The following is a 144,179-nucleotide window of genomic DNA, read 5'->3' as shown; positions in this document are numbered from 1 at the left end:
CAGGCCTGTCTTCCCTCTCCTTTACCTCCTCCACCTTCATCCTCCACTCAGTGGGCCTCATTCATACTCCCCTCACCCTTCTCTCCTCTCCACAGGCCTGTCTTCCCTCTCCTTAACCTCCTCCACCTTCCTTCATCCTCTACTCAGTGGGCCTCATTCACACTCCCCTCACCCTTCTCTCCTCTCCACAGGCCTGTCTTTCCTCTCCTTAACCTCCTCCACCTTCCTTCATCCTCCACTCAGTGGGCCTCATTCACACTCCCCTCACCCTTCCCTCCTCTCCACAAGCCTGTCTTCCCTCTCCTTACCCTCCTCCACCTTCCTTCATCCTCCACTCAGTGGGCCTCATTCACACTCCCGTCACCCTTCCCTCCTCTCCACAGGCCTGTCTTCCCTCTCCTTACCCTCCTCCACCCTTCATCCTCCACTCAGTGGGCCTCATTCACACTCCCGTCACCCTTCCCTCCGCTCCACAGGCCTGTCTTCCCTCTCCTTACCCTCCTCCACCCTTCATCATCCACTCAGTGGGCCTCATTCACACTCCCGTCACCCTTCCCTCCTCTCCACAGGCCTGTCTTCCCTTTCCTTACCCTCCTCCACCTTCATCCTCCACTCAGTGGGCCTCATTCACACTCGCCTCACCCTTCCCTTCTCTCCACAGGCCTGTCTTCCCTCTCCTTACCCTCCTCCACCTTCATCCTCCACTCAGTGGGCCTCATTCACACTCGCCTCACCCTTCCCTCCTCTCCACAGGCCTGTCTTCCCTCTGCTTAAGCTCCTCCACCTTCATCCTCCACTCAGTGGGCCTCATTCATACTCCCCTCACCCTTCTCTCCTCTCCACAGGCCTGTCTTCCCTCTCCTTAACCTCCTCCACCTTCCTTCATCCTCTACTCAGTGGGCCTCATTCACACTCCCCTCACCCTTCTCTCCTCTCCACAGGCCTGTCTTTCCTCTCCTTAACCTCCTCCACCACCTTCCTTCATCCTCCACTCAGTGGGCCTCATTCACACTCCCGTCACCCTTCCCTCCTCTCCACAGGCCTGTCTTCCCTCTCCTTACCCTCCTCCACCCTTCATCATCCACTCAGTGGGCCTCATTCACACTCCCGTCACCCTTCCCTCCGCTCCACAGGCCTGTCTTCCCTCTCCTTACCCTCCTCCACCCTTCATCCTCCACTCAGTGGGCCTCATTCCCACTCCCCTCACCCTTCCCTCCTCTCCACAGGCCTGTCTTCCCTCTCCTTACCCTCCTCCACCCTTCATCCTCCACTCAGTGGGCCTCATTCACACTCCCCTCACCCTTCTCTCCTCTCCACAGGCCTGTCTTCCCTCTCCTTAACCTCCTCCACCTTCATCCTCCACTCAGTGGGCCTCATTCACACTCCCCTCACCCTTCTCTCCTCTCCACAGGCCTGTCTTTCCTCTCCTTAACCTCCTCCACCTTCCTTCATCCTCCACTCAGTGGGCCTCATTCACACTCCCCTCACCCTTCCCTCCTCTCCACAAGCCTGTCTTCCCTCTCCTTAACCTCCTCCACCTTCCTTCATCCTCCACTCAGTGGGCCTCATTCACACTCCCCTCACCCTTCCCTCCTCTCCACAGGCCTGTCTTCCCTCTCCTTACCCTCCTCCACCCTTCATCCTCCACTCAGTGGGCCTCATTCACACTCCCGTCACCCTTCCCTCCGCTCCACAGGCCTGTCTTCCCTCTCCTTACCCTCCTCCACCCTTCATCATCCACTCAGTGGGCCTCATTCACACTCCCGTCACCCTTCCCTCCTCTCCACAGGCCTGTCTTCCCTTTCCTTACCCTCCTCCACCTTCATCCTCCACTCAGTGGGCCTCATTCACACTCGCCTCACCCTTCCCTCCTCTCCACAGGCCTGTCTTCCCTCTCCTTATCCTCCTCCACCTTCATCCTCCACTCAGTGGGCCTCATTCACACTCGCCTCACCCTTCCCTCCTCTCCACAGGCCTGTCTTCCCTCTGCTTAACCTCCTCCACCTTCATCCTCCACTCAGTGGGCCTCATTCATACTCCCCTCACCCTTCTCTCCTCTCCACAGGCCTGTCTTCCCTCTCCTTAACCTCCTCCACCTTCCTTCATCCTCTACTCAGTGGGCCTCATTCACACTCCCCTCACCCTTCTCTCCTCTCCACAGGCCTGTCTTTCCTCTCCTTAACCTCCTCCACCTTCCTTCATCCTCCACTCAGTTGGCCTCATTCACACTCCCCTCACCCTTCCCTCCTCTCCACAAGCCTGTCTTCCCTCTCCTTACCCTCCTCCACCTTCCTACATCCTCCACTCAGTGGGCCTCATTCACACTCCCGTCACCCTTCCCTCCTCTCCACAGGCCTGTCTTCCCTCTCCTTACCCTCCTCCACCCTTCATCCTCCACTCAGTGGGCCTCATTCACACTCCCGTCACCCTTCCCTCCTCTCCACAGGCCTGTCTTCCCTCTCCTTACCCTCCTCTACCCTTCATCATCCACTCAGTGGGCCTCATTCACACTCCCGTCACCCTTCCCTCCTCTCCACAGGCCTGTCTTCCCTTTCCTTACCCTCCTCCACCTTCATCCTCCACTCAGTGGGCCTCATTCACACTCTCCTCACCCTTCCCTCCTCTCCACCGGCCTGTCTTCCCTCTCCTTATCCTCCTCCACCTTCATCCTCCACTCAGTGGGCCTCATTCACACTCCCCTCACCCTTCCCTCCTCTCCACAGGCCTGTCTTCGCTCTCCTTAACCTCCTCCACCTTCATCCTCCACTCAGTGGGCCTCATTCATACTCCCCTCACCCTTCTCTCCTCTCCACAGGCCTGTCTTCCCTCTCCTTAACCTCCTCCACCTTCCTTCATCCTCCACTCAGTGGGCCTCATTCACACTCCCCTCACCCTTCTCTCCTCTCCACAGGCTTGTCTTCCCTCTCCTTAACCTCCTCCACCTTCCTTCATCCTCCACTCAGTGGGCCTCATTCACACTCCCCTCACCCTTCCCTCCTCTCCACAAGCCTGTCTTCCCTCTCCTTACCCTCCTCCACCTTCCTTCCTCCTCCACTCAGTGGGCCTCATTCACACTCCCCTCACCCTTCTCTCCTCTCCACAGGCCTGTCTTCCCTCTCCTTTACCTCCTCCACCTTCATCCTCCACTCAGTGGGCCTCATTCATACTCCCCTCACCCTTCTCTCCTCTCCACAGGCCTGTCTTCCCTCTCCTTTACCTCCTCCACCTTCATCCTCCACTCAGTGGGCCTCATTCATACTCCCCTCACCCTTCTCTCCTCTCCACAGGCCTGTCTTCCCTCTCCTTAACCTCCTCCACCTTCCTTCATCCTCTACTCAGTGGGCCTCATTCACACTCCCCTCACCCTTCTCTCCTCTCCACAGGCCTGTCTTCCCTCTCCTTAACCTCCTCCACCTTCCTTCATCCTCCACTCAGTGGGCCTCATTCACACTCCCCTCACCCTTCTCTCCTCTCCACAGGCCTGTCTTCCCTCTCCTTATCCTCCTCCACCTTCATCCTCCACTCAGTGGGCCTCATTCACACTCGCCTCACCCTTCCCTCCTCTCCACAGGCCTGTCTTCCCTCTCCTTTACCTCCTCCACCTTCATCCTCCACTCAGTGGGCCTCATTCATACTCCCCTCACCCTTCTCTCCTCTCCACAGGCCTGTCTTCCCTCTCCTTAACCTCCTCCACCTTCCTTCATCCTCTACTCAGTGGGCCTCATTCACACTCCCCTCACCCTTCTCTCCTCTCCACAGGCCTGTCTTTCCTCTCCTTAACCTCCTCCACCTTCCTTCATCCTCCACTCAGTGGGCCTCATTCACACTCCCCTCACCCTTCCCTCCTCTCCACAAGCCTGTCTTCCCTCTCCTTACCCTCCTCCACCTTCCTTCATCCTCCACTCAGTGGGCCTCATTCACACTCCCGTCACCCTTCCCTCCTCTCCACAGGCCTGTCTTCCCTCTCCTTACCCTCCTCCACCCTTCATCCTCCACTCAGTGGGCCTCATTCACACTCCCGTCACCCTTCCCTCCGCTCCACAGGCCTGTCTTCCCTCTCCTTACCCTCCTCCACCCTTCATCATCCACTCAGTGGGCCTCATTCACACTCCCGTCACCCTTCCCTCCTCTCCACAGGCCTGTCTTCCCTTTCCTTACCCTCCTCCACCTTCATCCTCCACTCAGTGGGCCTCATTCACACTCGCCTCACCCTTCCCTTCTCTCCACAGGCCTGTCTTCCCTCTCCTTACCCTCCTCCACCTTCATCCTCCACTCAGTGGGCCTCATTCACACTCGCCTCACCCTTCCCTCCTCTCCACAGGCCTGTCTTCCCTCTGCTTAACCTCCTCCACCTTCATCCTCCACTCAGTGGGCCTCATTCATACTCCCCTCACCCTTCTCTCCTCTCCACAGGCCTGTCTTCCCTCTCCTTAACCTCCTCCACCTTCCTTCATCCTCTACTCAGTGGGCCTCATTCACACTCCCCTCACCCTTCTCTCCTCTCCACAGGCCTGTCTTTCCTCTCCTTAACCTCCTCCACCACCTTCCTTCATCCTCCACTCAGTGGGCCTCATTCACACTCCCGTCACCCTTCCCTCCTCTCCACAGGCCTGTCTTCCCTCTCCTTACCCTCCTCCACCCTTCATCATCCACTCAGTGGGCCTCATTCACACTCCCGTCACCCTTCCCTCCGCTCCACAGGCCTGTCTTCCCTCTCCTTACCCTCCTCCACCCTTCATCATCCACTCAGTGGGCCTCATTCACACTCCCGTCACCCTTCCATCCTCTCCACAGGCCTGTCTTCCCTTTCCTTACCCTCCTCCACCTTCATCCTCCACTCAGTGGGCCTCATTCACACTCGCCTCACCCTTCCCTCCTCTCCACAGGCCTGTCTTCCCTCTCCTTATCCTCCTCCACCTTCATCCTCCACTCAGTGGGCCTCATTCACACTCGCCTCACCCTTCCCTCCTCTCCACAGGCCAGTCTTCCCTCTGCTTAACCTCCTCCACCTTCATCCTCCACTCAGTGGGCCTCATTCATACTCCCCTCACCCTTCTCTCCTCTCCACAGGCCTGTCTTCCCTCTCCTTAACCTCCTCCACCTTCCTTCATCCTCTACTCAGTGGGCCTCATTCACACTCCCCTCACCATTCTCTCCTCTCCACAGGCCTGTCTTTCCTCTCCTTAACCTCCTCCACCTTCCTTCATCCTCCACTCAGTTGGCCTCATTCACACTCCCCTCACCCTTCCCTCCTCTCCACAAGCCTGTCTTCCCTCTCCTTACCCTCCTCCACCTTCCTTCATCCTCCACTCAGTGGGCCTCATTCACACTCCCGTCACCCTTCCCTCCTCTCCACAGGCCTGTCTTCCCTCTCCTTACCCTCCTCCACCCTTCATCCTCCACTCAGTGGGCCTCATTCACACTCCCGTCACCCTTCCCTCCTCTCCACAGGCCTGTCTTCCCTCTCCTTACCCTCCTCCACCCTTCATCATCCACTCAGTGGGCCTCATTCACACTCCCGTCACCCTTCCCTCCTCTCCACAGGCCTGTCTTCCCTTTCCTTACCCTCCTCCACCTTCATCCTCCACTCAGTGGGCCTCATTCACACTCTCCTCACCCTTCCCTCCTCTCCACAGGCCTGTCTTCCCTCTCCTTATCCTCCTCCACCTTCATCCTCCACTCAGTGGGCCTCATTCACACTCCCCTCACCCTTCCTTCCTCTCCACAGGCCTGTCTTCGCTCTCCTTAACCTCCTCCACCTTCATCCTCCACTCAGTGGGCCTCATTCACACTTGCCTCACCCTTCCCTCCTCTCCACAGGCCTGTCTTCCCTCTCCTTTACCTCCTCCACCTTCATCCTCCACTCAGTGGGCCTCATTCATACTCCCCTCACCCTTCTCTCCTCTCCACAGGCCTGTCTTCCCTCTCCTTAACCTCCTCCACCATCCTTCATCCTCCACTCAGTGGGCCTCATTCACACTCCCCTCACCCTTCCCTCCTCTCCACAAGCCTGTCTTCCCTCTCCTTAACCTCCTCCACCTTCCTTCATCCTCCACTCAGTGGGCCTCATTCACACTCCCGTCACCCTTCCCTCCTCTCCACAGGCCTGTCTTCCCTCTCCTTACCCTCCTCCACCCTTCATCCTCCACTCAGTGGGCCTCATTCACACTCCCGTCACCCTTCCCTCCGCTCCACAGGCCTGTCTTCCCTTTCCTTACCCTCCTCCACCTTTATCCTCCACTCAGTGGGCCTCATTCACACTCGCCTCACCCTTCCCTCCTCTCCACAGGCCTGTCTTCCCTCTCCTTATCCTCCTCCACCTTCATCCTCCACTCAGTGGGCCTCATTCACACTCGCCTCACCCTTCCCTCCTCTCCACAGGCCTGTCTTCCCTCTGCTTAACCTCCTCCACCTTCATCCTCCACTCAGTGGGCCTCATTCATACTCCCCTCACCCTTCTCTCCTCTCCACAGGCCTGTCTTCCCTCTCCTTAACCTCCTCCACCTTCCTTCATCCTCTACTAAGTGGGCCTCATTCACACTCCCCTCACCCTTCTCTCCTCTCCACAGGCCTGTCTTTCCTCTCCTTAACCTCCTCCACCTTCCTTCATCCTCCACTCAGTTGGCCTCATTCACACTCCCCTCACCCTTCCCTCCTCTCCACAAGCCTGTCTTCCCTCTCCTTACCCTCCTCCACCTTCCTTCATCCTCCACTCAGTGGGCCTCATTCACACTCCCGTCACCCTTCCCTCCTCTCCACAGGCCTGTCTTCCCTCTCCTTACCCTCCTCCACCCTTCATCCTCCACTCAGTGGGCCTCATTCACACTCCCGTCACCCTTCCCTCCTCTCCACAGGCCTGTCTTCCCTCTCCTTACCCTCCTCCACCCTTCATCATCCACTCAGTGGGCCTCATTCACACTCCCGTCACCCTTCCCTCCTCTCCACAGGCCTGTCTTCCCTTTCCTTACCCTCCTCCACCTTCATCCTCCACTCAGTGGGCCTCATTCACACTCTCCTCACCCTTCCCTCCTCTCCACAGGCCTGTCTTCCCTCTCCTTATCCTCCTCCACCTTCATCCTCCACTCAGTGGGCCTCATTCACACTCCCCTCACCCTTCCCTCCTCTCCACAGGCCTGTCTTCGCTCTCCTTAACCTCCTCCACCTTCATCCTCCACTCAGTGGGCCTCATTCATACTCCCCTCACCCTTCTCTCCTCTCCACAGGCCTGTCTTCCCTCTCCTTAACCTCCTCCACCTTCCTTCATCCTCCACTCAGTGGGCCTCATTCACACTCCCCTCACCCTTCTCTCCTCTCCACAGGCTTGTCTTCCCTCTCCTTAACCTCCTCCACCTTCCTTCATCCTCCACTCAGTGGGCCTCATTCACACTCCCCTCACCCTTCCCTCCTCTCCACAAGCCTGTCTTCCCTCTCCTTACCCTCCTCCACCTTCCTTCATCCTCCACTCAGTGGGCCTCATTCACACTCCCCTCACCCTTCCCTCCTCTCCACAAGCCTGTCTTCCCTCTCCTTACCCTCCTCCACCTTCCTTCATCCTCCACTCAGTGGGCCTCATTCACACTCCCGTCACCCTTCCCTCCTCTCCACAGGCCGGTCTTCCCTCTCCTTACCCTCCTCCACCCTTCATCCTCCACTCAGTGGGCCTCATTCACACTCCCGTCACCCTTCCCTCCGCTCCACAGGCCTGTCTTCCCTCTCCTTACCCTCCTCCACCCTTCATCATCCACTCAGTGGGCCTCATTCACACTCCCGTCACCCTTCCCTCCTCTCCACAGGCCTGTCTTCCCTTTCCTTACCCTCCTCCACCTTCATCCTCCACTCAGTGGGCCTCATTCACACTCGCCTCACCCTTCCCTCCTCTCCACAGGCCTGTCTTCCCTCTCCTTATCCTCCTCCACCTTCATCCTCCACTCAGTGGGCCTCATTCACACTCGCCTCACCCTTCCCTCCTCTCCACAGGCCTGTCTTCCCTCTGCTTAACCTCCTCCACCTTCATCCTCCACTCAGTGGGCCTCATTCATACTCCCCTCACCCTTCTCTCCTCTCCACAGGCCTGTCTTCCCTCTCCTTAACCTCCTCCACCTTCCTTCATCCTCTACTCAGTGGGCCTCATTCACACTCCCCTCACCCTTCTCTCCTCTCCACAGGCCTGTCTTTCCTCTCCTTAACCTCCTCCACCTTCCTTCATCCTCCACTCAGTTGGCCTCATTCACACTCCCCTCACCCTTCCCTCCTCTCCACAAGCCTGTCTTCCCTCTCCTTACCCTCCTCCACCTTCCTTCATCCTCCACTCAGTGGGCCTCATTCACACTCCCGTCACCCTTCCCTCCTCTCCACAGGCCTGTCTTCCCTCTCCTTACCCTCCTCCACCCTTCATCCTCCACTCAGTGGGCCTCATTCACACTCCCGTCACCCTTCCCTCCTCTCCACAGGCCTGTCTTCCCTCTCCTTACCCTCCTCCACCCTTCATCATCCACTCAGTGGGCCTCATTCACACTCCCGTCACCCTTCCCTCCTCTCCACAGGCCTGTCTTCCCTTTCCTTACCCTCCTCCACCTTCATCCTCCACTCAGTGGGCCTCATTCACACTCTCCTCACCCTTCCCTCCTCTCCACAGGCCTGTCTTCCCTCTCCTTATCCTCCTCCACCTTCATCCTCCACTCAGTGGGCCTCATTCACACTCCCCTCACCCTTCCCTCCTCTCCACAGGCCTGTCTTCGCTCTCCTTAACCTCCTCCACCTTCATCCTCCACTCAGTGGGCCTCATTCATACTCCCCTCACCCTTCTCTCCTCTCCACAGGCCTGTCTTCCCTCTCCTTAACCTCCTCCACCTTCCTTCATCCTCCACTCAGTGGGCCTCATTCACACTCCCCTCACCCTTCTCTCCTCTCCACAGGCTTGTCTTCCCTCTCCTTAACCTCCTCCACCTTCCTTCATCCTCCACTCAGTGGGCCTCATTCACACTCCCCTCACCCTTCCCTCCTCTCCACAAGCCTGTCTTCCCTCTCCTTACCCTCCTCCACCTTCCTTCATCCTCCACTCAGTGGGCCTCATTCACACTCCCCTCACCCTTCTCTCCTCTCCACAGGCCTGTCTTCCCTCTCCTTTACCTCCTCCACCTTCATCCTCCACTCAGTGGGCCTCATTCATACTCCCCTCACCCTTCTCTCCTCTCCACAGGCCTGTCTTCCCTCTCCTTTACCTCCTCCACCTTCATCCTCCACTCAGTGGGCCTCATTCATACTCCCCTCACCCTTCTCTCCTCTCCACAGGCCTGTCTTCCCTCTCCTTAACCTCCTCCACCTTCCTTCATCCTCTACTCAGTGGGCCTCATTCACACTCCCCTCACCCTTCTCTCCTCTCCACAGGCCTGTCTTTCCTCTCCTTAACCTCCTCCACCTTCCTTCATCCTCCACTCAGTGGGCCTCATTCACACTCCCCTCACCCTTCCCTCCTCTCCACAAGCCTGTCTTCCCTCTCCTTACCCTCCTCCACCTTCCTTCATCCTCCACTCAGTGGGCCTCATTCACACTCCCGTCACCCTTCCCTCCTCTCCACAGGCCTGTCTTCCCTCTCCTTACCCTCCTCCACCCTTCATCCTCCACTCAGTGAGCCTCATTCACACTCCCGTCACCCTTCCCTCCGCTCCACAGGCCTGTCTTCCCTCTCCTTACCCTCCTCCACCCTTCATCATCCACTCAGTGGGCCTCATTCACACTCCCGTCACCCTTCCCTCCTCTCCACAGTCCTGTCTTCCCTTTCCTTACCCTCCTCCACCTTCATCCTCCACTCAGTGGGCCTCATTCACACTCGCCTCACCCTTCCCTCCTCTCCACAGGCCTGTCTTCCCTCTCCTTATCCTCCTCCACCTTCATCCTCCACTCAGTGGGCCTCATTCACACTCGCCTCACCCTTCCCTCCTCTCCACAGGCCTGTCTTCCCTCTGCTTAACCTCCTCCACCTTCATCCTCCACTCAGTGGGCCTCATTTATACTCCCCTCACCCTTCTCTCCTCTCCACAGGCCTGTCTTCCCTCTCCTTAACCTCCTCCACCTTCCTTCATCCTCTACTCAGTGGGCCTCATTCACACTCCCCTCACCCTTCTCTCCTCTCCACAGGCCTGTCTTTCCTCTCCTTAACCTCCTCCACCTTCCCTCATCCTCCACTCAGTTGGCCTCATTCACACTCCCCTCACCCTTCCCTCCTCTCCACAAGCCTGTCTTCCCTCTCCTTACCCTCCTCCACCTTCCTTCATCCTCCACTCAGTGGGCCTCATTCACACTCCCGTCACCCTTCCCTCCTCTCCACAGGCCTGTCTTCCCTCTCCTTACCCTCCTCCACCCTTCATCATCCACTCAGTGGGCCTCATTCACACTCCCGTCACCCTTCCCTCCTCTCCACAGGCCTGTCTTCCCTTTCCTTACCCTCCTCCACCTTCATCCTCCACTCAGTGGGCCTCATTCACACTCTCCTCACCCTTCCCTCCTCTCCACAGGCCTGTCTTCCCTCTCCTTATCCTCCTCCACCTTCATCCTCCACTCAGTGGGCCTCATTCACACTCCCCTCACCCTTCCCTCCTCTCCACAGGCCTGTCTTCGCTCTCCTTAACCTCCTCCACCTTCATCCTCCACTCAGTGGGCCTCATTCATACTCCCCTCACCCTTCTCTCCTCTCCACAGGCCTGTCTTCCCTCTCCTTAACCTCCTCCACCTTCCTTCATCCTCCACTCAGTGGGCCTCATTCACACTCCCCTCACCCTTCTCTCCTCTCCACAGGCTTGTCTTCCCTCTCCTTAACCTCCTCCACCTTCCTTCATCCTCCACTCAGTGGGCCTCATTCACACTCCCCTCACCCTTCCCTCCTCTCCACAAGCCTGTCTTCCCTCTCCTTACCCTCCTCCACCTTCCTTCATCCTCCACTCAGTGGGCCTCATTCACACTCCCCTCACCCTTCTCTCCTCTCCACAGGCCTGTCTTCCCTCTCCTTATCCTCCTCCACCCTTCATCCTCCACTCAGTGGGCCTCATTCACACTCGCCTCACCCTTCCCTCCTCTCCACAGGCCTGTCTTCCCTCTCCTTACCCTCCTCCACTCAGTGGGCCTCATTCACACTCCCCTCACCCTTCCCTCCTCTCCACAGGCCTGTCTTCCCTCTCCTTAACCTCCTCCACCTTCCTTCATCCTCCACTCAGTGGGCCTCATTCACACTCCCCTCACCATTCTCTCCTCTCCACAGGCCTGTCTTCCCTCTCCTTAACCTCCTCCACCTTCCTTCATCCTCCACTCAGTGGGCCTCATTCACACTCCACTCACCCTTCTCTCCTCTCCACAAGCCTGTCTTCCCTCTCCTTACCCTCCTCCACCTTCCTTCATCCTCCACTCAGTGGGCCTCATTCACACTCCCCTCACCCTTCTCTCCTCTCCACAGGCCTGTCTTCCCTCTGCTTATCCTCCTCCACCCTTCATCCTCCACTCAGTGGGCCTCATTCACACTCCCCTCACCCTTCCCTCCTCTCCACAGGCCTGTCTTCCCTCTCCTTACCCTCCTCCACCCTTCATCCTCCACTCAGTGGGCCTCATTCCCACTCCCCTCACCCTTCCCTCCTCTCCACAGGCCCATCTTCCCTCTCCTTACCCTCCTCCACCCTTCATCCTCCACTCAGTGGGCCTCATTCACACTCCCCTCACCCTTCCCTTCTCTCCACAGGCCTGTCTTCCCTCTCCTTACCTTCCTCCACCTTCCTTCATCCTCCACTCAGTGGGCCTCATTCACACTCCCCTCACCCTTCCCTCCTCTCCATGGGCCTGTCTTCCCTCTCCTTACCCTCCTCCACCCTTCATCCTCCACTCAGTGGGCCTCATTCACACTGCCCTCACCCTTCCCTCCTCTCCACAGGCCTGTCTTTCCTCTCCTTATTCTCCTCCACCCTTCATACTCCACTCAGTGGGCCTCATTCACACTCCCCTCACCCTTCTCTCCTCTCCACAGGCCCGTCTTCCCTCTCCTTAACCTCCTCCACCTTCCTTCATCCTCCACTCAGTGGGCTTCAGTCACACTCCCCTCAGCCTTCCCTCCTCTCCACAGGCCTGTCTTTCCTCTCCTTACCCTCCTCCACCCTTTATCCTCCACTCAGTGGGCCTCAGTCACACTCCCCTCAGCCTTCCCTCCTCTCCACAGGCCTGTCTTCCCTCTCCTTATCCTCCTCCACCCTTCATCCTCCACTCAGTGGGCCTCATTCACACTGCCCTCACCCTTCCCTCCTCTTCACAGGCCTGTCTTCCCTTTCCTTACCCTCCTCCACCCTTCATCCTCCACTCAGTGGGCCTCATTCACACTCCCCTCACCCTTCCCTCCTCTCCACAGGCCCATCTTCCCTCTCCTTACCCTCCTCCACCCTTCATCCTCCACTCAGTGGGCCTCATTCACACTCCCCTCACCCTTCCCTCCTCTCCACAGGCCTGTCTTCCCTTTCCTTACCCTCCTCCACCCTTCATCCTCCACTCAGTGGGCCTCATTCACACTCCCCTCAGCCTTCCCTCCCCTCCACAGGCCTGTCTTCCCTCTCCTTACCCTCCTCCACCCTTCATCCTCCACTCAGTGGGCCTCATTCACACTCCGCTCACCCTTCCCTCCTCTCCACAGGCCTGTCTTCCCTCTCCGTTACCCTCCTCCGCCTTCCTTCATCCTCCACTCAGTGGGCCTCATTCACACTCTACCTCACCCTTCCCGCCTCTCCACAGGCCTGTCTTCCCTCTCCTTACCCTCCTCTACCCTTCATCCTCCACTCAGTGGGCCTCATTCACACTCTCCTCACCCTTCCCGCCTCTCCACAGGCCTGTCTTCCCTCTCCTTACCCTCCTCCACCCTTCATCCTCCACTCAGTGGGCCTCATTCACACTCCCCCACCCTTCCCTCCTCTCCACAGGCCTGTCTTCCCTCTCCATACCCTCCTCCACCCTTCATCCTCCACTCAGTCGGCCTCATTCACACTCCCCTCACTCTTACTGCGGGTATGGATCATTGGGTCGACTCAAGTTAGGTCAACAGTCATTGGGTCGACCATGATAAGTCGACATGTGTTAGGTCGACAGGGTAATTAGGTCGACATGGTCATTAGGTCGACCTCTACCAGGTCGACAGGTGAAAAGGTTGACATGGGTTTTTGGCTTTTTTTTGGTGTCATTTTCTTCGTAAAGTGATGGGGAACCCCAATTCGTCCCCTCGCATGGCTTGCTTCGCTCGCCATGCTTCAGGCAAGGTGCCTCACTCCTCTACTGCTGCACTCGGCATAGGTTACCGTTCCCAATCGTAGTCAACGTGGATCGTCAAGTATGGAAAAATCGAAAAAATTAAGAAAAACTTTTGACATGTCAACCTAGTTACCCTGTCGACCTAACGCATGTCGACCTATTGTGGCCGACACAATGACTGTCGACCAAAGTTGTGTTGACTTAACGGCCGTATACCCCAATCCTCCCCCCTAAGTCTCTCCACCACTTACCCCTCTTCTGCCCCCCCCCCCCCTTCCCACGGGGACCAGAGGAGAGCGCTCATACATTACAGCTCTCTCTCCGGGACGCAATCAATTTGCCGGCTCACGGGATCCTGGCCTTTAGGATACTGACACCGGAATCCCAACAGCCGGCAATGCCGACACGTGTGGGTGTCCAGGACACCCATAGAAATGAGAGGCACTACCGAGCTAAGTGGGGGCATCAGAGTGAGGTGCCAGGCCGCCAGCCCCCATTACTCCTATGTGTCCGGGTATATATATCACTCTGCCCGGGTAAATATCACTCTGCCCAGGTATATATCGCTCTGCCCGGGTATATATCACTCTGCCCAGGTATATATCACTCTGCCCAGGTATATATCACTCTGCCCGGGTATATATCACTCTGCCCGGGTATATATCTCTCTGCCCGGGTATATATCTCTCTGCCGCCTGTCTAGTTCTCCTAGTTACTGCAGATGAAATAATCTGATTGTGTCAGCTATTGGTTGTGTCGGTTTTTGGGTCTCAGTGACGCCGGCAGCCGCAGACTGCGCCAGATCTGCATCATGACCGTTACATTACAATGGCTGTAACACTCGGCGGATGGCAGATTGGACACGGGTAATAAATACTGCGGGTGATGACGGACACATTGATGATGTGACATATATAGACGTTTACGTGATCCGCCGTTACAGACCCCCCAGCTTACTTCATCTGGGAAGTGTGCTATAAACATGGCTTTCAGCTTCCAATAGGTGGGGAGGTCCGTCCGGGCCCAGGGGGTGCTGAGGAGGGCCCCCGTCACCTCATTAAATGCAATGTGCCTCGCCTGTATGATGAATTGCTGATTACCTCCATGCAATGCTTTATGTTCCTGGAAGGTTTATGAGTGAGGAGGGGACCCTCCTCTGCCCCCCCCCCCCCACCCCTCTAACCCCCCCCCCCCCCCCTCTGTCTCCGCAGTGTGCAGAGTGTTTGAACTTAAAAATGTTTCACTTCTTGAATTGGAGAGACGGAGCCTGATTCTGAGACGTCCTTTGCCGCAGTCGCATCTGCGTCCTGAGAAACAGCATTTCCTTCCTGTGCGCCCTTAGATTCCACAGGCGGTCGCACCATCTGAGCTTGCAGCAACCCTGTGGCAGGCGCGGTTTCTCCGTCCAAGTATGGTCTGAATCCTGGTGGTTGGTACTGAGAGGTGCAGATCGGAATTACCAGCGGTCACAGCGGGCGTCTCTGGTTGGCAACAGGGCTGTGGCTATCCAGATTGGGGTGGTTTGCGGACGTGTTGCGATCAGCGACTGCGTATAAAGACGCAGACAGCCATGCTCAGATAGAGAATCTCCTCCTCCATAGCACTGGTGCAATGTTCCATGGTGCGACCAATAGTGCATCTTAATACGCACAGCGACGGATTAGCGCTACAGTCAGTGGATGTCTCAGGAAGATCATTGGCCGCGGCATTAACACAAAGGCGCAATCACGGCAGCACCTTCATCCACCGCTGTATCAGGTCCATTTGGGGATATTTAATTAGCCCCAGTAATTTACTGCCCCCAGGGGATAGTCAATTGCCCCCGGTGACGGCAGTCCTTCTACATACCTGAGACAGACGACAGATAATCCCCGATTTCCAGCGCGATCAGCCCGTTGTTTAGTGACAACACATATATAAACGTATAATATAACGTATCCCTTATGTGTATCTGTGAGAAAACAGGACACTTCTGTGCGAATAAGCCGGGTATAATTGAATGAAAAACATTGGGCAAAAATTTCAATAATATCCCATTTTTTGGGGTGCAAAAATTTAGAGGGGACAACTGAATATCCCCCAATGTCTCATATGTAACAGGTGGACCTGCTGTAGGAAGACGGGAAATGATGGTGATACATTGTTGCAGTTTCATAGTGTTGGGGTCACCTGAGAGTCTTGTCTGATACCATCTAATAGTAGGGTCTAAAAGGGAGCGCCAAAATGGCTGTGAAAGCGTTAATACCTGTAAGGAAAAAAAAAGGGTTAAAATCAATGTTTTACAGCCCTCTGTGCAGCAATGAGGCAAAAAAAGCCACTTCTGCGCATGCGTATGCGGCGCAATGCGCACGCGCGAAGTAATATTACAACAACCGATGTAGTTTCACACAGGGTCGCACTGCTGGCCGCAGGGTGATTGACATGAAGCGGGCGTTTCTGGGTGTCAACTGTTTTCAGGGAGTGTTCGAAAAAATGCAGGCGTGCCTGGAAAAATGCAGGCGTGGCTGAGCGAACGCAGGGCGTGTTTGTGACCTCAAAACAGCAACTGAACAGTCTGAAGTCATCGCAAGCGCTGAGTAGGTATTGAGCTACTCTAAAACTGCACAAAAAAATTATGCCGCCGCTCTGCGATCCTTTCGTTCGCACTTCTGCTAAGATAAAATACACTCCCAGTGGGCGGCGGCATAGCATTTGCACGGCTGCTAAAACCTGCTAGCGAGCGATCAACTCGGAATGACCCCCCTATCCGATCCTGTTCTCCTCGGGTTCCCTGTAATTGCCGACGGCCAGTGCCGCGTGGAATGAAGGTGTGCAGGGGTTTAGACAAATGCTGTCTGCCCCTTACGCTGCTGACCTTTTCCGATGCTACTTGCGGCGTTTCTCCGTCCGGCTGGTTCCCGTGCAGTCTTCTCCCTCTCTCACCTGTCGGTGCGGTGGAGATGACGTACTGGAGTGTGGGATCCGGTCTCCGTAGCACTAACCAACGCGTTTCGGGCTATTGGGCCCTTTTTCAAGGATGGCGCTTCTGATCTGGGGTCTCCTTTTTATTTGTAGACTTGATTGATAAATTGAGGTCAATTAAAATGTATAATAACAACGTAGTTTTATCTTTGTATTTAAAAGAATAAATAAACAGGTATAACGCTTCCTGATCGCAAATGAAACGTGTGATTTGTTATATAGTCTAAAAAAGAATTTATAGAGTGAATTAAATGAATGATGGTAATTGATGTCATGTTAAGGATCACAATCAAATATTTGATACCATCTAATAACGGAAAACATTTTCTCGCCACTGAGATCACACGGGCAGCCATGTTTGCTAGGTAATTGCCCTCTCGGCTCTGAAAGGACGCAGACCCAGCAAACCCGGAAGCCACATTTCCCAAGCGGGTATTTCTCTCAGCGAGCACTTAGAATACTCCATAATGGGGGTCATTCCGAGTTGTTCGCTCGCTAGCAGATTTTAGCAGTATTACACATGCTAGGCAGCCGCCCTCTGGGAGTGTATCTTAGCATAGCAGAATTGCGAACGAAAGATTAGCAGAATTGCGAATAGAAATTTCTTAGCAGTTTCTGAGTAGCTCCAGACTTACTCCTACACTGCGATCAGTTCAGTCAGTTCCGTTCCTGGTTTGACGTCACAAACACGCCCAGCGTTCGGCCAGCCACTCCCCCGTTTCTCCAGACACTCCCGCGTTTTATCCTGGCACGCCGGCGTTTTTCCGCACACTCCCAGAAAACGGTCAGTTACCGCCCAGAAACACCCACTTCCTGTCAATCACACTACGATCACTTCAACTATGAAAATTCTTTGTTTGGATATGAGTAAATCTACTAAGTTTTGTGCTAAAATACTTACCGCATGCGCATTTTTGTCTTAATTGCTCCGTTGCGAAAATCGTCAACGAGCGAACAACTCGGACTGACACCCCATGTGTCCTGCTGTACTTTCCTCTCTGTCTCACACTTCCAGCTGTGGACCGGTGCTTGTTGGACGTTACTGGGGGTGGTGTGGAATTTTACAGTGGCAATACATTAAGGCGCATATATACTAAGTGTTAGGTTCCTGGTGCTCAGAACAAGGGAGATGTTGCGTAGTGAGTCCTGAGCACCAGAACGTGACGCTGAAATAAGGTGTGGTGTGGAAATAGCCCCTAGCACCCTACCTCCGTTGTTTTACCCGTGTGGTCAGTTCACGCCTAAGTGACTATGGTTTCTTGGGCCCACGGCAGCCGCGTTTGAAGGGCGGATTATGTCTGCCCAACTCCGATGCTCCCAGGTCTTAGCGTGAGACAAGGCGTGAACCGAGACAGGATAATAACAAGGGGACCTCTGGCTAAAACAACAGAAAGCTAGGGGCTACTAACTACCCTAAAACTAAATATATGTGCGGCACGCCGCCAAAGGAAAAGAACAACCAAGGAAATGCTGTCCACTCGCCGACACAATACTGTTGTGTACCGGCGGTGACAGCATAAGCAGAACCCTCTGCAAAACACCAGTAACAAAATATAACCAAAGAATACTGTGGCCTAGGCCGACAGACGTGGCAAAGCCGCTACTCACGGAACTGGTACAAACACTGGCAAACGGACAGGAACCCCCAATGTAGCCGACACAGACTCTCAGAACCAAGGCCGTCTTTTCATATGGGCTCAATGGGCTCTTGCCCAAGGGCCCCAGGAGTATAAGGGCCCTAGCCTGATAGCTGAGAGTCCCCTCTTTCCAGGGGTACCAGATTTTTGAAAATTGGCCCTGGGGAACCAGAGATATCGGACTTCAAAGCAGTGGTCCCCATCCAAGCCTGTTAATTGCTCTTCCCAGCCAGATATCTCGGGCTCTGTATGACTTAGAGTTTTTCTGAGGGTACATTTCAAAATCTGTGACTCTCCACTTTCGGTGGACACTAGCAGCTTGTCTCTACTATGCCCAGAACCAGAGATATCAGCCTTCCAGTAGCAGGTCCCTGCTCCAGCTCCACACGCCTAATATGCAGTTTTATATATTTGTTGGTGGATTGCTCTGGTTCCTGAACTGTGATACCCAAGTCCCAGTACCTCCTAACAGGTGGGACTCTCTAGTTTTTTTTATCCCATTCAAAGCTAAGGAACTTGAGATATCAGCAGTCAAGTAAGCTGTTCTCTCACCAGAAAATGATGAAAATTAAGCCCACTCCACTATCTACCCCTCCATTATGTATTAAACACCCCATACCACCCTGGAAGTCATGTACCAGGGCCCCTTCATTCAGCCCAATGCCTCCTTCTACAGTTTAGTGTTCTCCATCCCGCCCCGTCTGTTCAGTAAAGGAGTAATTAGCAGAAATTACTGCTCCAGGTCCTACATGCTGTGCGGAAGAAAGAACACCCCCTACCACCGCTGATAGCACCCCTCACCCCTACCGCTGGAGGATGAGTAGGGGCCCCAGTGTATTGCTGTGCCCAGGGGCCCACACTGCTGTTAAGACGGCCCTGCTCAGAACCGGAGGACAGGCAGAATCCCAAACGACAGACCGGTGGACACCAAGAAGCCAGAAACTCGACTAGGCACAGACAAAGCCACAGGACTTCTGGACAGGAACACTTCACGGCAGGACACAGGAACCGACACATGAATCGACACAGGAACCAACACTGGAAGCAGCTAGACAGACACTGCTAGACAGGAGCTCAGGAACTGGCAGGGACTAGCTCAGAACGCAAGAACTCTGGAAGTCTAGAAACCTGGAAATATCACCAGCGTCTGTGAATTGCACTGAGCCAGCATATAACAGAGAGTCTTAATTAATTATGTCGTGCAGCTGCCCTACTGCACAACTGAGAGGTGCAATCAAGAGACAGGTGAGGCTGAACACATGGGAACAAGCTGCAATTACACAGACTCACCACTGGCAGCAAACAAGAATATTCTTAAACCAGAGCAACGGGAAAACCTGGCCTGCAAGACAACTATAAACATAAAATAGGAATGAACCACTACCTGTGGTTCATAACAGTACCCTTTCCTTAAGGGTGAACTCCGAACACCCCATGACACCCACGGGGAACATGAACAGAAGTATAACATAAAATACATAACCAAAAATGCAAAACAGGAATGAGCCACAGCCGTGGCTCATAACATTACCCCCCCTTAAGGTGGGGTCAAAGGACCCCAAAATTCAGACTTTCCAAAACAAGGGATACAAAAAAAAACCTGACACACTGGTCTAACAGAAACAAGCTGTGACAACAGCTTGTAACGGTGCCCCCCCCTTGACGGTGGCCACTGGACACAAGACAAGGAAAGAATTTTTTTTTTTTTTTTTTAACAAGGCAAGAGTCAATAATCATTTCTTTTTCTTCTTCTTCTTCCTTTTACAAAGTTCTTGAGGTCTGACCAAGGTAATTCCCCAAACATTGTCTGAACTGATGGTACCTCCCAGCAAGGCTGGGTTCAAGTCAGAGATTGGTTTCTTAACCTTGGGAGCTGAACTTTCAGGCAAAGTACTACTATTAGAAGAAGAGAGAAAAGCACATCCTGCAGTCAAAACAACGGGCTGAGACTCTTGTGCCGAATTTACAGAATACGGTGAACTCTCAGCAGATAAGACGGGTGACCTAGAGGAACCTGAACCAATTTCTTTGGAACCATATCTCTTAATAACTGCATCACTGAATGCCGGGGGATCCTGAAGAATGGGATCTTCAGCTTTCATTAGGCTGGTTGCCCACTCAAAAGGCTCTCCTCTAAAGGAATATATCAGATAGAGCACAAGGTTCTCTGAAGTGATGCCCAGAAATGCTCTAAACAACAAAATGGTGTAATAGTGTTTGTAAAGCGCCAGAAATTGGACCTTGTCCCCATCAAAGATTATAGATGTTGAGATATCAGTCAGGATCTGCTTCCTTCCCATCTGACTGACTAGAGTGCTTTGCTAGGACCTGGTCACTATTGACCTTACTCGAGGCTAAGACTTTCTGAACCCCACCTGGGGCAGTGACTTTCTGAACCCCACCTGGGACAGTGACCCTCGGAACCCCACCTGGGGCAGTGGCCCTCGGAACCTCACCTGGGGCAATGGCCCTCGGAACCTCACCTGGGGCAATGGCCCTCGGAACCCCACCTGGGGTAGTGACTTTCTGAACCCCACCCGGGGCAGTGACTTTCTGAACCCCACCCGGGGCAGTGACTTTCTGAACCCCACCCGGTGCAGTGACTTTCTGAACCCCACCCGGGGCAGTGGCCTCCGGGAACCCCGCTGGGGCAGTGGCCTCCGGGAACCCCGCTGGGGCAGTGGCCTCCGGGAACCCCGCTGGGGCCAGAACCTCGGATTCTTTTACTGGGACCGGGCCGTCGGCCTCCCTCACTGGGAACGGGCCGTCGGCCTCCCTCACTGGGACCGAGCCGTCGGCCTCCCTCACTGGGACCGAGCCGTCGGCCTCCCTCACTGGGACCGAGCCGTCGGCCTCCCTCTCTGAGTCGATAATTATCGAAACTTCTCCCGGGACTATGACTTTCGGGACTTTTGCTGAAGCTATAACCTTCAGAACCTCCACTAACGCTATGCCTCTTGAGTCCTTTCCTGGGGAAGCGACTTCTAGACCCTTCTTTGGGGCTTTGTCTCTCGAGACCCCACTTGGGGATATTACTTCAAAGATCCCTTCTGGGGTTTTGCTTCTCGAGTTCCCCTCAAGAACTATGGTTTTAGACACCTTCTCTGGAGTTGCGCTTTTCAAGTCTCTACCTGGGGTAACAGCTTCTGAGACCCCTTCTGGTATTGACACCTGAGCTATAATATTCGATGTCCCTCTATAACCTAGAGCATCGGGTACTGCTCCAGGACTCTGGGCATCGGGTACCGCTCCAGGACTCTGGGCATCGGGTACCGCTCCAGGACCCTGGGCACCGCTCCAGGACCCTGGGCATCGGGCACCACTCCAGGACCCTGGGCATCGGGCACCACTCCAGGACCCTGGGCATCGGGCACCACTCCAGGACCCTGGGCATCGGGCACCACTCCAGGACCCCGGGCATCGGGCACCGCTCCAGGGGCTTGCAACTCTGCTTCAACAGGAAAATCAAGAGAGGAGAGAAACATTCTCCTTTGGTTCCTGAATCTATAATGGGGCTCCCTAGCCCAAGGACCCCAATTATAGGACAGAGTGCTTTTTAGTGTGGGTTGTGTGACAAGTACCTCTGCCACAGTAGAGACAGGAGTAGGTCTTGTATCCTGACTAAACTTGGCCAGAGGGCAGGACTTGTCGCCACACTTTGGCTTGCGCAACTCACAGGTCTGCAGATAGTGGCCTAAACCCCCACAATATAGGCATAAATCTAAGTTTCTGCGACGCAGACGCTCCTCTTCTGAGAGCCTGGGTCGCAGAAAACTTTTAAACCTTTTCTCTTTAATTAAACCTGAGGATTCACTTGTCACCATACTGTGAGCAAGAGTCTCTTTATAGGATGAACTCTCAACAACTTCTGGCAAAATAAGCAAAATTTTGGTCAGAAGGTTTTGCAGTTGCTTTAAGGATTGCTGCACACTGAATTCTAGACAGGACTGGATTTTTAAACACCGGACTGGATTCCGCACACTGAATTCTAGACAGGACTGGATTCTAAACACCGGACTGGATTCTGCACACTGAATTCTAGACAGGACTGGATTCTAGACAAGACACTGGACTGGGCCAAAAAAGAAAAAGCTTTATTTCTTTTTTGTTGTATGGCTGGTGATAATGTTAGGTTCCTGGTGCTCAGAACAAGGGAGATGTTGCGTAGTGAGTCCTGAGCACCAGAACGTGACGCTGAAATAAGGTGTGGTGTGGAAATAGCCCCTAGCACCCTACCTCCGTTGTTTTACCCGTGTGGTCAGTTCACGCCTGAGTGACTATGGTTTCTTGGGCCCACGGCAGCCGCGTTTGAAGGGCGGATTATGTCTGCCCAACTCCGATGCCCCCAGGTCTTAGCGTGAGACAAGGCGTGAACCGAGACAGGATAATAACAAGGGGAATGTTAGGTTCCTGGTGCTCAGAACAAGGGAGATGTTGCGTAGTGAGTCCTGAGCACCAGAACGTGACGCTGAAATAAGGTGTGGTGTGGAAATAGCCCCTAGCACCCTACCTCCGTTGTTTTACCCGTGTGGTCAGTTCACGCCTGAGTGACTATGGTTTCTTGGGCCCACAGCAGCCGCGTTTGAAGGGCGGATTATGTCTGCCCAACTCCGATGCCCCCAGGTCTTAGCGTGAGACAAGGCGTGAACCGAGACAGGATAATAACAAGGGGACCTCTGACTAAAACAACAGAAAGCTAGGGGCTATTAACTACCCTAAAACTAAATATATGTGCGGCACGCCGCCAAAGGAAAAGAACAACCAAGGAAATGCTGTCCACTCGCCGACACAATACTGTTGTGTACCGACAGTGACAGCATAAGCAGAACCCTCTGCAAAACACCAGTAACAAAATATAACCAAAGAATACTGCGGCCTAGGCCGACGGACGCGGCAAAGCCGCTACTCACGGAACCGATACAAACACTGGCAAACGGACAGGAACCCCCAATGTAGCCGACACAGACTCTCAGAACCGGGGGACAGGCAGAATCCCAAACGACAGACCGGTGGACACCAAGAAGCCAGAAACTCGACTAGGCACAGACAAAGCCACAGGACTTCTGGACAGGAACACTTCACGGCAGGACACAGGAACCGACACATGAATCGACACAGGAACCAACACTGGAAGCAGCTAGACAGACACTGCTAGACAGGAGCTCAGGAACTGGCAGGGACTAGCTCAGAACGCAAGAACTCTGGAAGTCTAGAAACCTGGAAATATCACCAGCGTCTGTGAATTGCACTGAGCCAGCATATAACAGAGAGTCTTAATTAATTATGTCGTGCAGCTGCCCTGCTGCACAACTGAGAGGTGCAATCAAGAGACAGGTGAGGCTGAACACATGGGAACAAGCTGCAATTACACAGACTCACCACTGGCAGCAAACAAGAATATTCTTAAACCAGAGCAACGGGAAAACCTGGCCTGCAAGACAACTATAAACATAAAATAGGAATGAACCACTACCTGTGGTTCATAACAGTACCCTTTCCTTAAGGGTGAACTCCGAACACCCCATGACACCCACGGGGAACATGAACAGAAGTATAACATAAAATACATAACCAAAAATGCAAAACAGGAATGAGCCACGGCCGTGGCTCATAACACTAAGAGGTAAATGACCCTTTTTTCCAAGCGCAGCGTCGTTAGCGCCACAATAAGGATTCTCCGATCACCGTCTCAGGGGAACAGCACAGAGGATGGACGTTTCTTATTGGTACAGAGCGGTGATAATATGTGATGAACTATTACAGACACGCTCTGTTTAATTTCAAGAAACTGACCAATAGAGGGACTGATTCCGGGACAGACGGTGTTGCGCCCGCACTTGTGTTTGTGAGCGGAGTCGCGCCAGCTATAATATGCAAATGCTAGTTCCAGCCTACCTCCGCTGCAGATGCCTGCGCCAAAATGCGCCGCCCACTTGAAAATTCTGCAGTAAACCATTTGCAGCGTCCGCGTTTCACCCTTTGCTGGAGCTGCGTTTTGTTTCTCGGCCCCTTATTGCTGATATATATAACAGCGGAAGCCGTTGCGTTTGTAGTTTGCAGAAGGCTGCGTGCTGCTCACATACACCGGAATATAAATCCCAAGCAACAAAATACAGATTATGAATAGTAGAAATCCCGCAGGACGCTTCCATCTGGAAAAATCATCCAATATTACTGTTTTTTCACTATTTATTTATATTTGTTTAATTGCACTCGCTCATTATGGGCTAGTCTTGTTGGAGGGAGTAATAATTCCAACATCTGGAAATGTAATAGAAGTGTTTCTGCATCGCAGGCCTGGGGATCAGAGATATGGGGTTTCTGCATCTCAGGCCTGGGGACCAGAGATAATAAGATTTTACTTACCGATAAATCTATTTCTCGGAGTCCGTAGTGGATGCTGGGGTTCCTGAAAGGACCATGGGGAATAGCGGCTCCGCAGGAGACAGGGCACAAAAAGTAAAGCTTTTTCCGATCAGGTGGTGTGCACTGGCTCCTCCCCCTATGACCCTCCTCCAGACTCCAGTTAGGTACTGTGCCCGGACGAGCGTACACAATAAGGGAGGATTTTGAATCCCGGGTAAGACTCATACCAGCCACACCAATCACACCGTACAACTTGTGATCTAAACCCAGTTAACAGTATGATAACAGCGGAGCCTCTGAAAGATGGCTTCCTTCAACAATAACCCGAATTAGTTAACAATAACTATGTACAATTTATGCAGATAATCCGCACTTGGGATGGGCGCCCAGCATCCACTACGGACTCCGAGAAATAGATTTATCGGTAAGTAAAATCTTATTTTCTCTATCGTCCTAGTGGATGCTGGGGTTCCTGAAAGGACCATGGGGATTATACCAAAGCTCCCAAACGGGCGGGAGAGTGCGGATGACTCTGCAGCACCGAATGAGAGAACTCCAGGTCCTCCTTAGCCAGAGTATCAAATTTGTAAAATTTTACAAACGTGTTCTCCCCTGACCACGTAGCTGCTCGGCAAAGTTGTAATGCCGAGACCCCTCGGGCAGCCGCCCAAGATGAGCCCACCTTCCTTGTGGAGTGGGCCTTTACAGATTTAGGCTGTGGCAGGCCTGCCACAGAATGTGCAAGTTGGATTGTGCTACAGATCCAACGAGCAATCGTCTGCTTAGACGCAGGAGCACCCATCTTGTTGGGTGCATACAATATAAACAACGAGTCAGATTTTCTGACTCCAGCTGTCCTTGCAATATATATTTTTAATGCTCTGACAACGTCCAGTAACTTGGAGTCCTCCAAGTCACTTGTAGCCGCAGGCACTACAATAGGCTGGTTCAGATGAAATGCTGACACCACCTTAGGGAGAAAATGCGGACGAGTCCGCAGTTCTGCCCTGTCCGAATGGAAAATCAGATATGGGCTTTTGTAAGATAAAGCTGCCAATTCTGACACTCTCCTGGCAGAAGCCAGGGCTAGAAGCATGGTCACTTTCCATGTGAGATATTTCAAATCCACCTTTTTTAGTGGTTCAAACCAATGAGATTTTAGGAAGTCCAAAACCACATTGAGATCCCACGGTGCCACTGGAGGCACCACAGGAGGCTGTATATGCAGCACTCCCTTAACAAAGGTCTGGACTTCAGGGACTGAAGCCAATTCTTTTTGAAAGAAAATCGACAGGGCCGAAATTTGAACCTTAATAGATCCCAATTTGAGACCCATTGACAATCCTGATTGCAGGAAATGTAGGAATCGACCCAGTTGAAATTCCTCCGTCGGAGCACTCCGATCTTCGCACCACGCAACATATTTTCGCCAAATTCGGTGATAATGTTGCACGGTTACTTCCTTCCTTGCTTTAATCAAAGTAGGAATGACTTCTTCCGGCATGCCTTTTTCCTTTAGGATCCGGCGTTCAACCGCCATGCCGTCAAACGCAGCCGCGGTAAGTCTTGAAACAGACAGGGACCCTGCTGAAGCAAGTCCCTCCTTAGAGGTAGAGGCCACGGATCTTCCGTGATCATCTCTTGAAGTTCCGGGTACCAAGTCCTTCTTGGCCAATCCGGAACCACTAGTATCGTTCTTACGCCTCTTTGCCGTATAATTCTCAATACTTTTGGTATGAGAGGCAGAGGAGGAAACACATACACCGACTGGTACACCCAAGGCGTTACCAGCGCGTCCACAGCTATTGCCTGCGGATCTCTTGACCTGGCGCAATACCTGTCCAGTTTTTTGTTGAGGCGAGACGCCATCATGTCCACCATTGGTCTTTCCCAACGGGTTACCAGCATGTGGAAGACTTCTGGATGAAGTCCCCACTCTCCCGGGTGAAGATCGTGTCTGCTGAGGAAGTCTGCTTCCCAGTTGTCCACTCCCGGAATGAACACTGCTGACAGTGCTATCACATGATTCTCTGCCCAGCGAAGAATCCTTGCAGCTTCTGCCATTGCACTCCTGCTTCTTGTGCCGCCCTGTCTGTTCACATGGGCGACTGCCGTGATGTTGTCCGACTGGATCAACACCGGTTTTCCCTGAAGCAGAGGTTCTGCCTGGCTTAGAGCATTGTATATTGCTCTTAGTTCCAGAATGTTTATGTGAAGAGACGTTTCCAGGCTCGTCCATACTCCCTGGAAGTTTCTTCCTTGTGTGACTGCTCCCCAGCCTCTCAGGCTGGCGTCCGTGGTCACCAGGATCCAATCCTGTATGCCGAATCTGCGGCCCTCCAATAGATGAGCACTCTGCAACCACCACAGAAGAGACACCCTTGTCCTTGGAGACAGGGTTATCCGCAGGTGCATCTGAAGATGCGACCCTGACCATTTGTCCAACAGATCCCTTTGGAAAATTCTTGCGTGGAATCTGCCGAATGGAATTGCTTCGTAAGAAGCCACCATTTTTCCCAGGACTCTTGTGCATTGATGTACAGACACCTTTCCTGGTTTTAGGAGGTTCCTGACAAGCTCGGATAACTCCTTGGCTTTTTCCTCCGGGAGAAAAACCTTTTTCTGAACCGTGTCCAGAATCATCCCTAGGAACAGCAGACGAGTTGTCGGCATTAACTGGGATTTTGGAATATTCAGAATCCACCCGTGCTGTTTTAGCACTTCTTGAGACAGTGCTAATCCCATCTCTAGCTGTTCTCTGGACCTCGCCCTTATTAGGAGATCGTCCAAGTATGGGATAATTAATACGCCTTTTCTTCGAAGAAGAATCATCATCTCGGCCATTACCTTTGTAAAGATCCGAGGTGCCGTGGACAATCCGAACGGCAGCGTCTGAAACTGATAGTGACAGTTTTGTACAACGAACCTGAGGTACCCCTGGTGTGAGGGGTAAATTGGAACGTGGAGATACGCATCCTTGATGTCCAAGGATACCATAAAGTCCCCCTCTTCCAGGTTCGCTATCACTGCTCTGAGTGACTCCATTTTGAACTTGAACTTCTTTATGTACAGGTTCAAGGACTTCAGATTTAGAATAGGCCTTACCGAGCCATCCGGCTTCGGTACCACAAAAAGAGTGGAATAATACCCCTTCCCTTGTTGCAGAAGAGGTACCTTGACTATCACCTGCTGAGAGTACAGCTTGTGAATGGCTTCCAACACCGTCTCCCTTTCGGAGGGGGACGTTGGTAAAGCAGACTTCAGGAAACGGCGAGGTGGATCTGTCTCTAATTCCAACCTGTATCCCTGAGATATTATCTGCAGGATCCAGGGATCTACTTGCGAGTGAGCCCACTGCGCGCTGTAATTTTTGAGACGACCCCCCACCGTCCCCGAGTCCGCTTGAGAAGCCCCAGCGTCATGCTGAGGCTTTTGTAGAAGCCGGGGAGGGCTTCTGATCCTGGGAAGGAGCTGCGTGTTGCTGTCTCTTCCCTCGACCTTTGCCTCGTGGCAGATATGAATAGCCCTTTGCTCTCTTATTTTTAAAGGAACGAAAGGGCTGCGGTTGAAAAGTCGGTGCCTTTTTCTGTTGGGGAGTGACTTGAGGTAGAAAGGTGGATTTCCCGGCTGTAGCCGTGGCCACCAAATCTGATAGACCGACTCCAAATAACTCCTCCCCTTTATACGGCAAAACTTCCATATGCCGTTTTGAATCCGCATCGCCTGTCCACTGTCGCGTCCATAAAGCTCTTCTGGCCGAAATGGACATAGCACTTACCCGTGATGCCAGTGTGCATATATCCCTCTGTGCATCACGCATATAAAGAAATGCATCCTTTATTTGTTCTAACGACAGTAAAATATTGTCCCTGTCCAGGGTATCAATATTTTCAATCAGGGACTCTGACCAAACTACCCCCGCACTGCCCATCCAGGCAGTCGCTACAGCTGGTCGTAGTATAACACCTGCATGTGTGTATATACTTTTTTGGATATTTTCCATCCTCCTATCTGATGGATCTTTAAGTGCGGCCGTCTCAGGAGAGGGTAACGCCACTTGTTTAGATAAGCGTGTTAGCGCCTTGTCCACCCTAGGAGGTGTTTCCCAGCGCTCCCTAATCTCTGGCGGGAAAGGGTATAATGCCAATAATTTCTTTGAAATTATCAGCTTTTTATCAGGGGCAACCCACGCTTCATTACACACGTCATTTAGTTCTTCTGATTCAGGAAAAACTATAGGTAGTTTTTTCATACCCCACATAATACCCTGTTTAGTGGTACCTGTAGTATCAGCTAAATGTAACGCCTCCTTCATTGCCAAAATCATATAACGTGTGGCCCTACTGGAAAATACGGTTGATTCGTCACCGTCACCACTGGAGTCATCGCCTGTGTCTGGGTCTGTGTCGACCGACTGAGGCAAAGGGCGTTTCACAGCCCCTGACGGTGTTTGAGTCGCCTGGACAGGCACTAATTGATTGTCCGGCCGTCTCATGTCGTCAAACGACTGCTTTAGCGTGTTGACACTATCCCGTAGTTCCATAAATAAAGGCATCCATTCTGGTGTCGACTCCCTAGGGGGTGACATCCTCATATTTGGCAATTGCTCCGCCTCCACACCAATATCGTCCTCATACATGTCGACACACACGTACCGACACACAGCAGACACACAGGGAATGCTCCTAATGAAGACAGGACCCACTAGCCCTTTGGGGAGACAGAGGGAGAGTTTGCCAGCACACACCAAAAGCGCTATATATATATCAGGGATAGCCTTATAATAAGTGCTCCCTTATAGCTGCTTTGTTATATCAAAATATCGCCATAAATGTGCCCCCCCCTCTCTGTTTTACCCTGTTTCTGTAGTGCAGTGCAGGGGAGAGACTTGGGAGCCGTCCTGACCAGCGGAGCTGTGAGAGGAAATGGCGCCGTGTGCTGAGGAGATAGGCCCCGCCCCTTTTCCGGCGGGCTCGTCTCCCGCTATTTAGAAAAATTAGGCAGGGGTTAAATATCTCCATATAGCCTCTAGGGCTATATGTGAGGTATTTTTAGCCTTTATAGGTACTCATTTGCCTCCCAGGGCGCCCCCCTCCCAGCGCCCTGCACCCTCAGTGACTGCCGTGTGAAGTGTGCTGAGAGGAAAATGGCGCACAGCTGCAGTGCTGTGCGCTACCTTTAGAAGACTGCAGGAGTCTTCAGCCGCCGATTCTGGACCTCTTCTGACTTCAGCATCTGCAAGGGGGCCGGCGGCGCGGCTCCGGTGACCATCCAGGCTGTACCTGTGATCGTCCCTCTGGAGCTTGATGTCCAGTAGCCAAGAAGCCAATCCATCCTGCACGCAGGTGAGTTGACTCCTTCTCCCCTCAGTCCCTCGCTGCAGTGATCCTGTTGCCAGCAGGAATCACTGTAAAATAAAAAACCTAGCTAAACTTTTTCTAAGCAGCTCTTTAGGAGAGCCACCTAGATTGCACCCTTCTCGGCCGGGCACAAAAATCTAACTGGAGTCTGGAGGAGGGTCATAGGGGGAGGAGCCAGTGCACACCACCTGATCGGAAAAAGCTTTACTTTTTGTGCCCTGTCTCCTGCGGAGCCGCTATTCCCCATGGTCCTTTCAGGAACCCCAGCATCCACTAGGACGATAGAGAAATGTGGTTTTCTGCATCTCAGGCCTGGGGACCAGAGATATGGGGTTTCTGCATCGCAGGCCTGGGGACCAGAGACATGGGGTTTCTGCATCGCAGGCCTGGGGATCAGAGATATGGGGTTTCTGCATCTCAGGCCTGGGGACCAGAGATATGGGGTTTCTGCATCGCAGGCCTGGGGATCAGAGATATGGAGTTTCTGCATCTCAGGCCTGGGGACCAGAGATATGGGGTTTCTGCATCTCAGGCCTGGGGACCAGAGATATGGGGTTTCTGCATCTCAGGCCTGGGGACCAGAGATATGGGGTTTCTGCATCTCAGGCCTGGGGACCAGAGGTATGGGGTTTCTGCATCGCAGGCCTGGGGACCAGAGACATGGGGTTTCTGCATCGCAGGCCTGGGGATCAGAGATATGGGGTTTCTGCACCTCAGGCCTGGGGACCAGAGATATGGGGTTTCTGCATCGCAAGCCTGGGGATCAGAGATATGGAGTTTCTGCATCTCAGGCCTGGGGACCAGAGATATGGGGTTTCTGCGTCTCAGGCCTGGGGACCAGAGATATGGGGTTTCTGCATCTCAGGCCTGGGGACCAGAGATATGGGGTTTCTGCATCTCAGGCCTAGGGATCAGAGAAGGGGTTTCTGCATCTCAGGCCTGGGGACCAGAGATATGGGGTTTCTGCATCGCAGGCCTGGGGATCAGAGAAGGGGGTTTTGCATCTCAGGGCAGGGGACCAGAGATATGGGGTTTCTGCATCTCAGGTCTGGGGACCAGAGATATGGGTTTTCTGCATCTCAGGCCTGGGGACCAGAGATATGGGGTTTCTGCATCGCAGGCCTGGGGATCAGAGAAGGGGGTTCTGCATCTCAGGCCTGGGGACCAGAGATATGGGGTTTCTGCATCTCAGGCCTGGGGACCAGAGATATGGGGTTTTTGCGTCTCAGGCCTGGGGACCAGAGATATGGGGTTTCTGCGTCTGGGGCCTGGGGACCAGAGATATGGGGTTTCTGCGTCTGGGGCCTGGGGATCAGAGATATGGGGTTTCTGCATCGCAGGCCTGGGGACCAGAGATATGGGGTTTCTGCATCGCAGGCCTGGGGATCAGAGAAGGGGGTTCTGCATCTCAGGCCTGGGGACCAGAGATATGGGGTTTTTGCGTCTCAGGCCTGGGGACCAGAGATATGGGGTTTCTGCGTCTGGGGCCTGGGGACCAGAGATATGGGGTTTCTGCGTCTGGGGCCTGGGGATCAGAGATATGGGGGTTTTGCATCACATGCCTGGGGACCAGAGATATGGAACATCTATTAGAGAGAGACGTGACTCATTATTGACTATCAATGGGTAAATAATAACACTATATGTAACTCAGAGCAGCCAATCATAAGTCCTAACAAGATTGTTGCATTGTGGTTTTTGCACTATGCTGTCTTTGTATCACTATCACTGCACAGAATTGTAAACATTGCATGGTAATTGCTATGTGCATGCTGCCATATTTCTGCTCATGTCACCTCACTGACCAGGATAAGTGTCATGGGAATGACAGGGGACTGTGTGTGTGTGTGTGTGTGTGTGTGTGTGTGTGTGTGTGTGTGTGTGTGTGTGTGTGTGTGTGTGTGTGTGTGTGTGTGTGTGTGTGTGTGTGTGTGTGTGTGTGTACATGCGGTCACATTGATGTAACAGTAATTTATCTGCTTCAGTTGCAGTGTGACGATGTCATTGAAGTGTCAGTATGAGGGGCCGTTCAAGTCAAAATTACAGCTTTCTGGATATAACGTATAGCTAATTTTTGCTTTATGGATATGATGTATGACGAGATGGATATGCCGTATGCTGAGATGGATATGATGTATGCTGAGATGGATATGACATATGCCTAGATGGATATGATGTGTGTTGAGATGGATATGATGTATGCTGAGATGGATATGACGTGTACTGAGATGGATATGACATATGCCTAGATGGATATGATGTGTGCTGAGATGGATATGACGTATGCCGAGATGGATATGACATATGCCAAGATGGATATGACATATGCTGAGTTGGATATGACATATGCCGAGATGGATATGACATGTGCTGAAATGGATATGACGTATGCTGAGATGGATATGACGTATGCCAAGATGGATATGACGTATGCCAAGATGGATATGACGTATGCTGAGATGGATATGACATATGCTGAGATGGATATGACATATGGTGAGATGGATATGACATATGCTGAGATGGATATGACATATGGTGAGATGGATATGCTGTATGGTGAGATGGATATGACATATGCTGAGATGGATATGACATATGGTGAGATGGATATGACATATGGTGAGATGGATATGACATATGGTGAGATGGCTATGGATTATGCTGAGATGGATATGATGTATGGTGAGATGGATATGACATATGCCGAGATGGCTATGGATTATGGTGAGATGGATATGACATATGGTGAGATGGATATGACATATGGTGAGATGGATATGACATATGCTGAGATGGCTATGGATTATGCTGAGATGGATATAACATATGGTGAGATGGATATGACATATGGTGAGATGGATATGACATATGGTGAGATGGATATGACATATGCTGAGATGGATATGACATATGGTGAGATGGATATGACATATGGTGAGATGGATATGACATATGGTGAGATGGCTATGGATTATGCTGAGATGGATATGACATATGGTGAGATGGCTATGGATTATGCTGAGATGGATATGACATATGGTGAGATGGGGATATGACATATGGTGAGATGGATATGACATATGGTGAGATGGATATGACATATGCTGAGATGGATATGACATATGGTGAGATGGATATGACATATGGTGAGATGGCTATGGATTATGCTGAGATGGATATGACATATGGTGAGATGGCTATGGATTATGCTGAGATGGATATGACATATGCTGAGATGGATATGACATATGGTGAGATGGCTATGGATTATGCTGAGATGGATATAACATATGGTGAGATGGATATAACATATGGTGAGATGGATATGACATATGGTGAGATGGCTATGGATTATGCTGAGATGGATATGACATATAGTGAGATGGATATGACATATGCTGAGATGGATATGACATATGGTGAGATGGATATGACATATGGTGAGATGGATATGACATATGCTGAGATGGATATGACATATGCTGAGATGGATATGACATATGGTGAGATGGATATGACATATGCTGAGATGGATATGACATATGGTGAGATGGATATGACATATGGTGAGATGGCTATGGATTATGCTGAGATGGATATAACATATGGTGAGATGGATATAACATATGGTGAGATGGATATGACATATGGTGAGATGGCTATGGATTATGCTGAGATGGATATGACATGGTGAGATGGGGATATGACATACACTGAGATGGCTATGGACTATGGTGAGATGTGGGGATATGACATACACTGAGAAAAGCACATGATGCAGCCAGCCAATCACAGCTCTCCTATATAAGCAGTGGTGCTGGCTGGGAGGAGGATCAGTATAATGTGGAAGAGCTGAGAAGTGGAGCTCTCCCCAGGTGCCATTGTCAGCAGCAGAGCAGTGATACTGAGGCACATGCAGAGCAGCTCATCTCCTGCCTCAGGCTGCCTGTCCCCTTTCTAGGTACTGTACTACTGGGATGGGTGCAGGAGGGAATATCTGGTCACAAACACTGCCTGGGGGGAGAAGGTTGTGAGTCAGTGCTCAGCTCACACAGGCAGGGAGTGTGTTACTTTCACTTTCTGTGACAGTAAAAAGATGAAGATTCAGACCCCATTGAGCTACAAGACCCTGACCCAGTGCAGCAGCCTCACAGGATAAAGCAAGGTTACATAGGGGAAGGTGGCTAATGACACTGCTATAGGGGGAGACCTATGGAAAGTGGGGGCACGGGGATATGACACTGTTATTGGGCTGTGGGAGCTGATTACACTGCTATTATGGGGGAGGGCAGAGACACATGGAAAGTGATATTGGGAAAGGGGGAGATACATGGGGAGTGGGGGCCCTGGGGGCTAATAGCACTGGTATGGGGAGGAGGGGGCATACACATGTGCACGGGGGGTGCCTTGTGTGCACAGGCACATCCTAATGTCAGGCACCCCCCTCATGCCTGGTCAGATACTGCGCAGAAAGTTGAACCACCCCGCGCCAGCACTATCTGACCAATCCCGCATAATACACAGTCAGACTGGGGGTCATTCCGAGTTGATCGCAGCCAGCAACTTTTAGTCCACGCCTATGGGGAGTGTATTTTAGCTTAGCAGGAATGCGATCACTTTTGTAGCCCTGCTAAGCTAACATTTTATAAAGCAGAACATGACCAGCCCTGGACATACTTACCCTGTGCGACGATATCAGCGATGCTGGAGCCGGCTATGACGTCAGACATCCGCCCTCCGTTCTCCTGGACACGCCTGCGTTTTCTTCTCCACTCCCCGAAAACGGCAGGCAACGGTCTGGTGATGCCCAGGAACGCCTTCTCTCTGTCAATCTTCTTGCGGTCGTCTCTGCGACCGCTTTCTTCGTACTCCGCTACGTAACCCGGCGACCCCTGTCACCAGCAACGCCGCGTGTGCGCAGTGCGGCTGCCGCACATGCACATCCTGGACCCGTTCGCACCGCAGCAACAAACCGCTGCGTGCGAACGAGTCGGAATGACCCTCATTGTGCAGGTGCCGTCTCAGCCCGGCTCCCATTCTGACACCGGCGCTGTGAGTGATTCCTAACCTACCACCAGAGGTGGATATAGACCTCATGGGGCCCTAAGCAGGATACCAATTTGGGCCCCCCTCCCTCAAATAATCCATAGCATATTTTCGTTCCTGATACAGTATATGCCTCTTAAAATATTTGTTGTTTTTCCTCCTTGTATTCTATGGGTGGTATTCATGTGACCGGCGATCAGGAGACCGATGGTTACATGACCACCCCTCACTATTCCGATGGTCGGCATGCCGACCAACAGGGACTATTTCCACTTGTGGGTGTACTCACCCCCCGCCGGGATCCCTGCGTCGGTATGATGACCGCCGGTCAGCCATACCACACCTGTATTCTATGACAGTATATTACTTTCCCCCTTCACTGATTGCACCACATCCACTCACTGACTGCATTTCATAATAGCCATTATTACCCTCTTCAGTCAGTGTGACTGTATTGATTATATATCAGTGACCCCACTGATTGTAGCAGGCAGGTCCCAATCACCTATACACATAGGGGGTTATTCAGGTTGGATTGCAGATTCTGCTAAAAAGCAGAATCTGCAATCCTTTCTATCACATGCTGGGGGCCGACCAGCGCAGGGCAAGACCTCCCAGCATGCTAGCTGGCAGACAGCGATCGCAAAGGTTGTGCATCATCAGATCGACAGTGTCTAGGTCGACCACTATAGGTCGACAGTCACTAGGTCGACAGGGTTTGAAGGTTGACAGGGTTTCTAGATCAACATGTACTAGGTCGACAGGTCAAAAGGTCGACATGAGTTTTTTCTTGTTTTCTCTTACATCCTAGACGATGCTGGGGACTCCAAAAGGACCATGGGGTATAGACGGGATCCGCAGGAGCTTGGGGACACTGAAAAAACTTAAGACTGAGTGTGAACTGGCTCCTCCCTCAATGCCCCTCCTCCAGACCTCAGTTAGACTTTGTGCCCAGGACTGACTGGACACTCACAGGGGAGCTCTCCTGAGTTTCTCTGGAAAAGACTTTATGTTAGGTTTGTTATTTTCAGGGAGACCTGCTGGCTACAGGCTCCCTGCATCGTGGGAGTGAGGGGAGAGAAGTCAGACCCACTTCTTCTTAGTTAAGGGCTCTGCTTCTTTGGATACTGGACACCATTAGCTCCAGAGGGTTCGATCACTTGGTGCGCCTAGCTGCTTGTTCCCGGAGCCGCGCCGTCACCCCCCTCACAGAGCCAGAAGACAGAAGCCGGGTGAGTATTAGAAGAACAGAAGACTTCAGTGACGGCAGAAAACTTCAGTAACGAGGTACAGCGCAGCGGTAGCACTGCGCTCCATGCTCCCACACATGTCACCAACGGCACTTGCAGGGTTCAGGGCGCTAGGGGGGAGTGCCCTGGGCAGCAGTTACTGGGGTTGGTGGTTGGCAAAAAACGTGATATACGGTGCCCGGGCACAGTATAGAGTACCCCTACCCCCGCCAGTGTACATAAATTAGAATTTTAGCGGGCTACAGCGTGCCGGGAAGGGGCTGGGCTTGGCCGCACATTGCTCACCAGCGCCATTTTCTCCTATATCTACAGTGCTGCAGAGACGCCGGCCCTGACCTCCAAGCTCCCGCAAGTAAAAGGGAGGAAAACCGGGGGGGGGGGGGGAGGCACATGAAATTTGGTGCTTTCATCTATGTTTAATCAGCGCTGATCAAATATACAATTACTTTAGTGTATGGGCGCTGGGATGTGAGCTGGCATATTCCCTCTGTGTTTCGTGTTTCTCCCTAAGGGCTTCTCTGTGGGTCTGTCCCCATGCTTGTGGCCTGTGAAAGTGTGTCGGCACTCGGTGTCGACATGTCTGAGCCTGGGTGTTATGGGGGGTGCAGAAAAGGATTTAGGTATGTCTCTGTCGGCACAGCCTACTATCTAAGAGACTGTATAAATCTGATTCTCAGACACAAACATGGAGACAGTCCGTGAAGGACGCTTTGTCTCAGGTACAGAGAGTCTCAGGGTCTCAAAAGCTTGCATTTACCCAGATGGCAGATACAGGTACCGACACGGACTCTGACTCCGATGTCGATATTACTGAGGCTTCTTTGCATCCAAGGGTGGTCAAGAGTATTCAGTACATGATTATAGCCATTAAAGATGTTTTACATATTTCTGAGGAACCTGCCGTTCCTGACACAAGAGTTGGTTTATTTGAGGGGAAAAGACCTGAGGGAAAATTTCCCCCCTCTCATGAAATGAAGGCGCTTTGTGAAAAGGCTTGGGAGACCCCTGAAAAATGGTGGCAGATTCCTAAGAGAATTTTGATGGCATATCCTTTCCCCTCTGACGATAGGGAAAATTGGGAGTCATCAAAGAGGGTTGCAATTACCTAAAGGATAAAAAAATTGGGCAGACTAGATGGGCCAAGTGGTTCTTATCTGCCGTCAAATTCTGTTTCTATGTGGACAAGGCTCTCTCGCGATTGTCCAAGAAGGTGGCGCTGCTGTCTCCTGACACGGCTGCTCTCAAGGATCTGGCGGATCGCAAGCTGGAGACGACATTGAAATCCATTTTTGTCAATACTGGTGCATTGCTCAGACCTGCTGTGGCGTCGGTATGGGTGAGTAGTGCTATTGCTAAGTGGGCTGAAAATTTGGCTTCTGATGTGGATGCTCTTGATAAAGATAATATTCTTTTGACTCTTGGTTATATCAAGGACGCTGCAGATTACCTAAATGATGCCAATGCCATGGCGATTTCAGCCAGGAGGGCGCTGTGGGTTCATCAATGGAATGCTGATGCAGACTCCAAGAAGAATATGGAAGCTCTCCCTTTTAAAGGTAGTGTCTTGTTCGGAGACGGCCTGGCTAACCTGGTGTCGACCGCTACTGCGGGTAAGTCATCTTTTCTTCCCTATGTTCCCACACAACAGAAAAAGGCACCCCATCAGCAGCCTAATAAATACAAAAGAGGAAAGGGCTCCTCCTTCCTCGCTTCAAAGCGTAGAGGTAGGGGAAGGAAGTCGCCTGCAGTGTCAGGCACCCAGGACCAAAAGTCCTCCCCCGCCTCTACCAAGTCCACCGTATGACGCTGGGACGCCCCTAGGGGAGTTCCTACCGGTGGGGGGGGGCCGTCTCCGATTCTTCAGTCAGGTCTGGGTTCGTTCCGCTCTGGATCCTTGGGTCTTAAGCATAGTGTCCCAAGGGTTCAGACTGGAGTTTCAGGAGATACCCCCCAACTGGTTTTTCGTGTCGGCCTTGCCAGCTTCTCTTCCCGAAAGAGAGGGGGTAAGGGTGGCGATACAAAAGTTGTGTCAACATAGGGTCGTGGTGCCGGTTTCCCCGTCAGAACGGGGGAAAGGGTTCTATTCAAGCCACTTTGTAGTGCCGAAGCCAGATGGATCGGTCAGACCGATTCTGAACCTAAAATCCCTCAATCCATACTTGAAAACTTTCAAGTTCAAGATGGAGTCGCTTCGAGTGGTGATCTTCAGCCTCGAAGGGGGGGGGGGGGGATTTTATGGCGTCAGTCGACATAAAGGATGCTTTCTCTGGCTAGGTCCACAGGATAACATTGGGATATTGTCGAGCGACAGCCAAAATGGCACCAACACGGTCATGAGCTTTCCAGCCTCCCAGGATGCATTGGGGCCTCCACTATATAGTCCCGCCACTGACTGAGTCAGATCAGTTTTTTGCTTGGTGCGGCAGGAAGCCGCATGGTCACAGGGCTGCTGTGAAAGCAGTCTAAAGCTTTTATTATTTTATTTTTAGACTCACTATATTTTTAGAGCGACTTATCTTAACAGCGTCTTAAACGCATATTAGAAAGAGTCGATCCAACAACTCCCCACCGGGTCGCAACAACGCTTACCTTCGCGGTACAGTGCTGTCTCGACGGGCGTTTGTGTCGGATGTTCTAGCAGGTCCAGCAGACGTAACCAGGCTGTGGCCGGAGCATGGGGAGACAGTGAGTATATGGACTTCCTCTTATTAGAGGGGTCAGGACACAGCTACGCTGATTTGGTGGAGACTACAAACAGCGTGTTGATGCGCCGAACATCTCGAGTGTGACAGCGCTACGGTCCGGGGGATCATAGGTGCCAGGACTAGGTAGAGGCCGCGATCCTGGGAGTTTAAGTCAACAGGGGGATTCAGACGCTCTCCTGGCCATCCCTCCTCCCAGTTCATGGCCAGTTCCCGCGGGTCTCTCGTTTCATGAACTAAATGACCTCACTTCTGGCTCAGACGCTACCACGAGGGTACTCGGTCGCAGCTTAGACGCTGTGGTTGTGTACACTGGATATAAACCCGCCCAGACAGAGTCGCAGGCCTTTAGCATCTGCATGCACGTGGAGTCACTCAGCGTCCGTGTCCGTTGGTGAGCGTCCGTGTCCGTTATCAGTTACCAAGAGCGGCAGTGTACACCACTAGCGTCTGAATCCACTCAGCGTCTTACGAGCGTCTTTGCTTGAATATGGAAGTGTGGTGAGTCTCCCTGTATCCCGCTCTCTGAAGGCATGGTATACAGTACTAAAAATTCCTTCTACTTCTTAAAGTTTGCATTGTTAATTTTTAGTACCTATTGCATATGAGACCTGTATATTACTGTGTTTTCTGCATATTATGTTGAAAAAATAACCAGTTTAAACAGAAGTACAATGTTCCTACTTATGTATAAGTTATTATGGAGATTGTATTCTCATATGACAATGTCTAATGCTTTAACATGTGACTGACTGCTAGTATGCGTGCTGACTTTTCTGTGTAATGTCAGTCCTGTACTGACCCTCAAATCAGGTGCACTGTGGTCAGATTGATCTCACCTCTATATATTGACATATAGGGTGTTTTTTCAGTCACAAAGTGTGTAGTCGATAACAGGTTAATACCATGTCTATGAGCGGCAAAAGTGATGAAGAGAATTTACCTAGTACTCCTATCATGCTTATCTTCTAAGTCAGGGGTAATTGATATGAATCAATTGGTCACTTATGAGGGTTTGTGTGCAAACTGTTTCGCTTTTCAGCGAAGTAAAAAACAGGTGTTAGTTCAACCTCCAGTAGAGCCACCATGGAATATGTTCGCAAAGACTCTGTCTTCAATAGCGGACAAGTTAAATACAGTAGCACCCCCTCAAGGGTTAGGTTACACTATGAACCCATACATGCAGCTCTCTTCCTATGGTTTGGTTCTTGTAGCCTCTACAAGCAACCAAGGTGTAGGTAAGACTAAGACAGATACGTCTGTATGGCATACTACACAAGATGATACATCGGATGATGATGCGGATACAATAGATTCAACTCCGTATGATGATCAGTCGCAGAGCTTTAGTTCAGATGATGTAGCTGAACTTATTAATGCAGTGAAGGCTGTGCTTTCTCTGGAAGAACCAGCCAAAACCGCGTTAAAAGCAAAAGCACTTGTATTCAAACGAACAAAATCAGTGAAAGCTGAATTTCCAGCATCAGATGAGTTGACGGAAAAGATGGATGAGTCTTGGGTAGCGCCCAGTAAAAAGTATAAGATTCCTAAGAGATGGGATTCTTATTATCCATTTCCTGCTGGGGATTGTTCGAAGAGAGAAGTTCCTCCGAAAGTAGATGCGCATGTTCTGCGACTCGTGCATAAATCTGCTTTACCACTGTCATCTACCTCTTTGAATGATGTCACAGACAGAAGGGTAGAGAGCCTATTGAAAAATATTTTTTCTCTTGTAGGAGCAGTGGTAAGACCTGCTATGGCTTCGGCCTGGGTAGCAAAGGCAATGGGCGAATGGATAGAGGAACTAAAGAACGACATACCCTCTCCTACTAGGGAGCAAGAGGATCGTTTTTGCCATTTAAGACAATCTGCCCAGTATTTCGAAGAAGCAGCAATCGATGTAGGTACAGTTGCTTCTAAAGCTTCAGCCTTGACAGTAGTCGCTCGCAGAGCAGTCTGGCTACGGACCTGGAAGGCAGATGCGGAATCCAAGAAGGAATTGGAAGCATTGCCTTTTGAGGGTAATATATTATGTGGAAAACCTTTATCGGATATCCTAGAATCAGAGGCTGAATCAAAAAAGGTCAGATTTCCAGCTGCTTATAACCCTAAGTCCAAGGATTTAAAATTTCGCTCTTTTCGTGGGCAAAGTAAAGCGAAAGCTAGAGAGGAGCCTAAGCAACCCCAGTTTAAATCTAGGGGTAGGAAGCAGTGGGCTAGCAAGAAGCCAGCTTCCAAACCTGAACAGAAACCCTCAGCCCGAAGAGACGGGCCTCCGCCTGGAGGATTCCAGGGTTGGGGGCCGACTCCTGCAATTTGCACATCAACAACAGATGCCTGGGTGCAGAAGGTAGTATCTCAGGGGTATGGGTTCCCATTCAGGAGGCAGCCTCCTGAAAGATTTTTTTGCACCAGCCCGTCTCGTATAGAGTCGAAGGCCAATGCCCTGCAAGAAGCAGTCCAAAAATTACTGCAGTCAGGTGTGATTGTCCCACTACCTCCATCACAAAAGGGACAGGGGTATTACTCCAATCTATTTCTAATCCAGAAACCAAATGGGTCACATCGACCAATTCTAAATCTAAAAATGTTGAACAACTACATATGGATCCCGAAGTTCCACATGGAGACGTTACGCTCCATAATGTTGGCTATGGAACCGGGAGATTACATGGTATCTCTGGATGTACAGGATGCTTACCTACATGTACCTATAGCACTATCACATCAGTGTTACCTCAGGTTTGCCATCCTCAAGGAACATTTTCAGTTCCAAGCTCTGCCCTTCGGGCTAGCTACAGCACCCAGGGTGTTTACCAAGATCATGGTGGTTATGGCAGCTTGTCTGCGCAAACAAGGGATAAGAATATTCCCATACCTGGACGACCTGTTAATCTTAGCACAGCCGCAAGATTTACTGTTGAGCCATCTCCAACAGACGATAGTTTGTTTACAGAGACACGGGTGGCTCATAAATTGGGAGAAGTTGTCCCTGAATCCGTCACAGCGGGTGGTTCATTTGGGAGCCATATTGGATTCAGACCTACAGAGAGTTCTCTTGCCAGAGAAAAAGATAATCAAGGTGCAGGTCATGGCTCATAAGGGTTATGTTATATAACATAACCTTACATAAGGGTTATGTTATAGTTGCATCAGGGTTGAGCTGATGCTCTATTGTTGTTCATACTGTTAACTGGGTAAGTTTATCACGTTATACAGTGTGATTGGTGTGACTGGTATGAGTCTTACCCTGGATTCCAAAATCCTTTCCTTGTACTGTCAGCTCTTCCGGGCACAGTTTCTTTAACTGAGGTCTGGAGGAGGGACATAGAGGGAGGAGCCAGTGCACACCAGTACCTAAATTCTTTCTTAGAGTGCCCTGTCTCCTGTGGAGCCTGTCTATTCCCCATGGTCCTTACGGAGTCCCCAGCATCCACTACGGACTACGAGAAATAGATTTACCGGTAAGTAAAATCTTATTTTTGACTATACTATGTACTAGATTGTACACAATGTGCAGGCTAGTCAATCTTAAAAATAGTCTTTCATTTCTTGCAATACCGAACCCATGGGGCCGCGCATCGGTATTGCAAGCTGTGTGCACACGGTGTGATTTGCGCTAACTTTCCTTACAATTTTGACTATATAATCCAAATCGTAAGGTTACATCGCACCGTGTGTATGCACATTAAGTTTGCAAGCAGGGCCATCCTATCTCTGACTGCATGTTCTTAGGTTTGGATCACACATAGCAGCCAAGCGGGTCCCGCTGAACATGACCCGCTTGGCCGGGAGTGTGGCTCTGTGTTCACACGGATCCTGTTCTGCGGGATTCCGCAGAACATGATCCGGCCAGTGACACACACAGGATTTTAATGGAGACACAGTGCGGCTGAAATTTGTGTTCACATTGAAATCCTACTGCCCTGTCATCTGACCCGACCGCAGCATGCTGCAGTCAGATCCGGTGGCGGCAGGACTGCTGCACATGTAGGCGCCCATGTGCAGTCTCCTTGCGGCCAAGCAGGTTCCCCTTGGCTGCTATGTGTGGCCCCACCCTTAGCCATTTTGTTTCAATTCTGTTTCCATTTGTAAAGGGCATCGTATTTTACTGTGTTATACAGGTTGAGTATCCCTTATCCAAAATGCTTGGGACCAGAGGAATTTTGGATATCGGATTTTTCCGTATTTTGGAATAATTGCATACCATAATGAGATATTATGGTGATGGGACCTAAATCTAAGCACAGAATGCATTTATGTTACATATACACCTTATACACACAGCCTGAAGGTAATTTTAGCCAATATTTTTTATAACTTTGTGCATTAAACAAAGTGTGTGTACATTCACTCAATTCATTTATGTTTCATATACACCTTATACACACAGCCTGAAGGTCATTTAATACAATATTTTTAATAACTTTGAGTATTAAACAAAGTTTGTGTACATTGAGCCATCAAAAAACAAAGGTTTAATTATTTCACTCTCACTCAAAAAAGTCCGTATTTCGGAATATTCCGTATTTCGGAATATTTGGATATGGGATACTCAACCTGTATAATAAACTTAAGAATTAAATAAACAGATAATTAAACTGCATTCTTTTTTATTCATTGAACTTTATATTTGTATTAAAATGTATGTATTAAACCAGAGATTGTTTAACTATAATAATTTAGGTGTGCGTGCTTGGTGGGGAGCCCAGTTATTTGGAATGTGAGAGACATATGGACATTTTTAGAGGTGAATTATCAATAGCAGATTCGGGTTTTGTCCTGCAGCCTGTTTTCAGCACAACCAGTATGGGTCATTGGGTCAACACAACTTAGGTCGACAGTCATTAGGTAGACATCAGTTTTTTTTTTCTTTTTTTGGTGTCATTTTCTTTGTAAAGTGATGGGGAACCCCAATTAGTGCACCGTGTCCCCTCGCATGGCGAGCAAGCTTCGGGCAAGGTTCCTCGCTCCGCTACTGCTGTGCTCGGCGCAGGTTACTATTCCCATTCGTAGTCCACGTGGATCGTAAGGTATGAAAAAGTCCAGAAATTTTAAAAAAGTTAAAAACTTATGTCGACCTTTTGACCTGTCGACCTAATACATGACAACCTAATGACCATGTCAATCTAGTGACCCTGTCGACCTAATGCATGTTGACCAATAGTGGTCGACCTCAGTGGTGTTGACCTAATGACCGTACCCTTAACATGGTAATGACTGTGAATATGACACATCTCCAGCCTCTAGGGGGTGAGCATATTTCCTTATCTGGACAACAACAGAATCAGCACTCCTTAGTTATAAAATATTTTGATTCAGTTTTTCATGACGCACCTTAGGGCTAATGTAGACCTGATCGCTGCTGTGCATTTTTGCACAGCAGGCGATCAGGACTGAACTGCGCATGTGCCTCAGTGTGCATGCCAGAGATGCAATCGGCATCTCAGCCCAGCGATCACCTCTGCCTGATTGACAGGCAGCGGCGTTCGCTGGGCAGCGGCGTTAGCCTGCCGTTTTGGGGGCGCAGTCCAGGCAACGCATGCATGCCCAGAACATGTGGGAGGCGGGCCGTGGCGGCTGCGTGACGTCACATGCAGCCGCTGTGACCTGGGACATGGTGAAAATTCACCTACCAGCGCAGCAATGTGGTGGGGGTAGGGCTAGACATGCGGGGTGGACTAGCCCTGTGCTAGGAGTCCCCCCGCATGTCAGGGTGGCTGATCGTAGCCGTGCAAAATTTTGCATGGCTACAATAAGGTCTGAATTAGCTCCCTGGTTCTCAGCAACCAATGCTGGACTGTTTACTTCAAGATATGGGTATATTTACTAAAGTGTGTATTTTAGAAATTGAGATGTTGCCCATAGCAACCACTCATATTCCAGTTTTTATCTTCTAGAAGCAGCTAGATAAATGTTAAGTAGAATCTGATTGGTTGATATGGGCAACATCTGCACTTCTAAAAAACTCATACTTTAGTAAATATACCCTTAGCCACCATGTATTTGTTTATTATTAACTCAATATGATCTCAATGTGTGCATGGAACCCACCCAGGGCATATTACAGTACATCTATTCCAGACATTCTCACACTCAGGTGCACTGTGTATTCACAACTGTCACAATTTTAAAATCCATAGGTGATTTGAACAACTATAACTGTGAGAGCTCCAAGTCAAAGAACCTGCGATCTATTCCCTGATAATGGTCAAGAGTGCCACTGAGACATCTTCTTGTGCTAAGGGATGCCAAGACATGCTTTAGTTATAGCATTATGGAAATTAATTTCTCACATGGTTATATATTATCTTGTTATAAACAAATTGAAGCACCCTGTACACATGCATTACTGCTTTTAAAAAATATGTATACTAATTTTTTTTTTTTTTATTGCAACACAAACATCATTACCATCACAAACAGCAGAATTGAGATGTATGACATGCTGTGAGAGAAATTGTAATGATCAAAATACTATATTAAAATTGTATATGAATAATGGGGGTCTTTCCGAGTTGATCGCTCGTTATTTTTTTTACGCAACAGAGCGATTAGTCGCTAATGCGCATGCGCAATGTCCGCAGTGCGTCTGCACCAAGTAAATGTTCTAATAAGTTAGGTATTTTACTCACGGCATTACTAGGATTTTTCTTCGTTCTGGTGATTGTAATGTGACTGACAGGAAGTGGGTGTTTCTGGGCGGAAACTGGACGTTTTATGGGTGTGTGTGTGAAAAAACGCTGCAGTTTCTGGGAAAAACGCGGGAGTGGCTGGAGAAACGGGAGGGTGTCTGTGCGAACGCTGGGTGTGTTTGAGACGTCAAACCAGGAATGAAACTGACTGAACTGATCGCAGATGCCGAGTAAGTCTGAGCTACTCAGAAACTGCTAAGAAATTTCTACTCGCAATTTTGCAAATCTTTCGTTCGCAATTCTGCTAAGCTAAGATTCACTCCCAGGGGGCGGTGGCCTAGCGTGTGCAATGCTGCTAAAAGCAGCTAGCGAGCGAATAACTCGGAATGAGAGCCCATGTAAAGAGAAGAGTCATTTTAAAGGATGCAAGTTGAAAATCCACATAGATTCTTTGTGTAATATACATTGATAATGTTTCAAACAATGCTTTACGGCCACAAATACAATTTTTACACTTTTTAATTCCAAATCACAACAAGAGTGCGAAACACGTTATTAAAACACTGACATTCCAGTGGTTTGTCTTATTTTCTCCAAGAAATTGTTTTGGATTACAACATACTAAAAAACATGAGATCATATACAGGCCAAAATTTATCAAGCCTTGGAGAGTGCTAAATTGCAGTGAAATAAGAACCAACCAATCAGCTTCTGTCATTTTTCAAACACAGCCTGTAACACCACCAGTTAGGAGGTGGTTGGTACTTTATCACTGTGCAATTTATCAATCTCCAAGGCTTGATAAATCTAGCACTTGGTATTATTATCAGCTCTGCTATGCACTCAAAATTGAAATTGTTGGTTTCGCCGATGAGCTGCTGCAGCCAATGATCTGTGAGAGGATCATCAATGCTGGGAAGTTACTCACAACAGGATTGGCACACAATTTCCCCAGACTAATCATACATGAACAGCCAAGTCTTGACTCTGTTGGTTAGGAAAATGTGCCAGACCATGACAAATAGCTGCACTGATACTTATGAAAGTGATGGTCAGCTGTTGTGGAAAAGTGCGGAAAGAAAACTGCAGTTTAAAGGGTGTTCTGTATAGTGCGGTCCGAGGCTCAAATAATTAGCAGTCTTGCTTGGTGATAAGTGGTAAAGTTGAGAGTGATATCTAGTACTGGCAAATCCACTTGCATCTGTCATATAACAGGCTGTTTCTAAACAATGGGGTAGAGGTATGATGCAGTGAAAAGAAGGGAGAAGTGAGCCAGTGGAGAAGTTGACCATGGCAACCAATCAGCACTGACGTAACATTTATCATTTGGGCACCTTCTCCACTGGCTCACTTCTCCACTCTTTTCCCTGCTTCATACTTCTACCCAGATGTCAGTTATGAGTGGCATGTCTAGAATTAGTGTTAGCCTCTGGATATTTTTATAGTTCAGCAAGACATTCAATGGATGGCTGTGGGTCAAACCCAATTGGAGGAATCTGATTTGCACCTGCTACAAATTACAGAATATCTTGGTGTTGGGTGCTGCATTCTTTTTCTGAAACTGATAAACCAAACATTAAAACATTAAAAAGTACTGTCAATTAGATTTTTAATGATGTCATTTCTGTATATATAATCTATCTTTATACTGAAAAAGAAATTTAAAGACAAATAAATATAAAATATATAGGAATGCGGTCAGTGCCAGCATCCTGGATTTCAGCGCCAGAATCCCAACGCTGCTCAGAAGACTGGCATAGGAATTACAATATTGCTTTCAATGCCAATGCAGGAGTCCCAAATTACATCATCTCTATTGTAAGTATGCCAGGGTGGTCAATGGTTAAGCCGAGGGGGAGGGGGAAGGGGGGTTAGGTTTTGACACTAGGGGAAGGCTAATACCCCTTTTCCACCTAAGTACCGTGTCCGATCCGGGATGTTTAACACGGCTACAACCCGTGTCGGCCACCCCGTTTCCACTACACTTCGACACGGGTTATTCCCGTGTCTGATCTGTTTCCACCTAACCCGGGTAAGCTCTGTAAAAGCCTATTGCTGTCATTACAAATGGACTTTTTACTGTCTCATCAAGAGGATGTCATCAAAAGGACCAAAAGGAAGGGGTGGGGTGTTTTGTTTGCAAGCTGCCTCAATGCCTGCATGTGCCCAGCGTAGTGTTGTAGCTGCTGCAATAGATGTGCATCCGGGTTTGTTTGCTGCTGCGGTGCCTGCATGTGCCCAGCGTGTCTCCCAGGGATGACATCATCTTCCAGTGCCCCAGAAGCACCAGTCAGCGTCTCAGAGCGTTACTCGGGTCTGAAAACACGTGTAATGACCGTTTACACTGCACCGTTATCCGTGTCATTACCGTGTTCTACCCAGGTAAATAGCCGGTTAGGATTCCCGGGTCACTCAACCCGTGTTGACCCGTTTCCACCTACTAAAAACCCGTGTCGATGAGCGCCCCCGTGCAAAAACACGGGTAAAAACAGCTAGTGGAAAAGGGGTATAAGTGTTAGGTTAAGAGAGATAGAGGGGATCGAGAAAAAGTTGGGGTCAAGAAAAGAGAGGGAGAGACAGAGGTGGTCATTCCGAGTTGATCGCTAGCTGCCGCTCGCAGCGCAGTGATCAGGCAAAAAAGCGGCACTTCTGCGTATGGTGCGCACTGCGCACGTGCAACGTACGTTCACAAAAGCCGATGCAGTTTCACACAAGGTCTAGCGATGCTTTTCAGTCGCTCTGTTGACCACTGAGTGATTGACAGGAATGGGGCGTTTCTGGGAGGTAACTGACCGTTTTCAGGGAGTGTGCTACAAAACGCAGGCGTGTGAGATACAAACACAGGCGTGCCTGGGGAAATGGGGGAGTGGCTGGCTGAACGCAGGGCGTGTTTGTGACGTCAAAACAGGAACTAAATAGTCTGAAGTGATCGCAAGGTAGGAGTAGGTCTGCAGCTACTCAGAAACTGCTTGAAAAGATTTTGGAGCAGTTTTGCGAACCTTTCGGTCGCACTTCTGCTAAGATAAGATACACTCCCAGAGGGCGGCGGCCTAGCGTGTGCACAGCTGCTAAAAGCAGCTAGCGAGCGAACAACTCGGAATGACCACCAGAGTATCAAGGAAAGGGAAACAGTGTAAGGGAAAGAGAGAGATTGGGCGAGAGTGTCATGGACAGAGAGACATTGAGGCCCCTTTATCAGTCAATATTTACGGCTATATACCCGAAAACACCCATTTTCTTTGGCTAGCACACAATAGTATCCACTGAATGTGAGAAGGAGGGATCATAGTACATATCTCCAATACCAGCTGTGATCCCTACATTACCGCTGGCAGCCACATCTCCCTTAGGTTTCTATAGAAACCTAGAGGGGATGCGATGCTGCCTTATAAATCAATATTGGGCCTGATGCACTATGTATTGACATTGGGCCTGGCTGGACTACACTTTGGGGCATGTAGTTCTAACAGGGTTCCCTGGAAACCCTCCGCTGGAAATGGACCCGGTGCATGGCGATCACAGTGACCACACATGCGCAGAGGCCCGGACTCCGCTTTCAGCACTTTGCAGGGATGGGCTTCTTTCTGAGCCCCTGTTCCTGTGGGTGCCGGGTGATACATTCACCTGATAGGATCATATATTGCAATGTGATCCTCACCACTTATAATGCGCCCAGATAACATTGAATATGTGACCCTTGATAAATGGGGCTCATTATCAGGGAAAGAGAGAATAATAATTGAATAGCGCACAAAGTGTCTAATTCACCATCTACACGCTGGAAATTTTATTTGATAAAAGTTATCATTTAACCCCCGTAGGTATTACAAAGAAACTATGGACATGCAGTCGGGTAAAGAGCCTTTCCTGTCATACTAACGTATATGCCAGAGTTTTGACTGTATAAAGTATATAAAAAATACAAAGAATATATTATAAACTAGGTGATTCATCGCGCCCTACGGGCGATCTTCACACCGTCGGTTGGGGCTACGCCCAGTTAACCCCTGCACGCCTTTGAACATACACAAGCCAGTAGATAGGTGGTCAAGAGGTGCTGCGGGTGGGGAAGGGGAGGGTGTGGTAGGTCCGCGAATGGGGGAAGGCAGAGCCGGATTAAGACCATGGGGGGCCCGGGGTGCTTTAGACAGTGGGGTTCCTATTGAAGAGAGGGGTGGGGGGTGCACCTATTAACGGGGCCTAATGCCCACCATGCGCCCTCGGGCCGGGAGGGCCCGACTATAAATGTCCACGGGGCGAGAGGGCCCGACTACATACCCACAGGCCAGGAGGGGCTGACTGTACCTACGGGCCTAGTGCCCGATCCCTGACGGTCTAGGGAGGAAAGGGGGGGTGAGTGAGAAACCAGCTCACTGAGGCCTCACCTGGTCTGGGTCATCTTCCATCAGGAGCACGGCGTCTTCCGGCCTTTTCAGCGGGCACCGGAGCTCTTCTCCCTCCATCCGGCTGTTCACCGCTCTTCAGCGCGGCCTCCCTCTTCGGCTCTCGCTCGGTGTCTTCTGCACTCTTCCGCGCGGTCTTCTTCTTCGGCTCCCGCCCGGCATCTGAAGTCAGATGGCGTGGGCGGGGCCAATGACCCGGCGAGACAATCTGATTGGCCGGCGCCCCGCGAGCCATGATTTACTGGCGGATGGCGCCGGAAAAGAACTCCCGCCGCCAGCGCTTCGGATTGGCTGGCAAAACGGCGCCAAGTTTGAAGCGCCGCTGCTCGTCGCCACTTCCAGTCTCGTGCAAGGAAACACCTGGTCCCTGCACCGGAGCTCTGATGTGCCCTGGAACACAGGTCACATCTCTACAGCACTACAGATCGGATCGGAAGAGAGATCCGATCTGTGGTGTGGCAGGGGGCCCTTTTGGACCCCCCCCTTAATCAGGCTCTAGGGAAGGTGTGGGTGGGGGCCGGAGGTGCTGTGGTTGGAGGAGTGGCGGCTGCGGGGGTCCGGATGCGCTGCGGCAGGGGAGGGGTGTGATGCGGGTGTGGGTGATACGGATGGGGGAGGGGGTGGGAATGCCGTGGGTGTTGGAGGGACGTGTGTGGGGGGTGGATGTGGTGGATGCTGTGGGTGGGAGGGGGGGCGTATGTGGTGGATGCTGTGGGTGTCACGGGTGGGAGCCGGCCGGGTGGGGTGGAGCATGGGGGGGGGAGGTGGGTATGGTGGGGGGAGGTGCAGGGGTGCTGCAGGTGGGGGAGGGGTGTGGGTGCTATGGGTGGGGGAGGGGTGTGTGCCGCGGGTGGGGGACGGATGTCGTGGATGCTGCGGGTGGGGGAGGGGCTGGTGGGGTGTGGGTGTAGCGAAGAGGAGAGGTGGGTATGGGGGGAGGTGCTGTGGGTGGGGGAGGGGGGGGGTGCTACGGTTGGGGGAGGGAGTGCAGAGGGAAGGAGGGGGGAGTACCGCGGGTGGGGGGCGGATGTGGATGGTGTGGGTTTGGCGGGTGGGGTGGAGGGTGCGTGGGTGTAGGGGGGGGAGATGGGTGTAGGGGGGGTGCCGCGGGTGGGGGAGAGAGGGTGGGTTTTTTGGGTTGTGGGTGCTACGGGTGGGGGATGGATGTGGTGGGTGCCACGGGTGGGGGAGGGGTAGGGGGAGTTCTGCGGATGAGGGGGGGTGCTACAGGAGGGGGCGGGAGTGCTGCGGGTGGTGGAGGGGCGTGTGCCGCGGATGTGGTGGATGCTGTGGGTGCCGCGGGTGGGGGAGGGGGTGCATCAGGTGGGGGTGGGGACGGGAGTGCAGTGGTTGGGTGAGGGGTGTGTGCCGCGGGTGGGGTGGATGCTGTGGTTACCGCGGGTGGGAGGGTGCGGGGTGCCGCGGGTGGGAAGGTGCGGGGTGCCGCGGGCCATGTGGTGCGGGTGGGAGGGGGGCGTGAGCCGTGTTCCGCGGGTGGGGGGCTGATGTGTTGGATGCTGTGGGTGGAAGGAGGGGCGTGCGCCGCGGGTGTCGCGGATGTGGTGGATGCTATGGGTGCCACAGGTGGGGGAGGGGGGGTTCTGCGGGTGGGGGAGGGGCGGGGGAGTGCTACAGGAGGGGACGGGAGTGCTGCGGGTGTTGGAGGGGAGTGTGGGGTGGAGGGTGCGGGGGGAGAAGTGGTATGGGGGTGGTGCCGCGGGTGGGGGAGGAGTGGGGGGTGCAGCAGGTGGGGGAGGGGACGGGAGTGCAGTGGTTGGGTGAGGGGTGTGTGCCGCGGGTGGAAGGAGGTCCGTGCGGCGCGGGTGGGATGCGGTGTGTGCCGCGGGTGAAAGGAGAGCCGTGCGCCGCGGGTGGGGTGAATGCTGTGGGAGGGGGGGCCTCCGGACTGTGCAGTGACGGCGAGTCCGGCTTACAGTCCCCGCTCCCCGGCTGCAGGATCACCAGGGTACGTACAGGGAGTGTACGGGGAGGAGAGAGACAGGGCACTGGGCGGAGATGGGTGGACCGAGGGAGGGGACTGTTCCTGCCCTGCATGCAGCCACTGTGACTCCGCCCAGCGTTACAGGCACAGAGTCACAGACTAAGGCAAATATATAGATGTGCCCCCAGTAGTAGTACCGTCCTTATACATAATGCCCCCCCAGTAGTAGTAGCATCCTTACATGTAATGCCCTCCCAGTAGTAGTAGCACCGTCCTTATACATAATGCCCCCCAGAAGTAATAGAGTCCTTATACATAATGCCCCCCAGATGTAATAGAGTCCTTATACATAATGCCCCCCCAGTAGTAGCGTCCTTATATGTAATGCCCCCCAGTATTAGTAGCCTGCTTATACGTAATGCCCCCCTATAGTAGTAGCGTCCTTATACGTAATGCCCCCCCATAGTAGTAGCGTCCTTATACGTAATGTCCCCCTATAGTAGTAGCGTCCGTAGACGTAATGCCCCCCCTATAGTAGTAGCGTCCTTAGACGTAATGCCCCCCCTATAGTAGTAGCGTCCTTAGACGTAATGCCCCCCCTATAGTAGTAGCGTCCTTATACGTAATGCGCCCCCTATAGTAGTAGCGTCCTTATACGTAATGCCCCCCTATAGTAGTAGCGTCCTTATACGTAATGCCCCCCCTATATTAGTAGCGTCCTTATACGTAATGTCCCCCCCCCTATAGTAGTAGCGTCCTTATACGTAATGCCCCCCCTATAGTAGTAGTGTCCTTATACGTAATGCCCCCCCTATAGTAGTAGCGTCCTTATACGTAATGCCCCCCTATAGTAGTAGTGTCCTTATACGTAATGCCCCCCCTATAGTAGTAGCTTCCTTATACGTAATGCCCCCCCTATAGTAGTAGCGTCCTTATACGTAATGCCCCCCTATAGTAGTAGCGTCCTTATACGTAATGCCACCCCTATAGTAGTAGCGTCCTTATACGTAATGCCCCCCCTATATTAGTAGCGTCCTTATACGTAATGCCCCCCCTATAGTAGTAGCGTCCTTATACGTAATGCCCCCCTATAGTAGTAGCGTCTTTATACGTAATGCCCCCCTATAGTAGTAGCGTCCTTATACGTAATCCCCCCCTATATTAGTAGCGTCCTTATACGTAATGCCCCCCCTATAGTAGTAGTGTCCTTATACGTAATGCCCCCCCTATAGTAGTAGCTTCCTTATACGTAATGCCCCCCCCTATAGTAGTAGCGTCCTTATACGTAATGCCCCCCTATAGTAGTAGCGTCCTTATACGTAATGCCCCCCTATAGTAGTAGCGTCCTTATACGTAATCCCCCCCTATATTAGTAGCGTCCTTATACCTAATGCCACCCCTATAGTAGTAGCGTCCTTATACGTAATGCCCCCCCTATATTAGTAGCGTCCTTGCATGTAATGGCCCCCCCAGCAGTGGCGTCCAATAAAGTGTGCACATACAGACATATCTCACACACACACAATTCACACATATATACAAACACACACACCACCATATATATACACACACACACACACACACACACACACACACACACACACACACACACACACACACTATATATACACACACACACACACACCCCACTATATATACACATACACCCCCACCCCCACTATATACACACACACACACACATTTCTCTCTCACCCTCCACTTACCAAGTCTGGCTGGCCGTCACTGCAATGCTGATTCCACCACTGTTCAGCTGTCTGGTCCCGTGTAGCTCCGCCCCTCTATTCTGTGTAGCTCCTCCCCCTCGTGGCACCGTAGCTCCGCTGTCACAGGTGATTGGGGGAGGGGGGGGGGGCAGGAACAGCAGCCGGCAGCCTCACCTCCTATACTGTAAGGTAGGGTCTTGCACCTGACTGCTGCTGGCACTGGGTATGGGGTAGCTCCCTGCAGCAGATGCAGTTGACTCCGCCCAGCTCTGTGACTCCGCCCAGCGTTACGGGCACAGAGTCACAGACTAAGGCAAATATATAGGAGATATCTTCTTTGTATTATTTTAATCATTTTGATAGTCACAACTCTGGAGTAAAAAGTCTATGGCAGATAGGGTTACCACCTCATCCCTTTAATTCTGGATCATACTGTATTAATTACACAGGTTCTGTAGCTGGCTGACTTCAAGACTATTTCACCTGGTTTTAATCAGCCACAGAACCTGTGTAATTAATATGTGTCCAGAATTAAAGGGATGAGGTGGTAAGCCTAATGGCAAAGCCTACCTTTTCCACACATCTCTGATCAAAACTCAGCAAAATTCCAGTATGCTGCACCTGTGTATAATGCACGCACGAACGCTTTGGCTCACACATTGGCCCTCCTTCCGAGTTGTTCGCACGCAAGCTGCTTTTAGCAGCATTGCACACGCTAAGCCGCCGCCCTCTGGGAGTGTATCTTAGCATAGCAAAATTGCGAACGAAAGATTCGCAAAATTGCGAGTAGAAATTTCTTAGCAGTTTCTGAGTAGCTCGAGATTTACTCTGTCACTGCGATCAGTTCAGTCAGTTTCGTTCCTGGTTTGACGTCACAAACAAACCCAGCGTTCGCCCAGACACTCCTCCGTTTCTCCAGCCACTCCCGCGTTTTTCCCAGAAACGGTAGCGTTTTTACACACACCCATAAAATGGCCAGTTTCCGCCCAGAAACACCCACTTCCTGTCAATCACATTACGATCACCGGAACGAAGAAAAATCCTCGTAATGCCGTGAGTAAAATTCCTAACTGCATAGCAAATTTACTTGGCGCAGTCGCACTGCGGACATTGCGCATGCGCATTAGCGACTAATCGCTCCGTTGCGGAAAAAAATAACGAGCTAACAACTCGGAATGACCCCCCTTGTGCGTAAATCTGTCTTCACGTTTCTGAAGAAACATATAATAAGAATTTACTTACCGATAATTCTATTTCTCGGAGTCCGTAGTGGATGCTGGGGTTCCTGAAAGGACCATGGGGAATAGCGGCTCCGCAGGAGACAGGGCACAAAAAGTAAAGCTTTAGGATCAGGTGGTGTGCACTGGCTCCTCCCCCTATGACCCTCCTCCAAGCCTCAGTTAGGATACTGTGCCCGGACGAGCGTACACAATAAGGAAGGATTTATGAATCCCGGGTAAGACTCATACCAGCCACACCAATCACACTGTACAACCTGTGATCTGAACCCAGTTAACAGTATGATAACAGCGGAGCCTCTGAAAGATGGCTCACAACAATAATAACCCGATTTTTGTAACTATGTACAAGTATTGCAGATAATCCGCACTTGGGATGGGCGCCCAGCATCCACTACGGACTCCGAGAAATAGAATTATCGGTAAGTAAATTCTTATTTTCTCTATCGTCCTAGTGGATGCTGGGGTTCCTGAAAGGACCATGGGGATTATACCAAAGCTCCCAAACGGGCGGGAGAGTGCGGATGACTCTGCAGCACCGAATGAGAGAACTCCAGGTCCTCCTTAGCCAGGTTATCAAATTTGTAGGATTTTACAAACGTGTTTGCCCCTGACTAAATAGCCGCTCGGCAAAGTTGTAAAGCCGAGACCCCTCGGGCAGCCGCCCAAGATGAGCCCACCTTCCTTGTGGAATGGGCATTTACATATTTTGGCTGTGGCAGGCCTGCCACAGAATGTGCAAGCTGAATTGTATTACACATCCAACTAGCAAAAGTCTGTTTAGAAGCAAGAGCACCCAGTTTGTTGGGTGCATACAGGATAACAGCAAGTCAGTTTTCCTGACTCCAGCCGTCCTGGAACCTATATTTTCAGGGCCCTGACCACATCTAGCAACTTGGAGTCCTCCAAGTCCCTAGTAGGCGCAAGACACCACAATAAGCTGGTTCAGGTGAAACACTGACACCACCTTAGGGAGAGAACTGGGACGAGTCCGCAGCTCTGCCCTGTCCGAATGGACAAACAGATATGGGCTTTTTTGAGAAAAAAACCACCAATTTGACACTCGCCTGGTCCAGGCCAGGTCCAAGAGCATGTTCACTTTTCATGAGAGATGCTTCAAATCCACAGATTTGACTGGTTTTAAACCAATGTGTTTTGAGGAATCCCAGAACTACGTTGAGATCCCACAGTGCCACTGGAGGCACAAAAGGGGGTTGTATATGCAATACTCCCTTGACAAACTTCTGGACTTCAGGAACTGAAGCCAATTCTTTCTGGAAGAAAAATCGACAGGGCCGAAATTTGAACCTTAATGGACCCCAATTTGAGGCCCATAGACACTCCTGTTTGCAGGAAATGCAGGAATCGACCGAGTTGAAATTTCTTCGTGGGGCCTTCCTGGCCTCACACCACGCAACATATTTTCGCCACATGTGGTGATAATGTTGTGCGGTCACCTCCTTTCTGGCTTTGACCAGGGTAGGAATGACCTCTTCCTGAATGCCTTTTCCCTTAGGATCCGGCGTTCCACCGCCATGCCGTCAAACGCAGCTGCGGTAAGTCTTGGAACAGACATGGTACTTGCTGAAACAAGTCCCTTCTTAGCGGCAGAGGCCATAAGTCCTCTGTGAGCATCTCTTGAAGTTCCGGGTACCAAGTCCTTCTTGGCCAATCCGGAGCCATGAGTATAGTTCTTACTCCTCTACGTCTTATAATTCTCAGTACCTTAGGTATGAAAAGCAGAGGATGGAACACATACACCGACTGGTACACCCACGGTGTTACCAGAACGTCCACAGCTATTGCCTGAGGGTCTCTTAACCTGGCGCAATACCTGTCCCGTTTTTTGTTCAGACGGGACGCCATCATGTCCACCTTTGGTAATTCCCAACGGTTTACAATCATGTGGAAAACTTCCTCATGAAGTTCCCACTCTGCCGGGTGGAGGTCGTGCCTACTGAGGAAGTCTGTTTCCCAGTTTCCATTCCCGGAATGAAACACTGCTGACAGTGCTATCACACGATTTTCCGCCCAGCGAAAAGTCCTTGCAGTTTTTGCCACTGCCCTCCTGCTTCTTGTGCCGCCCTGTCTATTTACGTGGGCGACTGCCGTGATGTTTTATCCCACTGGATCAATACCGGCTGACCTTGAAGCAGAGGTCTTGCTAAGCTTAGAGCATTATAAATTTACCCTTAGCTATATTTATGTGGAGAAAAGTCTCCAGACTTGATCACACTCCCTGGAAATTTTTTCCTTGTGTGACTGCTCCCCAGCCTCTCGGGCTGGCCTCCGTGGTCACCAACATCCAAAACTGAATGCCGAATCTGCGGCCCTCTAGAAGATGAGCACTCTGTAACCACCACAGGAGAGACACCCTTGTCCTTGGATATAGGGTTATCCGCTGATGCATCTGAAGATGCGATCCGGACCATTTGTCCAGCAGATCCCACTGAAAAGTTCTTGCATGAAATCTGCCGACTGGAATTGCTTCGAAGGAAGTCACCATTTTTTTACCATGGCCCTTGTGCAATGATGCACTGATTTTAGGAGGTTCCTGACTAGCTCGGATAACTCCCTGGCTTTCTCTTCCGGGAGAAACACCTTTTTCTGGACTGTGTCCAGAATCATCCCTAAGCACAGGAGACTTGTTGTCGGGATCAGCTGCGATTTTGGAATATTTAGAATCCACCCCTGCTGTTGTAACAGTATCCGAGATAGTGCTACTCCGACCTCCAACTGTTCCCTGGACTTTGCCCTTATCAGGAGATCGTCCAAGTAAGGGATAATTAAGACGCCTTTTCTTCGAAGAAGAACCATCATTTCGGCCATTACCTTGGTAAAGACCCGGGGTGCCGTGGACAATCCAAACGGCAGCGTCTGAAACTGATAGTGACAGTTCTGTACCACGAACCTGAGGTACCCTTAGTGATAAGGGCAAATTTGGGACATGGAGGTAAGCATCCCTGATGTCTCGGGACACCATATAGTCCCCTTCTTCCCGGTTCGTTATCACTGCTCTGAGTGACTCCATCTTGATTTGAACCTTTGTCAGTGTTCAAATTTTTTTAGATTTAGAATAGGTCTCACCTAGCCTTCTGGCTTCAGTACCACAATATAGTGTGGAATAATACCCCTTTTCTTGTTGTAGGAGGGGTAATTTAATTATCACCTGCTGGGAATACAGCTCGTGAATTGTTTCCCATACTGCCTCCTTGTCGGAGGGAGACCTTGGTAAAGCAGACTTCAGGAGCCTGCGCAGGGGAAACGTCTCGACATTCCAATCTGTACCCCTGGGATACTACTTGTAGGATCCAGGGGTCCTGTACGGTCTCAGCGTCATGCTGAGAACTTGGTAGAAGCGGTGGAACGCTTCTGTTCCTGGGAATGGGCTGCCTGCTGCAGTCTTCTTCCCTTTCCTCTATCCCTGGGCAGATATGACTCTTATAGGGACGAAAGGACTGAAGCTGAAAAGACGGTGTCTTTTTCTGCAGAGATGTGACTTAGGGTAAAAAACTGTGGATTTTCCAGCAGTTGCCGTGGCCACCAGGTCCGATGGACCGACCCCAAATAACTCCTCTTCCTTTATACGGCAATACACCTTTGTGCCGTTTGGAATCTGCATCACCTGACCACGGTCGTGTCCATAAACATCTTCTGGCAGATATGGACATCGCACTTACTCTTGATGCCAGAGTGCAAATATCCCTCTGTGCATCTCGCATATATAGAAATGCATCCTTTAAATGCTCTATAGTCAATAAAATACTGTCCCTGTCAAGGGTATCAATATTTTTAGTCAGGGAATCCGACCAAGCCACCCCAGCTCTGCACATCCAGGCTGAGGCGATCGCTGGTCGCAGTATAACACCAGTATGTGTGTATATACTTTTTATGATATTTTCCAGCCTCCTGTCAGCTGGCTCCTTGAGGACGGCCCTATCTATAGACGGTACCGCCACTTGTTCTGATAAGCGTGTGAGCGCCTTATCCACCCTAAGGGGTGTTTCCCAACGCGCCCTAACTTCTGGCGGGAAAGGGTATACCGCCCATATTTTCTATCGGGGGGAACCCAAGCATCATCACACACTTCATTTAATTTATCTGATTCAGGAAAAACTACGGTAGTTTTTTCACATCCCACATAATACCCTCTTTTGTGGTACTTGTAGTATCAGAAATATGTAACACCTCCTTCATTGCCCTTAACGTGTGGCCCTAATAAGGAATACGTTTGTTTATTCACCGTCGACACTGGATTCAGTGTCCCTGTCTGTGTCTGTGTCGACCGACTAAAGTAAACGGGCGTTTTAAAACCCCTGACGGTGTTTTTGAGACGTCTGGACCGGTACTAATTGTTTGTCGGCCGTCTCATGTCGTCAACCGACCTTGCCGCGTGTTGACATTATCACGTAATTCCCTAAATAAGCCATCCATTCCGGTGTCGACTCCCTAGAGAGTGACATCACCATTACAGGCAATTTCTCCGCCTCTTCACCAACATCGTCCTCATACATGTCGACACACACGTACCGACACACAGCACACACACACAGGGAATGCTCTGATAGAGGACAGGACCTACTAGCCCTTTGGAGAGACAGAGGGAGAGTTTGCCAGCACACACCAAAAACGCTATAATTATATAGGGACAACCTTATATAAGTGTTTTCCCTTATAGCATCTTTTTTATATATTTCTAACGCCAAATTAGTGCCCCCCCTCTCTGTTTTAACCCTGTTTCTGTAGTGCAGTGCAGGGGAGAGCCTGGGAGCCTTCCCTCCAGCCTTTCTGTGAGGGAAAATGGCGCTGTGTGCTGAGGAGATAGGCCCCGCCCCTTTTTCGGCGGCCTCGTCTCCCGCTCTTAACGGATTCTGGCAGGGGTTAAATATCTCCATATAGCCCCCGGAGGCTATATGTGAGGTATTTTTAGCCAAAAATAGGTTTTCATTGCCTCCCAGGGCGCCCCCCTTCCAGCGCCCTGCACCCTCAGTGACTGCCGTGTGAAGTGTGCTGAGAGGAAATGGCGCACAGCTGCAGTGCTGTGCGCTACCTTAAGAAGACTGAGGAGTCTTCATGCCGCCGATTCTGGACCTTCTTCTTGTTTCAGCATCTGCAAGGGGGCCGGCGGCGAGGCTCCGGTGACCATCCAGGCTGTACCTGTGATCGTCCCTCTGGAGCTAATGTCCAGTAGCCAAAGAAGCCAATCCATCCTGCACGCAGGTGAGTTCACTTCTTCTCCCCTAAGTCCCTCGTTGCAGTGATCCTGTTGCCAGCAGGACTCACTGTAAAATAAAAAACCTAAGCTAAACTTTTCTAAGCAGCTCTTTAGGAGAGCCACCTAGATTGCACCCTTCTCGGCCGGGCACAAAAATCTAACTGAGGCTTGGAGGAGGGTCATAGGGGGAGGAGCCAGTGCACACCACCTGATCCTAAAGCTTTACTTTTTGTGCCCTGTCTCCTGCGGAGCCGCTATTCCCCATGGTCCTTTCAGGAACCCCAGCATCCACTAGGACGATAGAGAAAATTTGATGGCAGATAAGAACCATGTAGGTCATCACAAACACATCCCTCCTTCCTGCAATTAGTGTATGTCACTGCGCAACCCCCCCCCCCCCCCCTCTGGAATTATATTTCAGCATACACCCCTTCCCCATGGTCAGTGTATGTCACCTTACACTTACCCTCCCACCTGGCATTGTATGTCAACACAAACACCTTCCCTCCCACCTTCCATCTCTCACACCTGCACCTCACTCCCACCTTCCATCTCTCACACCTGCACCTCACTCCCACCTTCCATCTCTCACACCTGCACCTCACTCCCACCTTCCATCTCTCACACCTGCACCTCACTCCCACCTTCCATCTCTCACACCTGCACCTCACTCCCACCTTCCATCTCTCGCACCTGCACCTCACTCCCACCTTCCATCTCTCGCACCTGCACCTCACTCCCACCTTCCATCTCCCGCACCTGCACCTCACTCCCACCTTCCATCTCCCGCACCTGCACCTCACTCCCACCTTCCATCTCTCACACCTGCACCTCACTCCCACCTTCCATCTCTCCCACCTGCACCTCACTCCCACCTTCCATCTCCCGCACCTCACTCCCACCTTCCATCTCTCACACCTGCACCTCACTCCCACCTTCCATCTCTCACACCTGCACCTCACTCCCACCTTCCATCTCTCGCACCTGCACCTCACTCCCACCTCCCATCTCTCGCACCTGCACCTCACTCCCACCTTCCATCTCTCGCACCTGCACCTCACTCCCACCTTCCATCTCTCACACCTGCACCTCACTCCCACCTTCCATCTCTCACACCTGCACCTCACTCCCACCTTCCATCTCTCACACCTGCACCTCACTCCCACCTTCCATCTCTCACACCTGCACCTCACTCCCACCTTCCATCTCTCGCACCTGCACCTCACTCCCACCTTCCATCTCTCGCACCTGCACCTCACTCCCACCTTCCATCTCCCGCACCTGCACCTCACTCCCACCTTCCATCTCCCGCACCTGCACCTCACTCCCACTTTCCATCTCTCGCACCTGCACCTCACTCCCACCTTCCATCTCTCACACCTGCACCTCACTCCCACCTTCCATCTCTCACACCTGCACCTCACTCCCACCTTCCATCTCTCACACCTGCACCTCACTCCCACCTTCCATCTCTCACACCTGCACCTCACTCCCACCTTCCATCTCTCACACCTGCACCTCACTCCCACCTTCCATCTCTCCCACCTGCACCTCGCTCCCACCTTCCATCTCTCCCACCTGCACCTCGCTCCCACCTTCCATCTCTCACTCCCACCTTCCATCTCCCGCACCTGCACCTCACTCCCACCTTCCATCTCCCGCACCTGCACCTCACTCCCACCTTCCATCTCTCGCACCTGCACCTCACTCCCACCTTCCATCTCCCGCACCTGCACCTCACTCCCACCTTCCATCTCCCGCACCTCACTCCCACCTTCCATCTCTCACACCTGCACCTCACTCCCACCTTCCATCTCTCGCACCTGCACCTCACTCCCACCTCCCATCTCTCGCACCTGCACCTCACTCCCACCTTCCATCTCTCGCACCTGCACCTCACTCCCACCTTCCATCTCTCACACCTGCACCTCACTCCCACCTTCCATCTCTCACACCTGCACCTCACTCCCACCTTCCATCTCTCACACCTGCACCTCACTCCCACCTTCCATCTCTCATGCACCTTGCTCCCACTTTCCATCTCTCACACCTGTACCTCGCTCCCTCAGACAGATCACTTCCCCCTAGTACAGTGGGTCCCCCCCTTCCCCTCAGACACATCATTATCTCCCCTTACCATAAAAGAGCCCCCTCCCCACAGACAGATCATCATCTCTCCCACCTGATACAGAAAATTCTCCATTCCCCTCAGACAGATCTCCCCCTATCAGCCAGTGCAGCGCACACACACAGAACCTTCTCCTGGTGGGTGTAGTATGCTTGACCGGCGGTCAGCATACCGACGCCGGGATACCGGCAGCAGAATCCTGACAGAGTGGGGTGAGTGCAGCAAGCCCCTTGTGTGCTCACTGCGGTTGCTAAGGGTTTTATTCCCACTCTATGGGTGTCGTGGACACCCACGAGTGGGATAAGTCCCTGTTGGTAGGCATGCCGACTGTCGGGATTGTGAGGGGACAGGATGTAGGGGGGAGGTTATGTGACCGCCGGTCACATGAATACCTCCTTTCCTGGTATATGGGGGTAAGCTCCATTGGTTCTGGTGGGCAGCGGCAGGCAGAGAAGGATTTTACACAAGGCAACCAAGGCAGCTGCTTAGGGCCCTGTGGTTCCCAGGGGGGCATGCTGATAAGGCTGTATGGAAGGCATTTCCGGTGGACTTGCATCCTCTGCAGAAATTGTCAGAGCATTGGGCTGGCTGAATACTCCAGGCTGCCAGTGATGAGACAGTTGTTGGGTGCCAGATCCAGTGCATGCCTGTGTCTCCAGTACTGCAGTATTGTGCGTGTGACCCATCACAACACACGTGTTTATGACGTCAGACGAGGAGAGAGGAGGCGCAGAGAAAAACATGAGCTCTTCCAGTGTATAACATCCGCCTACTTCAAATTCCAACCAGGCGGGATGGGGTGGGGGAGGGGGTTAGGCTGTACAGTGTATAACATCCGCCTGCTACAGTCAGGGTGGGGGGGAGGGGGTACACTGTCTGATTATATATCAATATGCTATTATACTCTATTATAAGTACTATGGTGGATATTCAGGTAGGATCGTAGTTTGGAGAAAATCGCAAGCAGTCACAGTGCGATCACAGTTTGAGTGATAGCGGTGGGTGGGAAGGGGCTGGCGTTTCGCTGTTGTGGGAGAGCGGTCTGTCCAACGCAGATGTGGCTGGACCCTTTTCGGGGGAACTGCGTGATGTCACATGCAGCCAGTCTGATTAAGAAAATGGCGGCTGACCTCCTGCATACGCAGCCTACCTGCGGATGCCAGGTGTCCTCATTCATTATTGCTTCAGCGATGTGATCACAATTATTTTGCAATGGGATCTGGTCTGAAGGTCGACAATGTTTAGGTCAACCACTATAGGTCGACAGGTCAAAAGGTCGACTTGGGTTTTTCAAATATTTTTTTTTTTACTTTTTCAAACTTAAGAATCCACGTGGACTATGATTGGGAATAGTAACCTGTGATGAGCGCAGCGGTAGCAGAGCGAGGCACCTTGCCCGAAGATGCGAGGGGACACAGTACACTAATTGGGGTTCCCAGTCACTGTACTGAGAAAACGACACCAAAAAAACATGAAAAACTCATGTCGACCTTTTGACCTGTTGACCTAGTACATTTCGACCTAGAAACCCTGTCAACCTTCAAACCCTGTTGACCTAGTGACTGTCGACCTATAGTGGTCGACCTGAACATTGTCGACCTGGACACTGTCGATCTAATGATGCACAACCTTTGCGATCGCTGTCTGCCAGCTAGCATGCTGGGAGGTCTTGCCCTGCGCTGGTCGGCCCCCAGCATGTGATAGAAAGGATTGCAGATTCTGCTTTTTAGCAGAATCTGCAATCCAACCTGAATAACCCCCTATGTGTATAGGTGATTGGGACCTGCCTGCTACAATCAGTGGGGTCACTGATATATAATCAATACAGTCACACTGACTGAAGAGGGTAATAATGGCTATTATGAAATGCAGTCAGTGAGTGGATGTGGTGCAATCAGTGAAGGGGGAAAGTAATATACTGTCATAGAATACAGGTGTGGTATGGCTGACCGGCGGTCATCATACCGACGCAGGGATCCCGGCGGGGGGTGAGTACACCCACAAGTGGAAATAGTCCCTGTTGGTCGGCATGCCGACCATCGGAATAGTGAGGGGTGGTCATGTAACCATCGGTCTCCTGATCGCCGGTCACATGAATACCACCCATAGAATACAAGGAGGAAAAACAACAAATATTTTAAGAGGCATATACTGTATCAGGAACGAAAATATGCTATGGATTATTTGAGGGAGGGGGGCCCAAATTGGTATCCTGCTTAGGGCCCCATGAGGTCTATATCCACCTCTGGTGGTAGGTTAGGAATCACTCACAGCGCCGGTGTCAGAATGGGAGCCGGGCTGAGACGGCACCTGCACAATGAGGGTCATTCCGACTCGTTCGCACGCAGCGGTTTGTTGCTGCGGTGCGAACGGGTCCAGGATGTGCATGTGCGGCAGCCGCACTGCGCACACGCGGCGTTGCTGGTGACAGGGGTCGCCGGGTTACGTAGCGGAGTACGAAGAAAGCGGTCGCAGAGACGACCGCAAGAAGATTGACAGAGAGAAGGCGTTCCTGGGCATCACCAGACCGTTGCCTGCCGTTTTCGGGGAGTGGAGAAGAAAACGCAGGCGTGTCCAGGAGAACGGAGGGCGGATGTCTGACGTCATAGCCGGCTCCAGCATCGCTGATATCGTCGCACAGGGTAAGTATGTCCAGGGCTGGTCATGTTCTGCTTTATAAAATGTTAGCTTAGCAGGGCTACAAAAGTGATCGCATTCCTGCTAAGCTAAAATACACTCCCCATAGGCGTGGACTAAAAGTTGCTGGCTGCGATCAACTCGGAATGACCCCCAGTCTGACTGTGTATTATGCGGGATTGGTCAGATAGTGCTGGCGCGGGGTGGTTCAACTTTCTGCGCAGTATCTGACCAGGCATGAGAGGGGTGCCTGACATTAGGATGTGCCTGTGCACACAAGGCACCCCCCGTGCACATGTGTATGCCCCCTCCTCCCCATACCAGTGCTATTAGCCCCCAGGGCCCCCACTCCCCATGTATCTCCCCCTTTCCCAATATCACTTTCCATGTGTCTCTGCCCTCCCCCATAATAGCAGTGTAATCAGCTCCCACAGCCCAATAACAGTGTCATATCCCCGTGCCCCCACTTTCCATAGGTCTCCCCCTATAGCAGTGTCATTAGCCACCTTCCCCTATGTAACCTTGCTTTATCCTGTGAGGCTGCTGCACTGGGTCAGGGTCTTGTAGCTCAATGGGGTCTGAATCTTCATCTTTTTACTGTCACAGAAAGTGAAAGTAACACACTCCCTGCCTGTGTGAGCTGAGCACTGACTCACAACCTTCTCCCCCCAGGCAGTGTTTGTGACCAGATATTCCCTCCTGCACCCATCCCAGTAGTACAGTACCTAGAAAGGGGACAGGCAGCCTGAGGCAGGAGATGAGCTGCTCTGCATGTGCCTCAGTATCACTGCTCTGCTGCTGACAATGGCACCTGGGGAGAGCTCCACTTCTCAGCTCTTCCACATTATACTGATCCTCCTCCCAGCCAGCACCACTGCTTATATAGGAGAGCTGTGATTGGCTGGCTGCATCATGTGCTTTTCTCAGTGTATGTCATATCCCCACATCTCACCATAGTCCATAGCCATCTCAGTGTATGTCATATCCCCATCTCACCATATGTCATATCCATCTCAGCATAATCCATATCCATCTCACCATAATCCATAGCCATCTCACCATATGTCATATCCATCTCACCATATGTCATATCCATCTCACCATATGTTATATCCATCTCAGCATAATCCATAGCCATCTCACCATATGTCATATCCATCTCAGCATATGTCATATCCATCTCAGCATAATCCATAGCCATCTCAGCATATGTCATATCCCCATCTCACCATGTCATATCCATCTCAGCATAATCCATAGCCATCTCACCATATGTCATATCCATCTCACCATATGTTATATCCATCTCACCATATGTTATATCCATCTCAGCATAATCCATAGCCATCTCACCATATGTCATATCCATCTCACCATATGTCATATCCATCTCAGCATATGTCATATCCATCTCACCATATGTCATATCCATCTCAGCATATGTCATATCCATCTCAGCATATGTCATATCCATCTCACCATATGTCATATCCATCTCACCATATGTCATATCCATCTCAGCATATGTCATATCCATCTCACTATATGTCATATCCATCTCAGCATAATCCATAGCCATCTCAGCATATGTCATATCCCCATCTCACCATATGTCATATCCATCTCAGCATAATCCATAGCCATCTCACCATATGTCATATCCATCTCACCATATGTTATATCCATCTCACCATATGTTATATCCATCTCACCATATGTCATATCCATCTCACCATATGTCATATCCATCTCACCATATGTCATATCCATCTCACCATATGTTATATCCATCTCACCATATGTTATATCCATCTCACCATATGTCATATCCATCTCACCATATGTCATATCCATCTCAGCATATGTCATATCCATCTCAGCATATGTCATATCCATCTCACCATATGTCATATCCATCTCACCATATGTCATATCCATCTCAGCATATGTCATATCCATCTCACCATATGTCATATCCATCTCACCATATGTTATATCCATCTCAGCATAATCCATAGCCATCTCAGCATATGTCATATCCATCTCACCATATGTCATATCCATCTCACCATATGTCATATCCATCTCAGCATATGTCATATCCATATCCATCTCAGCATATGTCATATCCATCTCACCATATGTCATATCCATCTCACCATATGTCATATCCATCTCAGCATATGTCATATCCATCTCACCATATGTCATATCCATCTCACCATATGTTATATCCATCTCAGCATAATCCATAGCCATCTCACCATATGTCATATCCATTTCAGCATAATCCATAGCCATCTCACCATATGTCATATCCATCCCACCATATGTCATATCCATCCCACCATATATCATATCCATCTCACCATATGTCATATCCATCTCATCATATGTCATATCCATCTCAGCATATGTCATATCCATCTCACCATATGTCATATCCATCTCACCATATGTCATATCCATCTCACCATATGTCATATCCATCTCACCATATGTCATATCCATCTCACCATATGTCATAGCCATCTCACCATATGTCATATCCATCTCACCATATGTCATATCCATCTCACCATAATCCATAGCCATCTCACCATATGTCATATCCATCTCACCATATGTCATATCCATCTCACCATATGTCATATCCATCTCACCATACATCATATCCATCTCACCATACATCATATCCATCTCACCATATGTCATATCCATCTCAGCATAATCCATAGCCATCTCACCATATGTCATATCCATTTCAGCATAATCCATAGCCATCTCACCATATGTCATATCCATCTCACCATATGTCATATCCATCTCACCATATGTCATATCCATCTCAGCATATGTCATATCCATCTCAGCATATGTCATATCCATCTCACCATATGTCATATCCATCTCACCATATGTCATATCCATCTCACCATAATCCATAGCCATCTCACCATATGTCATATCCATCTCACCATATGTCATATCCATCTCACCATATGTCATATCCATCTCACCATATGTTATATCCATCTCACCATATGTCATATCCATCTCACCATATGTCATATCCATCTCACCATATGTCATATCCATCTCAGCATATGTCATATCCATCTCACTATATGTCATATTCATCTCAGCATATGTCATATCCATCTCAGCATATGTCATATCCATCTCAGCATAATCCATAGCCATCTCACCATATGTCATATCCATCTCACCATATGTCATATCCATCTCACCATATGTCATATCCATCTCAGCATATGTCATATCCATCTCACCATACATCATATCCATCTCACCATATGTTATATCCATCTCATCATATGTCATATCCATCTCACCATATGTCCTATCCATCTCACCATATGTTATATCCATCTCATCATATGTCATATCCATCTCACCATATGTCATATCCATCTCAACATATGTCATATCCATCTCACCATATGTCATATCCATCTCACCATATGTCATATCCATCTCACCATATGTCATATCCATCTCAGCATATGTCATATCCATCTCACTATATGTCATATTCATCTCAGCATATGTCATATCCATCTCAGCATATGTCATATCCATCTCAGCATAATCCATAGCCATCTCACCATATGTCATATCCATCTCACCATATGTCATATCCATCTCACCATATGTCATATCCATCTCAGCATATGTCATATCCATCTCACCATACATCATATCCATCTCACCATGTTATATCCATCTCATCATATGTCATATCCATCTCACCATATGTCATATCCATCTCACCATATGTTATATCCATCTCATCATATGTCATATCCATCTCACCATATGTCATATCCATCTCAACATATGTCATATCCATCTCACCATATGTCATATCCATCTCACCATATGTCATATCCATCTCACCATATGTCATATCCATCTCACCATATGTCATATCCATCTCAGCATATGTCATATCCATCTCAGCATATGTCATATCCATCTCAGCATATGTCATATCCATCTCAGCATAATCCATAGCCATCTCACCATATGTCATATCCATCTCACCATATGTCATATCCATCTCACCATATGTCATATCCATCTCAGCATATGTCATATCCATCTCACCATACATCATATCCATCTCACCATATGTTATATCCATCTCATCATATGTCATATCCATCTCACCATATGTCATATCCATCTCACCATATGTTATATCCATCTCATCATATGTCATATCCATCTCACCATATGTCATATCCATCTCAACATATGTCATATCCATCTCACCATATGTCATATCCATCTCACCATATGTCATATCCATCTCACCATATGTCATATCCATCTCAGCATATGTCATATCCATCTCACTATATGTCATATCCATCTCACCATATGTCATATCCATCTCGGCATACGTCATATCCATCTCAGCATAGTCCATATCCATCTCACTATAATTCATAGCCATCTCAGCATAGTCCATATCCATCTCACCATAATTCATAACCATTTCAGCATAGTCCATATACATCTCAGCATAGTCCATATCCGTCTCAGCATATGTCATATCCATCTCGGCTAACGTCATATCCATCTCGGCTAACGTCATATCCATCTCGGCATATGTCATATCCATCTCAGCATAGTCCATATCCATCTTGTCATATGTCATACCCATCTCAGCATATGTCATATCCCATATCCATCTCAGCATACGTCATATCCATCTCAGCATACGTCATATCCATCTTGGCATACGTCATATCCATCTCGGCATATGTCATATCCATCTCAGCATACATCATATCCATTTCAGCACATGTCATATCCATCTCGGCATATGTCATATCCATCTCAGTAAACGTCATATCCATCTCAGCATACATCATATCCATCTCAACACACATCATATCCATCTAGGCATATGTCATATCCATCTCAGTACACGTCATATCCATCTCAGCATACATCATATCTATCTCGTCATACATCATATCCATAAAGCAAAAATTAGCTATACGTTATATCCAGAAAGCTGTAATTTTGACTTGAACGGCCCCTCATACATATGTCATATCCATCTCACCATATGTCATATCCATCTCAGCATATGTCATATCCATCTCACCATATGTCATATCCATCTCAGCATATGTCATATCCATCTCAGCATATGTCATATCCATCTCACCATATGTCATATCCATCTCACCATATGTCATATCCATCTCAGCATATGTCATATCCATCTCACTATATGTCATATCCATCTCAGCATAATCCATAGCCATCTCAGCATATGTCATATCCCCATCTCACCATATGTCATATCCATCTCAGCATAATCCATAGCCATCTCACCATATGTCATATCCATCTCACCATATGTTATATCCATCTCACCATATGTTATATCCATCTCACCATATGTCATATCCATCTCACCATATGTCATATCCATCTCACCATATGTCATATCCATCTCACCATATGTTATATCCATCTCACCATATGTTATATCCATCTCACCATATGTCATATCCATCTCACCATATGTCATATCCATCTCAGCATATGTCATATCCATCTCAGCATATGTCATATCCATCTCACCATATGTCATATCCATCTCACCATATGTCATATCCATCTCAGCATATGTCATATCCATCTCACCATATGTCATATCCATCTCACCATATGTTATATCCATCTCAGCATAATCCATAGCCATCTCAGCATATGTCATATCCATCTCACCATATGTCATATCCATCTCACCATATGTCATATCCATCTCAGCATATGTCATATCCATATCCATCTCAGCATATGTCATATCCATCTCACCATATGTCATATCCATCTCACCATATGTCATATCCATCTCAGCATATGTCATATCCATCTCACCATATGTCATATCCATCTCACCATATGTTATATCCATCTCAGCATAATCCATAGCCATCTCACCATATGTCATATCCATTTCAGCATAATCCATAGCCATCTCACCATATGTCATATCCATCCCACCATATGTCATATCCATCCCACCATATATCATATCCATCTCACCATATGTCATATCCATCTCATCATATGTCATATCCATCTCAGCATATGTCATATCCATCTCACCATATGTCATATCCATCTCACCATATGTCATATCCATCTCACCATATGTCATATCCATCTCACCATATGTCATATCCATCTCACCATATGTCATAGCCATCTCACCATATGTCATATCCATCTCACCATATGTCATATCCATCTCACCATAATCCATAGCCATCTCACCATATGTCATATCCATCTCACCATATGTCATATCCATCTCACCTTATGTCATATCCATCTCACCATACATCATATCCATCTCACCATACATCATATCCATCTCACCATATGTCATATCCATCTCAGCATAATCCATAGCCATCTCACCATATGTCATATCCATTTCAGCATAATCCATAGCCATCTCACCATATGTCATATCCATCTCACCATATGTCATATCCATCTCACCATATGTCATATCCATCTCAGCATATGTCATATCCATCTCAGCATATGTCATATCCATCTCACCATATGTCATATCCATCTCACCATATGTCATATCCATCTCACCATAATCCATAGCCATCTCACCATATGTCATATCCATCTCACCATATGTCATATCCATCTCACCATATGTCATATCCATCTCACCATATGTTATATCCATCTCACCATATGTCATATCCATCTCACCATATGTCATATCCATCTCACCATATGTCATATCCATCTCAGCATATGTCATATCCATCTCACTATATGTCATATTCATCTCAGCATATGTCATATCCATCTCAGCATATGTCATATCCATCTCAGCATAATCCATAGCCATCTCACCATATGTCATATCCATCTCACCATATGTCATATCCATCTCACCATATGTCATATCCATCTCAGCATATGTCATATCCATCTCACCATACATCATATCCATCTCACCATATGTTATATCCATCTCATCATATGTCATATCCATCTCACCATATGTCCTATCCATCTCACCATATGTTATATCCATCTCATCATATGTCATATCCATCTCACCATATGTCATATCCATCTCAACATATGTCATATCCATCTCACCATATGTCATATCCATCTCACCATATGTCATATCCATCTCACCATATGTCATATCCATCTCAGCATATGTCATATCCATCTCACTATATGTCATATTCATCTCAGCATATGTCATATCCATCTCAGCATATGTCATATCCATCTCAGCATAATCCATAGCCATCTCACCATATGTCATATCCATCTCACCATATGTCATATCCATCTCACCATATGTCATATCCATCTCAGCATATGTCATATCCATCTCACCATACATCATATCCATCTCACCATGTTATATCCATCTCATCATATGTCATATCCATCTCACCATATGTCATATCCATCTCACCATATGTTATATCCATCTCATCATATGTCATATCCATCTCACCATATGTCATATCCATCTCAACATATGTCATATCCATCTCACCATATGTCATATCCATCTCACCATATGTCATATCCATCTCACCATATGTCATATCCATCTCACCATATGTCATATCCATCTCAGCATATGTCATATCCATCTCAGCATATGTCATATCCATCTCAGCATATGTCATATCCATCTCAGCATAATCCATAGCCATCTCACCATATGTCATATCCATCTCACCATATGTCATATCCATCTCACCATATGTCATATCCATCTCAGCATATGTCATATCCATCTCACCATACATCATATCCATCTCACCATATGTTATATCCATCTCATCATATGTCATATCCATCTCACCATATGTCATATCCATCTCACCATATGTTATATCCATCTCATCATATGTCATATCCATCTCACCATATGTCATATCCATCTCAACATATGTCATATCCATCTCACCATATGTCATATCCATCTCACCATATGTCATATCCATCTCACCATATGTCATATCCATCTCAGCATATGTCATATCCATCTCACTATATGTCATATCCATCTCACCATATGTCATATCCATCTCGGCATACGTCATATCCATCTCAGCATAGTCCATATCCATCTCACTATAATTCATAGCCATCTCAGCATAGTCCATATCCATCTCACCATAATTCATAACCATTTCAGCATAGTCCATATACATCTCAGCATAGTCCATATCCGTCTCAGCATATGTCATATCCATCTCGGCTAACGTCATATCCATCTCGGCTAACGTCATATCCATCTCGGCATATGTCATATCCATCTCAGCATAGTCCATATCCATCTTGTCATATGTCATACCCATCTCAGCATATGTCATATCCCATATCCATCTCAGCATACGTCATATCCATCTCAGCATACGTCATATCCATCTTGGCATACGTCATATCCATCTCGGCATATGTCATATCCATCTCAGCATACATCATATCCATTTCAGCACATGTCATATCCATCTCGGCATATGTCATATCCATCTCAGTAAACGTCATATCCATCTCAGCATACATCATATCCATCTCAACACACATCATATCCATCTAGGCATATGTCATATCCATCTCAGTACACGTCATATCCATCTCAGCATACATCATATCTATCTCGTCATACATCATATCCATAAAGCAAAAATTAGCTATACGTTATATCCAGAAAGCTGTAATTTTGACTTGAACGGCCCCTCATATGTCAGCTCTGATGATCTCTCGCCATCTAGTTTCCAGTCAGACAGTCCAGGCTTCGCAGTAAGACAAGTGATTAAACAGGTTGTGTCTAAATCTCTTCTCAGCTAAGAGGGGAAGCTGGAAACTCGTATTTGGCTTCGATTGTTTATGGATCCAGCCGATGGGAGCAGAGGTCGCGCTTCCAAGATATAGGGAACAGGAGGGAGTGTAACACTCAGGACACATTGTAGCACTATGGTAAGACCCCGGCTTGTGACATTCATTTCTTGACTGAGACGCCATTCTACAAGGGTGTACCTCGTAATAAGTATGGCGGCACTTTCATATTGCTGCAATATCCGCAAGGATCATAGCGCACGTACAGCCTTTACATAAAGAGCGTTTGAATAAATAAAGGATTTTGCATTTGTTGAATACGCTTCGGGAAAGATTCCATTATCTGCGAGCTGTTGCTGGAACGTCTCCCGATGGCTTCGCCTACGGAGGTGCAAGCGGAGATCAGTCTTCCTTAGTCTCACTTATGTGCGCAGCGCGGCGACTTGCTGGCAGCGGCCTGTTACTACCTGATTCTGCCCCTGCTGAGGTGTGGGCGCTCTGCCGATGATTGCGCAGTTGGACGATTTTCTTTGTACTGCGCATACATCCGAGTTGCACTGCGCATTGTTTACCAACGGCGGTCGCAGTGAGAGTGGCAGTCAGTCAGCAATAATGGGACGTTACGGGGGGGGGGGTGGCTGCCCGGCGCAGGCGTGTTCTGGCCGACATTCTGTGGGGGGTAATTCCAAGTTGATCGCAGCAGGAAATTTTTTAGCAGTTGGGCAAAACCATGTGCACTGCAGGGGGGGCAGATATAACATGTGCAGAGAGAGTTAGATTTGGGTGGGTTATTTTGTTTCTGTGCAGGGTAAATACTGGCTGCTTTATTTTTACACTGCAATTTAGATTGCAGATTAAACTCACCACACCCAAATCTATCTCTCTCTGCACATGTTATATCTGCCTCCCCTGCAGTGCACATGGTTTTGCCCAACTGCTAAAAAATGTGCTGCTGCGATCAACTTGGAATTACCCCCGTGGTGTGATTGCAGATGTTGCATCTTTGTATGCAAGCAGTGGATTGGAGGAGCAGCCAGTGGGCGTGTCTATACAAATGTAATTGGCTGCGGCATTGGCGTATATTTGCTGGGCCGCGGTGCACACAAATGAAAGAACTTCCTCCTCTTACTCAGCCCTTTATCTGGCATTTTGTCTTTTTTGTTATATTTAGTTTTTTACCACAATTAGTGGAGCTGAGAAAAGTACCGCGGCGTCTCAGGGCGCTTTCCCAGCGGGCCCATCTGCGGAGTGGGCTGGCGTGTACGTTAACCCTTAGTGCTCCATGCCAATACAGCGCAGCTGTCACAGCCAATATTTGGGGGTCAGAAAACTGTTTTATTTCTGTCACCGCTGATATTAGGATTATACAGTCCGTGCATTTGTCACCACTTACTGAGACTGGACCATAAGCAGCAATCCAGGATATAGGGGTCATTCCGAGTTAATCGCCAGCTGCCGTTGTTTGCTGCGTAGCGATCAGTGAAAAATACGAGTAATCTGCGCATGCGTATGCACCGCAATGCGCATGCGCGTCATACAGGTACGAAGTCCATTGTGGTTTTGCACAGGTTCTAGCAACGATTCCGGTCGCACAGCCAGACGCAAGGAGACTGACAGGAAGTGGGGGTTTCTGGGTGGCAACTGACCGTTTTTTCTGGGAGTCAGGGCCGGTTCTGGCGCTCTGAGCGCCCCGGGCGGCAATAGGGTGTGTGGCTTCATACAGGGGGCGTGGTCATTTACGCCCCCTGTACAGACTGAAATGATGTGCGTCTAGTTCCCTTCATGGAGAGGACCTTTGCTGTGCAGTGCGCGATGACGTCATCGCGCACCGCACAGTAAAGGACCTCTCCACGAAGGGAAACTAGACGCGTACGTGTCTAGTTTCCCTTCACAGCGGCAGCGGGGGTGCAGCGGCCAGTGGCAGCAGGGGTCACACAGCAGCAGTGGATCTTGCCCTGGTGCGGCGCCCTCCGGAGGGCGCCCTGCGCCCTCCGGAAGGCGGCGCCCTGGGCAAAAGTCCTGCTTGCCCGTGGCAAGATCCGCTACTGCTGGGAGTGTTTGGTAAAACGCAGGCGTGGCCAGGTGTTTGCAGGGCGGGTGTCTGACGTCATTACCGTGTCACTCGTCGCAGCAATCATCGCACAGGATAAGTAACTACAGGGCTGGTCTTGTTTTGCACAAAATGTGTTTGCAAGCGCTCGGCTGCACAGGCGTTCGCACTCCTGCAAAGCGAAAATACACTCCCCCGTGGGCAGCGACTATGCGTTTGCACGGCTGCTAAAAACTGCTAGCGAGCGATCAACTCGGAATGACCCCCTAATGTGCTGGGAACGACCCTTTTACTTATACTATCGCCCCTTTGCTCCCTGTCAGCAGATTCCCAGACTACAGGTGATGACAGAGATCCGTCTATTAGTTCCAGGTACCCGTCTGATCGCAGGGTGCCCCCTGTTCCCCGTCCCTCAGTGCGGCAGTGCTCTATTTAATGGATAACCCAAATTATTATTATTATCTGTTTGTAATCCCCCCGTAAATGAAGAATAAGACTCGCAGCGATCTGTATCGGGGGGTAATAAAGTTCCAGGGCAGCAGAAGCAGAGATGGGAGTGGGGTGTTTCTCACCCACCTCTATACGGCTCTGTACAAATAATTCAGCCCGGCAATTACTGTGCATGCAGGTGAGAAATTGTATTAACCCCTTCTGTGTCACAACGTGGTTCGTCCCGGCGCAAATTTTCTCCCTTTAGTCAAATTGGCTCCTAACGATCCTCACAATGAAATGTTCTGATTTTGTTTTGTTTTTAAGAATAGAAGTTTTTCTGATCCAGTAGATCTGCTGTCTGGTGTAAAAGCTGTGATGTACGTACAATGGGGGTCATTCCGAGTTGATCGCTCGCTGCCGATTTTCGCAGCACAGCGATCAGGTAAAAAAACGGCAAAACTACTCATGCGTAATTGCGTATGCACCGCAATGTGCAGGCGCATCGTACGGGTACAAAGAGGATCGGTGCTGGGTGATGGATTTACCGAAGATTCCATTCGCACAGACGAACGCAAGGTGATTGACAGGAAGAGGGCGTTTGTGGGTGGCAACTGACCGTTTTCTGGGAGGGGTAGGGAAAACGCAGGCGTGTCCGGGCGTTTGCAGGACGGGTGTCTGACGTCAATTCCGGGACCAGACAGGCTGAAGTGATCGCAGCGGCTGAGTAAGTTCTGGGCAACTCAGAAACTGCACAAAATATTTTTGCTGCGCTCGGCTGCACAGGCGTTCGCACACTTGCAAAGCAAAAACACACTCCCCTATGGGCGCCAACTATGCGTTTGCACGGCTGCTAAAAGTAGCTAGCGAGCGATCAACTCGGAATGACCCCCTATGTGTATATTGCAGACATTTGCAATGAATATAAATTGCAGACAAAGCAGAGACTTCATTATTCATACACTTTAGGGCTATATTTACTAAAGGGTGATCTTCATTCATTTTTATCAATTTTAAATTGATAGAAAAAATGGAAAAATCGACCTTTAGTAAATAATCCCTGTATGATATAATCATAGTGTTCCTTTGCAGTGGCGTAAGTTCGTCCCAGTTGCCCGGAGGCAAGATAAAAATTGGTGCTCCCCCTTAAATTTAGATAAATCAGACGTTCCCAAACGCGGTCCTCAAGGCACCTTAATGGTCCAGGTTTTAAATGTATCCATGCTTGGCCACAGGTGACTTAATTAGCACCTCAGTCAATTTGATTTAACCATCTGTGCTGAGCCATGGATATACCTAAATCCTGGACTGTTGGGGTGCCTTGAGGACCGCGTTTTGGAACCTCTGAGATAAATATATACAGTGTTCTGAAATAAAAATGTATATACTGCATATATACATTTAACTGTCTTTTATTTTAAATCACACATTTCAAGCAGTCATAACCAGGATTAGAAGCCATGACCTGTTACACTACGGAAGACACTTTACTGATAGAACTATTTGCTCCTGCATAGGAAGAATGAGAATTCATACTATATGACGTTACGTGTAATTGTCAAAGAAGTAACTTCATATAGTTAGAATTCTCATGTTTACTATACAGGAACAAACAGCTTCATCAGTGAGGTGTGTGCTTCCAGTGTAATAGGTCATGGGTTATAATCCTGGGTATGACACTTGTAAAATGTATAGCTATAATAAAAAGGGTGTGATTTGTAAGGTGCAGGGAACAGTGAGGAAGTTGGCCACTGAAGAGATAGCTGCGGATATCAATTTACTTAATTGAAAGGTGTCACAGAATGGGAGGAGAGGTGCCCCCTTCAGAGCAGGAGCCCGGCGGCAGATGACTCCGTTGCCTCCCAGAGTTCTGCCTATGTTCCTTTGTTTCTATGGGATCTATGTACTACTAAGCTGTGGCGAGAGATAAAGTACCAGCCAATCAGCTCCTGTCCTTTTTCAAACCCAGCCTGTAACATGGCCGTTAGGAGCTGATCGGCTGGTACTTTATCTCTCTCCAGTTTTTCTCTCTCCGAGGCTTAGTACATAGGGGTCTGAAAGAATATCATTAACATAACACTAAAACCTAAACAGTCACCGAGGCAAGAGAATTACCGGTGTCATAAATCTCAAATACAGTGAGGCAGACGTACTAAGCCATGGAGAGAAATAACGTGGTGAGAGATAAAGTACCAGCCAATCAGCTCCCAACTGTCATGTTACAGGCTGGGTTTGAAAAAGGACAGGAGCTGATTGGCTGGTACTTTACCTCTCTCCACTTTATCACTCGCTAAGGCTTTAGTACATCTGCACCATTAGTTGCACCCTTGCAGACAGGAAGTCTATATATATATATATATATATTTTATCAACTACTATCTTTCTGGGATAAACTCCCCTCCTGTCTGCAGCAATTTCAATTTTAAAAAAAAATGTATATATCACTGTTTTTATTTTTATACTTTTAGATTTTTGGAATTTATATGTAGGTTTGTGTAGGCAATGGTTACCATAGTCTGTATATATATATATATATATATATATATATATATGCTCTCTCTCTCTCTCTCTCTCTATATATATATACCCCCTTGATAGGAGTCTATGCTGATCATATTAATAACTTTTATATAACTCTCTTACAGTTAAGATCATTTGTCTGTAATTATCCCTGATCACATGACCGGCCGCAGCGAGCGCCGGGGCTCTTTGTTTGTCCTATATACTAATCTCTGTAGAGGTTGGAGGTCCTCTCACCCCCAATGTGTGCTGTCCTCCCCAGACTAATAGGCGCCCCCCCCCCCCACCACCACCATCTCTAACAGTGATTTTCTTGTTGCCCGTTATTACTAAACCCATTTCCGGTCTATGATTGGCGCCCCCTGTAACCGGCAGCTCGCCGCGCAGTATCCCATCTTGATTAAACAAACCACCCATCACACCGGCCTCAGCGCTGCAATCTAAAGCGACAAGACACCGCGCGGCCGGGTGTTTTTACTTTCTGAACGCTAATTGCTTTTGCCAAGTGAAGCTGCAGAATGACCCCCCCTCGGACCACATGTATTTTCCGGCTACCTAGACGGCCCGGCCGTGGAATGCATTTCCCTGCACAAAACATCAGTAATTCATTTGCTAAATTGAATTATCTCGCTAAAGAGATTGTGTATTTTTGCTTATGTAGCCGTCCTCCTGAAACCAACTAAACGCTGATACGATCCAGATGGGAAGCGGAAACGCCGCATTTCATGACTTTTTAAACATTTAAGTTGGTTAACTTTTGGCCCTGGAAGATTTTCCGACTGTAGCGTCGTGTGGAAGCAATTTGTTATTAAATTCCTGGTGTGAGAAGCGAGTCGCGCAATCTCTGGCTGCAGCGTCGGCGCTTTTATTCTGTATCTTCGAAACGAGCCGCGTCGCTTTCCTCCCGGTTACATATAATATTATTAGGCGTATCAGCGTCTCCCGGGGCCACTTTCTCTGCACTGGCCCCAGAATAGCAGATACTTGTGGGTCTGGGGGGTAATGGATGAATTACGCGCCGTGTACGCGGTCACTGTAAGGGAACGGCAGGCCTGTATTATAACTGATACTGCGATGTCTCCTCTATGGCTCTATCAGAATTATGACCAAAAACCGTACTCGCTACGTAATTAGGGGGTAATTCAGATCTGATCGCTGCTGTGTGTTTTCGCTCAGCGGGCGATCAGATATGAATTGCGCATGCGCCGCGCTGCACCAGGGCGTCGCATTACTGCAACGGGGACCACCAGTCAGCGACGGGATTGTGCATAAGGATCCATTCGCACGGGCGTTCGCAAGGACATTGACAGGAAGAGGGCGTTTGTGGGTGGCAACTGACCGTATTCAGGGAGCATCTGGAAAAACGCAGGCGTGTCCAGGCGTTTGCAGGGCGGGTGTCTGACGTCAATTCTGGTCCCGGACAGGCTGATGTGATCGCAGCGGCTGAGTAAGTCCTGGGCTGCGCAGAGACTGCACAAGATCTGTTTGTACCGCTCGGCTACACATGTGTTCACACACTTGCACAGCGAAAATACACTCCCCCTGTAGGCGACTATCTGATCGCAGGGCTGCAAAAATCGCTTGCTAGCGATCAGATCTGAATTACTCCCTTAGTCATTACGGGCCTTGATTGCTAGAGGTACCTGTGTTACCCCAGCTCGGAGGGTCTGTGTCTAATTGCAGGGTCCAGGTGCCACATTACAGACACTCAGTGCTGTAACTAGACATTTTAGCGCTGTGTGCAAGAAACGGTATCGGCACCCCCCCCCCTTTATGTAAAATAAGAGCAGTGCGCGCTGTAGGAGCGCGCAAAAAATATAGGGGTGTGGCTTCATGGGGAAGTGGTGTGGTCACAAAATAATACCAATTCATATTACGGTGCACAGTAGTCTCCATTATTCAAATTACGCCGCACAGTAGCGCCACTACACCAGTTAGAGCCCCTTTTACACATTACGGCAGACAGAGTCCACCTTTTACACATTATGGCAGACAGTCCCCCTTTTTACACGTCATGGCAGCCAGTCTCACTTTTTACACGTCATGGCAGCCAGTCCCCCTCCTTACACAATACGGCAGACAGCGTCCCCCTTTTTACACAATACGGCAGACAGCGTCCCCTTTTTACACATTACAGCAGAGTCCCCGTTTTTACACATTATGGCAGCCAGTACCCCTTCTTAGACATTAAGGCAGACAGCGTCCCCCTTTTTACACATTACGGCAGACTGCGTCCCCTTATTACACATTACGGCAGACTGCGTCCCTTTATTACACATTACGGCAGACAGCGTCCCCTTATTACACATTGCGGCAGACAGCGTCCCCTTTTTACACATTATGGCAGACAGCGTCCCCTTTTTACACATTACGGCAGACAGCGTCCCCCTTTTTACACATTACGGCAGACTGCGTCTTCTTATTACATATTACGTCAGACTGCGTCCCCTTATTACACATTACGGCAGACAGCGTCCCCTTATTACACATTACGGCAGACAGCATCCCCTTATTACACATTACGGCAGACAGCGTCCCCTTTTTACACATTACGGCAGACAGCGTCCCCCTTTTTACACATTACGGCAGCCAGTCCCCTTTTTACACATTACGACAGACAGCGTCCCCTTTTTACACATTACGGCAGCCAGTCCCCTTATTACACATTACGGCAGACAGTGTCCCCTTTTTACACATTACGGCAGACAGCGCCCCCTTTTTACACATTACGGCAGACAGCGTCCCTCTTTTTACACATTACGGCAGCCAGTCCCCTTATTACACATTACGGCAGACAGCGTCCCCTCTTTACACATTACGGCAGACAGCGTCCCCTTATTACACATTACGGCAGACAGCGTCCCCTTTTTACACATTATAACAGACAGCGTCCCCTTTTTACACATTACGGCAGCCAGTCCCCTTATTACAAATGACGGCAGACAGCGCCCCCTTTTTACACATTACGGCAGACAGCGTCCCCCTTTTTACACATTACGGCAGCCAGTCCCCTTATTACACATTACGGCAGACAGCGTCCCCTTATTACACATTACGGCAGACAGCATCCCCTTTTTACACATTACGGCACACAGCGTCCCCTTTTTACCACACATTACGGCAGAGAGCGTTCCCTTTTTATCACACATTATGGCAGACAGCAACCTCTTATTACACATTACGGCAGGCAGACAGAGAATAGATAGACAGACAGATAGACAGAGAGATAGATACTATCTCTCCGCTGGCAGTCAGGCTGCTCAGTGCTGGCAGATCCCGGGCAGGGGAGGAGGAGGCGGGAGGGGGAGGAGGGAGCCGCAGCAGCGCACTGTAATTGCCGGCGGCGGAGCTGCAGCTGTCCCTCTCCTTCCACAAAGGCTGGCCGCCGCCGCTGTGAATGCTGGGATGAGGGAAGCGCATCCCAGCATTCACAGCAGTGGCGGTCAGCCTATGTGGAAGGAGAGGGACAGCTGCAGCGGCGCCACCAATTACAGTGTGCTGCTGCGGCTCCCTCCTCCTCCTTCTCCACTGCCTCCGTAGCTGCTCCTCACCTCGATCGGCACACAGGCGGCTTGTAATAAGTCAGTTTGACTCATTACAAGCCGCTGACTTTAGGGAATGGGGGCAGTTGCGCCCTCAGGGCGACTGCGCTGTGTGCTAGGCACACCTGGCACACACATAGTTACGGTCCTGCAGACACTTATATTCTCTGATAACCCGATTGGGGGGGTAAAGCGTTTTAGTAACTCGCCCTTCCCCCCTGTAATCCATCTGGTTGCTGTAATACACAGCTGTGTTCCGTTATCATTGTCCGGAGAACGACTCATTAGTATTTAGACCTTTATTTTGTGATTTTTGAGCTGAGTGAGATTTAGGGGAAAATTTACTTAAACTCTTTGCTGACCGGGGGGCGTTGGCGCAGATTGATAGTGGGTTCTAAGCCCAAAATACAGCATTTACTAAAGGTTGTTGTGACTTTCTAAATAGAACTTGTTGCCCGTATGTAAATGCATTGCAATTATCAGTGACTGATTAATTACTGTATATACACATTATCCAGACCCCCAATATGACCACTTCCATCAATTATGAAATATTTGTTCTCAATAAACTAGTTCAACACAGGTGACGCTAATCAGTAATTAGCAGGGAAGTCCCGGAGTGGAGCATCCTGTACCCGACCAAGGGCACATGTTGGAGGGTCTGGGCTCATGTTGGAGGGTCTGGACTCATGTTGGAAGGTCTGGGCTCATGTTGGAGGGTCCGGGCTCATGTTGGAGGGTTTGGGCTCATGTTGGAGGGTCTGGGCTCATGTTGGAAGGTCTGGGCTCATGTTGGAGGTTCCGGGCTCATGTTGGAGGGTCTGGGCTCATGTTGGATGATCTGGTTCTGGGCTCATGTTGGAGGGTCTGGGCTCATGTTGGAGGGTCCGGGCTCATGTTGGAGGGTCCGGGCTCATATTGGAGGTTCTGGGCTCATGTTGGAGGGTCTGGGCTCATGTTGGAGAGTCCGGGCTCATGTTGGAGAGTCTGGGCTCATGTTTGAGGATCTGGTTCTGGGCTCATGTTGGATAGTCTGGGCTCATATTGAAGGTTCTGGGCTCATGTCAGAGGGTCCAGGCTCATGTTGGAGGATCTGATTCTGGGCTCATGTTGGAGGGTCTGGGCTCATGTTGGAGCGTCTGGGCTCATGTTGGAGGGCCTGGGCTCATGTTGGAGAGTCTGGGCTCATATTGGAGGTTCTGTGCTCATGTTGGAGGGTCTGGGCTCATGTTGGAGGATCGGGTTCTGGGCCCATGTTGGAGGGTCTGGGCTCATGTTGGAGGGTCTGGGCTCATGTTGGAGGATCTGGGTCTGGGCTCATGTTGGAGGGTCTGGGCTCATGTTGGAGGATCTGATTCTGGGCTCATGTTGGAGGGTCTGGGCTCATGTTGGAGGGTCCAGGCTCATGTTGGAGGGTCTGGGATCCTGTTGGAGGGTCTGGGCTCATGTTGGAGGATCTGGTTCTGGGCTCATGTTGTAGGGTCTGGGCTCATGTTTTAGGGTCTGGGCTCATGTTGGAGGGTCCGGGCTCATGTTGGAGGGTCCGGGCTCATATTGGAGGTTCTGGGCTCATGTTGGAGGGTCTGGGCTCATGTTGGAGGGTCTGGGCTCATGTTGGAGGATCTGATTCTGGGCTCATGTTGGAGGGTCTGGGCTCATGTTGAAGGGTCTGGGCTCATGTTGGAGAGTCTGGGCTCATGTTGGAGGGTCTGGGCTCATGTTGGAGGATCTGGTTTTGGGCTCATGTTGGAGGGTCTGGGCTCATGTTGGAGGATCTGGTTCTGGGCTCATGTTGGAGAGTCTGGGCTCATGTTGGAGAGTCTGGGCTCATATTGGAGGTTCTGGGCTCATGTTGGAGGGTCTGGGCTCATGTTGGAGGCTCCATGCTCATGTTGGAGGGTCTGACCTCATGTTTGAGGGTCTGGGCTCATGTTGGAGGGTCCGGGCTCATGTTGGAGGGTCCGGGCTCATATTGGAGGTTCTGGGCTCATGTTGGAGGGTCTGGGCTCAGGTTGGAGAGTCCAGGCTCATGTTGGAGGGTCTGGGCTCATGTTGGAGGATCTGGTTCTGGGCTCATGTTGGAGGGTCTGGGCTCATGTTGGAGGATCTGGTTCTGGGCTCATGTTGGAGAGTCTGGGCTCATATTGGAGGTTCTGGGCTCATGTTGGAGGGTCTGGGCTCATGTTGGAGGGTCCATGCTCATGTTTGAGGGTCTGGGCTCTTGTTGGAGGGTCTGCATTATCCTCTCAGAGAGAACCTGAAGGATCACTAATTACTGCAGATAAGCAGAACTGGATCCTCATTTTAATAAGAAGTCCACTGTTACTGATAGTGACCACTATACGTGTGTTATCTTTACATCCATGTGTATTTTTATACTGCATTTTTGGTTTATGTGTTGTCTTAGTTGTTTTTAATAAATTGACACTTTCAGTCACAGATGAAGATAATATTCTCTCAACAAGTATCAGAATGTAGCGCTGTGTCATTTGTAACCGGATCCAAGATGAGGTTTCCATGGGAAAAAATGTATCCAGAAAATGTACTATAAATTATGTTAAGTTGAATACTGTTGTCTATGTATTTGTATTATATACATATATATATATATATATATATATATATATATCTATCCATGCACTTGCCATTCCTATGAGTTGGGGGCACACTTGCACTCACCATTCTCAGGTTGGGGTGCAGTGGCATGTGACCACATTGACATAATAAGAAAGCACAGAGCCCAGCACTCCCCATAGTAAGCTCACTCGCCTTAATACATAAATAAGGGGATTTGGGGCCTAATTCAGGTTGATTCGCAAATTGCCATCCAGTCGGAATTTCTGCATTCACCTCGCAGGCGCACGCGCAAGGACCGTCCTGCACATGTGCCCACATTTACTGCGGGTGACCCTGATTGGCAGACAGAGGCATTCGCGGGGTGGGAGGGGGGCCACAATGCTCCGTTTCCAAGGCGGAGCTGGAGCATTGCAGGGGCGGCAGCAGGGAAACAGGGGCGGCGGATTCCGAACGGGGGCGTGTTGGCGGCATTATTGGGGTGGCTGCGTGACGTCACACGTTGCCGCTCCGATCAAAAAGATCCACAATTTCAGCGATCACGATGAAATTGCGGTGCGATCGCAATTTTAGCGCAATGGCAGTGGGTGGGCAGTGTGCTCCATGCTGGGTGGCCTTGCCCTGCAATGGGCGGCCCCCAGCAAGTGAGTAAAGGATTGCTATGTGTGATCACAGCGTTCTCCCTCTTCTACTTTATACCTGTTTCAGCTGCTTCCCCTCGTGGTAATGCAGGAGCTCTGCTGGTGACTGTCTCACCTGAGTTAGTGGACAGGTGAGCTTTTACGCCAGGTAGCACACTCTCAGTGTGACTCTGATGTGAGATCAGGTGCCAGGTTCTCAGAGATCGGGGTGATAGAGCAGGACTTGCAGTGAGATCGGGTCCCTTGACGTTAAGCTGCACGGTTATATGCATTACTGTGTGTGTGTGTGTGTGTGTGTGTGTGTGTGTGTGTGTGTGTGTGTGTGTGTGTGTGTACAGTATATATAAAAACATTTTATTGGAGTGCAAGTAAAAAAAAACATTACAAAGAAAATAGGTAACACAAGATGACAAGAGTACCGCACACAATAGTACTAGGATTAAAGGACAGTACAAATACGTAACCAGGATAGTAAGAGGCGAGTCGGCAGAGGTCCCTCTCAGAGACGGTTGTGATTTTTACATTTTTTTATTTACTTCATCTTTTTATCTTGGACTAACGTCCTATTGTGCACGTGAAAGCCAGCGAGCCGGACCACACATGCAGACATATACAGACGCTGGCCAAGCAAGGCGGTGAGCTAAGTCTCAGCAGTCCGGTCCAATATCGTTGTCGTGACGCAAAGTCGCCTGGGCGATATTTGTTTTAACAACAAGAATTGGGAGGAAATCTGCACTCTCTAATTTCTATTGTGAACTGATAAAGTGAAATAGATCACTTGCATTAACCCCAATATCACTTAGATTTAATGTACATAAATCTTGGGGGTGCTACCTAAGACAACCAGTTAGCAACACAAATTATGGAGAAAAGAGAATGGGGTTGTACTAATAAGGTGCACAAAAAAGAATTGTAAATTAAAATATAACTTTTATTATCACATTAAAGGCCGTAAATCGGTCAGCATGGCGAAATATATGGTTAAAATGACAGATAGAGTTTAGAAAGATCAAGTGCTCTAAGATAGAAAAGTGATAAGATTTAAAATGTATCCACTCCGATGAATGCAAAAACTACCAATGAAAAATGAATAGAGATACTAGTCCATTAACAAATGAATCTGTTGTATGTACACATAAGTAGATCAATTATATACTACTTAGTAAAACCACAATTAGTGGCTACTACAAACTTTCAGCTCCCAGTGTCCTCTATAATATGGGTGTTGTTATGAATTCTTTATCTGAGTCAAATACTCTACCATCAACAGCCTACATGTGTCAAGAGAAACATTTATTGTATAGAGTTTTGAAATAAACAAAATGATGATAATACAAAATTATGTGTCCTGAATTAACTATCCACTTTCGCCTGGGTATTCACTCCCAGTGTCTACACAGCTATGTCAACAGCCACATAGAATCACCTAGAACATGTTAATCGATAAGTGATAATTTATTAAACATGTATCATGAAATATATAAGAACCAACTTTGTTGGAAAATGTCTTTATTACAAATGTGTCACTTTATTTCAAAAATACTGTATTCACAGCAATTGCTGCCACTGCACCACCTTTTCAGAGATAAATTATATCTGGATGGGGTTGATTAAGCCTGTGTACTGATGTTCAATATGCAAGCAAGGATTGGCACCTTCATTCGTGTCTATAAATGGGATAATCTCTATTCCCTAACACGGATTGTTAGTGATTCTGGAACAATATCTATTGTGCCTAGCATTGAGAGTGTGGTGGAATTACATATCACACTTGCTGCGTATAACGGCAGTGTATTCACTAGTACCCAACCCACACTGTATCTGGCACTGTACCCAACTAACACTGTATCCTGCGCTGTACCCAACCCACACTGTATCCTGCACTGTACCCAACCCACACTGTATCCGGCACTGTACCCAACTCACAATGTATCCTGCACTGTATCCAACCCACACTGTATCCTGCACTGTACCCAACCCACACTGTATCCGGCACTGTACCCAACTCACAATGTATCCTGCACTGTATACAACCCACACTGTATCCTGCACTGTACCCAACCCACACTGTATCCTGCACTATACCCAACCCACACTGTATCCTGCACTGTACCCAACCCACACTGTATCCTGCACTGTAACCAACCCACACTGTATCCTGCACTGTACCCAACCCACACTGTATCCGGCACTGTACCCAACTCACAATGTATCCTGCACTGTATCCAACCCACACTGTATCCTGCACTGTACCCAACCCACACTGTATCCTGCACTGTACCCAACCCACACTGTATCCTGCACTGTACCCAACCCACACTGTATCCTGCACTGTAATCAACCCACACTGTATCCTGCACTGTACCCAAGCCACACTGTATCCTGCACTGTACCCAACCCACACTGTATCCTGGACTGTATCCAACCCACACTGTATCCTGCACTGTACCCAACCCACACTGATTCCTGCACTGTACCCAACCCACACTGTATCCTGCACTGTACCCAACCCACACTGTATCCTGCACTATACCCAACCCACACTGTATCCGGCACTGTACCCAACCCACACTGTATCCTGCACTGTACCCAACCCACACTGTATCCTGCACTGTACCCAACCCACACTGTATCCTGCACTGTACCCAACCCACACTGTATCCGGCACTGTACCCAACACACACTGTATCCTGCACTGTATCCAACCCACACTGTATCCTGCACTGTACACAACCCACATTGTATACTGCACTGTACCCAACCCACACTGTATCCTGCACTGTAGCCAACCCACACTGTATCCAACCCACACTGTATCCTGCACTGTACCCAACCCACACTGTATCCTGCACTGTAACCAACCCACACTGTACCATGCACTGTATCCAACCCACACTGTATCCAACCCCACACTGTATCCTGCACTGTACCCAACCCACACTGTATCCTGCACTGTAACCAACCCACACTGTATCCTGCACTGTAACCAACCCACACTGTATCCTGCACTGTACCCAACCCACACTGTATCCTGCACTGTACCCAACCCACACTGTGTCCTGCACTGTATCCAACCCACACTGTGTCCTGCACTGTACCCAACCCACACTGTATCATGCACTGTAACGACCCCCCACTGTACCATGCACTGTATCTAACCCACACTGTATCCAACCCACACTGTATCCTGCACTGTATCCAACCCACACTGTATCCTGCACTGTAATCAACCCACACTGTATCCTGCACTGTAACCAACCCCCACTGTATCATGCACTGTATCCAACCCACACTGTATCCAACCCGCACTGTATCCTGCACTGTATCCAACCCACACTGAATCCTGCACTGTAATCAACCCACACTGTATCCTGCACTGTATCCAACCCACACTGTGTCCTGCACTGTATCCAACCCCCACTGTATCATGCACTGTATCCAACCCACACTGTATCCAACCCACACTGTATCCTGCACTGTATCCAACCCACATTGTATCCTGCACTGTAATCAACCCACACTGTATCCTGCACTGTATCCAAGCCACACTGTGTCCTGCACTGTATCCAACCCACACTGTATCCTGCACTGTACCCAACCCACACTGTATCCTGCACTGTAACCAACCCACACTGTATCCTGCACTGTACCCAACCCACACTGTATCATGCACTGTATCCAACCCACACTTTATCCAACCCACACTGTATCCTGCATTGTACCCAACCCAAACTGTATCCTGCACTGTAACCAACCCACACTGTATCCTGCACTGTACCCAACCCATACTGTATCTTGCACTGTATCCAACCCACACTGTATCCTGCACTGTACCCAACCCACACTGTATCATGCACTGTACCCAACCCACACTGTATCCAACCCACACTGTATCCTGCACTATACCCAACCCACACTGTATATTGCACTATACCCAACCCACACTGTATCCTGCACTGCACCCAACCCACGCTGTATCCTGCACTGTATCCAACCCACGCTGTATCCTGCACTGTATCCAACCCACACTGTATTCTGCACTGTACCCAACCCACACTGTATCCTGCACTGTACCCAACCCACACTGTATCCTGCACTGTACCCAACCCACACTGTATCCGGCACTGTATCCAACCCACACTGTATCCTGCACTGTACCCAACCCACACTGTATCCTGCACTGTATCCAACCCACACTGTATGCTGCACTGTATCCAGCCCATACTGTATCCTGCACTGTACCCAACCCACACTGTATCCTGCACTGTACCCAACCCACACTGTAGCCTGCACTGCATTCAGCCCACACTGTATCCTGCACTGTACCCAACCCACACTGTATCCTGCACTGTATCCAACCCACACTGTATGCTGCACTGTATCCAGCCCATACTGTATCCTGCACTGTACCCAACCCACACTGTAGCCTGCACTGCATTCAACCCACACTGTATCCTGCACCGTACCCAACCCACACTGTATCCTGCACTGTATCCAACCCACACTGTATCCTGCACTGTACAGAAACCCACACTGTATCCTGCACTGTATCCAACCCATACTGTATCCTGCACTGTATCCAACCCACACTGTATCCTGCACTGTACAGAAACCCACACTATATCCTGCACTGTATCCAACCCACACTGTATGCTGCACTGTATCCAGCTCACACTGTATCCTGCACTGTACCCAACCCACACTGTATCCTGCATTGTACCCAACCCACACTGTATCCTGCACTGTATCCAGCCCACACTGTATCCTGCACAGTATCCAACCCACACTGTACCCAACCCATACTGTATCCTGCACTGTATCCAACCCACACTGTATCCTGCACTGTACCCAACCCACGCTGTATCCTGCACTGTACCCAACCCACACAGTAACACCCACACTGTATCCAACCCACATTGTATCCTGCACTGTACCCAACCCACACTGTATCCTGCACTGTACCCAACCCACACTGTAACACCCACACTGTATCCAACCCACATTGTATCCTGCACTGTACCCATCCCACACTGTATCCTGCACTGTATCCAATCCTCGCTGTATCCTGCACTGTATCCAACCCACACTGTATCCTGCACTGTACCCAACCCAGACTGTATCCTGCACTGTACCCAAACCACACTGTATCCTGCACTGTATCCAACCCACACTGTATCCTGCACTGCACCCAACCCACGCTGTATCCTGCACTGTATCCAACCCACGCTGTATCCTGCACTGTATCCAACCCACACTGTATTCTGCACTGTACCCAACCCACACTGTATCCTGCACTGTACCCAACCCACACTGTATCCTGCACTGTAACCAACCCACACTGTATCCTGCACTGTACCCAACCCACACAGTATCCTGCACTGTACCCAACCCACACTGTATCCTGCACTGTACCCAACCCACACTGTATCCTGCACTGTACCCAACCCACACTGTATCCTGCACTGTATCCAACCCACACTGTATCCTGCACTGTACCCAACCTACACTGTATCCTGCACTGTACCCAACCTACACTGTATCCTGGACTGTATCCAACCCACACTGTATCCTGCATTGTACCCAACCCACACTGATTCCTGCACTGTACCCAACCCACACTGTATCCTGCACTGTACCCAACCCACACTGTATCCTGCACTATACCCAACCCACACTGTATCCTGCACTGTACCCAACCCACACTGTATCCTGCACTGTATCCAACTCACAATGTATCCTGCACTGTATCCAACCCACACTGTATCCTGCACTGTACCCAACCTACACTGTAACCTGCACTGTACCCAACCCACACTGTATCCTGCACTGTATCCAACCCACACTTTATCCTGCACTGTATCCAACCCACACTGTATCCTGCACTGTACCCAACCCACACTGTATCCTGCACTGTACCCAACCCACACTGTATCCTGCACTGTACCCAACCCACACTGTATCCTGCACTGTACCCAACCCACACTGTATCCTGCACTGTACCCAACCCACACTGTATCCTGCACTGTAACCAACCCACACTGTATCCTGCACTGTACCCAACCCACACAGTATCCTGCACTGTACCCAACCCACACTGTATCCTGCACTGTACCCAACCTACACTGTAACCTGCACTGTACCCAACCCACACTGTATCCTGCACTGTATCCAACCTACACTGTATCCTGCACTGTATCCAACCCACACTGTATCCTGCACTGTACCCAACCCACACTGTATCCTGCACTGTACCCAACCGACACTGTATCCTGCACTGTACCCAACCCACACTGTATCCTGCACTGTAACCAACCCACACTGTATCCTGCACTGTACCCAACCCACACAGTATCCTGCACTGTACCCAACCCACACTGTATCCTGCACTGTACCCAACCTACACTGTAACCTGCACTGTACCCAACCCACACTGTATCCTGCACTGTATCCAACCCACACTGTATCCTGCACTGTACCCAACCCACACTGTATCCTGCACTGTACCCAACCCACACTGTATCCTGCACTGTACCCAACCCACACTGTATCCTGCACTGTACCCAACTCACACTGTATCCTGGACTGTATCCAACCCACACTGTATCCTGCACAGTACCCAACCCACACTGATTCCTGCACTGTACCCAACCCACACTGTATCCTGCACTGTACCCAACCCACACTGTATCCTGCACTATACCCAACCCACACTGTATCCGGCACTGTACCCAACCCACACTGTATCCTGCACTGTACCCAACCCACACTGTATCCTGCACTGTACCCAACCCACACTGTATCCGGCACAGTACCCAACACACACTGTATCCTGCACTGTATCCAACCCACACTGTATCCTGCACTGTACACAACCCACATTGTATACTGCACTGTACCCAACCCACACTGTATCCTGCACTGTAGCCAACCCACACTGTATCCAACCCACACTGTATCCTGCACTGTACCCAACCCACACTGTATCCTGCACTGTAACCAACCCACACTGTATCATGCACTGTATCCAACCCACACTGTATCCAACCCCACACTGTATCCTGCACTGTACCCAACCCACACTGTATCCTGCACTGTAACCAACCCACACTGTATCCTGCACTGTAACCAACCCACACTGTATCCTGCACTGTACCCAACCCACACTGTATCCTGCACTGTACCCAACCCACACTGTGTCCTGCACTGTATCCAACCCACACTGTGTCCTGCACTGTACCCAACCCACACTGTATCATGCACTGTATCCAACCCACACTGTATCCTGCACTGTATCCAACCCACACTGTACCATGCACTGTATCCAACCCACACTGTATCCAACCCACACTGTATCCTGCACTGTATCCAACCCACACTGTATCCTGCACTGTAATCAACCCACACTGTATCCTGCACTGTAACCAACCCCCACTGTATCATGCACTGTATCCAACCCACACTGTATCCAACCCGCACTGTATCCTGCACTGTATCCAACCCACACTGTATCCTGCACTGTATCCAACCCACACTGTGTCCTGCACTGTATCCAACCCCCATTGTATCATGCACTGTATCCAACCCACACTGTATCCAACCCACACTGTATCCTGCACTGTATCCAACCCACATTGTATCCTGCACTGTAATCAACCCACACTGTATCCTGCACTGTATCCAAGCCACACTGTGTCCTGCACTGTATCCAACCCACACTGTATCCTGCACTGTAACCAACCCACACTGTATCCTGCACTGTATCCAACCCACACTGTATCCAACCCACACTGTATCATGCACTGTATCCAACCCACACTGTATCCAACCCACACTGTATCCTGCATTGTACCCAACCCACACTGTATCCAACCCACACTGTACCCAACCCACACTGTATCATGCACTGTATCCAACCCACACTGTATCCAACCCACACTGTACCCAACCCACACTGTATCATGCACTGTATCCAACCCACACTGTATCCAACCCACACTGTATCCTGCATTGTACCCAACCCACACTGTATCCTGCACTGTAACCAACCCACACTGTATCCTGCACTGTACCCAACCCATACTGTATCTTGCACTGTATCCAACCCACACTGTATCCTGCACTGTACCCAACCCACACTGTATCATGCACTGTACCCAACCCACACTGTATCCAACCCACACTGTATCCTGCACTATACCCAACCCACACTGTATATTGCACTATACCCAACCCACACTGTATCCTGCACTGCACCCAACCCACGCTGTATCCTGCACTGTATCCAACCCACGCTGTATCCTGCACTGTATCCAACCCACACTGTATTCTGCACTGTACCCAACCCACACTGTATCCTGCACTGTACCCAACCCACACTGTATCCTGCACTGTACCCAACCCACACTGTATCCGGCACTGTATCCAACCCACACTGTATCCTGCACTGTACCCAACCCACACTGTATCCTGCACTGTATCCAACCCACACTGTATGCTGCACTGTATCCAGCCCATACTGTATCCTGCACTGTACCCAACACACACTGTATCCTGCACTGTACCCAACCCACACTGTAGCCTGCACTGCATTCAGCCCACACTGTATCCTGCACTGTACCCAACCCACACTGTATCCTGCACTGTATCCAACCCACACTGTATGCTGCACTGTACCCAGCCCATACTGTATCCTGCACTGTACCCAACCCACACTGTAGCCTGCACTGCATTCAACCCACACTGTATCCTGCACTGTACCCAACCCACACTGTATCCTGCACTGTATCCAACCCACACTGTATCCTGCACTGTATCCAACCCACACTGTATCCTGCACTGTACCCAAACCACACTGTATCCTGCACTGTACCCAACCCACACTGTATCCTGCACTGTATCCAGCCCACACTGTATCCTGCACAGTATCCAACTCACACTGTACCCAACCCATACTGTATCCTGCACTGTATCCAACCCACACTGTATCCTGCACTGTACCCAACCCACGCTGTATCCTGCACTGTACCCAACCCACACAGTAACACCCACACTGTATCCAACCCACATTGTATCCTGCACTGTACCCAACCCACACTGTATCCTGCACTGTACCCAACCCACACTGTAACACCCACACTGTATCCAACCCACATTGTATCCTGCACTGTACCCATCCCACACTGTATCCTGCACTGTATCCAATCCTCGCTGTATCCTGCACTGTATCCAACCCACACTGTATCCTGCACTGTACCCAACCCAGACTGTATCCTGCACTGTACCCAAACCACACTGTATCCTGCACTGTATCCAACCCACACTGTATCCTGCACTGTATCCAACCCACACTGTACCCTGCACTGTACCCAACCCAGACTGTATCCTGCACTGTACCCAAACCACACTGTATCCTGCACTTTATCCAACCCACACTGTATCCTGCACTGTACCCAACCCACACTGTATCCTGCACTGTACCCAACCCACACTGTATCCTGCACTGTACCCAACCCACACTGTATCCGGCACTGTACCCAACCCACACTGTATCCTGCACTGTTTCCACCCCACACTGTATCCTGCACTGTTTCCAACCCACATTGTATCCTGCACTGTTTCCAACCCGCACTGTATCCTGCACTGTTTCTAACCCGCACTGTATCCTGCACTGTTTCCAAACCGCACTGTATCCTGCACTGTTTCCAACCCGCACTGTATTCTGCACTGTTTCCAACCCACACTGTATCCTGCACTGTTTCCAAACCGCACTGTATCCTGCACTGTTTCCAATCCACACTGTATCCTGCACTGTTTCCAAGCCGCACTGTATCCTGCACTGTATCCAACCCACACTGTATTCTGCACTGTTTCCAACCCGCCTGTGTCACGAACTGAGGTTGTTGTGAATCTTGTTTTGGTGTGAATAGTCAGTGGACAGTGACGTGAAAAGTTGCTGGTCGTATACTGGGGGTTATTCAGAGCAGAGATAGTTAAGGGGGTACACACGGAGCAATGTTCTGACTAGATTATTTAGAAATTAGCTGAACATTGCTCCATGTGTAGGGGTGCTGGCGACAGCGAGGCGCGGTCCCGCTCGTCGGTATCGCCGGTGCTAGATTGGCCTGCATGCAGGCACAATCTAGCTGGTTGCTCATTTCTCCGCTGGGTGAAATGAACGGCCCCCGTGTCCGTCCTCCCCCCGCTCAGCACACATCGCGCTGTGCTGAGCGGGGGAAGAGATGTGCGCTGAGTAGGTCTGTGCTAGATCACTGCACACACCTCTGTGGAAATCTCCCCATCAGTACGCCCCTTAAGATTTGGGTGGGTTATAGTGTTTCTGTGCAGGGTAAATACTAGCTGCTTTATTTTACACTGCAATTTAGATTTCAGTTTGAACACACCTCACCCAAATCTAACTCTCTCTGCACATGTTACATCTGCCCCACCTGCACTGCACATGGTTTTGCCCAATTGCAAACTTTTTTTGTTTGCTAACAGCTCTGAATAACCCCCATAATTCTCTCATATGTGGTACAGGGTACTAAAACTAGCACTGAGTGGTTCGCGGAGACCCAGACCAGGGGCGTGGTGTCTAACCCACCGGCGGTTTTCACTAGGGACCCCCGCAAGGGAGTTTTGATTTCGCAGCGTCCAACGGGCAGGTGGCAGCGCTCTGGCTGAGTCACTCAGTACTAGCACTGAATCCTGGAAAGAATATAGCTGGACTCAGAAGCAACTGAAGTGTATCGCTGGAAGATGGTCAACAGATGAGAATAACAGGATCGTATATTGGGGGTAATTCTAAGTTGATCGCAGCAGGATTTTTTTAAGCAGTTGGGCAAAACCATGTGCACTGCAGGGGAGGCAGATATAACATGTGCAGAGAGAATTAGATTTGGGAGGGTTATTTTGTTTCTGTGCAGGGTAAATACTGGCTGCTTTATTTTTACACTGCAAATTAGATTGCAGATTGAACACACCCCACCCAAATCTAAAGGGCCCTACTCACTGGCCGACCCGCCGCCGAGCTGCCCGACGGCGGATACGGCCGACGAGCAACCCGGCGGCGGGGGGGCAGTGACGGGGGGAGTGAAGTTTCTTCACTCCCCCCGTCACGCGGCTGCATTGAAGTGCAGGCAAATATGGACGAGATCGTCCATATTGGCCTGCATGCACAGCCGACGGGAGACCAGCGATGAACGAGTGCGGGGCCGCGCATCGTTCATCGCTGGAGTCTCCACACTGAAAGATATGAACGAGTTCTCGTTCATTTATGAACGAGATCGTTCATATCTTTCAGAAAATCGGCCAGTGTGTAGGGCCTATAACTCTCTCTGCACGTTATATCTGCCCCCCCTGCAGTGCACATGGGTGGTCATTCCGAGTTGTTCGCTCGCTAGCTGCTTTTAGCAGCTTTGCACACGCTAAGCCGCCGCCTACTGGGAGTGAATCTTAGCTTATCAAAATTGCGAACGAAAGATTAGCAAAATTGCGAAAAGACACTTCTTAGCAGTTTCTGAGTAGCTTCAAACTTACTCGGCATCTGCGATCAGTTCAGTGCTTGTCGTTCCTGGTTTGACGTCATAAACACACCCAGCGTTCGCCCAGACACTCCTCCGTTTCTCCAGCCACTCCCGCGTTTTTCCCTGAAACGGTAGCGTTTTTTCACACACTCCCATAAAACGGCCAGTTTCCGCCCAGAAACACCCACTTCCTGTCAATCACACTCCGATCACCAGAACGAAGAAAAAACCTTGTAATGCCGTGAGTAAAATACCTAACTGCATACCAAATTTACTTGGCGCAGTCGCAGTGCGAACATTGCGCATGCGCAGTTAGCGGAAAATCGCTGCAATGCGAAGAAAAATACAGAGCGAACAACTCGGAATGACCACCATGGTTTTGCCCAACTGCTAACAAAAATCCTGCTGCGATCAACTTGGAATTACCCCCATTGATCTGAATTAGCTGAAACTGAGAGACTGTGTTTATCGACTGGAACCGATGGTCTGTGGATATCGTTTGGAATGGATGGTCTATGGATACCAGAAGGAATCAATCTATGAATATCGGATGGAACCGATGGAGCCAGGAGTATTGGCAAGGACTGATAGAACCAGTGAGTGGTCAGGCTGGAGCTCTGCAGAACCACACTGCTAGGGTGTTGATAACATTGCACTGGTTGCCTGTGACTCTGATTCAATTCTCTTTATACCCTAAGGAGGTCAGAGATTGGTTGCTGCGATCAGCTGAACAGCTGGCTGGCTCGGATTGGCTGAGAACTGGTCACATGAGTGTAAGCAACATGGCTGTGCCCATGCCTGGGATTTGGAGGGAACTCTGGCATGGAGGAAGTAGGCCCGAATGCTGCGGAAGCGGAGAGTGAGCAGAACACTGTGGAGAGCTGGAACCGGAGACGGCATATCATGCTGGGATCACTGTATGAGGGCAGCACAGGCAGACTTCCCTGCTGCATTCACATCTCTGCAGATTACTCACACAGGAGGCTAATCAGCAGCCAGCAACACAGCCTGCAGCGTGTATGCAGGAGACTTCCCAGGCAGCAACACAGGGTACCCTGCCCTGGAACTGGCTAAATGGGCTAAGGTGGTCATTCCGAGTTGTTCGCTCTGTATTTTTTTCTCGCAACGGAGCGATTAGTCGCTAATGCGCATGCGCAATGTCCGCAGTGCGACTGCGCCAAGTAAATTTGCTATGCAGTTAGGTTTTTTACTCACGGCATTACAATGTTTTTTCTTCGTTCTGGTGATCGTAATGTGATTGACAGGAAGTGGGTGTTTCTGGGCGGAAACTGTCCGTTTTATGGGTGTGTGCGAAAAAACGCTACCGTTTCTGGGAAAAACGCGGGAGTGGCTGGAGAAACGGGGGAGTGTCTGGGCGAACGCTGGGTGTGTTTGTGACGTCAAACCAGGAACGAAACTGACTGAACTGATCGCAGATGTCGAGTAAGTCTGGAGCTACTCAGAAACTGCTAAGAAGGGTCTATTCGCAATTTTGCTAATCTTTCGTTCGCAAATTTAATATGCTAAGATTCACTCCCAGTAGGCGGCGGCTTAGCGTGTGCAAAGCTGCTAAACGCAGCTTGCGAGCGAACAACTCGGAATGACCCCCTAAACCAGGTGAGCAGGAAACACTGAACTGCAGGACTGATGGCAGAGGTAAGTCAGGATCGTGACATACTGTATCTGATCCACACTGTATCCAACCCTCACTGTATCATGCACTGTATCCAACCCACACTGTATCCTGCACTGTATCCAACCCACACTGTATCCTATACTGTATCCAACCCTCACTGTATCCTGCACTGTATCCAACCCACACTGTATCCTGCACTGTATCCAACCCACACTGTATCCTGTACTGTATCCAACCCTCACTGTATCCTGCACTGTATCCAACCCACACTGTATCCTGCACTGTATCCAACCCACACTGTATCCTGCACTGTATCCAACCCACACTGTATCCTGCACTGTACCCAACCCACACTGTATCCTGCACTGTATCCAACCCACACTGTATCCTGCACTGTATCCAACCCACACTATATCCTGCACTGTACCCAACCCACACTGTATCCTGCACTGTACCCAACCCACACTGTATCCTGCACTGTACCCAACCCACACTGTATCCTGCACTGTATCCAACCCACACTGTATCCTGCACTGTACCCAACCCACACTGTATCCTGCACTGTAACCAACCCACACTGTATCCTGCACTGTATCCAACCCACACTGTATCCTGCACTGTATCCAACCCACACTGTATCCTGCACTGTATCCAACCCACCCTGTATCCTGCACTGTATCCAACCCATACTGTATCCTGCACTGTATCCAACCCATCCTGTATCCTGCACTGTATCCAACCCACACTGTATCCTGCACTGTATCCAACCCACACTATATCCTGCACTGTACCCAACCCACACTGTATCCTGCACTGTACCCAACCCACACTGTATCCTGCACTGTACCCAACCCACACTGTATCCTGCACTGTATCCAACCCACACTGTATCCTGCACTGTACCCAACCCACACTGTATCCTGCACTGTAACCAACCCACACTGTATCCTGCACTGTATCCAACCCACACTGTATCCTGCACTGTATCCAACCCACACTGTATCCTGCACTGTATCCAACCCATCCTGTATCCTGCACTGTATCCAACCCATACTGTATCCTGCACTGTATCCAACCCATCCTGTATCCTGCACTGTATCCAACCCATCCTGTATCCTGCACTGTATCCAACCCATACTGTATCCTGCATTGTATCCAACCCACACTATATCCACCCCACACTGTATCCTGCATTGTATCCAACCCACACTGTATCCTGCACTGTATCCAACCCATCCTGTATCCTGCACTGTATCCAACCCACACTGTATCCTGCACTGTATCCAACCCATACTGTATCCTGCACTGTATCCAACCCATCCTGTATCCTGCACTGTATCCAACCCACACTGTATCCTGCACTGTATCCAACCCACACTGTATCCTGCACTGTATCCAACCCACACTGTATCCTGCACCGTATCCAACCCACGCTGTATCCTGCACTGTTCCCAACCCACACTGTATCCTGCACTGTATCCAACCCACACTGTATCCTGCACTGTATCCAACCCACACTGTATCCTGCACTGTATCCAACCCACACTGTATCCTGCACTGTACCCAACCCACACTGTATCCTGCACTGTATCCAACCCACACTGTATCCTGCACTGTATCCAACCCACACTGTATCCTGCACTGTACCCAACCCACACTGTATCCTGCACTGTACCCAACCCACACTGTATCCTGCACTGTACCCAACCCACACTGTATCCTGCACTGTATCCAACCCACACTGTATCCTGCACTGTACCCAACCCACACTGTATCCTGCACTGTTTCCAACCCACACTGTATCCTGCACTGTATCCAACCCACACTGTATCCTGCACTGTATCCAACCCATCCTGTATCCTGCACTGTATCCAACCCATACTGTATCCTGCACTGTATCCAACCCATCCTGTATCCTGCACTGTATCCAACCCATCCTGTATCCTGCACTGTATCCAACCCATACTGTATCCTGCATTGTATCCAACCCACACTATATCCAACCCACACTGTATCCTGCATTGTATCCAACCCACACTGTATCCTGCACTGTATCCAACCCATCCTGTATCCTGCACTGTATCCAACCCACACTGTATCCTGCACTGTATCCAACCCATACTGTATCCTGCACTGTATCCAACCCATCCTGTATCCTGCATTGTATCCAACCCATCCTGTATCCTGCACTGTATCCAACCCACACTGTATCCTGCACTGTATCCAACCCATACTGTATCCTGCACTGTATCCAACCCATCCTGTATCCTGCACTGTATCCAACCCATACTGTATCCTGCACTGTATCCGACCCATCCTGTATCCTGCACTGTATCCAACCCATACTTTATCCTGCATTGTATCCAACCCATCCTGTATCCTGCATTGTATCCAACCCACACTATATCCTGCACTGTACCCAACCCACACTGTATCCTGCACTGTATCCAACCCACACTGTATCCTGCACTGTATCCAACCCACACTGTATCCCGCAGTGTGTCCAAGCTGCACTGTATCCAACCCACACTGTATCCAGCACTGTATCCAACCCACACTGTATCCCGCACTGTATCCAAGCTGCACTGTATTCCGCACTGTGTCCAAGCTGCACTGTATACCGCACTGTATCCAACCCACACTGTATCTCGCAGTGTGTCCAAGCTGCACTGTATCCAACCCACACTGTGTCCAGAACTGTATCCAACCCACACTGTTTCCCGCACTGTGTCCAAGCTGCACTGTATACCGCACTGTGTCCAAGCTGCACTGTATACCACACTGTGTTCAAGCTGCACTGTATACCACACTGTGTCCAAGCTGGACTGTATCCTGCACTGTATCCAACCCACACTGTATCTCGCACTGTATCCGACCCGCACTGCATCCTGTGCTGTATCCAACCCTGACATTTCGAACACAGGTGGTCATTCCGAGTTGATCGCTCGCTAGCAGTTTTTAGCAGCCATGCAAACGCTATGCCCCCTCCCACTGGGAGTGTATTTTAGCTTAGCAGAAGTGCGAACGTTTTTATCGCAGAGCGCCTGCAAAAAAAATTTGTGCAGTTTCAGAGTAGCTCAAAACCTACTCAGCACTTGCGATCACTTCAGACTATTCAGTTCCGGATTTGACGTCATACACCCGCCCAGCCACGCCTGCGTTTCCCCTGGCACGCCTGCGTTTTCAGCACACTCCCTGAAAACGGTCAGTTGCCACCCAGAAACGCCCTCTTCATGTCAATCACTCTGCGGTAACCAGTGCGACTGAAATGCATCGCTAGACCCTGCGCAAATCTGCATCGTTCGTTGGGCCCATATGTCGCGTGTGCGCATTGCACCGCATATGCAGAACTGCCATTTTTTAGCCTGATCGCTGCGAACAAATTCAGCTAGCGATCAACTCGGAATGACCCCCACTGTTTTATGGTTGGGGAGATTTTGGGAAACTGCTCAACATAAAAAGCCAATTGATCTGAGCTTTACATGGGCACAGAGTGCCAGTCATAAGTGGCCCAGCGCCTCCAGGAGGGAGGTACAGACTGGGCACTGAGAATAGGCATATGCTGGGGACACCGGGACTGTCTGTATTACACGTGTCCTGAGAGTGAGGGGACACCAGGACTGTCTGTATTACATGTGTCCTGAGAGTGAGGGGACACCGGGACTGTCTGTATTACATGTGTCCTGAGAGTGAGGGGACACCGGGACTGTCTATATTACACGTGTCCTGAGAGTGAGGGGACACTGGGACTGTCTATATTTGAGGGGACACCGGGACTGTCTGTATTACACGTGTCCTGAGAGTGAGGGGACACCGGGACTGTCTGTATTACACGTCTCCTGAGAGTGAGAGTGACACCGGGACTGTCTGTATTACACGTGTCCTGAGAGTGAGGGGACACCGGGACCGCCTGTATTACACGTGTCCTGAGAGTGAGGAGACACCAGGACTGTCTGTATTACATGTGTCCTGAGAGTGAGGGGACACCGGGACTGTCTGTATTACACATGTCCTGAGAGTGAGGGGACACCGGGACTGTCTGTATTACATGTGCCCTGAGAGTGAGGGGACACCGGGACTGTCTGTATTACACATGTCCTGAGAGTGAGGGGACACCGGGACTGTCTGTATTACACGTGTCCTGAGTGTGGGGGGGACACTGGGACTGTCTGTATTACACGTGTCCTGAGAGTGAGGGGACACAAGGACTGTCTGTATTACACGTGTCCTGAGAGTGAGGGGGCACCAGGACTGTCTGTATTACATGTGTCCTGAGAGTGAGGGGACACCGGGACTGTCTATATTACATGTGTCCTGAGAGTGAGGGGACACTGGGACTGTCTATATTTGAGGGGACACCGGGACTGTCTGTATTACACGTGTCCTGAGAGTGAGGGGACACCGGGACTGTCTGTATTACACGTCTCCTGAGAGTGAGAGTGACACCGGGACTGTCTGTATTACACGTGTCCTGAGAGTGAGGAGACACCAGGACTGTCTGTATTACATGTGTCCTGAGAGTGAGGGGACACCGGGACTGTCTGTATTACACATGTCCTGAGAGTGAGGGGACACCGGGACTGTCTGTATTACATGTGTCCTGAGAGTGAGGGGACACCGGGACTGTCTGTATTACACATGTCCTGAGAGTGAGGGGACACCGGGACTGTCTGTATTACACGTGTCCTGAGTGTGGGGGGGACACCGGGACTGTCTGTATTACACGTGTCCTGAGAGTGAGAGGACACCGGGACTGTCTGTATTACACGTGTCCTGAGAGTGAGGGGACACCGGGACTGTCTGTATTACACGTGTCCTGAGTGTGGGGGGGACACCGGGACTGTCTGTATTACACGTGTCCTGAGAGTGAGGGGACACTGGGACTGTCTGTATTACATGTGTCCTGAGAGTGAGGGGATACCGGGACTGTCTGTATTACACGTGTCCTGAGAGTGAGGAGACACCAGGACTGTCTGCATTACACGTGTCCTGGGAGTGAGGGGACACCAGGACTATCTGTATTACACGTGTCCTGAGAGTGAGGGGACACCGGGACTGTCTGTATTACACGTGTCCTGAGAGTGAGGGGACACCGGTACTGTCTGTATTACACGTGTCCTGAGAGTGAGGGGACACCGGGACTGTCTGTATTACATGTGTCCTGAGAGTGAGGGGACACCGGGATTGTCTGTATTACACGTGTCCTGAGAGTGAGGGGACACCGGGACTGTCTGTATTACATGTGTCCTGAGAGTGAGGGGACACCGGGATTGTCTGTATTACACGTGTCCTGAGAGTGAGGGGACACCGGGACTTTCTGTATTACACGTGTCCTGAGAGTGAGGAGACACCGGGACTGTCTGTATTACACGTCTCCTGAGAGTGAGAGTGACACCGGGACTGTCTGTATTACACGTGTCCTGAGAGTGAGAGGACACCGGGACTGTCTGTATTACACGTGTCCTGAGAGTGAGGGGACACCGGGACTGTCTGTATTACATGTGTCCTGAGAGTGAGGGGACACCAGGACTGTCTGTATTACATGTGTCCTGAGAGTGAGGGGACACCGGGACTGTCTGTATTACATGTGTCCTTAGAGTGAGGGGACACCGGGACTGACTGTATTACACGTGTCCTGAGTGTGGGGGGGACACCGGGACTGTCTGTATTACACGTGTCCTGAGTGTGGGGGGGACACCGGGACTGTCTGTATTACATGTGTTCTGAGTGTGGGGGGGACTGCAGTAATGCAGGGTTTGACATCTTCGATGTTACTTTTATATCTAAGAACAACATTGCAGTTTGGGCACGTGTACCACGCGGCGTATGGGTGTGGTCCATGCGTGTTCACCCTAAGGAAAAAGTCAGGATCCATCCAAGAAGGACGCCCGCTGTGTTTTATATGTTCTAAACTCGGGGGAAATGACATTGTTAAACCTGATCCAGGCGTCCGCGTGGAGGCCTGTGATGTTCACACTCTTCCACCATGTTGATTTTACAGTACAGTACTGGAATTAATCCATCTGCATTACTGTCCCATGAAATCATCTCCGGGCCGCGGCGTCTCCCGCGCTGACCTCATTCGCAGACCCAGATGCCGAATCGCAATGATCAGGGGGATTATTGCTATTAATGAAATACTGTTCTATCTGCTCTGGTGACGGCCGCCTGTCTTCATAAAAGCAAATCAACTTTTCATCAACATTCCTCTCAGTCATGATCCTGTGAGTGTTCCTGTAACAGCCGCTAATAGGGTCACATTCTACCAGGGCCAGCGCTGTATGGAGGCTTCAAGGTTTTTCTTATATGAATGTTAACCCAGGATGAGGCAGAGAGGACAGAATAGGAGGCAGTGAGGACAGGACAGGAGGCAGAGAGGACAGGAGGCAGTGAGGACAGGACAGAAGGCAGAGAGGACAGGACAGGAGGCAGAGAGGACAGGACAGGAGGCAGAGAGGACAGGACAGGAGGCAGAGAGAACAGGACAGGAGGCAGTGAGGACAGGACAGGAGGCAGAGAGGACAGGACAGGAGGCAGTGAGGACAGGACAGGAGGCAGAGAGGTCAGGACAGGAGGCAGTGAGGACAAGAGGCAGTGAGGACAGGACAGGAGGCAGAGAGGACAGGAGGCAGTGAGGACAGGACAGGAGGCAGAGAGGACAGGACAGGAGGCAGAGAGGACAGGGCAGGAGGCAGAGAGGACAGGAGGCAGAGAGGACAGGACAGGAGGCAGAGAGGACAGGACAGGAGGCAGAGAGATCAGGACAGGAGGCAGTGAGGACAGGACAGGAGGCAGAGAGGACAGGACAGGAGGCAGTGAGGACAGGACAGGAGGCAGAGAGGACAGGACAGGAGGCAGAGAGAACAGGACAGGAGGCAGTGAGGACAGGACAGGAGACAGAGAGGACAGGACAGGAGGCAGTGAGGACAGGACAGGAGGCAGAGAGGACAGGACAGGAGGCAGTGAGGACAGGACAGGAGGCAGAGAGGACAGGACAGGAGGCAGAGAGAACAGGACAGGAGGCAGTGAGGACAGGACAGGAGGCAGAGAGGACAGGACAGGAGGCAGAGAGGACAGGACAGGAGGCAGAGAGGACAGGACAGGAGGCAGTGAGGACAGGACAGGAGGCAGAGAGAACAGGACAGGAGGCAGAGAGAACAGGACAGGAGGCAGTGAGGACAGGAGGCAGTGAGGACAGGACAGGAGGCAGGGAGGACAGGACAGGAGGCAGGGAGGACAGGACAGGAGGCAGAGAGAACAGGACAGGAGGCAGTGAGGACAGGACAGGAGGCAGAGAGGACAGGACAGGAGGCAGTGAGGACAGGAGGCAGTGAGGACAGGAGGCAGGGAGGACAGGACAGGAGGCAGGGAGGACAGGACAGGAGGCAGAAAGGACAGGACAGGAGGCAGTGAGGACAGGACAGGAGGCAGAGAGGACAGGAGATGAGGCAGAGAGGACAGGAGATGAGGCAGTGAGGACAGGAGGCAGAGAGGACAGGACAGGAGGCAGAGAGGACAGGACAGGAGGCAGAGAGAACAGGACAGGAGGCAGAGAGGACAGGAAAGGAGGCAGTGAGGACAGGACAGGAGGCAGAGAGGACAGGACAGGAGGCAGAGAGGACAGGAGGCAGTGAGGACAGGACAGGAGGCAGAGAGGACAGGACAGGAGGCAGAGAGGACAGGACAGGAGGCAGTGAGGACAGGACAGGAGGCAGAGAGGACAGGACAGGAGGCAGAGAGGACAGGACAGGAGGCAGTGAGGACAGGACAGGAGGCAGAGAGAACAGGACAGGAGGCAGAGAGAACAGGACAGGAGGCAGTGAGGACAGGACAGGAGGCAGAGAGGACAGGACAGGAGGCAGAGAGGACAGGACAGGAGGCAGTGAGGACAGGACAGGAGGCAGTGAGGACAGGACAGGAGGCAGAGAGGACAGGACAGGAGGCAGAGAGAACAGGACAGGAGGCAGTGAGGACAGGACAGGAGGCAGTGAGGACAGGACAGGAGGCAGTGAGGACAGGACAGGAGGCAGAGAGGACAGGAGGCAGAGAGGACAGGACAGGAGGCAGAGAGAACAGGACAGGAGGCAGTGAGGACAGGACAGGAGGCAGAGAGGACAGGACAGGGGGCAGAGAGGACAGGAGGCAGTGAGGACAGGACAGGAGGCAGAGAGGACAGGACAGGAGGCAGAGAGAACAGGACAGGAGGCAGTGAGGACAGGACAGGAGACAGAGAGGACTGGACAGGAGGCAGAGAGGACAGGACAGGAGGCAGAGAGGACAGGAGATGAGGCAGAGAGGACAGGAGATGAGGCAGTGAGGACAGGACAGGAGGCAGAGAGGACAGGACAGGAGGCAGAGAGGACAGGACAGTAGGCAGAGAGGACAGGACAGGAGGCGGTGAGGACAGGACAGGACAGGAGGCAGTGAGGACAGGACAGGAGGCAGTGAGGCCAGGACACAGGACAGGAGTCAGAGAGGACAGGAGGCAGTGAGGACAGGAGACAGGAAAGGAGTCAGAGAGGACAGGACAGGAGGCAGAGAGGACAGGACAGGAGGCAGTGAGGACAGGACAGGAGGCAGAGAGGACAGGAGAGTAGCCAGAGAGGACAGGACAGGAGGCAGAGAGGACAAGACAGGAGGCAGAGAGGTCAGGAGTCAGAGAGGTCAGGAGTCAAAGAGGACAAGACAGGAGTCAGATAGGATAGCACAGGAGTCAGAGAGGTCAGCACAGGAGTCAGAGAGGACAGCACAGGAGTCAGAGGACAGGACAGGAGAGAGGACAGGACAGGACAGGAATGAGAGAGGACAGGACAGGAGTGAGAGAGGACAGGACCGGAGTGAGAGAGGACAGGACAGGAGTGAGAGAGGACAGGACAGGACAAGAGAGAGGACAGGACAAGAGAGAGGACAGGACAAGAGAGAGGACAGGACAGGAGTGAGAGAGGACAGGACAGGAGAGAGGACAGGACAGGAGTGAGAGAGGACAGGACAGGAGTGAGAGAGGACAGGACAGGACAGGAGTCAGAGAGGTCAGGAGTCAGAGAGGTCAGGAGTCAGAGAGGTCAAGACAGGAGTCAGAGAGGTCAGGAGTCAGAGAGGTCAGGAGTCAGAGAGGACAAGACAGGAGGCAGAGCGGACAGGACAGGAGGCAGAGAGGACAGGACAGGAGTCAGAGAGGACAGGACAGGAGGCAGAGAGGTCAGGAGGCAGAGAGGTCAGGAGGCAGAGAGGTCAGGACAGGAGTCAGAGAGGACAGGACAGGAGTCAGAGAGGACAGCACAGGAGTCAGAGAGGACAGCACAGGAGTCAGAGGACAGGACAGGAGTGAGAGAGGACAGGAGTCAGAGAGGACAGGACAGGAGTCAGAGAGGAGGACAGGAGTCAGAGAGGCCAGGAGTCAGAGAGGTCAGGAGTCAGAGAGGTCAGGAATCAGAGAGGTCAGGAATCAGAGAGGTCAAGACAGGAGTCAGAGAGGTCAGGAGTTAGAGAGGACAAGACAGGAGGCAGAGAGGACAGGACAGGAGGCAGAGAGGACAGGACAGGAGTCAGAGAGGACAGGACAGGAGGCAGAGAGGTCAGGAGGCAGAGAGGTCAGGAGGCAGAGAGGTCAGGACAGGAGTCAGAGAGGACAGGACGGGAGTCAGAGAGGACAGCACAGGAGTCAGAGGACAGGACAGGAGTGAGAGAGGACAGGAGTCAGAGAGGACAGGACAGGAGTCAGAGAGGAGGACAGGAGTCAGAGAGGCCAGGAGTCAGAGAGGCCAGGAGTCAGAGAGGCCAGGAGTCAGAGAGGTCAGGAATCAGAGAGGTCAGGAGTCAGAGAGGTCAAGACAGGAGTCAGAGAGGTCAGGAGTCAGAGAGGTCAGGAGTCAGAGAGGTCAAGACAGGAGTCAGAGAGGTCAGGAGTCAGAGAGGTCAGGAGTCAGAGAGGACAAGACAGGAGGCAGAGAGGACAGGACAGGAGGCAGAGAGGACAGGACAGGAGTCAGAGAGGACAGGACAGGAGGCAGAGAGGTCAGGAGGCAGAGAGGTCAGGAGGCAGAGAGGTCAGGACAGGAGTCAGAGAGGACAGCACAGGAGTCAGAGGACAGGACAGGAGTGAGAGAGGACAGGAGTCAGAGAGGACAGGACAGGAGTCAGAGAGGAGGCCAGGAGTCAGAGAGGTCAGGAGTCAGAGAGGTCAGGAGTCAGAGAGGTCAGGAATCAGAGAGGTCAGGAATCAGAGAGGTCAGGAGTCAGAGAGGTCAAGACAGGAGGCAGAGAGGACAGGACAGGAGTCAGAGAGGTCAGGAGTCAGAGAGGACAGGACAGGAGGCAGAGAGGTCAGGAGTCAGAGAGGTCAGGAGTCAGAGAGGTCAGGAGTCAGAGAGGACAAGACAGGAGGCAGAGAGGACAGGACAGGAGGCAGAGAGGTCAGGAGGCAGAGAGGTCAGGAGTCAGAGAGGTCAGGACAGGAGTCAGAGAGGACAGGACAGGAGTCAGAGAGGACAGGACAGGAGTCAGAGAGGAGGGGTCAGAGAGGACAGCACAGGAGTCAGAGGACAGGACAGGAGTGAGAGAGGACAGGAGTCAGAGAGGACAGGACAGGAGTCAGAGGAGGACAGGAGGCAGAGAAGAGGACAGGAGGCAGAGAAGAGGACAGGAGGCAGAGAAGAGGACAGGAGGCAGTCAGACGGGCAAATCATCCACGTCAAATTATTAAAAAATATATCTACGCAGTGCTGCTATTAAATAACAATATTGTACTTGTAAAAAATACACTATAATGTGTAAGTTAAAAGAATCGAGGGAACATTGACCTGGGACTATCCCAAAACTGTTTTATAAGTCTCACCCCTCCTGCATTGGCGGATTTCCCACTAGGCAGGCACCTATGGGCGGCACTTGCTGGGGGGCAGTACACCAGGCTGATGAAGCCAGGTGGTGGTGTTTTTTTTGTTGTTGTCATTACGACTTATTTTTTAAGTCTTTTATTTAGCAAATGATGGGGTGGGACGATGGGCAGCAAATAGCGACCCAGGAGTTGTTAGAAGGGTGAGGCTGGGGCTGCTTTGGTGGTCTCAAGGCAACACGACTGGCCCCTGAAATGAAGGGAGCAATAATGTGCCTAGGGGCAGCCTGACTCCTAAACCAGCCCCAGTCCTCCCGCACTGGTAATCTGCAGTCACACAGCGTTGGAAGAAGGTGTGTATTTCCCTGCTTAGTTCAAAAGCAGAGCAACGTGTCAATTTAAGATGTCAACTTAAATTGCACAAACCGCCCTCTGAATCTTTCCGTCTGCTAACCAAGGCTTACGGGTCAGATACGTGTGTGTATGAGGGGCACAAGAGATTTAGTGACAGTCGTGAAGATGTGGAAGATGACGTGCGCCCGGAAGGCCCTACACGTCAAGCACAAACAAAAATGTGGAAAAACAGTCTGATTGTAGTTTGAATTGACCGCCGACTCCGCATCGGAATGACGGCAGAAATGGGAAACATCGACAGAGAGACTGCTAGACAAGTTTTGTATCAAGATCTTAACATGACAGAACTTTGGGGGTAATTCCGACCTGATCGCTAGGCTGCGTTTACACACAGCGGGCGATCAGGTCTGAATTACCCCCTTTGTGCCAAAATGGCTCCGAGGCTCCTCAGAAAGAAAAGTGAAATTTTTGAACAAACTCAAACGGAAATCTACCTCTCTCTGCACATGTTACATCTGCCCCACCTGCAATACAAAAAAAATTTATTGAGTTTTTAAATATGACGGGGTGTACAAAGAGGACCGAGGAGGTTATTCAGCGATGCGACTGTGACTGCAATATCCCCAGTGGGTGCACCACTGCACACCCGCAGGACTATCCTGCACGCGCACGGCCCGGCCAATGCGAAAGCATCGCATTGGCTGCAAAAACCGTTGCCAGATTGACAGGCCGAGGCATTCGCGGGGCGGGCGATAGTGGTGATGGACCATTGCAGGGTCGGCGTAAGGAAAACTGAGGTGGGTCAGTGGCGTTTTCTGGGCGGCTGCGTGACATCACATGCAGCCACTCCGAATGAAAAAATGGAGACGGGCTGCAGTTGCTGTGACCGCAGTAAAATCCAACCTGAATTACCCCGTAGGGTAACAGGGATCATTTTGTTTCCCCCAGCACCCTGAATGATACCAGTAACCAGATTTAAATCCCACACAATATTAGAATTCAGAGATCTCGGTTACATAAATTTGCGCATATGTATGAATAAGCCCCAAACCCGCATCAAGGCATTTCTGTATATTGGGGGTCCCTAGCACTATATCTAGGTGCAGGGTGCGGTACCCCAAAAATCAGCATAAGCCAGAAAGCCCAGCGTAGCATACCAGTGAAAAAACTATAGTGTTAATAAATTAGTGTGACAGGACGATACCGTACGGAAGCACTCGCCGCTTGCCGCGTCCCGTCGACTGCGCACAGAATGGAAGGTCAAGCCGCACGAGGCCTGACCACATAGGGGATTCCCGCTTACCGTCAGTAACCGCCTGTTACTGACTCCACCCACTGCGCTGTGGGCGGGTTCTCGCTGCCACCACCAAACTCCTAACCTGCCGTGGCGTTTGGAACCACGGTTCTGCTCTGTATGTGCCGACGCACTGCCTTACCACAGCTGTGTGGTGCTGACGAATCCCCACTAGCCACTTGCTAGGCCTCTACCGGTAGCTGGCGGAAGGCGGAGCTTGGAGACGTCAGGTGCTTCCCTGGACAGCCGGAGGACGGGGCTAGGTTTGGCCTAACCCTGTTGGTCACAAGATGAAGCAGTCTTCTTGAGGCAAAGATGTTTATTTGCTCAATAGTTCTAAAGAGAACCCTTCCCTATTGCTAGGGGCAACAGCATACAGCAAGATGTTCCAGCAGAATAAAGATGGTACAACTACCACTCTGGAGGCACGCAGGTCTCCTTTTTATGTCAGTTTTCCACACAGTACCACAGGGGGGTAAGCCCTCCCTGTCTTCTCCAACCAATCAGGTTATTTTACAAAATACCAATAAATTACATTTTACAAGGATATAAGTGCAATAAAACAATATCCTCCTTCCTGTGACACAGACAACGTTTGGTATCAGATTAACATTCACTATTGATAAATTTATCACATATCTTCAAAATACAAATGTGTCTGGTCATTCCCATCTGCAGGCAATCTCAGTGTTTAAGATTACAACAGGAATGGCTACAATACAAACAAACGGTCTTCCTTCCTTTATCTTCCATTCAGGGATCGTATATCAAATCCAAGCCCATAAACCCAATGATTAGCATCTCTCTCTAAGGAATTTACACATCAAAAGGTATTGTCCTTCACACCTCACTGCTAGTACAGGGCCCTTAGCATGCCCCTTCCTATTTCCAGAGGATAAGAGATGCGTATTCAGACAGCTATAGTAACTGCATTTTTCCTTTAAATATACACCAAGCCTGTCTTGAATATAAAATAGATACAGTTAAACATGTCTTCCTGCAATGGTGCACAGAGCACTACATATGACATGTTAAAAGTAAAACACATGATTCAACAAACTTTTAAACAGTCCGTAACATGGCGCCGGGCACGAGGGTTAACCCCTTCAGTGCCGCAGACGCCATTACACGTGTGGCTGGCTAGTCTCTCCGGCCACAATTAGTATTAGGAAGCCGAAGCTATAGAGAAAGTGATAATGAGATGTAATTAAAATAATGAAGAAGTACTGGGGGTAATTCTGAGTTGATCGCAGCAGCAAGTTTGTTAGCAATCGGGCAAAACCATGGGGGGTCATTCCGAGTTGTTCGCTCGCAAGCTGCTTTTAGCAGCTTTGCACACGCTAAGCCGCCGCCTACTGGGAGTGAATCTTAGCTTCTTAAAATTGCGAACGAAAGATTCGCAATGTTGCGATAAGACATCTCTGTGCAGTTTCTGAGTAACTCGAAACTTACTCGGCATCTGCGATCAGTTCAGTGCTTGTCGTTCCTGGTTTGACGTCACAAACACACCCAGCGTTCGCCCAGACACTCCTCCGTTTCTCCAGCCACTCCCGCGTTTTTCCCAGAAACGGTAGCGTTTTTTCACACACACCCATAAAACGGCCAGTTTCCGCCCAGAAACACCCACTTCCTGTCAATCACAGTACGATCACCAGAACGAAGAAAAAACCTTGTAATGCCGTGAGTAAAAAACCTAACTGCATAGCAAATTTACTTGGCGCAGCCGCACTGCGAACATTGCGCATGCGCACTAAGTGGAAAATCGCTGCGATGCGAAGAAATTTACCGAGCGAACAACTCGGAATGACCCCCCATGTGCACTGCAGGGGAGGCAGATGTAACATGTGCAGTGCAGGGGTGGGGGGGGCAGATATAACATGTGCAGAGAGAGTTACATTTGGGTGGGGTGAGTTCAATCTGCAATCTAAATTGCAGTGTAAAAATAAAGCAGCTAGTATTTACCCTGCACAGAAACAAAATAACCCACCCAAATCTAACTCTCTCTGCACATGTTATATCTGTCCCCCCTGCAGTGCACATGGTTTTGCCCAACTGCTAAAAAAATTCCTGCTGCGATCAACTTGGAATTACCCCCACTGTTAGTAAAGAGATTAGTAAGTGATAAGTGTTAATAGAATGTAAAGGTATGGCACACTAGAGCCATCCAGCCCAGCCAATCCAGAGGCACCGCACCTCACACCTCCCCTTGAGCATCTGCCACTATATATAACAGGGATCATTGACACAGACATACACCCACATTAAAGGCATAAAGGCAAATCCCCAAACCACTTAGCGAAACGATGACACAACCGTGCGATAAGTCCCGTCCCGATATCCCATACGTTTTGTCTCGTAGATTTCTCTGCAGACAATGGCTCCTCTTTCATCCCTATACAAACAGCAATGGCGGATACTGCGCTCGCGAGGGATAATGGTGGATACTCACTGGACATGGCTGGGTTTGGGAACCATTCAAACTTTTGCCCCGCCCCCTGCGCATTTATGGTACAGCTACTCTGCTTGCTCTTTTACTCTTACACTCTCTCCATAATGATTTTATTGCTGATGTCCCCGGGGGCACTTAGGATTTGCAGGGTCCGCACAACCTCCTCTCCGGCCGACGTATCCAAGAGTCTGCGGCTCTACGTACACCTGGGACTGTGACAACGAGGATCAGAGACAGGAACTGAGTCATCCCACGCTAATGGGATTAATCCTCGGAATATGGCTCCGATTACAATAAGAAGACGATGAATCTTGATAAGAATATAAACCATAATCAAACCAAGATATAAAGTGAATCAATCTGGATTTCGCTTCTATTTATATCCGATGTTTTGAGACTATCATTTAGTGTAAGATGGATGAGGAGATAGGGGGAGGGGATTAGTAAGTATCGCATGCGGCCTGTAATAATAATCTCACGCTCACTTAATTACATTGTAACATGGGAAGATTTGGACTGCTCCCTATTATATCCTCTTTATAGCATGAACCATCGAGGGGCTTAATGGAACTGTGTTCCGGCACAAACACTCTGGTAACACAGCGCATAGTAAGATTATCGTCTCATAAACGCGCAGTGACACTTATCACATGAGTTATAGGAATAGTAAGTGACATTAGATGGCGGCGGGATGCGTTTCTGGTACTCAGTTCCCCGTCACATCCCGCGGGCATTACAGCGGGGAGAGGTGGACGCACATCTAGAGATTATCGCTCCAATCAGACTACTAATTGGTTGGAACAAACACAAATCTGGTAATGTCTGGGAGAAAATGACAACCGGACCCTTTCTCTCAAATGCCGTAATACAGAGTAAATCGGTCACTCAGACATCAAGAGACGTCACTGACTCGTCTGAATGATCTTATTCATCTGTTTTATAGACATTTGGGAGCAGGTGGATGACTGGCATTTACTCTTATACATTACCAGACTTTTACTACAACCAACTAACTAGTTGTGGGATTGGAAAGATAATCTCATATGTGCGGCCAGCTGTACTCTGCCGGAAGTTATGTGTGTGTGTACAGACGGGCTGGATACCTACACCTGGCACCAGGGTACAGACGGGCTGGATACCTACACCTGGCACCAGGGTACAGACGGGCTGGATACCTACACCTGGCACCAGGGTACAGACGGGCTGGATACCTACACCTGGCACCAGGGTACAGACAGGCTGGATACCTACACCTGGCACCAGGGTACAGACGGGCTGGATACCTACACCTGGCACCAGGGTACAGACGGGCTGGATACCTACACCTGGCACCAGGGTACAGACGGGCTGGATACCTACACCTGGCACCAGGGTACAGACAGGCTGGATACCTACACCTGGCACCAGGGTACAGACGGGCTGGATACCTACACCTGGCACCAGGGTACAGACGGGCTGGATACCTACACCTGGCACCAGGGTACAGACGGGCTGGATACCTACACCTGGCACCAGGGTACAGAGAGGCTGGATACCTACACCTGGCACCAGGGTACAGAGAGGCTGGATACCTACACCTGGCACCAGGGTACAGAGAGGCTGGATACCTACACCTGGCACCAGGGTACAGAGAGGCTGGATACCTACACCTGGCACTAGGGTACAGAGAGGCTGGATACCTACACCTGGCACTAGGGTACAGAGAGGCTGGATACCTACACCTGGCACCAGGGTACAGAGAGGCTGGATACCTACACCTGGCACCAGGGTACAGAGAGGCTGGATACCTACACCTGGCACCAGGGTACAGACGGGCTGGATACCTACACCTGGCACCAGGGTACAGACAGGCTGGATACCTACACCTGGCACCAGGGTACAGGGAGGCTGGATACCTACACCTGGCACCAGGGTACAGACGGGCTGGATACCTACACCTGGCACCAGGGTACAGACGGGCTGGATACCTACACCTGGCACCAGGGTACAGACGGGCTAGATACCTACACCTGGCACCAGGGTACAGAGAGGCTGGATACCTACACCTGGCACCAGGGTACAGAGAGGCTGGATACCTACACCTGGCACCAGGGTACAGAGAGGCTGGATACCTACACCTGGCACAAGGGTATAGAGAGGCTGGATACCTACACCTGGCACCAGGGTACAGAGAGGCTGGATACCTACACCTGGCACCAGGGGACAGACGGGCTGGATACCTACACCTGGCACCAGGGTACAGATGGGCTGGATACCTACACCTGGCACCAGGGTACAGAGAGGCTGGATACCTACACCTGGCACCAGGGTACAGACGGGCTGGATACCTACACCTGGCACCAGGGTACAGACGGGCTGGATACCTACACCTGGCACCAGGGTACAGACGGGCTGGATACCTACACCTGGCACCAGGGTACAGACGGGCTGGATACCTACACCTGGCACCAGGGTACAGACGGGCTGGATACCTACACCTGGCACCAGGGTACAGAGAGGCTGGATACCTACACCTGGCACCAGGGTACAGACGGGCTGGATACCTACACCTGGCACCAGGGTACAGACAGGCTGGATACCTACACCTGGCACCAGGGTACAGAGAGGCTGGATACCTACACCTGGCACCAGGGTACAGACGGGCTGGATACCTACACCTGGCACCAGGGTACAGACGGGCTGGATACCTACACCTGGCACCAGGGTACAGACGGGCTGGATACCTACACCTGGCACCAGGGTACAGACGGGCTGGATACCTACACCTGGCACCAGGGTACAGAGAGGCTGGATACCTACACCTGGCACCAGGGTACAGACGGGCTGGATACCTACACCTGGCACCAGGGTACAGACAGGCTGGATACCTACACCTGGCACCAGGGTACAGAGAGGCTGGATACCTACACCTGGCACCAGGGTACAGAGAGGCTGGATACCTACACCTGGCACCAGGGTACAGAAAGGCTGGATACCTACACCTGGCACCAGGGTACAGAGAGGCTGGATACCTACACCTGGCACCAGGGTACAGAGAGGCTGGATACCTACACCTGGCACCAGGGTACAGAGGGCTGGATACCTACACCTGGCACCAGGGTACAGACGGGCTGGATACCTACACCTGGCACCAGGGTACAGACGGGCTGGATACCTACACCTGGCACCAGGGTACAGACGGGCTGGATGCCTACACCTGGCACCAGGGTACAGAGAGGCTGGATACCTACACCTGGCACCAGGGTACAGACGGGCTGGATACCTACACCTGGCACCAGGGTACAGAGAGGCTGGATACCTACACCTGGCACCAGGGGACAGACGGGCTGGATACCTACACCTGGCACCAGGGTACAGATGGGCTGGATACCTACACCTGGCACCAGGGTACAGAGAGGCTGGATACCTACACCTGGCATCAGGGTACAGACGGGCTGGATACCTACACCTGGCACCAGGGTACAGACGGGCTGGATACCTACACCTGGCACCAGGGTACAGACGGGCTGGATACCTACACCTGGCACCAGGGTACAGAGAGGCTGGATACCTACACCTGGCACCAGGGTACAGAGAGGCTGGATACCTACACCTGGCACCAGGGTACAGAGAGGCTGGATACCTACACCTGGCACCAGGGTACAGAGAGGCTGGATACCTACACCTGGCACCAGGGTACAGAGAGGCTGGATACCTACGCCTGGCACCAGGGTACAGAGAGGCTGGATACCTACACCTGGCACCAGGGTACAGAGAGGCTGGATACCTACACCTGGCACCAGGGTACAGAGAGGCTGGATACCTACACCTGGCACCAGGGTACAGAGAGGCTGGATACCTACACCTGGCACCAGGGTACAGACGGGCTGGATACCTACACCTGGCACCAGGGTACAGAGAGGCTGGATACCTACACCTGGCACCAGGGTACAGGGAGGCTGGATACCTACACCTGGCACCAGGGTACAGAGAGGCTGGATACCTACGCCTGGCACCAGGGTACAGAGAGGCTGGATACCTACACCTGGCACCAGGGTACAGAGAGGCTGGATACCTACACCTGGCACCAGGGTACAGAGAGGCTGGATACCTACACCTGGCACCAGGGTACAGAGAGGCTGGATACCTACACCTGGCACCAGGGTACAGAGAGGCTGGATACCTACACCTGGCACCAGGGTACAGAGAGGCTGGATACCTACACCTGGCACCAGGGTACAGACGGGCTGGATACCTACACCTGGCACCAGGGTACAGACAGGCTGGATACCTACACCTGGCACCAGGGTACAGACGGGCTGGATACCTACACCTGGCACCAGGGTACAGGGAGGCTGGATACCTACACCTGGCACCAGGGTACAGAGAGGCTGGATACCTACACCTGGCACCAGGGTACAGAGAGGCTGGATACCTACACCTGGCACCAGGGTACTGAGAGGCTGGATACCTACACCTGGCACCAGGGTACAGAGAGGCTGGATACCTACACCTGGCACCAGGGTACAGGGAGGCTGGATACCTACACCTGGCACCAGGGTACAGAGAGGCTGGATACCTACACCTGGCACCAGGGTACAGAGAGGCTGGATACCTACACCTGGCACCAGGGTACAGAGAGGCTGGATACCTACACCTGGCACCAGGGTACAGAGAGGCTGGATACCTACACCTGGCACCAGGGTACAGAGAGGCTGGATACCTACACCTGGCACCAGGGTACAGAGAGGCTGGATACCTACACCTGGCACCAGGGTACAGAGAGGCTGGATACCTACACCTGGCACCAGGGTACAGAGAGGCTGGATACCTACACCTGGCACCAGGGTACAGAGAGGCTGGATACCTACACCCGGCACCAGGGTACAGGGAGGCTGGATACCTACACCTGGCACCAGGGTACAGGGAGGCTGGATACCTACACCTGGCACCAGGGTACAGGGAGGCTGGATACCTACACCTGGCACCAGGGTATAATAAGAATTTACTCACCGGTAATTCTATTTCTCATAGTCCGTAGTGGATGCTGGGGACTCCGTAAGGACCATGGGGATTAGCGGCTCCGCAGGAGACTGGGCACAACTACAAAGAAAGCTTTAGACTACTGGTGTGCACTGGCTCCTCCCACTAAGACCCTCCTCCAGACCTCAGTTAGGATACTGTGCCCGGAAGAGCTGACACAGTTAGGAAGGATTTTGAATCCCGGGTAAGACTCATACCAGCCACACCAATCACACCGTATAACTCGAGATATTATACCCAGTTAACAGCATGATAACAACTGAGCCTCTCAACAGATGGCTCAACAATAACCCTTTAGTTAAGTAATAACTATGGCCCTCATTCCGAGTCGTTCGCTCGGTATTTTTCATCGCATCGCAATGAAAATCCGCTTAGTACGCATGCGCAATATTCGCACTGCGACTGCGCCAAGTAATTTAACAATGAAGATAGTATTTTTACTCACGGCTTTTTCATCGCTCCGGCGATCGTAATGTGATTGACAGGAAATGGGTGTTACTGGGCGGAAACACGGCGTTTTATGGGCTTGTGGTTGAAAACGCTACCGTTTCCGAAAAAACGCAGGAGTGGCTGGAGAAACGGGGGTGTGTCTGGGCGAACGCTGGGTGTGTTTGTGACGTCAAACCAGAAACGACAAGCACTGAACTGATCGCACAGGCAGAGTAAGGTTGAAGTTACTCAGAAACTGCTCAGTAGTTTGTAATCGCAATATTGCGATTACATCGGTCGCAATTTTAAGAAGCTAAGATACACTCCCAGTAGGCGTAGGCTTAGCGTGTGTAACTCTGCTAAATTCGCCTTGCGACCGATCAACTCGGAATGAGGGCCTATATACAAGTATTGCAGACAATCCGCACTTGGGATGGGCGCCCAGCATCCACTATGGACTATGAGAAATAGAATTACCGGTGAGTAAATTCTTATTTTCTCTAATGTCCTAAGTGGATGCTGGGGACTCCGTAAGGACCATGGGGATTATACCAAAGCTCCCAAACGGGCGGGAGAGTGCGGATGACTCTGCAGCACCGAATGAGAGAACTCTAGGTCCTCCTCAGCCAGGGTATCAAATTTGTAGAATTTAGCAAACGTGTTTGCCCCTGACCAAGTAGCAGCTCGGCAAAGTTGAAGAGCCGAGACCCCTCGGGCAGCCGCCCAAGAAGAGCCCACTTTCCTCGTGGAATGGGCTTTTACTGATTTAGGACGCGGCAGTCCAGCCGCAGAATGTGCAAGCTGAATCGTACTACAGATCCAGCGAGCAATAGTCTGCTTAGAAGCAGGTGCACCCAACTTGTTGGGCGCATACAGGATAAAGAGCGAGTCAGTCTTCCTGACTCCAGCTGTCCTGGAAACATACATTTTTAGGGCCCTGACTACATCCAACAACTTGGAAGCCTCCAAGTCATTTGTAGCCGCAGGCACCACGATAGGTTGGTTCAGATGAAAAGCTGATACCACTTTGGGGAGAAACTGGGGACGAGTCCTCAATTCTGCCCTATCCATATGGAAAATCAGATAAGGGCTTTTACATGACAAAGCCGCCAATTCTGAAACACGCCTGGCCGCAGCCAAGGCCAACAACATGACCACTTTCCACGTGAGATATTTTAAATCCACGGTTTTCAGTGGCTCAAACCAATGTGACTTTAGGAAATCCAACACCACGTTGAGATCCCAAGGTGCCACTGGAGGCACAACCGGGGGCTGAATATGCAGCACTCCCTTAACAAAAGTCTGAACTTCAGGTAGTGAAGCCAATTCTCTCTGGAAGAAAATCGACAGAGCCGAAATCTGGACCTTAATGGAACCCAATTTAAGGCCCATGGTCACCCCTGACTGTGACTGTAGGAAGTGCAGGAACCGGCCCAGCTGAAATTCTTCCGTTGGGGCCTTCCTGGCCTCACACCACGCAACATATTTTCGCCATATGCGGTGATAATGGTTCGCGGTTACTTCTTTCCTAGCTTTTATCAGCATAGGAATGACTTCCTCCGGAATGCCCTTTTCCTTCAGGATCCGGTGTTCAACCGCCATGCCGTCAAACGCAGCCGCGGTAAGTCTTGGAACAGACAGGGCCCCTGCTGCAGCAGGTCCTGTCTGAGCGGTAGAGGCCATGGGTCCTCTGACATCATTTCTTGAAGTTCCGGATACCACGCTCTTCTTGGCCAATCCGGATTCTTTCTTGGTGCTCAGGAGAGCCCCTAGTGTGCATCCAGCTCGGCCGGGCACAAGAATCTAACTGAGGTCTGGAGGAGGGTCTTAGTGGGAGGAGCCAGTGCACACCAGTAGTCTAAAGCTTTCTTTGTAGTTGTGCCCAGTCTCCTGCGGAGCCGCTAATCCCCATGGTCCTTACGGAGTCCCCAGCATCCACTTAGGACGTTAGAGAAAGAGAGTCTGGATACCTACACCTGGCACCAGGGTACAGAGAGGCTGGATACCTACACCTGGCACCAGGGTACAGAGAGGCTGGATACCTACACCTGGCACCAGGGTACAGGGAGGCTGGATACCTACACCTGGCACAAGGGTACAGATGGGCTGGATACCTACACCTGGCACCAGGGTACAGGGAGGCTGGATACCTACACCTGGCACCAGGGTACAGAGAGGCTGGATACCTACACCTGGCACCAGGGTACAGACGGGCTGGATACCTACACCTGGCACCAGGGTACAGACGGGCTGGATACCTACACCTGGCACCAGGGTACAGAGAGGCTGGATACCTACACCTGGCACCAGGGTACAGAGAGGCTGGATACCTACACCTGGCACCAGGGTACAGAGAGGCTGGATACCTACACCTGGCACCAGGGTACAGAGAGGCTGGATATCTACACCTGGCACCAGGGTACAGAGAAGCTGGATACCTACACCTGGCACCAGGGTACAGAGAGGCTAGATACCTACACCTGGCACCAGGGTACAGAGAGGCTGGATACCTATACCTGGCACCAGGGTACAGAGAGGCTGGATACCTACACCTGGCACCAGGGTACAGAGAGGCTGGATACCTACACCTGGCACCAGGGTACAGAGAGGCTGGATACCTACACCTGGCACCAGGGTACAGAGAGGCTGGATACCTACACCTGGCACCAGGGTACAGGGAGGCTGGATACCTACACCTGGCACCAGGGTACAGATGGGCTGGATACCTACACCTGGCACCAGGGTACAGGGAGGCTGGATACCTACACCTGGCACCAGGGTACAGAGAGGCTGGATACCTACACCTGGCACCAGGGTACAGACGGGCTGGATACCTACACCTGGCACCAGGGTACAGAGAGGCTGGATACCTACACCTGGCACCAGGGTACAGAGAGGCTGGATACCTACACCTGGCACCAGGGTACAGAGAGGCTGGATACCTACACCTGGCACCAGGGTACAGAGAGGCTGGATATCTACACCTGGCACCAGGGTACAGAGAGGCTGGATACCTACACCTGGCACCAGGGTACAGAGAGGCTAGATACCTACACCTGGCACCAGGGTACAGAGAGGCTGGATACCTATACCTGGCACCAGGGTACAGAGAGGCTGGATACATACACCTGGCACCAGGGTACAGAGAGGCTGGATACCTACACCTGGCACCAGGGTACAGAGAGGCTGGATACCTACACCTGGCACCAGGGTACAGAGAGGCTGGATACCTACACCTGGCACCAGGGTACAGAGAGGCTGGATATCTACACCTGGCACCAGGGTACAGAGAGGCTGGATACCTACACCTGGCACCAGGGTACAGAGAGGCTGGATACCTACACCTGGCACCAGGGTACAGAGAGGCTGGATACCTACACCTGGCACCAGGGTACAGAGAGGCTGGATACCTACACCTGGCACCAGGGTACAGAGAGGCTGGATACCTACACCTGGCACCAGGGTACAGAGAGGCTGGATACCTACACCTGGCACCAGGGTACAGACGGGCTGGATACCTACACCTGGCACCAGGGTACAGAGAGGCTGGATACCTACACCTGGCACCAGGGTACAGACGGGCTGGATACTTACACCTGGCACCAGGGAACAGACGGGCTGGATACCTACACCTGGCACCAGGGTACAGACGGGCTGGATACCTACACCTGGCACCAGGGTACAGAGAGGCTGGATACCTACACCTGGCACCAGGGTACAGACGGGCTGGATACCTACACCTGGCACCAGGGTACAGAGAGGCTGGATACCTACACCTGTCACCAGGGTACAGAGAGGCTGGATACCTACACCTGGCACCAGGGAACAGACGGGCTGGATACCTATACCTGGCACCAGGGTACAGAGAGGTTGGATACCTACACCTGGCACCAGGGTACAGACGGGCTGGATACCTACACCTGGCACCAGGGTACAGACGGGCTGGATACCTACACCTGGCACCAGGGTACAGACGGGCTGGATACCTACACCTGGCACCAGGGTACAGAAAGGCTGGATACCTACACCTGGCACCAGGGTACAGAGAGGCTGGATACCTACACCTGGCACCAGGGTACAGAGAGGCTGGATACCTACACCTGGCACCAGGGTACAGAGAGGTTGGATACCTACACCTGGCACCAGGGTACAGACGGGCTGGATACCTACACCTGGCACCAGGGAACAGACGGGCTGGATACCTACACCTGGCACCAGGGTACAGATGGGCTGGATACCTACACCTGGCACCAGGGTACAGAGAGGCTGGATACCTACACCTGGCACCAGGGTACAGAGAGGCTGGATACCTACACCTGGCACCAGGGTACAGAGAGGCTGGATACCTACACCTGGCACCAGGATACAGACGGGCTGGATACCTACACCTGGCACCAGGGAACAGACGGGCTGGATACCTACACCTGGCACCAGGGTACAGATGGGCTTGGATACCTACACCTGGCACCAGGGTACAGCCGCTACCCTCTGTGTATAACCACACACTCCACTGCGTACTGCATATAGGGGGGGGGGTAATGTCTGAGGTTGAGGGGAAAATTAATCAATATGACGCTGGGGGTTTAAAATAGCAATAATAAAAAGTACACTATATACAGGAGGAATGTTGGGGGGGGGGGGGGGGTAGGAAGAGACTTTATAATGGGGGCCTATGGTCATGGAGAACGGGCTGTGCATGTGCAAAACACTCCCTAACTATATCATTATTTAAATAAAATTAAATATATCATTAAAAACACTTTTTACATTTTATTAAATAAAAGAACAAATAATTTTTCTGAGTGTTTTTTGGGGAAAAAAATGTCAGATAAGTGGTTAAACTCGGACTAAACACAAATCTTAGTACATTTAGGGCTGTAACACACTGGCCGGTTTCTCCCGGATGGCAAATAGCCGGACAAACTTTGTCCGACTTTTTGCCATCCGGGAGAAACCGGCAGAGTCTGTCACACAGGACGGCTTTGAGCCGTGTGTGATGCTGTGCGCATGCGCAGCATTAGACACGGCTTGGGAAAAAAGCGTTGTGTGTGAAAGCTCCCCTTCACGCACACGGTTTACTGGCTGCAAAGACGGCCCGGCAGCCGGACCTTCCAGTGGTGAGACCCGGCTGCCGGGACCGTGCCGTGTGTAAGGACACATTGCGCTACATGTGTCTTTACATCACGGCAGCGGTTTAAAGCCGGCCGGGTGTTTGCCAGGCGGCGCCAGCCGCCTCGTGTGTTTCGGCCCTGACTCCCTAGTGTTCGATTCTGGTCTTCCCACCAGGCAAATGCTGTGCATAGCACCATCTAGTGGAGAGCAGTAATTACTGCACCATTGATCTATCAGAACTCATTACTAAATATCACAGCACAAACTAACCCCATCAGATGGGAGACTCCTAAACCCATTACCATACTGACCTTATAGAGGGGTCTATGTACTAAGCTTTGGAGAGATATTCAGACCTTGGAGTGGACTATATACCCGGGAGATTATTCACCTCGCATAGACCCGGCACCCTTATCACCCCATCGTCCTATTCGGCAATACTATGTAACACATCAGCCAGATAATCAGTGTCGCAGATTACTGTAACGCACATCTGTTTTTATTCCATACATTGTATATGAATTAGCGGGGGGTAAGTATTTGACCCGATACATTAGGCTCCGGACATTGTTAATGCGCAGTATGATGTGTGAAGTTGTGCCAAGAATTAAAACAGAGTTCTGTGTAATTGGGCCCATTCTCTTACTCATAATCAGACGCTGCAGTCACCTGTGTTATTGTAACTTCCAGATAACTCACAGCAAATGTGCCGGAACCGCGTACGGAGAAATGTGTGAGGTGATGAGGAAACGCGTTACATGGGCTTAGTATAGGAGACCCAGGTTCGCCAGATGCAATACAGATGTGTCCTCATACACCTGGCCTCAATACGCCATGCAGCGTAAGAACGTCGCGCAGAGCATTGTGACTTTATCTATAAATGTGTGCCTTATTTCCACTGCAGACACCACATAATCTGCACCAGAGACGCCGGGCTGCAACTATACCATACAGGGAGACCAGAGAGGGGAACACTAAGACAGCGATTATTATTATTATTATTACCAGTTATTTATATAGTGCACACCTATACCCCCACAGTGCCAGATACACCTATACCCCCACTCTGCCAGATACACATATGCCCCCACAGTGCCAGATACACCTATACCCCCACACTGCCAGATACACATATGCCCCACAGTGCCAGATACACAAATGCCCCCACACTGCCAGATACACATATGCCCCACACTGCCAGATACACATATGCCCCCACAGTGCCAGATACACAAATGCCCCCACACTGCCAGATACACAAATGCCCCCACAGTGCCAGATACACATATGCCCCCACAGTGGCAGGTACACATATGCCCCCACACTGCCAGATACACATATGCCCCCACACTGCCAGATACACATATGCCCCCACACTGCCAGATACACATATGCACCACAGTGCCAGATACACATATGCCCCCACAATGCCAGATACACATATGCCCCTACAGTGCCACATACACATATGCCTCCACAGTGCCAGATACACACATGCCCCCACAGTGCCAGATACACACATGCCCCTAAGTGCCAGATACACATATGCCCCCACAGTGCCTGATACACATATGCCCCCACAGTGCCAGATACACATATGCCCCCACAGTGCAGATACACATATGCCCCTACAGTGCCAGATACACAAATGCCCCCACAGTGCCAGATACACAAATGCCCCCACAGTGCCAGATGTACATATGCCCCTACAGTGCCAGATGCACATATGCCCCCACAGTGCCAGATGCACATATGCCCCACAGTGCCAGATACACATATGCCCCCACAGTGCCAGATACACATATGCCCCCACAGTGCCAGATACACATAACCCCCACAGTGCCAGATACACAAATGCCCCCACAGTGCCAGATGCACATATGCCCCTACAGTGCCAGATGCACATATGCCCCCACAGTGCCAGATGCACATCTGCCCCCACAGTGCCAGATACACATAACCCCCACAGTGCCAGATACACAAATGCCCCCACAGTGCCAGATGCACATATGCCCCTACAGTGCCAGATGCACATATGCCCATACAGTGCCAGATGCACATATGCCCCCACAGTGCCAGATACACATATGCCCCCACAGTGCCAGATACACATATGCCCCCACAGTGCCAGATACACATAACCCCCACAGTGCCAGATGCACATATTCCCCTACAGTGCCAGATGCACATATGCCCCTACAGTGCCAGATGCACATATGCCCCCACAGTGCCAGATGCACATATGCCCCCACAGTGCCAGATACACTTATTCCCCTACAGTGCCAGATATGCCCCCACAGTGCTGCTCACCATTGCCGCTGCTTGCTGCTCCGGCTGATGCTGTGCGTGTCTGAGGGGAGATGAATTTAGCGCGCGCCTCCCCTGCCCCTTCGTCTGGTCTCTGGCAGCAACAGGTATCTCAAATCAGGTGCCGGTTCATGAGCCAATTAAAGCTCACAATCCAGCAGCCAATCAGGAGTCGCCACTGCCGGTCTGCGAGCTCTGATTGGCTAATGAACCGGCACTTGTGTTTGAGATACATGCCACCGGAGACCGGATGAGCACTGAGGGGCAAGAAAGACGCGTGCTGCGCTCTCCTCCCCTCACACACCGCCATGGCTGCCAGCAAGGTGGACGGATCGGCTGTGCTGCGTACTGGCTGTCAATTTCTTACCAGTATGCAGTACCGCCCCGCACCGCCATACTTGCTTGGCTGCTACAATTGGGACGCTCTGACTTGGGGGCAATAAGTTGTGTGAGGAAAGGAAGGATCTGATGCAGGTGTAAATGTATGCATGTCTCTCACGAAGCTTGGAGGGGTAAGAGTAGGCAGATCTTCCACATCCTGCCCGCACCCTAGTGAAGGGGGCAGGATGGAGAGATAATCTGCGGCATTCAGGTGTCTGTGGGGAGGGGCTAAAATGACACGAAACACCTAATTTTAGCCCCGCCCCCTTGTCCATGGACCTGCAAATCCATGCATTTTTCATGATTTGGGGGTGGGGCTTAATGATGTTAGCGTCTGGCCCCGCCCAACGAAGTTCCCCGCAGTGTCTCTTCTCCAGGGTAGAATTCAAAAGTAGGCAATCTGCAATAGCGAGGAACGTCGGCCTATAGCTAAGCACTAGCAGACTGGACACAGCAGTAGCGACACCGGTGCCATGTTTTTGCACGTAAGAGCTCGCAGCCGACAGCAGTTACACGCCCCAAAACTGGGCGCTTTTCCAACCTACCCCATTATCACCTCCAGTTACTTCCTGACAGTCGCTTTGCCATGAAATCCTCTCTGCGGGCGGGATGGCAGCGGCACCTTGATGCATGCGCAGTGTGATCACAGCACATGCGCAATCTGCCGATAATCGATCCATTGCGTGAACATCGGCCATTGCCTACAAACATGACTTAGGCCTAATGTGTCTTGCTCTGAGGGAACATGGAGGGAACCGTGTATATATATATATATATATATATATATAAAATATAAAATCTTGTATCCATATAATATAGAGCGCGCTGTGCCACAGATTTATTATTTGTAATATAGTCACATTCTTGCTGTAACCGGCTCAGCCGAGCGTAATAAAAGTGCAGCTGTAGAGAACGGGTAATAAAATCCTATTTGCTGCCATGTGTTTCCAGTTCTTGTCGTTACTCTTTGGTGGCAATCTGAATGTGATCAGCTACAATTGGAACCTGAGACCCTTATAAACCAAAGGGGATAATTTAATAGAGTCCAGGTCTGTCATAAAGGCCGAGAACCGCGACTGACAAGGCTGAATGTGCCAACCGCCTTCACGGTTCTATACCAGCGGTGGAATCACGGTAACTATAATACAATAAACTACTGAGAGACCAGAGACCTGACTGCGCAGACTGACATTTGGCCGCCTCGCCCTATGACTGCCCATCGGAGAATGACCGCCGATCGCACTGGGACAGAAATCGGGGGTATGTTGCCCCCACTTTGCGGGCACAGAAACAAGCGCGTATATTCACCTATATTATATATTCTTCTGTACGATCATTTATTTTAGTAGCTACCATTAGTGCGCCCTCGCCCCATCGTATGCTAGGTGCTAGGATACGTCTTCCATATGTGCACTTCCGCTTCTGACAAAGGACACATCCTCTTTCCTGTCACGGCGTCCATCTTGCTCCATTTCCCATTGCCGGCTGTTATTATGGTGGGTGCTTGAGACCAGGGTCAAAGGCCGCACAAGACCTAGCGCCTGGTGATTTACAGCACAACATGGCGCAAAACAACTGGCGTCATAGGGGCCTTCCGCCAGGAGAGCCTCCATTGCTGTCATTTGGATTTTATGGGATTTTCCTTTTCATTCAGCTTCAGATTTTGGATCTAATTATCCTTCTTCTTCCGATACGTGTTCAGCAACGTACACATTATATAGTGTATAATTCCGTACACGCTCATTTATTCTTACTTATTTTGCTGACATGGTGGAGAGTTGCATCTACAGACAGCTACAAAGTGTCAGCTCTTTGGCACAGTTACAGCAGACTGGAAGGTAGTATCTGAAGGCTTGGACCAAGTTCTACTTGGATAATCATCACAAATTGACCCAAAGCCTGACTATCTGATGACTGACCTCTGTATAGTAACGGTTGGGCCACTTACCACAATATCTGTCGAGTCGTAGGTTGCCTGCTCGTGGTTCTTGTAGGCTGTGTGGAAATGCTCCGATGTCCTCTTGTTAACCCTTTGGGAGTGAGGCATAGTGTAGTACATGGGGCCATATACACCTGGGGAACACACCTGTACATTAGACGCTCTGCAGACGCAGGCACTGTAAATCCCAGCAGGCTCTCGGTACAAGATGAGGATGTTATCACTTCCAGGCAGAGAGATGGGGCTGCCCGGGATTAGGGAACTGGACTGTGGGGTCAGGTCGGCCAGATCTCAGGGGTTCTGGGGAAGTCAGATGGAAATGCTCAGAGACATCATCACTCAGATCCATGATCCAGGCTCGGCGAGAGTAATAAATAGCGTCCTATCCACAACCTTCCCCCTTATACACATGACAGAGGAGGGAGAGGGGGGGGGGGATTCCGCAGGGTTTGGATGAAATGATTATGGGGCGTAATTATTAAAAGATACAATCTCGATCACTTAACTGGCCCTCTGTGCATGAGCCGACATCACTCAGCACACGTGGGATCGGCCAGCAAAGGAAGATCCCTCTCCCGGAAAAGCCTGCGGAGTGTCGTCCGGGGGCCACAGCGGGCTAATGCCATCTTCAGCTGCCGAGTCCAAGTTCCAGCTAAGTAAATCTGACAGCATTGCATCCCCCCATAGAAAGCTATGGGGGCTGCGGCTGCTGCAGGAAATGGTGGTACTGCGGCAGATATCAGAGGCACCTCCTGCGGCCCCTCCATGGTACATCTGGAGATATTTAATATCTTTAATATTCAGGTACCCCCTGAAAACACCTTTAAATGTTATTTGATAAATAGACCTCTCTATAACCAGATGCATCATGGTCAGATATTCATCCCCTGCCCACAACTGCCAATGGCGGGTGATTACAGGAGGCAATGGCGGGTGATTACAGGTGGCAATGTTGGGTGATTACAGGTGGCAATGGCGGGTAATTACAGATGACAATGGCGGGTGATTACAGGTGGCAATGGCGGGTGATTACAGGAGGGTGATTACAGGTGGAAATGGCGGGTGATTACAGGAGGGTGATTACAGGAGGCAATGGCGGGTGATTACAGGAGGGTGATTACAGGAGACAATGGCGGGTGATTACAGGAGGCAATGGCGGGTGATTACAGGAGGGTGATTACAGGAGACAATGGCGGGTGATTACAGGAGGCAATGGCGGGTGATTACAGGAGGGTGATTACAGGAGACAATGGCAGGTGATTACAGGTGGCAATGGCGGGTGATTACAGGAGGGTGATTACAGGAGACAATAGCGGGTGATTACAGGAGGGTGATTACAGGAGACAATGGCGGGTGATTACAGGAGGCAATGGCGGGTGATTACAGGAGGGTGATTACACGAGACAATGGCGGGTGATTACAGGTGGCAAAGGCGGATGATTACACGAGACAATGGCGGGTGATTACAGGTGGCAAAGGCGGATGATTACAGGAGACAATGGCGGGTGATTACAGATGACAATGGCGGGTGATTACAGATGGCAATGGCGGGTGGTTACAGATGACAATGGCGGGTGATTACAGGAGGCAATGGCGGGTGATTACAGATGACAATGGCGGGTGATTACAGATGACAATGGCGGGTGATTACAGATGGCAATGGCGGGTGATTACAGGTGGCAATGGCAGGTGTTTACAGGTGGCAATGGCGGGTGATTACAGGTGGCAATGGCGGGTGATTACAGGAGGCAATGGCGGGTGATTACAGGTGCCAATGGCGGGTGATTACAGGTGCCAATGGCGGGTGATTACAGGAGGCAATGGCGGGTGATTACAGGTGCAATGGCGGGTGATTACAGGTGGCAATGGCGGGTGATTACAGGAGGCAATGGCGGGTGATTACAGGTGCAATGGCGGGTGATTACAGGTGGCAATGGCGGGTGATTACAGGAGACAATGGCGGGTGATTACAGATGACAATGGCGGGTGATTACAGATGGCAATGGCGGGTGGTTACAGATGACAATGGCGGGTGATTACAGATGACAATGGCGGGTGATTACAGATGGCAATGGCGGGTGGTTACAGATGACAATGGCGGGTGATTACAGGAGGCAATGGCGGGTGATTACAGATGACAATGGCGGGTGATTACAGGTGACAATGGCGGGTGATTACAGGTGACAATGGCGGGTGATTACAGATGACAATGGCGGGTGATTACAGATGACAATGGCGGGTGATTACAGGTGGCAATGGCAGGTGTTTACAGGTGGCAATGGCGGGTGATTACAGGTGGCAATGGCGGGTGATTACAGGAGGCAATGGCGGGTGATTACAGGTGCCAATGGCGGGTGATTACAGGTGCCAATGGCGGGTGATTACAGGAGGCAATGGCGGGTGATTACAGGTGCAATGGCGGGTGATTACAGGTGGCAATGGCGGGTGATTACAGGAGGCAATGGCGGGTGATTACAGGTGGCAATGGCGGGTGATTACAGGTGGCAATGGGCCTGAGCGATAAGAGCAAATCCACCCGCTCTTTCTGTATAAAATACCTACATGGAAACCACGCCTCCCTAATGGGTAAATCTTCCATGCAGCGCGTTTCACAGCTGCCGCGTCTTCAGGATTATGGCCACTAGTAATTAATATGGCAATTATATTCCATGCACCCGTCTGCTCTGCTGGACGGCTCTGTCCCCCCTTCCCCCGAGCTCGCCTTAGGATGCCTGCGTTACGCTATATCAGGTATACAGCCCCCTGACGCTGTGGCCAGAGCGGGTCGTAGTGAATAGAATTGTCCCTTTAAAACCAGCAGCCTAACCTGCCAAAGACTCTGCCGCTTTGAATAGCGCCGCATAGTAAACTGACCCGATGCGGATGCTGAACAGTTGACTACATGCCTGGTTGCCGAGCGTTCTCACTCTGGCAAAGCTACGCGAGGGTGCGATCTCACAAGTGTGGGCTGTGCAGTGCTGGGCGTAAGGGACATTCACCCGCTTGGATGCGTTTCTCCTGCACCTATGATAAGGTCAGGGTGCAAGGATGGTGATGATGACCAATAGAAACCCAGGCGTACATGGTGGGTGAATTAATGCATTTTTAACGTGCATCTCGGCAGCAGGCCCAAACTCCTGCAAATGTATTGCGTCTGTAAATAATAATACATTCAAAAACAAACGTTGTGTAAAATGAACTGAACGTCACTGTGAAATTCTACCAACCGGCGACGAAGCCACGTTCCCGCAAACCCGGGTCTAGAACAAAATTGGCATATTTAAATTTGGCCCGCATTAATTTATCCAGCCGCACTGACACCAGGAATTATATTCCAGTGCTAAAGTATCCATATAAGGGAAGTTTTACTTATCGCCCAAATACTCTGTCTTTTCCCTCTTGTATGGAATGTGAGCTGTAAAATGAGATACAGCCCTTGCCTTTGGGAGAGAGAGAAATATTTGCTGGCGTTGGAACCAGGTGCCATATTGTTGCGTTCTAATGAATTGCAGGTCAGGCAGCTGGTTAGAGTCCAGTGAGAGAATCTCATTAGATGATATGCGATTGCGCGCATGGAAGATATTTCTGTCCTGAACCAATATGAGCAGACAATAGAGTTGCTTAAATGAAGACAGTCATCCAAACTAGAGATGTGCGCCGGACCATTTTTGCTTTATTTGGCTGTGATTCATCGTCCGGCTTTGGATTCGGATTTGCCAAACCACCGTGACAGGTTTTGGATTTCGATTTTTTCAAAAACTGACAAAAGAAGCTAAAATCACATAATTTGGGCCTTTATTCATTCCTATAGTATTATATTATTAATCTCAATAACATTAATTTCCAACCATTTCCAACAATTCTGACCACCTCACAGCTCACAATATTGTTTTCACCAATATTAGCCGAAGACTGCAGTGAGCTGGATGGTTACCAAGCAACAGAGCAGCAACACAAACACACGGCAGTTTATAGCACATCTATGAAACACTGCCACACAGCAGTGGCAGAAAAGTGCTGCAAGATGGAACTGTTCTTGGGCCCTACCACTCACCCTTATAGTGGATATAAAAAAGGACATGCACAGTTTAACAAACCAAGCACTTCAGCGATATTGACTGACACTTTTGAGGTTGAAATGCTTGGTTTGTTTGGGCCCCCACAAAACAAGCTACCAATTGGCTTAAGGCAACAGCTCTACAGTGGCAAGATGTCATCGTCATTGCCATCCTCACCCTCATCAGTGTGTACATCACCCTCACACAATATTAATTCATCTATACTGGAATCCACCATTACTGAAGTCTCTGTACTTAGACATAATTGCTAGGAAGAGTCTTCCATATGGAATTTTCAGTTCATATTGGTGAACATCATCTCTTTCACATTTTGAGGAAGTAACCTCCTACAACGTTTGCTCACAAGGTTCCCGGCTGTGCTGAAAACTCTCTCTGAGTACACACTGGAGGGTGGGCAGCTTAAGTAATGCAAAGCCAATTTGTACATGGTCCTGCAAATTGCCTTTTTTTTCCTTCCAGTACTCAAAGGGGCTGTGTGACATGCCTATTTGTACGGTGCTATGAAAATAATCCTCTACCATTCTTTGGATGGTGATCGTATCAGATGGAGTTACAATAGAGGTGTCACTAATGTTGGGCAATTCTTTTAGACCCAACCAGATGTCAAAATGTTTTCCTGACTTATCTGCATCACCACTGGTTCTTTTGGGAAAGTTGAGTTTTTTTTCTGGCTGCTGCTGAAGAAACTGAATGAGGAGACGTCATAGCACCATGCATCACTTGAGCTGCCAACTTGATCACCAGGAGCTCTTTGCATCTCTTAAGATTTGGGTCAGTTGGAAAGAAAGACACAGCATTTGACTTAAACCTAGGATTAAGCATGGCTGCTAAAATATAGTGATCAGATTTCAAGATATTGGCAAACCTTGTGTCCTCACAAAGCAAAAAAAGACTTAATCTACAAATCTGGCATACTTTGCGGATTTTATTTGTTTAATCTCCTCCTTCAGTTTCTCTATCTGATTTTCCAATAGCCTAATTAGGGTAATCACCTTACATAAGTTAGCAGTGTTGAAACTCCCTTCACAGGCGGCTACTTCAAAGGGTTTGAGCACCTTGTACAAGACAGAAAGTACTCTCTACTGCACTGGGCTAAGATACATACCCCCCTCTCCCAATGTCATGGCTTATTGTATAGCTATGGATGGCTTTTTTCTGTTCCTCCATCCGCTAAAGCATATATAGGGTGAGTTCCACCTTGTTACCACCTCTTGCTTCAGTTGATGATGGGGCAAATTGAACTGTTCTTGTAGGTGCTTCAATCTCCTGCATGCTGTTGCTGAATGCCAAAAATGTCACAACATCTTTCAGGCCACAGACAGCATCTCCTGCACGCCCCTGTCATCTTTTAAAAATCCCTGTACCACTAAGTTGATCGTGTGAGCAAAGCACGGGATGTGTTGGAATTCACCCAGCTGTAATGCTCTCACAATATTTGTCGCTTTATCAGATATCACAAATCCTAAGGAGATTCCAAGTGGGGTAAGCCATATTGCTATGACATCCCTTAGTTTTTCTAAGAGGTTGTCAGCGGTATGCCTCTTATTGAAGCTGGTGATACACATAGTAGCCTGCTTCTGAATAAGGTGGCATTGTTTGTTAGGTACTACTTCTGCTGCTGATGGAGGCAATTCACCCACCCAGTGGGTTGTCACACTCATGTATTGTTTACTTTGCCCATTACCTCTTGTCCACATATTTGTGGTACAATGACGTTGCTGGACTAGCATTGTCATCATGACTGGTGGCAGCAGCTGCTGCACTAGTATTTGTTTGCTCTTCTCTAAAATGATCATTATCTATTTGTCAAGTTGCAGATCGCTGCGTGGATTACAGGGCTTATAGATCCTCATGAACAAAGCGCACCAACCAGTACATATATACTTTTATTTTTAAACTTGCAGCTCGGTTCTGTGTGAATCACATGGCTTATAGATGCATGTGAACAAAGCGCACTAGAATAAAGCGCACCAACCAGTACAATTTACAGCAGATTACAGCACAGCATACAGCAGCATTACAGTAGAGTATAGCGCAGCTTGCAGCAGCGTGCCCCCTATACACAGTCACAGCACAGTCACAGTCCGGGGTCTCATTACAGCCCTACAGCAGAGTATAGCACAGCTTTCATCAGTGTGCTCATTTATACACAGTCACAGCACCGGAATTTGTGAGACCGGAGTCTCAGTACAGCCCCTACAGCAGTGTACAGTGCAGCTTTCAGCAGCGTGCGTTAGTGTGAAATAGCGCCGCGTCCCGGCCACAGCGCCTTATCTAAATTCCAAGTTCCTCAAGACTCCATCGCTGGCAGGATGACGTTCGGCCTTGACGCTGTGTCTCAAGTGGTCTCAGATCCCTGCTGTTTGGAGCGGTCCGGATTCCTAGGATTCCAGACCGCTCATCGCTAATCAAAATGATGTATTTATTAGAATGAGTTCCCCTTCATGCACCTTTTACTAAATCAAGGGTCAGCGGCATAACTAGATATATTGTAGACCCCAAGGGAAAAGTTTGTAAGGGGCCCTATGTACCACCAAATGGTGAAATATGTATATAACACATATAACAGTGACAGGAAGAGGACCCACAGCCATTGGCGTTTCTATAATGAGTGCAATGGGTGCGGTGCACACTGGCCCCTCCTCTGTAGAAACGCCCCTGCCCACAGCGCTGCACTCCCTGTACCTATTGGTAGCTACGCCCTTGTCAATGGCTTTTAACAGCTTCCTTTTGTGCTTTTCATCCAGATCTTCACGCTAATCCCCAAATATCTCAGAAAAACTTCCTGATATATATTGTGTGAGGGGCTTAAGGGCACCAGATCCAAAGAGTTACCATTCAAGGAGCTCTAACCTGATGAGACTGGCTGCTCTGCAAGGTTCCTGTAGCAATACAATAGTTCCAGTTAATAAAACCAAAAAATATAGGGGTTGATTTATTAAGCAGTGAAAATTGCCCATATAAACCAATCAGCTTCTACAGTATCTAATGTTTAATAAAACATATCTGATAAATGCTACCTCAATGCTGATTAGTTGCTATGGGAAACGTTTGAACTGGCCCACTTCTGCACTTTTTTCTCTGCTTTATACTTCAACCCCATAGTGTTAATTATAGGACAATATTCTGTAACTAGCGCTTAAAAGAAGATATATTTTCATACTGGAGAACTTGTACTTCCTTTTGAGTGAAGTTCATTGTGCAGTAGATATATGCTATATGTGGCCCTTTTATTTTGTCATGCATTAAGGGTTTGTTATACAGGAAGTGCTTGTTATACAGGAAGTGCTTCTGCAGCCATAATTCAATTTGATTACAGTAAAAATATGTTACCGAGCACATCTTTATTGACCCTGTGCATCTGAACAAAGCATCCAATGCGACCATCTGATGAGTATGGTGATGATAAGAATGATGATGATTAAGAGGACGATGGTGAAGAGGAGGATGATGATGACGAGGAAAATATTTATGGTGATGATAAGGAGGATACCGATGATGATTATGAGGAGAATAACGATAGTGATAATGAGGAGTATGGTATGGTGTGGTGATGATGAGGAGGTGAATTATAATGATGAAGAGGGTGATGGTAAGGAAGAGAATGATCATGATGAGGGGAGGATGGTGATGGCGGTGATGATGATGAAGAGGGGGATGGTGATGATGAGGATGATGTTGATGATGATAGTAAGGAGGAAAATGGCGATGGGGAGAATAATGATGATGAGTATGAGGAGGATAACTATGGTGGTGGTGGTGGTGGTGGTGGTGATGATGATGATGAGGATAATTATGAAGAGGGTGATGGTAAGGAGGAGGTTGATGATGAGGAGAATGGTGATCATGATGAGGATGGTTATAATGAGGACAGGGATGGTGATAAGAAGAGGAGGAGGGTTGGGATGATGATGATGGTGGTGATGATGTGGAGGAGGATGATAATGATGAGGAGGATGGTGATGATGAGAAGGAGGATAATGATGAGAAGGAGATGGTAGTGATGATAAGGAGGATGAGGATGGTGGTGATGATGAGGATAATTATGAAGAGGGTGATGGTAAGGAGGAGGTTGATGATGAGGAGAATGGTGATCATGATGAGGATGGTTATAATGAGGACAGGGATGGTGATAAGAAGAGGAGGAGGGTTGGGATGATGATGGTGGTGATGATGTGGAGGAGGATGATAATGATGAGGAGGATGGTGATGATGAGAAGGAGGATAATGATGAGAAGGAGATGGTAGTGATGATAAGGAGGACGAGGATGGTGGTGATGATGAGGAGGAGGATAGTGGTAATGATGATGAGTTGGAGTATGATGATGAGGATGACGATTATGATGATGAGGAAGATGGTGAAAATGATGGTCATGGTGATGAGGATATTGATGGTGATGATGGGGTTGGTCTTGATAATGAGGATGGTGGTGATAAGAATGATTGTGGTCATAATGATAATATTAATAATGATGATGATGATGTTGGTGATGATAGTAATGATAATAATAAAGATGGAGAAGATGATGGTGGTAGTAATGTTGATGGTTATGGTAGTTGTTATTTGGAAGATGATGAAGGTAAAGATGATTACAGTGATGGTGATGATGATGATGATAGTAATGATAATAGAGATGGCGAAGATGATGGTGGTAGTAATGTTGATGGTTATGGTAGTTGTTATTTGGAAGATGATGAAGGTAAAGATGATTACAGTGATGGTGATGATGATGGTGATGATAGTAATGATAATAGAGATGGCGAAGATGATGGTGGTAGTAATGTTGATGGTTATGGTAGTTGTTATTTGGAAGATGATGAAGGTAAAGATGATTACAGTGATGGTGATGATGATGATGATGATGATGATGATGATAGTAATGATAATAAAAGAGATGGAGAAGATGATGGTGGTAGTAATGTTGATGGTTATGGTAGTTGTTATTTGGAAGATGATGAAGGTAAAGATGATTACAGTGATGGTGATGATGATGATGATGATAGTAATGATAATAAAAGAGATGGAGAAGATGATGGTGGTAGTAATGTTGATGGTTATGGTAGTTGTTATTTGGAAGATGATGAAGGTAAAAATGATTACAGTGATGGTGATGATGATGATGGTGATGATAGTAATGATAATAAAAGAGATGGAGAAGATGATGGTGGTAGTAATGTTGATGGTTATGGTAGTTGTTATTTGGAAGATGATGAAGGTAAAGATGATTACAGTGATGGTGATGATGATGATGATTATAGTAATGATAATAAAAGAGATGCAGAAGATGATGGTGGTAGTAATGTTGATGATTATGGTAGTTGTTATTTGGAAGATGATGAAGGTAAAGATGATTACAGTGATGGTGATGATGATGATGATTATAGTAATGATAATAAAAGAGATGCAGAAGATGATGGTGGTAGTAATGTTGATGGTTATGGTAGTTGTTATTTGGAAGATGATGAAGGTAAAGATGATTACAGTGATGGTGATGATGATGATGATGATTATAGTAATGATAATAAAAGAGATGGAGAAGATGATGGTGGTAGTAATGTTGATGGTTATGGTAGTTGTTATTTGGAAGATGATGAAGGTAAAGATGATTACAGTGATGGTGATGATGATGATGATTATAGTAATGATAATAAAAGAGATGCAGAAGATGATGGTGGTAGTAATGTTGATGGTTATGGTAGTTGTTATTTGGAAGATGATGAAGGTAAAGATGATTACAGTGATGGTGATGATGATGATGATTATAGTAATGATAATAAAAGAGATGCAGAAGATGATGGTGGTAGTAATGTTGATGGTTATGGTAGTTGTTATTTGGAAGATGATGAAGGTAAAGATGATTACAGTGATGGTGATGATGATGATGATAGTTATGATAATAGATATGGAGAAGATGATGGTGGTAGTAATGTTGATGGTTATGGTAGTTGTTATTTGGAAGATGATGAAGGTAAAGATGATTACAGTGATGGTGATGATGATGATGATGATGATAGTTATGATAATAGAGATGGAGAAGATGATGGTGGTAGTAATGTTGATGGTTATGGTAGTTGTTATTTGGAAGATGATGAAGGTAAAGATGATTACAGTGATGGTGATGATGATGATGATAGTAATGATAATAGAGATGGCGAAGATGATGGTGGTAGTAATGTTGATGGTTATGGTAGTTGTTATTTGGAAGATGATGAAGGTAAAGATGATTACAGTGATGGTGATGATGATGGTGATGATAGTAATGATAATAGAGATGGAGAAGATGATGGTGGTAGTAATGTTGATGGTTATGGTAGTTGTTATTTGGAAGATGATGAAGGTAAAGATGATTACAGTGATGGTGATGATGATGGTGATGATAGTAATGATAATAGAGATGGCGAAGATGATGGTGGTAGTAATGTTGATGGTTATGGTAGTTGTTATTTGGAAGATGATGAAGGTAAAGATGATTACAGTGATGGTGATGATGATGATGATGATGATAGTAATGATAATAAAAGAGATGGAGAAGATGATGGTGGTAGTAATGTTGATGGTTATGGTAGTTGTTATTTGGAAGATGATGAAGGTAAAGATGATTACAGTGATGGTGATGATGATGGTGATGATAGTAATGATAATAGAGATGGCGAAGATGATGGTGGTAGTAATGTTGATGGTTATGGTAGTTGTTATTTGGAAGATGATGAAGGTAAAGATGATTACAGTGATGGTGATGATGATGATGATAGTAATGATAATAAAAGAGATGGAGAAGATGATGGTGGTAGTAATGTTGATGGTTATGGTAGTTGTTATTTGGAAGATGATGAAGGTAAAAATGATTACAGTGATGGTGATGATGATGATGGTGATGATAGTAATGATAATAAAAGAGATGGAGAAGATGATGGTGGTAGTAATGTTGATGGTTATGGTAGTTGTTATTTGGAAGATGATGAAGGTAAAGATGATTACAGTGATGGTGATGATGATGATGATAGTAATGATAATAGAGATGGCGAAGATGATGGTGGTAGTAATGTTGATGGTTATGGTAGTTGTTATTTGGAAGATGATGAAGGTAAAGATGATTACAGTGATGATGATGATGATAGTAATGATACTAAAAGAGATGGAGAAGATGATGGTGGTAGTAATGTTGATGGTTATGGTAGTTGTTATTTGGAAGATGATGAAGGTAAAGATGATTACAGTGATGGTGATGATGATGATGATTATAGTAATGATAATAAAAGAGATAGAGAAGATGATGGTGGTAGTAATGTTGATGGTTATGGTAGTTGTTATTTGGAAGATGATGAAGGTAAAGATGATTACAGTGATGGTGATGATGATGATGATGATGATGATAGTAATGATAATAAAAGAGATGGAGAAGATGATGGTGGTAGTAATGTTGATGGTTATGGTAGTTGTTATTTGGAAGATGATGAAGGTAAAGATGATTACAGTGATGGTGATGATGATGATGATAGTTATGATAATAGATATGGAGAAGATGATGGTGGTAGTAATGTTGATGGTTATGGTAGTTGTTATTTGGAAGATGATGAAGGTAGAGATGATTACAGTGATGGTGATGATGATGATGATAGTTATGATAATAGATATGGAGAAGATGATGGTGGTAGTAATGTTGATGGTTATGGTAGTTGTTATGGGGAAGATGATGAAGGTAAAGATGATTACAGAGAAGATGATGATGATGATGATGATGATGATGATGATGATGATGATGGTGATGTTGATTGATGGTTTTGATGATAATGATTGTGATAAAGATGATAATAATGGTGATTATGGGTAACTTCTCCTCCTTCCATCTTTAGAAGGTTTGATACATCTCCCCCTAAATGACAGAGTAGATATCTGCATGCTCATACCTGCATCGCCACATGTTACAGAGATTGTTACATTGTAATGCCATGAGGTATCCACTGGTTACTGACCAGACCAGCTCTGCGAGGAACATCTCTACTTTGTCATTTTGGGTGAAGGTGAATTTGTGGCCAGAGAAGAGTCAGGGGCAAATTCCGGTGGCAGGGCCATAGCAGAGACGTGCGGTGGGGTGAGGCAGGTGAGGCATAGTACAGAGTACAGTTAGGAGCCGCCGGGCTCTCTCTTCCCTGTGGATTTATTTCTCTGCGGATGTGGAAATGACTGTGTTACAGGCACGGGGTGCTGACACAGGTGCGCTGACACAGGGGCGCTGACACAAAGGTGCTGACACAGGAGCACAGCCGCTTGTCACATCCATGTGGAGAATTAGAAGCATGTACCAGTGTTTGTGCATTTCCCCATGGCTGAGTATTATGATTCCAGGGATGTACTATGCCAGATTGTTTTCTGCTACATTCTCAGTGATTAATGCGGATATAATGATCTTTTTTATTACTTACTTTCTTTAGCCTGTTTCCACCAGTAACTGGGATAAAACTACAACTTGCTGCAGAAATATACTGGGAGAGCCAGAAGCAGACATTATACAGTAAGTGGTCCGGAGCTAATTGTGGCTCTCTCCCTCCTAACCGGCAGGATGACAGGGAAACAGAATGTGACGGCAGATAAGAACCACCCGGCCCATCTAGTCTGCCCCAAACACATGTACACGCACACACTTACACACTATGGGGGTCATTCCGAGTTGATTGCTAGCTGAATTTGTTCGCTGTGCAGCGATCAGGCTAAAAAATGGCAGTTCTGCGCATGCGTATGCGGCGCAATGCTCATGCGTGACGTACGGGCACAACGAACGATGTCATTTTGCACAGGGTCTAGCGATGCATTTCAATCGCACTGCCTGCCGCAGAGTGATTGACATGAAGTGGGTGTTTCTGGGTGGCAACTGACAGTTTTCAGGGAGTGTGCGGAAATAACTAGTGAGCGATCAACTCGGAATGACCCCTAAAGACTGGCTTGGTTGAAGCATATGTAGTCCAGTCTGATTCAGTATGATTTCCCAACAGTCAAAATCCCGCCATCGAGCGCAGTGTGTCCCCGGGCGGGCTTGTCCCCATACATGGGTTTCCTCCCTTCAATCCAAATATATACCGGTAGATGAATTGGCTGCAGACATGGGGGGTCATTCCGAGTTGATCGCTCGCTAGCTAGTTTTTGCAGCCGTGTAAACGCTATGCCGCCGCCCACTGGGAGTGTATTTTAGCTTAGCAGAAGTGTGAAGGGTTGCAAAAAATTTTTGTGTAGTTTCAGAGTAGCTCAAAACCTACTCAGCGCTTGCGATCACTTCAGACCATTCAGTTCCTGTTTTGACGTCACAAACCCGCCCAGCGTTCGCCCAGCCACGCCTGCGTTTTTGCAGCACTGCGGTCAGATAGTCGCCGCCCATAGGGGAGTGTATTTTCGCTTTGCAAGTGTGCGAACGCATGTGTAGCCGAGTGGTACAAAAAAGTTTTGTGCAGTTTCTGAGTAGCTCAGAACTTACTCAGCCGCTGCGATCACTTCAGCCTGTCCGGGCCCGGAATTGACGTCAGACACCCGCCCTGCAAATGCTTGGAAACGCCTGCGTTTTTCCAACCACTCCCAGAAATCAGTCAGTTGACAGCCACAAACGCCCTCTTCCTGTCAATCTTCTTGCGGTCGGCTGTGCAAATGGATTCTTCGTTAAATCCACCGCTCAGCAACGATCCGCTGTGTACCATACGACACGCCTGCACATTGCGGTGCATACGCATGTGCAGTTTAGACCTGATCGCACCACAGCGAAAAAACCTAGTGTGCGATCAGGTCGGAATGAGTCCCTTTGTGCTGACCGTAACATACATATATTACATATAAAACATATAATACATATGATTTGCCGGTGGGTGGGATGACGGCTGTCGGGATTCTGCATTATATATATATATATATATATATATATATATACACACTCATTCATACTGTGCCATCCTATATATTACGTGTTGTCATTTATAGACAATGGTGAATTGCTCCATTAATTATCCACCAGCAGGTTGGACACGTAATCATCAGGGGTTAGCGGGCCACTGATAATGTCCAGGTCACTACATATCTAGAGCCAATATAGAAACATAGAATTTGACGGCAGATAAGAACCACTTGGCCCATCTAGTTTGCCCCTTTTTTATTTTATCCTTTAGGCAATCTCAACCCTTTTTTAACCTTAATTCTTTGTAAGGATATTCATATGCCTGTCCCAAGCATGTTTAAATTGCTCTACAGTCTTAGCCTCTACCACCTCTGATGGGAGACTTTTCCACTTATCCACTACCCTTTCTGTGAAGTAATTTTTCCTTATATTTCCCCTGAACCTCCCCCCCTCCAGTCTCAGTGCATGTCCTCGTGTCCTATTACTTCTCTTCATATGAAGAATGTTTCCCTCCTGGACTTTGTTAAAACCCTTGATATATGTGACAGTCTCTATCATGTCCCCCCTTTCCCTTCTCTACTCCACACTATACATATTGAGATTTCTTAGTCTTTCTGGGTAAATTGTGTGATGTAGGCCATGCACCATTTTAGTTGCCCTTCTTTGTACACTCTCTAATGTATTTATATCCTTCTGGAGATAGGGTCTCCAGAACTGGACACAGTATTCCAGATGGGGCCGTACCAATGACCTATACAGTGGCATTCTCACTTCTTTTTTCCTGCTACTGATTCCTCTCCCTATGCAACCAAGCATCTGACTTGCCTTTCTCATTGCTTTGTTGCATTGCTTTCCTGCCTTCAAGTCACTTGAAATAGTGACTCCTAAATCTCTTTCCTCCTCAGTAGTTTCCATTATAGTACCCTTGATACTATACTTAGCCTTTGGGTTTTTGAGACCCAAGTGCATGATTTTGCATTTTTTAGCATTAAACTGTAGTTGCCACGTTCTTGACCATTTCTCAAGCCTACCTAGGTCATTAATCATTTGTTTGACCCCTCCCGGTGTGTCTACCCTGTTGCATATCTTTGTATCATCTGCAAAAAGGCATATCTTCCCTTCAATACCATCTGCAATGTCACCAACAAAGATATTAAAGAGAACTGGACCAAGTACAGATCCCTGGGGTACTCCACTGGTAACATTTTCCTCCATAGATTGCACTCCATTAACTACGACTGTCTGTTTCCTGTCCTGCAACCAGGTTCTTATCCATTTAACTGATTTATAATCCACCCCCAGGCTTTCAAGTTTATTTAGCAGTCTGCGATGTGGGACAGTGTCAAATGCCTTACTAAAGTCTAGATATGCTACATCTACAGCTCCCCCTTGATCTATTATTTTCATCACAGAGTCAAAAAAGTCAATAAGATTTGTTTGGCATGATCTCCCACCAGTAAATCCATGCTGTTTTGGATCCTGTAAGTTGTTTGATTTAAGATATTCCACTACTCTTTCTTTTAATAGTTTTTCCATTACTTTCCCTACTACTGATGTAAGGCTTACTGGTCTGTAGTTACTTGCTTCTTCCTTGCTTCCACTTTTGTGCAGTGGAACTACATTTGCTCTTTTCCAGTCCTCTGGAATAGCACCTGTATTTAGTGACTGGTTAAATAATTCTGTTAAAGGTGTAACCAGCACATCTTTTAGCTCTTTGAGTATCTTTGGGTGTATCCCATCTGGTCCCATTGATTTATCCACTTTTAGTTTTGAAAG

The 144,179-nt window shown here is 49.7% G+C and overlaps 1 protein-coding gene across 1 annotated transcript; it reads left to right on the top strand.

The window, feature by feature from the left end:
• Positions 1-64,472: 64,472 nt before the first annotated feature.
• Positions 64,473-140,305, top strand: LOC134949975 (dentin sialophosphoprotein-like). Its single transcript, XM_063938653.1, has 5 exons — positions 64,473-64,521; positions 135,955-136,068; positions 136,147-136,407; positions 136,520-136,657; positions 136,767-140,305. The coding sequence occupies exons 1-5, from the start codon at positions 64,473-64,475 to the stop codon at positions 140,303-140,305; spliced, it is 4,101 nt and encodes a 1,366-aa protein (XP_063794723.1).
• Positions 140,306-144,179: the final 3,874 nt, after the last annotated feature.

The sequence above is a fragment of the Pseudophryne corroboree genome, chromosome 8 (assembly GCF_028390025.1).
Source record: "Pseudophryne corroboree isolate aPseCor3 chromosome 8, aPseCor3.hap2, whole genome shotgun sequence".
NCBI lineage: Eukaryota > Metazoa > Chordata > Amphibia > Anura > Myobatrachidae > Pseudophryne > Pseudophryne corroboree.
Note: the sequence above shows the minus strand (reverse complement) of the source record. Positions and strands in the feature narration are given on the sequence as shown.

Coding starts and splice junctions, on each gene's coding strand:
- LOC134949975 (XM_063938653.1), top strand. CDS start 64,473: ATGTCTGACGTCATAGCCGGCTCCAGCATCGCTGATATCGTCGCACAG. Junction 64,522..135,954: donor CGCTGATATCGTCGCACAGG/GTAAGTATGTCC, acceptor ATGATGATTAAG/AGGACGATGGTGAAGAGGAG. Junction 136,069..136,146: donor TAGTGATAATGAGGAGTATG/GTATGGTGTGGT, acceptor GATCATGATGAG/GGGAGGATGGTGATGGCGGT.